General features: G+C 39.9%; 6 protein-coding genes across 6 annotated transcripts; 3 read left to right on the top strand and 3 right to left on the bottom strand.

Moving 5' to 3' along the window:
- The first annotated feature begins 89,984 nt into the window (after window positions 1–89,984).
- On the top strand, window positions 89,985–91,714 carry LOC129772830 (nucleolin). Its single transcript, XM_055776333.1, has 2 exons — window positions 89,985–90,254; window positions 90,605–91,714. Exons 1-2 carry the CDS (start codon window positions 90,212–90,214, stop codon window positions 91,414–91,416), a joined length of 855 nt encoding a protein of 284 aa, XP_055632308.1. The 5' UTR covers window positions 89,985–90,211; the 3' UTR covers window positions 91,417–91,714.
- Window positions 91,715–108,242: 16,528 nt separating this feature from the next.
- LOC129762202 (N-acylneuraminate cytidylyltransferase A) lies at window positions 108,243–109,185 on the top strand. Its single transcript, XM_055760248.1, has 2 exons — window positions 108,243–108,395; window positions 108,460–109,185. The coding sequence occupies exons 1-2, from the start codon at window positions 108,310–108,312 to the stop codon at window positions 109,175–109,177; spliced, it is 804 nt and encodes a 267-aa protein (XP_055616223.1). The 5' UTR covers window positions 108,243–108,309; the 3' UTR covers window positions 109,178–109,185.
- A 2,803-nt stretch (window positions 109,186–111,988) lies between these two features.
- Window positions 111,989–115,336, bottom strand: LOC129767637 (heat shock protein 70 B2-like). The gene is made up of 2 exons (XM_055768718.1): window positions 113,658–115,336; window positions 111,989–113,600 (listed from the first exon to the last, which is right to left on the bottom strand). The coding sequence occupies exons 1-2, from the start codon at window positions 114,033–114,035 to the stop codon at window positions 112,104–112,106; spliced, it is 1,875 nt and encodes a 624-aa protein (XP_055624693.1). The 5' UTR covers window positions 114,036–115,336; the 3' UTR covers window positions 111,989–112,103.
- Window positions 115,337–115,522: 186 nt separating this feature from the next.
- Window positions 115,523–118,653, bottom strand: LOC129763058 (uncharacterized). The gene is made up of 2 exons (XM_055761806.1): window positions 117,689–118,653; window positions 115,523–117,632 (listed from the first exon to the last, which is right to left on the bottom strand). Exons 1-2 carry the CDS (start codon window positions 118,037–118,039, stop codon window positions 117,270–117,272), a joined length of 714 nt encoding a protein of 237 aa, XP_055617781.1. The 5' UTR covers window positions 118,040–118,653; the 3' UTR covers window positions 115,523–117,269.
- Window positions 118,654–127,646: 8,993 nt separating this feature from the next.
- Window positions 127,647–128,484, bottom strand: LOC129762609 (uncharacterized). The gene is made up of 2 exons (XM_055761044.1): window positions 128,291–128,484; window positions 127,647–128,232 (listed from the first exon to the last, which is right to left on the bottom strand). The coding sequence occupies exons 1-2, from the start codon at window positions 128,330–128,332 to the stop codon at window positions 127,870–127,872; spliced, it is 405 nt and encodes a 134-aa protein (XP_055617019.1). The 5' UTR covers window positions 128,333–128,484; the 3' UTR covers window positions 127,647–127,869.
- A 947-nt stretch (window positions 128,485–129,431) lies between these two features.
- On the top strand, window positions 129,432–131,397 carry LOC129762608 (uncharacterized). The gene is made up of 2 exons (XM_055761043.1): window positions 129,432–130,154; window positions 130,210–131,397. Exons 1-2 carry the CDS (start codon window positions 129,798–129,800, stop codon window positions 130,567–130,569), a joined length of 717 nt encoding a protein of 238 aa, XP_055617018.1. The 5' UTR covers window positions 129,432–129,797; the 3' UTR covers window positions 130,570–131,397.
- Window positions 131,398–144,179: the final 12,782 nt, after the last annotated feature.

Genomic DNA, 144,179 nt, shown 5'->3' with positions numbered 1-144,179 from the left:
CTGTAGGATAATTCTGTGAACCGAAGAGTAAGCGGGGGTACTCCTGCCAAAACATCGTATGTGTCGAATGCAAACACCCCATGGCTATACGCAAGCAACGATATTGTATTCTCTCCAGCTTGAGAATATGAATCCTGGCAGCTGATCGGAAGCAAAAACTGCCATATTCTAACACTGATAATATCGTTGTTTTGTACAACTGAATGAGGTCTCCTGGATGGGCGCCCCACCATGTTCCGGTTATTGTTTGGAGAAAATTGATTCTTTGCTGGCATTTCTGTTTCAAATACGCAATGTGTATTCCCCAGGTACAATTAAAGAGTCAAAATATACTCCAAGGTATTTGAAAACCATCGAGTGCCTGATCGCTTTGCCGGATAGGTGAAGCTGGAATTGGGCGGGTTCGTGCTTCCCAGATAAAACGACCATTTCGGTTTTCTCCCTAGAGAATTCGATACCCAGCTTGAGAGCCCACGTGAACAGGTTGTTCAGGGTATCTTGCAAGGATTTTTGCAGAACGGCGGGATTAGTACCCGTGATGGAAATAACTCCATCGTCTGCAAGTTGTCTCAACGTGCAATCTCTAGTTAGACAATCATCTATATCATTGACGTAAAAACTGTACAAGAGGGGGCTTAGGCAGGAGCCTTGTGGAAGGCCCATAAAACTGTATCAAGAAGATTTCAAGCTGCCATGATTGAAAAACATGTGCTTTTCTGAGAGTAAATTGTACAGGAAATTATTCAGAATTGGCGAAAGTCCACGATTATGAAGTTTCTCTGAGAGAATTTCCATGGAAACTGAATCAAATGCCCCTTTGATATCGAGACAAACGGAAGCCATTTGTTCTTTGCGAGCAAATGCAAATGCGGCGGAAGCCAAACTGCGTATTTGACAGCAAATTGTTCGTTTCGACCCACTTGTCCAAACGAAGTAGAATCATTTTCTCTAACAATTTACGAATACAGGATAACATTGCAATCGGCCTATACGAATTGTGATCGCAAGCCGGCTTGTTGGGTTTTCGTATGGCTATCACTCTAACTTGTCTCCAGTCATGCGGGACTATATTCAGCTCCAGAAACTTGTTGAACAAGTTCAGCAAACGCTGTTTTGCCAAGTCGGGAAGATTCTTCAATAAGTTGAATTTAATCTTGTCCGACCCCGGAGCTGAATTGTTACATGAGAGAAGTGCAATTGAGAATTCTACCATCGAAAAATTCTCATAATCGCCTTGGAGCGGAATGTCGCGTACGACGTTTTGTGCAGGAACGGAATCGGGACAAACCTTTCTTGCAAATTTGAAAATCCAACGGTCAGAGTATTCCTCACTTTCATTTGTATGGTTCCAGCCACGCATTCTCCTAGCCGTATTCCAAAGAGTGCTCATAGCTGTCTCCCTTGACAAACCATTGACGAACTTCCGCCAATATTCACGCTTTTTTGCTTTAATCAGACCTTTTAGTTTGGCTTCTAGAGCTTGGTACTTTCGAAACCATTCCACTAATCCAGTTTTCCTGAATTTTTTGAAAGCGGATGATTTTTCAAGGTAGACCTTTGAACACTCCTTGTCCCACCAAAGTGATGGAGGACGACGTCGGAAAGTGGTAGCAGGAACACGTTTCTTTTGAGCCTGAAGTGCGCTTTCGTAAATCAAACTCGATATAAAGTTATACTCTTCGAGTGGAGGAAGTTCATGCATTGAAACAAGTGCTTCAGATATTATTTCTGCAAATTTTCTCCAGTCAATATTTTTCGTGAGGTCATTCGCAATATCGACTGACTCACGAGAACCTGATTCATTGGCGATCGATAAAATTATTGGCAGGTGATCACTACCGTGGGGATCTTGGATTACCTTCCACGTGCAATCCAGGGATAATGAAGAAGAGCAAAGTGATATGTCTAGCATACTTGCCCGTGCAGGAGGGTTGGCTATCCTAGTTGCTTCCCCTGTATTTAAAACTGTCATGTTGAAGTTGTCGCACAGATCATAAATCAACGTGGCACGGCTATCATCATAGTGTGACCCCCATGCTGTTCCATGGGAGTTAAGGTCACCTAAGATTAGCCGCGGCTCCGGCAATGCCGCAATGATATCAAAAAAACTGATGGCGGCCGACCATGGTTCTTGGAGGAATATATATCGAGGCAATGTAGAAGTCTTTGCCATTGATTTGTGTCTGGCAAGCGACCACTTCAATGCCTGTCATCGATGGGAGAGTGACTCTATAGAAGGAGTGACATTTTTTGAATGTCACTCCTTCTATAGAGTCACTCTCCCATCGATGACAGGCATTGAAGTTGTCGCTTGCCAGACACAAATCAATGGCAATCCATGGTGATCTTGCCAGACACAAATCAATGGCCATCCATGGATGGCCTTAATGCTTTTTGAGAAATTGTTTCCAAAGTTTTCCAAAGAAAATAGAAAGGTATTAATTCTGGAATTATGTGTAATGGTAATGTATCATACTTGAGGGGCTTAGAATGAAAGGGGTGTAAGTGATTTCATCGATTTCTCTACATCGACTCTCTCTTTTGGTCATAACTTAGCTGCAAATACATTCCCAGCTGTATTTGACAATGCGGAAGACAGGTCAGAGCCTCATCTATCGGATTCTATAGCAAACTCAAATTGGAACGTTTTTGCAGTTGAGTTATTAACTGAAGAAAAAGTTGATAAAGAGAAAACGATCAAGTCACTTACACCCCTTGCATTCTAAGCCCCTCACTTATATCTATTGCTTCTCAAAGGTAGTCATGTTCGTTTATAACTATACAGCGCACCCAAAATCTCTCCGACCAAAGCTCAAATCGATAAGTTCATTTCCACGAATCTTTATTTCCGTAGCTCAGCAGCTGAACTTCGAGATCATCAAGAACCTGAATCAGTACTATCGTCATCTTCGATTAATTAGTTCGATTGGTTAAACGAAAACTGCAAGAAATGGAGGATATTTGTCCTTTTCAACCTTCATGTTATTCAGCATTCTTACTGTATTTAAATGCACTCTAGGACCTTTCAAATATACCGATATTGAGTGCAATTCAAATACTTTCATCCTCTAAAATCAATAAGGTTAACTCTGTGACCATTTAAAATTGCTTCAGGAAAGCCGATTTTTTCGTCAATGATGATGATGATATTCCGCTGGCATAATTCATGCGTCGTGAGCTTGCTGTCGAAAGTATTTGAATCCGTGTTTCATTTGTATGGCAGTGTTTCATTTGTGGAGCTGCCATACAAATGAAACACTGCCATACAAATGAAACCTTAGAGAGGGGGGAGGAGTATCTAACCGCCATAGAATCATTCATTGCGCCGAGCATGCCGAATTACGTTTCATTTGCTCGATCATTTTTCGAACCCTTAGAGAGAAGGGTGGAGTGTCTAATCACCGTGAAAACATTTATTGCGCCCTAAAACCTCCATACGCCTAATTTGGTTCCATTTGCTTGATTAATGTCGAACAATGTAGAAATTTTTGTTCCATTTTTATGGCAGCCCCCCCTTAGAGAGGGCGGAGGGGTCTCAAACTATCACGAAAACTTTCCCCGGCCCCAAAAACCCCTACATACCAATTTTCATAACGATCGGTTCAGTAGTTTCCGAGTTCATAAGAATCAGACAGACAGACAGACAGAAATCCATTTTTATATATATAGACCAGCTGACCCGGCAAACTTCGTCCCACTCAAAATTTGTCTTTTGTTATCAATACCTTCAAACATTCAAGTTTTCTTACTATGAGCAAGTCCATGGGTCCATCGCAGAACTGTTCATTGATTGATCTTCTAATGGAACCCGTTGAAATGTGTATGGCAGCTTCCCATTAGAGAGAGGGGGTGGAGTGTTTAACCACCGTAAAAACATTTATTGCACCCTAAAACCTTCACATGAAAAATTTAGTTCCATTTGCTTGATTAACTCTCGAGTAATGCAGAAATTTGATTTTCATTTGTATGGCAGCTCTCCCTTAAAGAGGGGGGTGTTAGTCTAACCACCGTAAAAACATTTATTGCACCTTAAAACCTCCACATGCAAAATTAGGTTCCATTTGCTTGATTAATTCTCGCGTAATGCAGAAATTTGTGTTTCATTTGTATGGCAGACCCCCCCCCCCTTAGAGAGGGGGGTGGATTGTCTAACCACCATAGAAACATTTAATGCATCCTAAAACCTTGATATGCCTAATTCGGTTCCATTTGATTGATTAATTCTCGCGTAATGCAGAAATTTGTGTTTCATTTGTACGGCAGACTTAAGTGAGGGGCGCATTGACACCAATAGAATGTGGATCTTATAATTTCATAAAACATGTAAACTCGTAAAAATATACTATATAACTACTGTAAATCAAAGTCCTGGAAAAAGGTAATGAAGATGGTCGAGTTTCGAACGACATAGCATGCGCTGCCATAACTATTTCGCAAATAGTGACGTCAGTCGTTGTGTTTATCTTTGATTGCCACCCGCATCCATGTAAGAATGCTATTTTTAGGAAGTAATTTATCAATTAAAAAAGTACATTTTTGTAGAGCTCCCGCTGAATATGAGGCTAATGTGATAACGTGGAGTGAATATTTGTGAAATCACGTCGAAAAAGACGGATAAAAGTGATATTTCATGTGCTGTTTTCACTTCCCCACGTTCATAGAAATAAAAGTTTCATTATTTTACCGCTAAGAAGTTGATGTTTCGAAGGCTCTCAGTGTCGGTGTGTATGTTGTGAGATAATAATCGCCAATTAATCAAAATTTCACCGAAAATGTTACTGCTTTCGAGAACTAAGCATACGACTGCTCTCTGGACCTTTTTACCACATGAATAATCGAAATAAGCCACGATATAATTGTCATCTGTTAAAAAAAAAAATCGATTTCGTGGGAATTTTGGTTCAAATGATCATGCAACCGTGAGTATTTTCAACATTGTTTTGTTTCTTCCACATACATTCCATATTGAATGCAAATAATTACGACACGATATTTTGCTTGCTAATAGTGTATCGAAGCGAAGTGTATCTGCCTACTGCTCCACCTCTATATGTACCTCATTGACTGTAAATCACGAAGAAGACAATATTACTTATATGTTTTAAAATATTCGAATACCTAATTTGACACAGATGCGCTGAACTAGAGCATTCAAAACAGAGGACAAACCATGATCACATTTTCGGCTAGACAAACCAAAATCATTTACCTTACTACACTTTTTCTGAGTTTATGTTGTTTCTGTTGCGGTCGTTTTCTGCAGCGATTTATTCCGGGAACCCATTTTCGGACGTGGGCCGTTTGTGTGGCAGTCTGCGGAAAGGTTTAATGCGTGCTTCTTAGCAATCTCTTGTTTCGCTCTCTCATATTACCCTATATGTGGAAAAGTGGCGATTCATTTCTCAACATAGTCTCCTTTTAGATCGATACACTTGACCCAACGATGCTCCAACTTGTTTAATCCATCTGGAAAATACGTTTTCTCGAGGTCTGGAAAGTGAGCCTTCGTGGCGGCGATGATCTCCTGATCTCCGTTCGACGACTAGATGAATTTTCTATGACGTTCGGCTGAGTATTTGGACGACCAAGGCTGAGGCTTCATAGCATCACCCAAACTCGAGTCTGTACCGAAACAAACCAACTTTCTTATTGAGAATGCCACCTGCAACTCCAAAATATCCCTAATTTGTTGTTATTCACGTAAAATAGCTAAATAATAACACGTCTATTTAAAGAGCTATAGTGTATTATGGTGATAAAAGAGTCCTTTCGTTCGCGCGAACATCTCCAATGCACACAAACACACACACACTCGTCTGTTGAGGGCGGCGTGGAATTGTATGCGCTCGTAAAGAGAGCAAACCATCATTGACTAATATCTTGACGAGACATATAACAAGCAAGGTCGTGGAGAAGGAATCACCTGCAGCCATCATAGCACAGGGATGACGACTATCTTTGAAAAGTTCTACGTTTCTTCGTCAGCCCACCAGTCTTCCCAAGCACATTCTACACCCACCAGAAGGCGGAAAAGCGTGCGGAAAATGTAGGGTAAATAGAAAACGTTTGCTTTTGTTCCGAGAGCACGGCATCAGCCGCCCCCACCGCTACCACCACCAAAGGCTCTTCTAGATCGTCGTAGTAAACATTGGCTGCGATACGGGAGAAGTTTCCCTTCTCAATGGCAGAGTCGCTTCGTTCCGTGGCTTGCTGTGGCTGGATGCAGTGGGAGCGAGAGGTGAAACGCGTTTGCAAAAGGTAGGCCAACGACGTCATGCATTGTATGTTTGTCCCGCCAGTCAGACAGCCAGACTTTCAGGCCGAGATCTCCTTGAAAGGTTAAAGGAGGGTGGGTGGCAGAAGATTCTACTTAGCGAAGACGATGCCTATGCTAACGACGGCGACAACAACTCGCTGGTAAAGATACACACTTTCCGGCGCTCTTGTCGCCCCTATCCACCGTCTGGATTCCCCTGCTATTCCTCCGAGGGGACGAACGATTGGTCCAACGATAATCGAATCCTCGCCAAATGTCCTCCCGGTGACGCTGAACGCTAATGGAGAAATAAAAATTCAACTCGCATCAACTCTCCCCGGTTGAGTTGACACGCTACAATACGGTACGGTTGAGACGTTATCATCTTTTCCTTTCCTTTTTCCCCACCTCGATGCAGGGGGGGGGGGGGGGGGGTGGAAATGACAGAAAATTTATTAAAATTACGATGATATATTACGTGTAATTATTCAATGTTGAAAATGCGCTTCGCGCTGCTGTCCCCATGCGCTAATGTGTCCGCACGGCGGAAGCGCGCCGTGATGTTGGCGTGCGGCCAAGTAGTCGGGTGGCAATTTCACGTCTCGATGGGACACAGAAAGGCGCACGGCAGCACGAAACAGTCAACTTGCCGTCAGTCAGAAAGCCGCGACAAAAAAAAACGAATAAAGGATAACGATAATTGGGTTAATGCTTTCTCGGCTCTGCGCACACATTTTGCTTAATTTACGTAATTTGAGTAGCAGTTGCCCGTAAACCGCCTCCCTTCCTCCTGAACACCTTCCGCACGACAACAAGTGGTCAAATGAGACATAATCAAGCCAGTTTCGGACCGAAAATCCATCCGACTCCCGACCAAAGGGGAATTAAGATCGCATGTTACGACGACAGCAAGTGGCACTTGTGCTAAACGCAGCCTACTTTGACACTTGAGTGCGTCGTTATTCCCTCGCGCTCCTCCTCGTCGTAAATGCCAGCAGTGATCCGAATACAAGATCAAAAGGCCAACCACGTGGTAATGCGGTTCAAGGATTTAAACTTTAAGGTGAAACACACTGAAACGAAGCAGGAGCTGCTCAAGCGGGACGATGAAACTTGTAAACATCCGGTTCGGAGCCAAGCAAAAGTGTTTTTTTTTGCGTTAGCCATCGCTTTCAAAAGCAATCAGCGATCAATCAAATTCCACGAGCAAGAAGAAGACGTAAAATCCAGACACAATAAAAATAAATTGCATCTTAATCTAAACTTTATTGAGTCAGGTCAGTGTCAATCTTACTCGAGTGTGTAATCAAACCACGTACTCAGCGCAGCGAACGCACGAAGAAAGAGACCTTTTTTCCCCCGTCCGGCCCAAAATATCCACAACAATCTCACCAATATGGCGCGCACCAGAGTTCGAATCGACAAAGAAGCAGGAGAGCAGAGGCGAAATTAAGATGGATGATGAGAAATATAAGAAGTGTGCACATTGCGTTTCGCCCTCCATCTTCGCTTTCCTTGCTACCCCTTACGCGTAAAAAAAATCATGTCGCTAGATTGGGGTAGGACTCAAAAATGTGTTGTGCTTCATCTCCACTTCTTCCTTCGCCGGGCTTCGCGCACAAATTCACCAATACATCCGAACATAGTGTCTGCCGCAGAAGAGCAACCAAAAAAAAAAAAAACTGGCGATAAAACAGCGTACATTTTTTCGGCCGCCGCTCTTTTCTGTGCTCATTTCTTCCATGTGTTTGTGAATTCGGTACTTTTTTTACCACTTCTTATTTTTGCGCGAGAAAAGATGAAAAGAGCGTCTTGTGTTTCATGGACGCAGCAGACTTCTCGTTTCTGTTCCAGCCCGATAAAAGTGTGTGAAGTCCATCACACAATACGAAATGCCAGCCATTGGAAGAAAAGGATGATGATGATGATGATGATGGTGGTGATGATGATAATAATGATTGTGATGCTGCTGTTGCTGCATCATTTGATGGTGATGGAAAACAGCAAATAAATGCGGTTTATCACGGGTCGCTGCCAATCGCCAAGGAGAGACTGTCCAAATACTTTTTGCATTGGGGAAGGTCAGTTACACTTTGTTATTTGCGATGTCTCTGCCTTCGTGTTGTGGTCGTAGCGAAGATGATTAACACTCTCGCGGATGGTGATTTCGGCTTTAATCAGTCACATCATGGTGCGTGTTCGTATTTTGAAGATTTAACTTTTGCGTGCAGCCCAGGGTTTCCATAATAAAATCCGTATTTTAGGTCTCAAAAAATCTTTTTATCTATGTTTTTCTCAGAAAATCTGTATCGAAATCTGTATTAACTCTTTGCGGTCATTTGTCTGCTCTCAGCCACCACAGCAAAGAAGTATACTAATATTAAAATTTATGCAACAATGTATCAGTTCACACTTTTTCTAAACGAATTTCTATGTTTTGTAAACTTATTCACGAACCATTTATTTCTAATTATTTCGGTGATACATGCGACAGATATTACGCGAAATAGAATTATTATAACAAATATATATTTTTTTAATAATAAACATAAAAACATTGTTTCGTAAATACTTATCAGAAGTTTACAAAAACAAAGGAATCTTGTTCATCTTACAAAGTTATACATCACTGCTTGTTCAAGTAAAAATAATTGCGATCAGTAGTATGTCGTACTGATCGCAATTATTTTTATGTCGAAATTTAAGACCACCGCAAAGGGTTAAATTTATAAGTTCATTTAGCTAACCCGGCTTACTTTGTTCTGCCAAAAATTGATTGAACGCTCGTGGCTTAATTTCCAGAAAATTAATTGATCAATCTATCAATTCGCATTTGTCACTGCTAGACACGAACGAATTTTATAGTCTAAAATTCTATAGCCTTCTATATATATAAAAATCTCGTGTCACGGTGTTTGTTACCGAACTCCTCCGAAACGGCTCGACCGATTTTGATGAAATTATACTCAAAATACTTGGTATTCAACCTATTCTCATGGTTGTAAACTATATATGATACCGGTAGGATACCGATAACCATACATTTAATACCGAATAGGGTAGCTCTATGCAGAAAAAAAGATCTGGATATTTTTTTTCCAAAATTTGACTTCATACCATACATATAACCTTAAAGTTTTGACCCCAATTCCCTATTTTTAATTGCGATTTTATTATTTTTGTGTCAAAAATATTCTAATAATTGGACCGTTGTTCGTATTTTCAACAGAACGAATTCATTTAAGTTGTTCAATGACTGATGGCGTAACGCCCGCTTCATTGAGCATCCACAAATACACTAGTAACATCAATTCATCTAAAGCAGGGAGCATCTCCGACGAGCCGGAAGCCTTTTTGAATGAGCACAATGAGTTATCCAAATTCTTCAAATCACATTTGCTCGGATTACAAAATGACAATCACGCTATTGCCGTCAACCCTGATAAAACATCAGCTGGAGAGCACGTGTGTAGATCCAAAGCACAAGCGCTGCTGGAATCATGATAGCACGGTGACACGAGAAATTTAATGCGAAGAAAAAACAATAATCTGGAATTGCGTTCATACGACCGTTCATACGACCCTCGCTATGTTCTTCTTCAATGGCACTAACGTTCCCAAGGTTTGCCTTCTTAACGTAGTACTATTTATTTATTACAATAATCAACAGGCAGAATCTATGCCCTAATGATATTTAAATGGGTTAATATTCTCTTAAAATTACGTTTAATAGCTACCCTACATAAATTGAAATCAAAGCCCTCTGCAACTCTGTTGAACATTCTGAGCAGACCGGATATACTACCGTAGGTCGCGTAATTTGTTCGCCGGACCGGTATACGCAGCAAATTTTGGTTCCGCAGACTTCTTGGAGGCACCTGTAGTTGGAATGAACGGAGCAACGCCGGACACTCTGGACATCAGACACTAGCATAGCACGGGCGACATTGCGGCGAACAGCTGAGGTGTCTAAATTGATTAGAAGGCATCTACTATCATAGCTGGGTAACTGAAACGGATGCCTCCACGGCAAGCGTCGAAGAGAAAAGCGCACAAACCTGCGCTGTACAGCTTCAATTCTGTCGACACCATTTTGGTAGTAAGGACTCCAAACTTGACAGCCGTACTCAAGAGTCGAACGTACCAGCGAGCAGTACAAAGACTTCAAGCAATATATGTCATTGAAATCTTTACCGATTCGAAACAAAAAGCCCAGACTATATGAAATGTGCTGCTGGAACGATAGTTTGCTGTCTAGAAGTACCCCTAGATCTTTGATACAGTTGGTTCTCTCGATGGAAGTATCCAAGAGTTTATAATCGAACAAGATCGGTTCCTTTTTTCTTGAATAGGTGATAATAGCACATTTACTTGGGTTCACCTTCATGCAATTAGCAATACACCATTCGGCAAAACTATCCAGCTGTTGCTGAAGTAGGCAGCTTTAGTTATAGCCAGGCCAAAGCGCAATGCATTGTCATGACATTGCGCGTGTGTTCAAACACAAAATGAAGTTCGATCGTATTCGTCCCCACATATTGTTGGTTGTATTCTGTTGAATGGAAAAAGCGCAATTTTGCATTCTGTTCAAGCTCAAGTCCAATCGAGTTGAGCAAATGTGACAACCTTGCCACGCAATTCGACGTAAACAACATTGGTCTCCATGTTCCATTTATATGAAGCAAAAATAGTAATGGTTTTTCGGGTGGAATAAACACGCAAAATTTAGCATTCAAACACATTCAAAACAAATTTAGCATCCAAACGAAATCGAATAATAATTTTCATTCAAATTTCAACAATTTAGAATTATTTCCGGAATTATGCCGATCAGATAGAGAGTAAATTGAACCACAAATACGGATGACTTATTTTGACCATTGTTTCGCGACAAGGCGAACGAATTTAAGAGTGTAAAAAAGTCGATTTCGATTGAATTGTAAAATCCGATCACTCATATGCATATTTGAATATTGAGTTCTACAAATCGGTGAAGAGTAATAAAACATCCATGAATAAAGGAAGCAATATGGCTGTGTTTCAAACTTAGATTACCGATGTGAATACTCCTCGATTGAATGACAACGATAAAATAACGCGATTCCAAACAGGCCGATTAATCAGCTCCATTGAAGTTAGCTGGCGTATCGCTGTTTTCCAATTTATGAACGAGACCTAGCTGTTATAAACTAAGCCATGTTGGAAATCACATGCACGTATTTTCTAACAAGGAGACAGCAATAAATATTGATTTTCTATATTTCATTTTTTCTACGTTACGACAAACTTATATTACTTTTTTCAGTTGACGTTTAACTTTTAAGAGATCAAACATGTCAGTTACGTTAATGAAATACACCAAGAAACATAATATAACCTTTCGTTCAAATCATTTAATTCGTTTTTTTATCGGTCACATTCGATTTATTTTAAAGATCGTTTAAATATTCAAACACACTTACAAAACATTAGTGTGTTTTATTCAACACCCAAAATATTCACTAGAAATAATTTATTTGGCAGAACAACGTTTGCCTGGTCAGCTAGTAGAAAATAAATATCAATTTATAATTTGCAATTAACTCTATCAGATTACCAAGCTCGAGAGCAGTTTCAAATTGCTCAGTTTTTCTCGATTTTTTTTCCTTTTTCTTTCAAAATTTTCCAAAAAAAAACCTTTTTTTTTCACCGTTACATTGATTTACGAAAGGATCTCAGCTCAAATCAGACAATTTTTACTCGAATTTGATAACCACATTTTGGCGATTCATTTTCATTTTCCAATCCATTAATATGATCTTCTTCAATCTTCTTAGATTGAACATGAGAAAGCAGTATTACACGCTACACATGAATGCCATAATGACTCTCATTCAGACTGATTCGAATGCTATATGAATAAAATTGGTGAGTTGGGAAAAAATATTTTTGTGATCAAGCCATAACTAATATTGGATCGTTATTTTGAAAAATCTGTAAATCTATATGGAAACCTAAAAAATCTGTACCTACAGATTCTTGGTTTCGAAAATACTGAAAAATCTGTATAAATACAGATGATTCTGTAGATATGGTAACCCTGGTGCAGCCTGGTGTCTAGAGGAGCTTCAAATGTAAGATTGACCGATAAGGTCAAAACAAAACCCATTCATTCAAATGGAGGCAAAAATGGACGTTTTTGTCGGGCATGACCGTTTTAAAATTTTCATTTTTTCAAAAATACGACCAACAAAATTTGTTTCAAAAAGGATAGTACAGGGCGGACTCGATTATATACATTTTTTGATCTGTTTTCACTGTATATATATATATATATATAAAAATGGAGTGATGTGTGTCTGTCTGTCTGATTCTTATAGACTCGGAAACTACTGAACCGATCGACATGAAAATTGGTATGTAGGGGATTTTGGGGCCGGGGAAGGTTTTCGTGATGGTATGATGGTTAGACAGTCCTTCCCCCACTCAAAGGGGGGGCTGCCATACAAATGAAACACAAATTTCTGCATTACTCGAGAATTAATCAAGCAAATGAAACCAAATTTGGCATGTGGAGGTTTTAGGATGCAATAAATGTTTCTATGGTGTTAAGATACTCCTTCCCCCTCTCTTAGAGGGGGCTGCCATACAAATGAAACACAATTTTTTGCATTACTCGGAAATTAATCAATCAAACGAAACCAAAGTTGGCATGTGAAAGTTTTAGGGTGCAATAAATGTTTCTATGATGGTTAGACAGTCCTTCCCCCACTCAAAGGGGGGGCTGCTATACAAATGTAACACAAATTTTTGCATTACCCGAGAATTAATCAAGCAAATTAAACCAAATTAGGCATATGGAAACTTTAGGGTGCAATGAATGTTTCTATGGTGGTTAGATACCCCTCCCCCCTCTCTTAGGGGTGGCTGCCATACAAATAAAACACAAATTTCTGCATTACTCGAAAATTAATCAAGTAAATGGGCGGGACGAAGTTTGCCGGGTTAGCTAGTAATCGAATAAAAAAGAACAATTCCATTTTTGATTTATCCCCTTATAGTCAGAAAACACCTTTCTCATATGAAAAAAATAAATTTATCCAGATTCTCTCAGAAGGTGATAGAAGATCATATTTGATGAAAAAAATCCTTCTACGCATATGTTCGAATTTCAACAATGACAGAGTTATAGAACTTTTTTTTTGTCTCGGACTCTGTTGCCTCAAACTGACTCTACATTAAAAAGTACGCTACGGAAGACAATTCTGTTGCTTTCATTTGAAAAATGAAAAAAATTATCATAGGATACAGTAGTGGAACATCTAAATTAGTGGATTTTAATAACATTTTGGAAGTGAAAAACTTAAATGTTAATAATTTTTAATATATTATTATTAAATTTATCCTAAAAAAATATATTAAACTAGATTGTTTATATCAATTAAATTGAAGCTCTCTAACTGCTGTACAAATTGTTCTTTGACACCTAATTTCAATATTTCTTAATTTTGAACTCGTGATCTTTGCGTGAGAGGTATGGATGTTACGACTACGCCAGATCACCTGTTTCTTGATTTGGCTGCAATTGCGATATAAACAATTCCTGGGGGAAATTCAGGCGAAATCTTCAAAAGTCACTATTTTTACCCCACTGTACATGTAATAGCCACTTAAATTTCACCTTTACGTTGAAAGGTTACATTTCTTCTTGAAATAAGTCATATTTGAAATATAAAAAAAAAAATATGTTTTTTTTCCAAACTATATAATCGAGTCCAAAATTCTATATAATCGAATCACATATAATCGAGTCCGACCTGTGATGTGTTTGCTTGGTAAAATTCGGATGTTTGCCCCTCTCGCCCCCAATCTCGTTAATTTATACATAAAAATAGTGTAAATATAAATAGTAATTTATCAAAGACAAACATGAAAAAGTAGTTGTTTGAAAATTTTTTTCCCTGTAAATGTGCCCATCTTCCGATGTATGGACGACTTGTTGGAAATTGTAAGGGCTTTTCATATCTATTTTTTCAGAATTTTAAAAACACATGTTTTCGAGAAAAATAAATATAAATTTAAAAAAAAAATTTATCAAATTTTTATTCAAAAACTCGTTTGATATTTTTCAATGAAAACCTGAATTATTTCCCAAGTTTCATTCTTTGACTAAAATTTTATATGTCTGATAATTTTTTTTTGTGAGCAATTTTTTGGAATTTTGAGTTTTTTTTCGAAAAATCTCAATTTCAATAACTATAAGATCTACAAAAAGTTGATCAAAGAATGAAATGTAGGAGATGAAATATATAGGAGTTTTTTGAACAACAATTTGTTCATCTTTTTCTTTGAAAAATTACTATTAATGTTTAATTCGTACCATTATTATGTATAAATTATCGCGATTTACATACTCTTTACATTACTTTACATTTAGAAACATGTCCAGAACATGTCAAACGCGAAAATTTACACACAAAAATGTCACGAGTAAAACATTATAGTTTCAGGAGTCCTCTTTCGAAACTGCCTTATATTCTAAAAGCTATAAGAGATATAATGTTGACGTCTTCTACAAAAGTTCATATTTAAATCTGATCTTGACTTTAAACAAAATTAGGATTAGTTGTAATTTTTCCACAGAAAACATAAAAAAGTTGTTGGTGTAACTTTTTCCCTGTAACAGTGTCCATCTGCTGATGTGTGGACGACTTGTTGGAAATTGAAAGAGCTATTCCTATTTTTTTTTGAGAATTTAAAAAAAATAGTTTTTGAGAAAAATGAATTTTAATTTTGAAAATAATTTTTTTTTCAGCGAAAATTTTTTCAAAAAGATTTTGGCATTTTTCTGTGAAAATTTCAACAACTTTCTACATTTTATCCTCTGACTCGAATTTTGTAGGTATTATAGTTTTTGAGTTATAATTTTTTGTAACAAATCAAAAAAAAAGTTTTTTGACTCTTTTTAAAAAGTAGTCTAATTTTTTTTAATACTTCAACTAGAGTCTATTTCAACTAAAGTTGCTTAAAAGACCCATATGCTTACACCCGCAACGTTTCGCTGCTATCTGAAATGGTGCTGCCAACGGCCAGTCGAGTTGGCATGAAATTCGTCAATAAGCTAGCCTAGACTAGACTAGACTAGCTCTAGTCAATAAGCTGTGTTTTGCATGCTTTTTATCGATTATTTCCAGAGATAGAAAAAATTTATCCTACAAATATGTCTCAAATAACTGGGGCTTGGGTTGTCGAACTATATTTATCTCTATGTATACAGCCATTCCATGCAAAACCGATATAGTGGTTCTCAGATTTTCGTGAAAAATGGTAGTTTTGTTCCTTATCGCAAAATACTAAGACCCGTATTGTTTTAATTTTTTCGTTACGGTGACCATTTCCATTTCAAGGTGGTCTGAAAAATCATTTATTTCTCTTTTTTTTTTTTTTCCAAAAATGATTTTTTTCTGAAATTCATAACTTTTGAACTACTAGACTGATTCAGGTGATCGACATATCAAATCAAAGACAATATTTTTTTGGATGTATATTACAGTAGCAGAAATAAAAAAAATGTATTAGTTTTTTTAGTTTAAATGGTTTCGGGACCAAGGACGCTATATTTTTTATATTTTTTCTTGAAAGCTGAGGTTTTTTTACATAACATATAAAAAAATCAAGGATGTGTTATTTTTCGTATATAAGTTATGATTTTTCAAAGTTAACATGTTTTCAGTTTCCGTTCAATATTTCTATGCGACTAGACTGGATGTATGCGACTAGAACCCAATTATTTGGCAAATGGCTAGCTAATTGGCTTGGATTTGATATGTCTATCATCTAAATCGGTCCAGTAGTTCAACAGTAATAAATTTTTGAAAAAAGCATACATACCTTACATACAACTCATTCCGTTTTCACCGTGAAGTGACGTTCGTGACCAGGCCCAGATTCTCGCATGCTTTGGTCGTCAATCGGTTGTGGAAATAGCGATTGAGATCCAAGGATTCCAAGATTCCATGACTCTAAGATAGGAATATTTCAAAGTTTCAAGATTCCAAAAATCCAGGGTTTGAATGTTCTAAGATTCTATGATTCGATGATTTCAAGATTTGAGATCTCAGAATTCCAAAGTTCCATGATTACTATATTCCAATATTACGAGATTTCAGTATCCAAGATTTCATGATTCCGAGACTCCGCGATCGTTTGATTCCAAGGTTTCAAAGCATAAGATTTCAAGATTGCAATACTCGAATATATATATATATATATATATATATATATATATATATATATATATATATATATATATATATATATATATATATATATATATATATATATATATATATATATATATTGTTCGATTGAGAGTGGCACTTGAATCGAATTTAAGTCGCGTCCACCGCGTTTTCTTCAGTGCTTCGTTTTTCCTCTAGAAATATTATCTCGCATCACCAATTCGAGATTCCAACGCAGCTCGAATCGCATTCACTCACAGAGATAGAGAACAACAAAACCCGCACTCAACATCAGAACCGACTCCAACCGAGGTCAGTTACGCCTTGAACACATTTCTCAAAACTTCTCCCCGCAATTTTATCCCCCTCCCCAAAATCATCATATTTGTCGGAGCGCTGGCTTCGCTCGAACGATCATCACCGCCTCTCTTGGCCGCGATCGTTCCCTCTCATCACATCCGTCCCACATGGGAATATAGCAACACACGAAAACGACTCGAATCGAAACGAAAAACTGCGAAAGAAAGGCCAACGCCAAAACTCATACCTTGAACCGAACCCAATGGCGGGAGGCGGGAGGAACCACCAACCGGTTTCGAGCCGCCAGCCACACCGGGAATACACGGCAAAACGATCGGCGCGCGCGCTCAAAAATGAACGAAAAACTGGTACTGGCCAAAACCGACGAAAAAATTGAGCCGCTCAAAGGGGGCGGAAGAAGCGACGGAGGATAGCCTTGGTCAGTGACTTTTCGCTCACTAGAGAAGTCGCAAGTAGAGAAGTGCATTCGATCGATTCTGTGCTGGTGAGGCAATGCGCGAAATTCACTGTCCCTCCACACAGGGAGCGGAACGGAAATGAAGAAAACAGACGATTTTTTTTCTTCTTTCTATTTTCGCCGATGCTATGCATCACGCAGCGTTCCTTTTCGCGATAACCAAAATTAAAAACATTCTAGCCTTTGGACTGGAAACTGGAACGCAAAATCGTGAGATGGTAATAAAGCTCGGAACCACATGCGGAAGGGGAGGCCCTAAATAGTGCAAAGGGTGCAAAGTAAGATGGAACACGATGGAGCGAAGATATAAGCGGATTAAGGTGCCAATGACATACGCTCGCTAGGCTCTTTATCTCTCACATCATCTTTCCTTGAAGAAATAGTTGGTTGACCTTCGCAAAAAAATGGTAAAATGTAAATGTGGCTGTATTTTGACATAGGACTATGTCTTTGATTTCTACAGGTCGGAATCGATTATATACAGTTTGGAAAAATATTTTTTTATTATATTTAAATATAACTTATTTCAAAGTGAAATGTAACCTTTCAACGTTAAGTTGTAATTTAAGTGGCTATTACATGTACAGTGGGGTAAAAATCGTGATTTTTGAAGATTTTGCTTGAATTTTCACCAGGAATTGTTTATATCGATATTGCAGCGAAATTAAGAAAGAGGGGGGTGAAGTGTCTAACCACCATAGAATTATTTATTGCACCCTTAAACCTCCATATGCCTAATTTGGTTTAATTTGCTTGATTAATTCTCGAGAAATGCAAAAATTTGCGTTTCATTTGTATGGCAGCCCCCCCTAAGATAGGGGAAGGGGTATCCACATAATCGTCTTCCGTAGCGTGATTTTTAATGTAGAGCCAGTTTGAGGCAACAGAGTCCGAGACAAAATAAAAGTTCTATAACTTTGTCATTGTTGAAATTCGAACATATGCGTAGAAGGATTTTTTTCATCAAATATGATCGTCTATCACCTCCTGAGAGAATCTGGATAAAGTTATTTTTTCATGTGAAAAAGGTGTTTTCTGACTTTAAGGAGATGAATCGAAAATCAAATTCCTCTTTTATATTCAAAAAACGAAAAATACATGCAAAATAAAAGAATGAAAAAAAAAATTTTTTTGGCATGTTTTATTGTTGTCATCTTCAAATTGAAATAAATGTTGCTAGATCATATAAAAACTGTCTATAAACTAAGTTTGATCTTCACTTAATCATTTTTTCGCAAGTTGGGCTCCACAAGAAACTCAAAAACGTCTCGTTGAGCGACGAACGTGTTAAGAGTTTTCAAACGCATATTACTCAAACCCGTTATTGTGACATATGTTGTGTTATATACCAAGAGACAGGAAATTTATCCAGCATTTTTTTACTTGAAACACGAACGGAAAATATAGTGGAAAAGTTAAACAATTAGATGATAAAAATGAGTGAATGAAATGGTATGTTTATTCGATTGCACTAACCACTCGCCTTCCACCCAGAGGCAACGAGTATTTTTTTTTGCCTACATTCGGGCGTTATTTCATATTGTTAAGGTGAAGGTGGAAGGAAACGACAAAAGGTTGCCACAATGGCGCTCATTTCTTTCATCTTCCTCCCTCACCCCTCGCCCGAAAATCAATAATTTTGCGGAACAGTGTGAAGACAATGATCGTTTTCGCACACTTCCCATCAAGTAATATCAACCAAACTCTAATCGATTACTCACAAGATATTAAATTTTCATCTGCCGTCGCACTGTATAGTGACAAACGTCGGAAAACTCGAGCTAGTGCTCTGAAAGTTAAATTTTCTTTTTTCAATTTTCCGCAATGGTTTTGTTGGTAAAGGGTGTGTCACATCAAATTGCATCACAGAAAAAACGCTGTAGAAATTCGCCCAGTAGACCTATCCTTTTGAAAATTTTAGACAGTAAAATAAAAACTATTAAACAACTTTTGGCATTTTCTTTTTATTTATACTTCGAGCCCAAGCCTGTATGCTCGCACCTTCCTCTTTACCCCGTCCATAAGGTTCTGTACAACGTCAGGTTGTAGTTTTTTTTGAACAGAAATCCATTTTCTCTTGAAGTCCGCCTCCGATTTGACAACTTTTGGGTTCTTCCGGAGGGCCACCTTCATAATCGCCCAATATTTCTCTATTGGGCGAAGCTCCGGCGCGTTGGACGGGTTCATTTCCTTTGGCACGAAGGTGACCCCGTTGGCTTCGTACCACTCCAACACGTCCTTTGAATAGCGAGGACGAATGAACTTGACAAATTCAGCTTATTGGCGACATCCCGGACCGAACTTCTCGGATCACGTCTAAACTGCTTAACTACGCGCTTGTGATCTTTTTCACTGACGGAGCATCCATTTTTGCCGTTCATCACCTTCCGGTCGATGGTTAGGTTCTCAAAGTATCGTTTTAGTACTCTGCTGACCGTGGATTGGACAATTCCCAGCATCTTACCGATGTCCCGATGTGACAACTCCGGATTCTCGAAATGAGTGCGCAGGATTAATTCACGACGCTCTTTTTCGTTCGACGACATTTTTCCAAATTTACGAAAAATTGACAGTGAAGCATGGCCAACGTGATCTATACACTCTTATCTGATTATAGGCGAAAGCTGAAGATCAAATTCCTAACAATTAAATTTCTACAGCGTTCTTTCCGTGATGCAATTTGATGTGACACACCCTTTATTGGTGAAAGCATCGTTATTTTTTCGACACTGATGTCAGACAGCATCATCGAAACAGCTATAAAAACCACTCAATAAAATGTCATTCCTGAGTCATAGCGATTCTTGTCATGAAAACCAATAAAATAGAATTGTGTTGATATCAATACAATAATTGTTTTTACGTTTAATGAGTCTATAACGTAAGTTTTAGCAACTTTCACATTGGTTAAAAAAATTGTATTGCAGAGCTCGGAACACTGCCACGGCTGCCTCTGCAGCCAAAAATAGTTAACGGAAAAGTATTACATTCAATCAAAATGCCTCGGTCAACGGAGAGAAGGGTTAAAGCTCTACAACGTGAATATGTGAAAAATCACAATCAACGAAGAAAAATATTAAGGAATTTTCAACATTGAGTTACAGTGCGGAAGAACTTGTTAATACCAAAAGAGCCCCAATTCGCATATGTTATAAATTTGCTCATGTTACGCTCGCGTATAATTACAATTTTACTTCATATGCAAACACACCTCCTATATATATTTATATTTGCAATTGTTCATCTGAACACATCGTTCATACATTTCACTTTAATATTAAATTGTAATTTTTTTCAAATGTATTCTAAGATTCGTGTCAGTGAAGCGCCACACAGTCTAATAAGTGAATTGATCTATTTACGTACAAAAATCAAAACAAACGAAACAAATTGCTCTTCTCTCACAAACACTATCACCCAATTTTTACACGTGGTTTACACGCCCAAGCTCATAGAGACGAAAGTTACGAATCGTTCATTCTGAGAGTCACGTAGGATTTTGTACTTCTGGTACGATTTACGACTCAATGCTCGTCCAATTTACTCCAAACTTTGAAAAATCGACTAGAAAAAGTCACAGGAGGTTGTGTCCGACACGACCGCATTGTTGACGTAGGATTACGTTAGGCTGTCTGTCGCATGCTGATTTTGGAAATGTTTGAAAAAATATATTGTTAAACTCTTTGATAATGATCTGCTGGCTGTTGGGTAGGTTGTTGGGTAGTTTTTTTTACTTCACCAGTGTTATTATCGAGCTTCCGGTATCAGTGATAGAAAGTTGTTTCAGCTCCGATGCCCGTTTACGGGATGTGAGACACAACTCAATTGTTGACCGCTCAGATTCGATGCTCGTCTTGAATTTCACTGCTGCACCTTCACCATGTCAAGAAGCAGCGTGCCCGAAACGCTCCGCTCGTGATACTTGCTGCTGCCACTAGTAGTAAGTAGTAGTAGTAGTAGTTTGCCGCTGCTTCTACTGCCATATAAACTCAATGTGAGGCACAGCTCGCCTATTGACAACTCAGCTTCGATGCTCGCCTTGATATAAGCTGCTTCCACTATTGCTGCTGCTACTTGTTGTCCGTTCCACGTCCATTGTGAGAATGAATGATATCTACGAGTGCTTCCTCGTTTTATATCATTTGGTATGTGTGAACTACGCGCCTCCTACTTGCTTGCGATACAAATATTTGGCTTATCGGGCGCGAAAAAGCGAAGCGAAGTTTTAATACAGCTTTTAAAAGTATGATATCATAACCCTTTTCATCATCGATGCTTTTTCAACAAATAGTCGCTCAATTGATCGAATACTTAAAAACAACGAATGTTCCATGATGAATTGAACGAAAATTTTAGACTGGTTGATTTCTCTGTTCATGTTCATGTTAGTCGGATGTAGGCAGTTGTTTACTTTTTAGCAGCGGTAGTTTTCTCCAAAGCCGTTGCTGCTTTCTTTGGCTTTGGCATCTTCGGCTTCTGTGCGTCGGTTTGCGTGGGGTTTCGTTGACACCACCACGGCGAGCTGAACGACGGGTAGCGTGTTTGATACCCTTCATGATGCCAAGAACACGTTCTCGTACTTCTGACGAAGAGAACGTGCCTGAAACGCTTCGCTCGTGATGCTTGCTGTTGCCACAAGTACTAAACCGGTTTCAGCAATCGTTGCTACTGTTTGCCGCTTTTTATGCTGCCATAGAAGCTCTATGTGAGGCGCAGCTCACATTTTGACCGCTCAACTTCGATGCTCGCCTTAAGAAAAGCCGCTTCCACTGCTGCTGCTATCCACTTGTTGTTGTCCGTTCCACGTCCGTTGTAAGAATGGATTAGATCCACGTATACTCCTTCCTTTTATACCATTTGGTATGTGTGAAGTAGGCGCCTCCTACTCGATTTCCATGCAGCTTGCCGGTGAACGAACGAATCGGACGCGAAAATAAATGACGTCAATTTCGACCAATCAGGACTGGGTATCTCTGTTTGGATAGGGGTTGAGATTTTTCATTTGTTCGATAGTTAGTTACATGATAAATACTATTTTATTCAATGTGAAAAATTGTTATGGAGTGCCGTAATCGTTTGATGCAAAAATCTCACCAATCCATCATGAAATGAATGAGTAATAAGCGTTTGAAATTGGACATTTTTCACGACGTGATCGATTTTCGTTCCATTTGTACCCCAATATGTTGTGCTCCCGTGGCCGAGTGGTTAGCGTCATAACTAACATGCCGGGTGTTCGGGTTCAATTCCCGTTCTGGTCGGGGGAATTTTTCGTCAAAGAAATTTCCTCCGACTTGCACTGTGATCACGCGTATTCTAGAGCTTGCCACTCAGAATGCATTGCAAGGCGTGTTATTTGGCATAGAAATCTCAACTAAGTACTAATAAAAATGACGAAAGTAATACTACGTTGAGACGGCGAAATTCCTCTAGGAACGTTAGTGCCATTGAAGAAGAAGAAGAAGATGTTCCCGAAAGACGTAATCCTACGTCAAAAAAAACGACTGAACACATAAATATGAAACGTTCACAGATGTTTAGGGAGTACACTAGGCTGAAAATTTGCCGGCAAACATTAGAACTCACTGCGATATTTGCAGAATCACAGTGAATTTTGTAAAGCACCATAAAAGTCCTGTTTTTGACACTTTTTTGAAATCGATGCAAAAAATTTAGATTTTTTTTTTGTTAAAGTAATAAATACCCTGCCTTTCGATTTGCGGTGCGATGGTTGATTATTGAATTATTCATCATCAAAGACGAAGGGGTAATTCTTCATTCAAACTGAAATATCTCTGTGTGGGAAGGTCCGGAGCGTTCTTGGAACCAAATGAAAGCTGGTTGATAAAGTTATTTGGATTTGTTGAGTTGTTTAGCAAAAAAAATGTGTTAGTCTAGAATATTCTTGTAAAAACAAAGAAAAATCGATTTTCCATTTCTTCCCGATATTTTTGCCCACTTTACCTACACACACCAAGATAAAAGTATGTACGTTACATATAATCTAATACCTGAAAGTTGTAGCTGCAAAATGATGCGCATTCCATCGATATGCGTTGATTTTTCACGAAGTTACAGTATGTCAAAAATCACTTCAAATTTCCGACTTCGAACTCTGTTTCTCTATTTTTTTTTTGTCGAGTTTATAATGTTTTTCTGTAGTCATAGATTTATTTGACTTAGGCTTATATTTATGTAGATCTTAATTATTTAGACTTATGTTTAACACTAGAACTACCGGCATTTGTTGTATACCTATTTCTACCAAACCGGTCATTTTGACCGAAGGATGTTTAGTTGTCAAAATATAAAAATTTTAAAAAGTTTTACGAAAAATGAAATAAATTTCATTCTTATATTGCGAGTACATGATAAATACATCTATTTGCATAATATATAGCACTTTAATTGGTATTTTTATTTATATATGCACTCGACAACACATGTTTATCTGTGTGTATTTAGATGTAGTGGACAAAAATATCGGGAATAAATAAAAAATCGATCACTTTCTGGTTTTTCAAACTTTTTGTGGACTAACACAATTTTTTGCTAACCAACTCAATATCAAATCATATTAACCTTATCAAACAGCTTTCATTTGATTGCTAGAACGTTCCTGTAAGACCTTTCCAAACAGAGATTTTTCTGTTTGAATAAAGAAAATGGTCCTTCGGCTTTGATGACGAATAATTCGATTAATAATGATCGCACAGTAAACAAAAAGATGGTTTTGTAAGCTCCAATAATTTCCAATAATTCCAATAAGTTAATTTGTTGCTTTAATTTCGTCGTTTTTATTTCGTCGATTTGAAAAAAAGGATTAAAAACGCGTTTTTTCATAGTGTTTTCTGTAATTTTGCTAATATTTCAGTAGATTTTAGCGTTAGCAGGTAAGTTTTTTCCATATTGTATATCCTGAGCTTCTGTGAACGTTTCATATTGTTACATTCGGCGGCTTTTTTCTAGCCGATCGATCAATGTTTAGAGTAAATTAGAGATGGAATAATTTTACGCCTAAATGGCTATTGTATAATGTACCATGTGTAATGGTATTGAAGCAATATTCTTACGCCGAAAAATGGCAACTGTGTAATGTGCTATTTATAGATATGATAAACATGTGACATGTACACGATTAAAATTCGGCTCTGTTACGGCTAAAAATGCTAATGAGCCTAAAATAAAACAAATGGGATAAAAAAAATCAGGATTCAATTTCAAAAACACCCTGATCGATATCGAAAACGTCTTCTCTTGAATATGTCTCGCCCTCTAAAAGTTTAGATATGTCTCGAAATTCTTGGGGTAAAGTTTATAACTAGATAATAATACATATTTAAAATATTGTTATTTTGTTCCCCTCAATATAAGAAAAATATTCACAACTTACATGCACTGAAAATTACAATAACTGTAATTTTTTTAAAAAAGCAACCCCATTGTCAACAATATTGTAAGTATTTATACTGCACTAATTTCAACCGTAGCCATTTCTACTGTGTGCAAATTGCATCACAATATATTACAAAATTCTAATTTGTGATTTAGAAGCATTAATTGTTCCGGAAATCTTGATTGAATAACACCATAGTGGCAGATTGAAGTTGTTCCTAAGTTGTTCCTTTGGCATTAGAACCATTAAAAATCACTACCGGTCATATAGATAAACATATATGTATATCAGAAAAACGGGAAGTGGGAAAACAAAATAATTAATAAATTTGTTCAATACATGAATTTAGAAGAAGTCATCATATGATTTTTTTTTATTTAAATCGTTTATTTTTACAGGCTCAGTTACATAGGTTTAAAGGAGCCGAACTCCTCATAGGATTAAAAATTATAAAAGTATAATTCACTACAAAATCTTGCGAACAAATTATATAACCGGTCATTTTGACCGGTTGGTAGTTCGAGTGTTAAACATGATAAATGACGATTTCTTGTCTTTTTCTGCATGATTGAAAAAACAGACGAAAAGGCTAGTAATGGCTTTAATGGTATTGTTGTGTACATTTTTGAACAGAATGTGGTTCCGGATTCGACCACGTTATCTCATCTAACCCGTTGAAAGGATACAACTTCATACAGGAAATCCATTTGAGGTATCAAAAGAGAAAAAATACAGATTTTGAACAATGAAAAAACTCAACTCAAATGCAATTACTACACACAATCACAGTCCTATGTCAAGATCCCGTCCGTGCCCTTGGTGTCAGACCCATCAACTTTTTTTTAGGTAACAACCATCCGAAGTTCTATAAGTCCGCTTAATCCGCTCATCTGGCGTCCAGAAACGAATAAGTTCTCGGAACGACGGGAACTGAAAACTAGATAAATGAACACATCTGCTCCCTTGACGGGGGGCAACTCCTGAGATTCTTCTGAGCGGTTTGATCTGTTCGCCGATTGCGAACGAAGCGGGTGGAAATATGAAGCAAAAATTCTTATGATTGTAAATTTAATCCGCTTTTGTCGGTTTAAAAGTACCATCACTGTTGCAAGTTTGCAGAGCAGTTTTTTTTTGCGAAAAAAAACACTCGCTCAAATTTGTTTCAGTGTAGGATTATTTCACCAATTGTGGCGCATTGGCAATGAAATCCCAAAATATTCCCCCCCGAAAAAAAAAACCGAAACCAGGGCCTACCACAAAAAAAAAACACCACACGCACATTGGTCAACGACCCCTCCGCTTGCTTGATTGTGTTTCCTCCTTCTTTCGCTGCACACTCGCAAACGGTCGGTTTTTGTGGTTGTCCATTACGGCTCATTCAGTTGCATGCAGTGCCCCACCGCTCCCCGCCTCACCCCCTCGACCGGTTCCTGGTTCTGGGTTTGGTGTTTTGTTTCGTTTATGCCGGTTTTACGACAATAACGACGACGACGACGATGACGATGATGATGATTGTACGACGAAAATGTGGATATTCATATGGGCACCGCACGAATGTGGGAGACGGAGCAGAGGAGTCTTCTTTCGGGTTTTGGTCAAGATATGATGGTTGACCATGGATAAAACCGGGAGCAGTGAAATACGACGTCGTACAGTTCAAGACTAAATATGGTCCTCCCGTCGCTACTCCCTTCTGCTGTAGGCAAGTGACCATTCGGAGTGTGTGCTTTCCAGGTTATGAAAACAGTGTGCGCTGGAGCACAGAGTAATAAAAGATGTGCCGATTCATATTGCTTTTCTTATGATAATTATGGATGTGTACTTACCATAGTTACCATTGCATTGGACCCCACACTTTTCTCGAACGTTTTCAACCCAAACAATTGCTTCTCATTCTATCACCAATTTTGCTTACATAAATAGGCACACTTTTTGAGCTAGAAAAATTTTCATATTTCTCAATATTTCTCACTACAATACACGTTGGTCAATTTCTTTCACATTCAACATTACAAGATTCTACGAAAAGAACAAATCACTTCCAACGGTAAGATGGCCGCGCCATAATTGGGAATGAAACACAATGCTCATTGAACACGAAAAAACGATTCACAAAAAATCACAGAACCAAGAAACGCCACTTTTTCTATTAGCTTTAGCTTTAATTAAACTTTTCTTTAATTAACGATGATCAATTTCTTTCACATTCAATTCATGATTTTCACAGGCAAATCATTTTTAATCGAACGAACATCTACCAAACGCGTGTTTCAATGACCGCACGACACAATTGAAGAATTTTCGAGAATGAAACGCAATGTACCGTTCAGGAAGAGAGACAACCGAATGAATTGGGAGAGCAACGGTGAATGAGCTGGGTCAGGGTTGCCGAAAACACTGCTGCAGGCAGCGTTGCCAATGTTCCAGTTTAAACTGGATTTTTCCAGTTTTTTTCCTTCGATCCAGTCAAACAGTTAAACCTTGAAATATTCCAGTTTTTTCAAATATTGTCCAGTTTTATCCAGGTTTTTTATATTGTGCTTCAGTTTCACCAATTTTATGTGAAATAAATTCACAATCTATAAATATTATCCCTTCCTCACCCTTTCTATTCCTTAACCAATTTCGTTTTTTGACATTATTCGTTCGATCGATCGAAGGGGTATTTGCCTTGGATCGATATTTCTTTTCTTACACACTCTCCGTGTTATTTTCCTCCTCCTTACACTTCCGAATTCAATACGATTAGTGCGCAGAGCGTTTGGTGTCTACCCAAGCAGCAACGTTCTAGGTTTATATACATATTATATGTTCTAGGTCCTCCAAAACATGCTGAAGTTCAGACCAATTGATCTACCATTTCAACAACGACTGGTGCAATGTTCATAGCAAGAAATCTAACCCTAAATGGTTCATAGAGCCCGCGTGCTATGCTGACTTTGAGTTCATATAAGCATTATATGTTATAGGTCCTCCAATTCATTCTGAAGTTTAGAAGATCATAGGATCAATGTGCTCCATTGACTTTGATTGATATGAATATTAAACCCAAGTAATCTCGCTTCCGTTTACATCCGTTTACATCAATCGACCCTTCAACGAAATGAAAATCCGAAAATCTCATGTGTCACAACATGCGGCAAAGATTATTTTTAGGTAACCTAAAAAGGAAAACCTGTAAAATTAATTAGACCGGCTGTATATTCCTCAATCGAAATCCATTCCATCCAATCCAAAAGAGCTTCTCACAATTCAAGCCTGAGAAGGTATCCGAGAGAACTTCTCTAAAATCAATTCAACTATATTGAATTTCCATCTGGAAGGGACATAGTTATCTTTCTGAAAAGCCTAGAGGACTCCTCTTAAAACAATCATCCCGGAGATATGTTCTAGCTTTATAGAAATTAAATCGCGACGGAGGAGAGTTATCTTCAGGTAACCTGAGAAGATTACCGAGAGAAATCCTCTGAAACCAATAGGAATTCCTCGAATATTGTTCCACAGTAATGTTCGAGTGGTTGGAAACGTTATTTTGATCTGTTCGAATGGTTAATTAATGGTTCATTTCGCTATTCATGAACTACATGTAAATATTACACGAAGCTTCGAAGTAAGGTCTATTTCTCAAGCACTGGAATAGATAAAAAAATATGTTTTGAATAACTCAAAGCAGAACTTCTCAAAATAAAACGATTTTTCAGGATCCAGTTTTCTTCCAGTTTTTTTAGGAGCCATCTTCCAGTTTTTTGAAAAATATTATTGGCAACTCTGGCTGCAGGGAATCGAAATGCAAAACCAACCGAGAGCTCGTGATCAAGTTGCATGGAATTGAAGTTTATGACAATCAATTCGCGATATAGAAGGTATGGTGTCGTCGTCTAGCGGATTTTATGAGGAAAAAGTAAACAAACCGTGTGTTTTTCAACTATACTTTGAGTGCTATTTTTTCTCGGATTATTTTGTAGTTTATAAAAAAAAACGAATACGTAATGATAGAGTGGAGCTTTGTAAATCAGTTTTCAATTCAGGAACCGTTTATTTATTCCGTTGATACACAATACAGAATCGAACAAAAGTACCTTCATTGGGATTAGCATACTCAAAGGCAGTTGTAAATTTTAAAACATTGAATGAAAATTATTATGAAATGTTGTTTGCATGGTCAGGTGACATAGTCCGGAGCCGTATATAATCATTACTAAAAGATCTCCTTAATCTTTACACCAGAACCATTCAAAAGTGGACGGCAAAAGTGTGACAAATTGCGCTAACAATAAGAATATTGCTTTTATTAGTTATACTGAAAAATTTGACCATAACGCTGAACCTAATCGTCACTCGATTTTTGTAGTCGTTACTGATAATAAATTAACATATTAACCGAAAACCTTTCATCGAAAACGAATAAAACCCGGTATCTCGAATAGTATCAACGAATAGATTCAGTCGTTGATAGCCAACCGTGCCTAAAATCTTCATATCAGCACGTTGCATTTCCTTCCATCGAGTATGTAAAATTACCCTCGACGACCAAACGACCTCCTCCAGCAGCGACATTGAAATATCGCAAGGCCCACATATACATAGCAAGTTGCAAGTTTTCTCTCAATAATGGCTCCTGAGAAAACGCGAAATAAATCATTACTAGACACTGTTTTCGCCCACGATTTTTTTACCACTTGTACAAAACTCGTTACACTTTTACAGCGCTCCTGTGTCAAATAAGGTATTCGTATGTTTCAAAACATAAATAAAATTGTTTTTTTCATGATACTATAGTAGTTTTATAGTATATTTTTACGGAATCACGAGATTTAAAGGATTATAAAATACACCTTCTATGTGTGTCAATGCGCCCCTCATTCGAGCTAACTTTTCATCGATCACCAGTTGATTATTTGGCACGTATTCAGACCTTTTCTGGATTATAACACTAACAAATATTGTAAACATCATGCTTGCACACAATTTGTATCAGATTAACATAGCTAAACCAATAAATTAACACATTTTGATAAACTCAATGCTGATCATGATTTGTCCAATTCAATAATGTTATTTTGTCCACATGATTCCTATGGCAACCGCTTGACGCGCTGCAGTTTGTTTATTGTGTCCGTCGCGCATAGCAGAAATAAAGTTTCTCTGTGTTGAGTGTTTAAAATGTCCAAGAAAAGGCAATATTCTGAAGAAAGCCTAAATTATGAATGGATCAATATGATGACAGTAAACTCAAGCAATGATAAATGCATCTTGATAAATCTACTTGAGAATTCGGATGTTTTCATTCAAAAATGGTGATTTCTAAAACCGGACAAACCATGATCATTTTTTGGGCAAACCATGATCAGAGGTAGTCAAACCATCATCATAATTCCCATTTAAGGAAAATCGTTAAGAAACATAAAAATTTGAGTAATTCCAACACCTTATTTTTCAACCTAACAAAATCTCTATCAACGATTAACCTTTTGGGCCTGGCTCGTCAAATTTTCAGGGAGTATAGAGTGAAACCATCCAATATCATTTTCGAGATCATTCCTAGGTTATCCCTCCATTGATTCTGACAACTGATAAATGCCTTCTTGAATGGCGTTAACGTTCCCCGTGGAACTTTCGCCGTCTCAACGTATGCATTAACTAGCGTCATTTATTAATACATAGTTGAGATTTCTTAAGCCAAATAACACGCCTTGAATGTATTCCGAGGGGCAAGCTCTAGAATACGCGTGACCACAGTGCAAGTCGAAGGAAATATCTTTGACGAAAAATCCCCCGGCCAGAACGGGAATCGAACCCGAACACATGCCAATGTGAGACGCTAACCACTCGGCCACGGGTGCACCAATAAAAATGCCTATAAATGCTTATTATCGGCAAATTGAGAATAACTCATAATACGCATATATTCACATTGTGAGCTAACGCCGAATTGTAGACAAAAAGATTGTTCGTTGCGTTGTGGGGGAAAACGAGTGGCTAGTAAAATCGAAAAAAACATACCCAATTTAATTGTCAAATCGTTAATTTTTGACGTAGGATTACGTCTTTCGGGAACATATGGGGGTACAAATTGAAAATTGAAAATCGAGCAAACCGACGCGCCGAAATCGCCTACTTCGCAGTTGTTCGATGCGGTGCCACATTTAAGAAGGCTCGGTTCAGTGCGAGCGCTTGTCACTGCACCAACATCGTATGCATCATTAGATGACGCTTGCCTCGAAATTTTATTGCCCCTGGCAATGCGTGCGTTTTTTGCAGGGCTCGAGCCTGCCTTCCTCTTCTTCTTGCTCATCACACACTACGCGAAACGTCCAATTTATGACGCGGAAAGAAAAACACAATACGAATAACGCGAAAAACGAACAGAAAAACTAAACGACGATATCCAAGTTGGATTACCACTGGTATGATCTAATCTTAGATCGGAGCGCAGCGAAAGCAAAGTGAACTGGATTGCTCAACAGCCCGATGCCGAATTAAAGTTTGCCTCAGCGAGATCCACTGTTTATACTCTAGGCAAGTATTCCCCTTCATTCTTCTACTTTTCCTTTGTTCACGGAGACTTTGAATCCTTCGATTTCCCCTTCGGTGCTCGTCGATAAGTTTCTGGTTATTGACAGCTCTGTTCGGGAAAGTACACAAATGGACAGAACAAATGTATGAGGAAATGGGAATGTTTCCAATTTCCATTAATTTAAACCATATACAGACTATGGGATTGTAATGTATAGCATATCAAACAAATCTTAGGGAATTTCCGATTCGTTTGGTATGTAAATCGCTAAAATCCGTTCGCGGCAAAAATACCTATTAACGTTAACTTTATTTCATAAAAACGTGACCTGTTTTCTGATTTGGCACCCTTAATGAAATACGTAGTTCTACGTCAAAAAACACACCCAATGTTGTTCACAGCAAGTCATCTTCGTTTTACGCTTCAGTGTTGCTGCCCTGTTGTTAGGATAGGTAAGGCACGAATCACGTTAGGTGTTCGAAGAAAAATATAACTAAAAACAGGAAGCGAAACAAAAAGCCCCACTCGGACCGGAGAAACGCGAGGGAAGACGGATCGATCATAAACTTGGTGCGAACACATTTCGACGGTGCAATGATTACGCGAAACACGCAGGGGTGGGGCTCGACAAGTGAGAAGCGGTATAAATACAAAAATATATAATAAGCTGCTGCAGCACAAATACTTCATTCTCAGGACGAAAACCAGAAAACAGCAGAGCAAGACGCATTGAAGCAAGTAATTGTTTGGCCCGAGAAGGAAAGGAATTTCGCATTTTAAAAATAATTTATCATTTCGTGAATTTTCCCTGCTCCCTTGTCCCGTCTCGCAGCTCACTAGCGATTCACTGGCATTTCTGGTTCTACGAAAGTGCGCACATATCGTTAAAAATGCCGCTAAAATATGTTCGTTTTATTTCTGCTATATTTTCCCCTAGCAAACAGCCTCTGCGTTAATGTTATTTTTTTTTGTCAGCAGCGCACCGAGCACCGACTTGATGCGTTCCGGAATGGTGCAAATAGAGAAGAGGAAGTCTATCGGCAAGATTCATGGGAAGAAAACGCGCAGATTACAATCGGTTCTTCTTCGTTCTGTTTTTGACCGTTTATGACTTTGCTCGATAGCAAAAAGCATCGTCGCTTTGGGACATTTGCGAAACTAGTGGAGTGGCTGACGAAATAAATAAGCAGAGTTATGGTCAATGGACAATTTTGGAAAAAAAAAATTAGTAAACAAGCGCCATGAACAAAGCGTGAGATTTACTGAAAAACAATGCTGTTTTGGAAGAATCCAAACATTCACAATTGACAGCTTTACCTTACTGACCAGTTTTTAGCAACGCTAGTTTTTGTTATTATTGGTACGACTTTTTTTCGTTATGAGCCATTCTCTTGAAATTCAACTCTCGTCACATCCGTTCCATTCTTGGCTCGCAAAAGTACGCTCATGCTTTCGTATGGTATCCTCGGGTTTTTCGCAATTTAGCATTCTTCTTCTCCTGTAGCAGAGAAAAAGAAAGAATGAAAAAGTCACAGGAGGGTTGTGTCCGAGACACGACCGCATAGTTGACGTAGGATTCCGTTAGACTATCTGTTGATTTTGGATATGTTTGAAGAATTACATCGTTAAACTCTTTGATAATGATATGGTGGCCCTGAAAAGGGCCGTTTTGTTTGGTTGTTGGGTATTTTATGTTAACTCCACCAGTGTTTATCGAGTGATGATGGCAGAAGGATGGTAAACAGTCGTTGGATGGTGCGTATCAGATAAAAGATACCGAAGTGGAACGATATATGATGAAAACCGCCCTCTGTGATCCTAGACGAGATGCCTCCTGTGATATGTATGTATGAAATAAATAAAAAAAAACTCACCAATGTAACATAAGACAATTACCAATACCGAACACAACTATAATTTTTCCTCATCAGTAAAAACATGTTACTTAAATATAGAGAAAACATATTTGAAATGGAAAAGGTATTCTTTTTTATTATTTTTACTTTCTAAGCGTTTATTCAACCCAATTCAATTTTAATTGGACTAACAACACCCAATACTATATATAGAGGATATGGGAAATCACTTTTTCGAATATTTCTTCACTTTTTCAATTTTTCTTGCCGTATAAACTTCCCTCGGGTGAATATGAACACAAAAAACAGTTCTCGAGCGGGAACACACCTTGGTTTTTAATTTTAGGAAATTAAAATAAATCGTTTCATATATCAAGTCATTCTTAGCACAACTGCTACCATATACAAATTTACACTTACACTTTTGCTAAATTTTTCACAATAAACGATCGGTCATTGATATGAAATTTCATGGAGCAACCCCCGACTTGCATATATTTGCAATGCCGTAATCCAACGTCAAAAAATAAATACATTTAAATTTTATCAATTCAAAACTGCCTTCGGGCCTGCTAGTTCGATGGGAGATTAATCTGCCTCCCTAAATGAATATTGCTCATGGCGTCGCTTGGTGCCGCCGAAAGCAGACTCGTTTGCTGAAGAGTGCTGAGCGACAATGAAAATGTCTTTCTAAAGGTAGGTCGAGAAAGAGTATGAACTAGTTTTCTTCGCAAGGGCCCTTCTCAGGGCTAGAGACGAATGAATGTAAAGTTTAAAGTCTCTATAATTCAAAAGAAGAAAAATATTGCTACCAGATGTCAAGAACTTCGACTTTTTTTTGCTACTATGGTGCTACTCGCCTGTGTAGCATTATTTTATAGAATTCCTTCATGCATTTGTCTGATACGGGCTGTATATCGTTCGTTCTTGTTTTTTGAAGGGACTTTAACCCAAAGGTCATTCCTCCCTAACGGGCTGTGTATGACTGGAGCGTTCCGTTATATACATGCATGAATATGTCCTTCGCTTCTTTTGCCAAATCCAGTAAAAGGTGGTTGATGAAACGTATGTTTTTGACGTGATACGTTCCATGTTAGTTGTTAGTAGAAAATGTAAAAATAAACAGTGTTTTTGATCATAGTTTTACATAGTTTTTGTGGTAAGTGGAAAACAGTAAAATAAACTCTTTTGTTTCAAAACAAATTGATAGTCCTGAGAAGGACTGGAATGGTTTAATGGGTTGTACGGAATCTGCTGCGTTTCAGTCGGATGTAGCAGTTTAGTTTTGGGAGCGGTAGCTTTTACGGATTCGCTGATGCTTTCCTTGACTTTGGCGCCATCGGCTTCTGTGCGTCGATTTGCGGGGGTTTGATTGGCACCACCACGACGAGCTAAACGACGGATAGCGGGTGTGATACGATGCGATGCAATGCACTTCGCTCCTCTGCCTCCTTTGCCGCATCCAATTGTTGATGTGAAGAGGAGCGCACCAGCAATGCACACTAGATTTAATTCGATGCTCTCTGCTGCTTCCTCTTCTTTGCACCCTTTGCCGCACCGCATCCATCGTTGGTTGCCGATGGCTTCCTCTCCTTTGCCGCACCGTATGGTGTTGGTTGATTAGTAGAGCACTGCACACCAGAAGCCCAGATGTTTGCCGATCTGAGCGTTGAACGAGAATGAGAAAATGCTACCGTCCTTTTAAATCAGTTGGTATGTGAGAAATAGGCGTCCCCCACTCGCTCACCATTCAAATATTTGACTTATCGGGGAACGAAAGAAGCGAAGCAGGCGAAAAAGAAATGACGTCCATTTCGACCAATCAGTACCGTTTGGATAGGGGTTGAGATTTTTCAATTGTTCGATAGTTAATTACATGATATATATTATTTTATTCAAGGTGATAAATTGTTATAGAGTGCCGCAATGTTTTGATGTAAAAATCTCATCAATCCGTCATGAAATGACTGAGCAATACGCGTTTGAAATTGGACATTTTTCACGATGCGATCGATATTCGTTTTTCAATTTGTACCCCAATATGTTCCCGAAAGACGTAATCCTACGTCAAAAAAACACAGCACCGTACGATGCGCACAAAATTAATTGATGAAGAAAATGGGAAAAATAAACAGCCTCCAGCGCAGGGGAATGCGAAATTCACCCCACCCCTGCACCGTCTGCCAGTGACCGAGCAGCTGTCAAACGAGTCAGTACAAAAATTTTTGTTTACTTTGGCCTCCGCGTCGAGGTGGAGTGCATTTATGACGATGCCACTCCGATCTAGTAGGCTCAGCGCAGCGCGCAGCTGAAGCGTGATGATGATGAAGATGACGATGATGCGAACTGAAATGAATTTTAAAATCTTCGCCTCGGAAATACCGAGTTTGAAAAAAAAATAAACACACGAAGAAAACCAGTTCTGCGGTTATTTGATTTGAGAAGTTCGCTCCGTTCGCTCTCCGTGATCCTTTCGGCGTATTACGGCTTGGTCGTAATTTGACACCGACCTGAGTCAACATGATTTCACGTTCTCAGCCCTCCCAAAAAAAAAACAGAATCATGCCTCACCGTGCGTCAGTCTGTTAATCTGCAACGTGTTTCTGGTTGGGGAAGGTCAAGCCACGCCATGAGCAACATGTGTTTGTCTCGCCATGACTTCTCCGTTGGCGGCGGCTTCTTGCGTTAATTCGACTCTGTGTCCAAATTCCCAAGACCGCTGTCGGTTCGGTTGCGGCTGGAAGGCATTCAAGATCGAGTGGACGTCGCTGCATATATGCATGTGTATACAAATCTTTAGCACAAAACGAGCAAACCGAGAGTAAACAGATTGATGTCAATGTCCAGCATCCGATCGGATTCGAGGCGCGCGGTGAATGACCGCGAGTGCGAAAGGACAGAGACAGCTATCTATCAAGTTCACATGTTGTAAATTATTTTATTACTTTGCGCACCAATACTTGCATTCGGACGTTTATTGGTGGGTCGCGCGTTGAAAGAAATTGAACGGAGCACAATGACTTGGTTTTTTTTTCCTGTGCTGAAGCGATAGATAGATAGGCCATAGATGGATGGACCAAAATGGACGCTGCGTTTGGGCCGTCATCGCAAGGGAAGAAGGAGGAGGACGGAGGAGGACGGGGATGGCAAGTCTAGGCCATCTTTGTGCGCGCACGGTTGAAACGGAAACGGCGAAAATAGGCGGTTATAAAACGTTGATTACTGTTAAAAAGACGGGATTTTTTCCTCTCTTACTATGCTCGGATTTTTTTGCCGCCTTACATACAGATTTCAAGATGCGGGTCTCGAATACGCGGTTGTTTTGTTTTTCTTCTCTGGTGTTTGTGCCATTTGGAGATGCACTTGGCACAAGTTGATTAAATTGTAGATTCAGATGTTGTTCTCGAAAAGTAGCGGAATGGTTTCCGCCGGCAGCTTAATTAAAAGCGGGGATAAAAAAAAACTGGCGTTGGAAATCTTCAAAGATCGCTACAGTCGATGCTTGTAGCAAGCGGAAGTCATTTTGTACGCACAAATTGTCCTCATCGCTGTTAGCTGCATAACTATGATCGGAACGAAGATCATATATTAGCCATTCCACGTCAAACCGATATACACTCAGTCCAACTTCTATAAGACCACCTTGATTCTATTTTGTCGCAACACAAACAGTTATAATTTCAACAAAATACATTCATACATTGTTGAATGCTAAAAAAAAAGTATATTTAAGGTCAATTTTGTTCAAAAAAGTTGTTTGTTTATTTATTGTGCTTAAATATGATAATTTCAGCTGTCCAGTTTCTATAAGACCATTTCAAAATTCATAGGGATTATCAATGAAAACTTCTAAACGATCGACTGATTTACATGTCAATAATTGGCAACATTGCCATTTCGCCTAGTAATTTGGAAAATTACTGTTGGAATACTTCATTATTTTTCCATTTTTCCGAAATTGCGACCTTGAGCTCTTCAATCGTGGTGTACCATTTCCCTCAGTGTAGATTCTACATACAAGGATCCCCCTAAGATTTTCAACAGGATTCAAGTCTACAGTTTTTGATTCTTAATCCATTGCTTAGTTTCCTTGTTGGTATGAATAGTAGCTGGAATGTGAATTTTTTGTGACGATGTCCACGCAAAAACGGTAGGAGAGAACATGTATGTAATCCTTGAATGATGTGGAAACTATTTTGAGCTTTCCGGTTGCATAGAATCTCGCCCAAACCATGCACGATTTTTTATTTTTAACGATACTACATCTCATTGAGAGATTAGATCTTCTTCACAATTTTTCGCCAATAATCCCGATCCATGGCTGCAGTTCTCCAACTCCCGGCTGCACCGATTCTTGCCAAGTCCTGCTCCACCTGGTCCAACAACCTAGCTCGCTGGGCTCCTCTCCTTCTTGTTCCTACCGGATTCGATGCGAACATCATCTTTGCAGGGCTGCTGTCCGGCAATCTTGCAACATGCCCTGCCCATCGCACTCGTCCAGCCTTGGCGACTTTCTGAATGCTGGGTTCGCCGAAGAGTTGCGCCAGTTCGTGGTTCATTCTCCTTCTCCATACTCCGCTTTCCTGTACACCACCGTATATTGTTCTGAGCACTCGGCGTTCGAAAACTCCAAGCGCTTGTGAGTCCTCTTCAAGCATCGTCCATGCTTCGTGCCCATAGAGAACAACCGGTCGAATTAGGGATTTGTACATGGTACACTTCGTACGGGGTCGGAGTTTGTTGGACCTCAAGGATTTGCGGAGCCCATAGTAGGCACGACTTCCATTGACAATGCGTCTTCGAATTTCACGGCTGTTGTTGTTGTCAGTTGTTATCAACGAGCTAAGGTAGACAAATTCCTCTACCACCTTGTTCGAGACGAGACTTGAATAACGCGGACACTCGCTTAAACTCGCGATTCCGCCGACACGAGAACCTTTGGATAACGAATGTTTGAATGAATTCACTAAACCGAGATATTTTAATTTACAATTTTTATTTCACCGATAGCAACAATTTAATAACGTCCAGATCGGTGGCCGGTTGGTACGAGAAAGAGATCGAGAACTTTTGGATGCTGGTTTTTATACTGTTTTTTTGTGAGCTTTTTTTACAAAAATTGTGGTTTGTGTACTGGATATTACTTATCCTCTACTACTGCAATTTATAGTGTTTGGCTGAGGTTTGTTCCTAAGCTATTATACTAAACACACCGGCCACCTTGAATTACATTTCAATATATTTTTTTTAAATTCAGTAAAGCAATGTATATTCTAAATTCTTCTAAATAACACAGATATTTTTAATTCATGGTGATAGGGTCGCCTGTTGACCCAGGGGAAACCTTTCCGATGCGTTGTTTCGTAAAGTCTCCCTCAATCGGGAGTATACACAGCCTGGAGACTGACCGTTTGGTGATGGTGATGGCAGTCGGACTGACGCTACACGCACAATTCCATCTGCGCCCGGATGAACACTGACAACTCTGGCAATGGACCATTTGGAAACTGGAAGAGATTCTTCCTTCAAAAGAACGATGGCACCGATGACGAGGTTGTGTGTGGATTTGGTCCATTTGTAGCGTTGCTGCAACGTTGAAAGGTACTCTCGATGCCATCTCTGCCAGAAGTGTTGCGTGTACCGCTGGAGTCGTTCCCAACGATTGAGACGATTCTCAGGAACTGACTCATACTCCGGTTCGGGAAGAGCTTCTAGTGGTCGACCGATGAGGAAATGTCCAGGCGTAAGAACCTGAAGGTCATTCGGATCATTCGAAAGTGGCGAGATGGGTCGAGAGTTGAGGCAGCCTTCAATCTGTGCGGTACAGAAGGCTTCTTGAGTCAGAAACGCATTGCCGATGATTCGTCGCAGATGATGCTTCATTGACTTGACACAAGCCTCCCACAAGCCGCCGAAATTGGGAGATCGAGCTGGAATGAAATGGAACTGTATAAACTGTTTTGATGCTTCGGCTGTGACTGCATGACGATGTTGCTCTGACATGAATTGCTTGCATAGCTCGCGAAGCTCTCTGTCGGCGCCTACAAAATTAGTTGCGTTATCGCAATAAATATTTTTCGGGCGGCCACGCCTTGCGATGAATCGGCGAAGACTGGCGATAAATGCAGCCGTAGTCAGTTCGCTAACCAGCTCTAGATGTGCTGCCTTTGTAGCCATGCAAACATAGACAGCAACGTACGATTTAATTGTGGCAGAACGAGGACCTGCACGTCGCAGATGAAAGGGTCCAGCAAAGTCTATGCCAACATTTTCGAAGGCATATGATTTGGTTACTCGAACTGATGGTAACGATCCCATCAACTGGGAAATAATACTCGGTCGAGCCTTGACGCAAGTTACGCAGGACTGTACCACAGCACGCACAAGATTACGTCCTTTCAATGGCCAAAACCGCTGACGTAGTGTTGCCAAGAGCAATTGTGGACCACAATGCAGCTGCTGGCGGTGCATGGTTTCTGCTATTAGTTTTGTCAAAGGATGTTTTCCGGGTAGAACTAATAATGGAGAGTTTCATTCAGCTCGTCTACTGTTATGAAACCGGAGCGATGAGGAGTGAACACTTCATTAGAATTTGATTTTGAATGAATTCGAGCGAGACAATTATTCACAAAGCGTCGGCAAAGTGTGCTAATGCGGAGAAATGTTGTGAACGACGAATAACGAGAAATTATTTCGGTGTTTTGCGACTCGGCAATTGTAAGGACTGTTCCTCTGCGTTTTTCGAGAAATTCCTCATTTATGCGGCGAAAATCTCCTGGTGGATCAGGCCACGGCACGTCGAGTTCCACTAAAAAGTTCGGACCGTTCCACCAAAGTGAGCTATTCAGAAGATGATCAATCTCTGCTCCCCGAGAAATTAAATCCGCGGGATTCTGTTCACTCGGAACGTGATTCCAAGTGCAGTTACTGGTGATCTCCTGAATTTCTGCGACTCTGTTGGCCACAAACGTCTGCCACGTTGATGGACTTGATGCTAGCCAGTGGAGAACTATCATAGAGTCAGTCCACAAGAACACATTTTCATTAATACTAATGCTAGACATGACCGACTGGAGTAATCGGGCAAGAAGTAGAGAAGCACATAGCTCCAGACGAGCTATCGATTTATTGCTTAGCGGTGCGATGCGTGATTTGGCTGCGAGAAGTCTGATAGTAACATATCCGTCAGAAGAAATTGAACGTAAATAAAGGCACGCTCCATATGCGTGCTCAGATGCGTCACAGAACCCGTGAATTTCGGTCTTAGAAAGGAGGCACAGAGATCTCACATGCCGTGGTAGGCGAAAGCTTTGGAGTGAACTGAAAGCGCCTTGATATTCATTCCATTGATGGGTAAATTTTTCTGGCAACGAATAATCCCAGTCGTACTCCAGTTTCCAAAGGCATTGAATGAGAATTTTACCTTGTACAACAGCAGGACTTAACAGTCCAAGTGGATCGAACAGTTTCGAAAGTTGCGACAAAATTATTCGTTTCGTATACTGTTCATGACGAGAAAATTTCGGTAGTTTGTAGAGGAGGGAATCGGATGAAGATTCCCAGAGCAATCCGAGAGTCTTAATTGGTGCTTCTGAGTCGAATTCAATCAGATCTTTGGTTTCACGTAACTCTGTCGGAATTGTGTTGAGAACTTCTTGTTGGTTGGAGGAAAATTTTCTGAGCTGCATTCCTGCGCTCTCGAAAATCAGTATTAATTCTGAACACAGTTGTTTAAGCTCATTCAAATCATTTCTTCCAGTAAGTAAATCGTCCATGTACATATCCTTGCGGATAACCGGAACTGCCAGAGGGTAGCGATTTTGTTCATCCTCGGCAAGCTGCTGCAGCACTCGAGTGGCGAGAAAGGGAGCCGAGTTAGTGCCGTATGTCACGGTTTGTAATTGATACGTCTTTAATGGTTCGGTGCATTTCCTTCGCCAGAAGATGCGTTGAAGAGGCTGATCCGCGGAATGTACGGTGATCTGGCGATACATTTTAGCAATGTCCCCAGTGACAACAAATGCGTGCATTCGAAAACGCATTATTATAGACAAAAGTGAATCTTGTATCGTTGGGCCGGCGAGGAGAACTTCATTTAGTGATAATCCTGAACAGCTCTTGCAAGAGGCGTCAAATACTGTGCGAAGCTGAGTTGTTGAGTTGTCCGGGCGTAAAACTGCGTGGTGTGGTAAATAATATCGCGGAAGATCATTATCTTCTTCTAATAATTCTTCTCGTGTAACCTCACGCTTATGACCCAAGCGAATGTATTCTTCTATGAACTCTTCATATTGTATTCGAAAAGAATGATTGATGTCGAGTTTTCGTTCTAATGCTAGCAATCTTCGTTGAGCATTGAATCGATTGTCCCGCAAACGGGGTAACAACTCCTTTTTCTTTGGAAGACGAACTTCGTATCTGCCTTCTTTATTTCGATGAACATTTTCCACAAAGTGACGTTCACATTCCTTTTCAGTTGGGGACCAGCAAACATTCGATGCACATTGTTCTAAATCCCAAAAACGAGAAACCAACTGTTCGAGTCGTTGATTGTGAGTTAAGTAGCAGCTTTGAAACATCGGAGTGTTCGAAGAACGATCAGAGTATTCGCCAGAGACGATCCAGCCAAGCGTTGTGTTTTGAAGTACCGGAAAATGAGGACCCAAAGTAATGCAACCATAACGTAGAAGTTTAAAAAACGTCCCTGCACCAATGAGCGCGTCAATTGATCCTGGAGAGCAGAATGTCGGATCCGCCAGTGTTATCCAACTGGGAATTTCCCAATCTGTTGTTGATATGGGTTGGGCAGGTTGATCACAAGCGATGGTAGGTAAAATCAGGAATTTCAAATTCTCTGTGAAGCCAGAGACACGCGACGAGATTGTTGATTCAACAGCTTTTTTGACTGATGTCAGCAATTGGCCTACGCCGCCAAGGTTAATATTTTCTTTTGAAGCTGGAAGTTTCAACCAGAGATGTCAACCTTCCTGATTTTTCAGGATTTCCCAGACTTTTTGGCACGCTCCCTGATATCCTGACAAACACTCAATTTTCCCTGATTTTTATGAAATGATCCTGATTTTTCCTGATTTTTTACTTTTTGCTTAATCAGAAAAAAAATCCATATAAATATACTGGGAGTTTTGCTGGTTGTGTATGAGAATTGTCATAATAGTCTACATTAAAAAGCTTTCCGGTCCGCGCTTATATAATGCTTACACTTCCTTTCGATTATACTTTATCTGTTCGCTTTTTCGAAGGTACAGTGTCGACATTTTTTTGAATTTTGTAGTTAACGTGAAAGAAATATTAGCGTCCAAAAATTATGTACAGTTAAATAAAAACGAGTATAACAATCGATGTACAAGAATTTTATAATTAAGAACGTGTAAGCATCTTTTTTATTAAACTGTAATTATTATTAAAAAGTGTTTTATTTCTTGAAGAATATATATTAAATTGTTTGTAAAGCAAGAAGTTGCAAGAATGATCCGTGAGACACGACAAATGAATTAGCAGATTCACTACATATGTTTAAAATCGGCATTCATGTGCATCAGTTGAAACATGGTTACGTAAATCGTTACGACTTGTGCGTTTCATCTATGCATCGATTTTTTTAAAAGCAATTCGTTGCGGGTGATGAAAACTGGTCAAAAAAATTATGATCTGGTTCAGGTGGTATCGGAGAGGAATTCTGTACTGTGAGCTTCTACCAAGCAACCAGTCGATACATACCCACAAATACTGCTCGCAACTGGACAAATTAGCTTCCTCAATTAGATAACGTTTAGAATTGTTAGGTTTCCTGAAAGATTTCAGAACTTCCTGAATTGATTGCAGAACAACACTGTGCATATAAAATTCAAAAAATTATAATTTTGTTTTCTTAAACATGGGTACTAACTTTCCGGACAACCCAATATGAGCTATCCTGATTTTCCCTGATTTTTTTTTTCATTCTCCCTGATTTTTCAAAGAAATAGTTGGCAACCCTGGTTTCAACCGCTGGTAGAATGACTCCGTCATCAGGTTGTACTGAGAGCAGCTATCCAGAAGAACTCTCGCAACATGTTGTCTACCTCCAATGTCGTTAATGTAGATTAGCGCCGTGGAAAGCAATACCGTTTCGTTGGGAAGCTTCGCCGAGTGGGTCGTGAGCGTCACTGGTGGGTTCGTACTTGTCTGACGTGAAGTATACGAGGATGTGTAAAATAGTGATGCGGTCTGGTCTGCAGACACAGGAGACATATTCGAATTCAATGTATTTGTATTAGTCGACGATAGAGTATGCTGCTGAGCGGAATCAGGAGGATAGGTGGAGATACGCGAAGCTTGATGATGATTAGAATTATTTGATTGTTGTGAATGAGTACTCGATTCTAACGGTGGTAAGTGGAGGAGCGTGTGATGACGATTTTTACATTTACGACAACCATCGGAAGAACAATCCCGGCATCCATGGGAAGTTGTCTTCATGCAATTCAAACATAAATGATGTTGCTTAACGAATGCGAGACGCTGCTGAGGAGTGAGTTTGCGGAACTTGAAGCACTGGTACAAATAATGATCACTACCGCATTGCAAACATTTGCGTACATCCGAGGTAGTTTCAGCGACATGTAAGGTTGAACATTTCGGTTGAGGTTTGGTTTTAGATTCGCGGGAACGTCCCGCAGATGGAGTAATAGCTTGGAGAACACGAGCATGACTTTGAAGAAATGCGACCATATCTGTATATTTCGGCATTTGGACTTCCATTGAATCACCTTTGAGCATTGTGTCACGAGCAATATAATTTTCCCATTCACGAAGGGTGTTCTGTTCTAGCCGCATGCTAATTTGATAAACTAAAATCGTACTCCAACCTTCCGTTGGTTCTCCTAGCTTCTCGAGAATCGTTATATTTCTGTCAAATCTGTCAATGAGATTCAACAATGATTCAGCGTTTTCGAATTTCATTGGTGGAGTGTTAAATAGTTCGGCAAGATGACATTTCACCAACACACGTTTATCGTCGTTCACGTTCACTAAACGCTTCCATGCCACATTGTAATTCTCATCACTAATGGGAATCATCGATATTAGACCCGCCGCTTCACCCCGCAGGAGACCTTTTAAATACTGAAATTTTTCAGACGAACTCAAGGTTTTCGATAAATGTATTGCGATGTTATATCGATCATGGAAAGCGCGCCATTCGATGGGATTTCCAGAAAAATAGGGAAGGTTTAATTCTGGATACTTTATATGTGTACTTTGAGGCAGTTGCGTTTTCGAGGCACTACTGGAGGCGTTTGAGACATTCGACGACATTTTGGTTAATTGAGCTTTCAGCTGATAATACTTCGCTTCAAATCGGGATAAAAGCTTATCGTACTCTACTGCGGGAGTCGAAGGGGGAAGCAATTGTAGCTGAATAATTTCTTCGACGTATTGATTATAAAAACTTTCTAATTTCTCCAACCTATTCACTACCTGATCCGCATGTCTGTTAGGATCGTATGATTCTACGAAACTGGCAATAGAATTTACTGACATTTTGATGTTATCAGCTCGAATTTGATGCTCCTGTCTCAAGACGGATTTATCCTCCGATGTCGCCATTTTGTTCACAGTGACAAGCCGTAATTAAAAAGGAACGAACCCTTTCCTTTTTCCTACCCGAACCTTTGATTTGAGAACGATGAATTTCTTGTAGAGTCGCCCGATGGTACCCACTCGAGCTTCGAAGTGCCTTTCAATAGCGAATTCTGTTAATTCGCGAATATCACGTTCCGTTGAAGATTGAAGTTGTAGAATGTTTCTATTTCACGACACTTTAGCTTTTATCAGCTGTTCGATCAATCACTTATTGTGAAATTAACACGACGAAATTATGGAATTTTACCAAGCGTTTATATAAAAAAGTTTTTTTTTATTCACTTTAAGAATTATAGTTATCGTAGTCAACTATTGTTCACGTATGTTTTTTCCATGCGATGGATTTAATGGACAATGGTCACTAGTTACAAAATGGCTAATTTTAGCGTCACTTCGGCACTAGCACTTTGGTCCATCCGATCCGGCTCGAAGGACCATGTTCGAGACGAGACTTGAATAACGCGGACACTCGCTTAAACTCGCGATTCCGCCGACACGAGAACCTTTGGATAACGAATGTTTGAATGAATTCACTAAACCGAGATATTTTAATTTACAATTTTTATTTCACCGATAGCAACAATTTAATAACGTCCAGATCGGTGGCCGGTTGGTACGAGAAAGAGATCGAGAACTTTTGGATGCTGGTTTTTATACTGTTTTTTTGTGAGCTTTTTTTACAAAAATTGTGGTTTGTGTACTGGATATTACTTATCCTCTACTACTGCAATTTATAGTGTTTGGCTGAGGTTTGTTCCTAAGCTATTATACTAAACACACCTCGAGCTCGTCGCCGTCGATCCCAACACTACTACCAAGAAGAACTCTGTTGCGATCAGTCCCTCCAGCTAGCATGTATTTAGTCTTAGACGCATTGATCCCAAGCCCAATCAGCCCTGCTTCGTGTTTCAGTCGGGTATACAAGTCGGCTACCGTCGCATGTGTTCTTCCGATTATGTCCACGTCTGCGGCGAAGCAGATAAACTGACTAGACTTGTTGAAAATCGTTCCCCGCATGTTGAAGCCCGCTCTCCGCATAACACCTTCCAGCGCCACGTTGGAGAGCAGACAGGAGAATCTATCGCCTTGTCGAAGTCCCCTGTGAGTCTCAAATGATTCCGACAGCTCACCTGAGATCCGCACACTGCACCGCACACCGTTCATCGTTGCCTGAATCAGTCTTGTCAGCTTTCGGGGAAAGCCGTGTTCGTCCATGATCCCCCATAGCTGTCGTCGGTCGATTGTATCATATGCGGCCATGAAGTCGACGAAGATGTGGTGTGTAGGGACCTGATACTCGCGGCACTTTTGGAGGATCTGCTGCAGTGTAAAAATCTGGTCCGTCGTCGAGCAACCGAGCATGAATCCGGCCTGATAACTTCCCACAAATCTACTTACTATTGGCGATAGGCGGCGGAAGAGGATCTAAGACAGAATTTTGTAGGCACCATTCAGGATTGTGATGGCACGATAGTTCCCACAATCCAACTTGTCGCCTTTTTTATAGATGGGGCAGATTACCCCGTCCCTCCACTCCTCCGGTAGTTGTTCTGTGTCCCAGATCCTGACTATCAACCGGTGCATACACTCTAAAAGTTTTCTCGGACCTCCCTTGAAGAGCTCCGCTACGAGGCCATCCTTACCAGCTGCTTTGTGGTTCTTGAGCTGATTAATGGCCTCCTTAACTTCACCCATCGTCGGGGGTGGTACGTCGTCGTTGTTTATTGCACCGGTGTAGTCCTCCTCAACGCCGTCTTGGTCTCCTGTCTGCGCGCTGTTCAGGTGTTCATCAACCATGCACGAGCCCCCACCAAAACTCCTGGTTGAAAAACACTGTTCCTTCTACCGTAAATCACGCCAGTACCCGTTGAAACCATCAGGACCATCCAAATTGAGTTTTTTTTCGTCACTGAAGATAACCTATACTTTGAAGAACTTTTCGTTATGCTATATAGCAAAATGTGTTCTTTTGGAAACATTCTTTGTCACACCATACCATGTCCTACTGTCGGTTCATGCGAGCTTTGGTAAAACTTAGATGTCTTCCGATGTGAGATGGTGTAAGATGAGCAGCTTTAACCTTTTAAGCCCTCTTTGTGTGAGGATTTTTTAACAAAACTTGCCGAATTGGCACCCGAGTAACATTTAAATTAAAATATTGCATTATTTGCATAAGCGATTTTCAGGAATTCGAGCTTCGATTTACGTGGAGCTCTCTCCTTCTTACCGTATCCTTGATTGCTCACCAAATAATTGAGCACTACTTGATGGGATCGTCCAATCCGACGAGAAATTTCTCTGATACCATCATTTTCATGGTGAAATGCATCAATTTGTCTTTCTTCTCTCTCGGTGAGCACTTTTCCCTTTGGCATTTTCCAGATTTATTAATCAAAACAACAAAAACAACGGAAAATGTAACTGGTCTTATAGAAAGTTGACACTTGAAAAATACAAAAACATTCGTTTACGCTCAGCGCTTGCACACACACATATGAAAATCATGCAATGTATGGTAGTCACCAATACCTACTCACTAGAGTATAAATTGAAGCATTTTTTGTTTACAATGACGAAAGATTTATTCGACATTGAAGAGAGATCAGAGATTTAGAGACGAATGAACTCTCAGAGTTTAAAGTCTCTCTAATTCAATACCTTCCTTCCTTCCTTTACAATGACACACGGTGCTTCTGACATTCAACCGAGACGGTCATGTTTGTAGCGCCCCTTGGAAAAGAGTAGCGAAAATAGAAGTTTTCTCCTCATACAACTGGTTCTATGCTAAAGGAAATTCCTTGAGGCTCTAATCAGTCCTAAATAAAGTTTTTTCCCACAGGTGTACAAGACGAGGACAAGGAGGAGGCCACCGAATAGCCTAGACGGTTGGTGGCTTTCGATACCGGCAGTTTTCACTGCCCCTAGCGTCGGTCCCTGTTTTTGGCGCGCTTTATAGCTTGCTTATTTTTTCTACCGTATATCGCTAACTGTTTATATTGTTATACTTATATTTGGTGGTGGTTTTTTCTTTACAGCTGGTGTTGTTTCCTGCGCTGCGGATTAGTGGTGTTGCCACACTACCTTCTCTCCGGTGCGGGGGGCTTTCCCCCCAGCAGCTGTACTTAGTGCAAGTGATTTATAAACAGTATCTTTCTACCCATAGCCTCCCAAGGCAATAGTGATTATAAGGACATTTCAGTAGTGTTGAAGCAATAAGTACAGTGCATTTCTAAATTTTTTCTATACCATTTCCGAAGATAGTGATTTTTTGTTCTAGTAGTACCAGTGCTTTTTCTAGATATTTTGTGAAATTTTCACCGTTCTTCCTGGCTGTACCCCCTGGTATAGCCAGCCACAATCATGGCTTCCAGTAGCTCTGGCATCGCCGGCACCGGTAAGTCAACAAACCTATATAATGGCGTGCCCACCACACGCACCTCTCCTTTCTGGGCTGACCCCCTATGCGGGGAGCTCCAAATTTTATTACTTAGAGCAACTGGCAAGAATACTCTACCATCAAACCCTTTCGTAGTTTCCAAAACCATCCAAGCTGTTACGGATCGCGATTTCAAGGACGCGAGACCACAGCGAGATGAAAATAATAATCTACAATATGTTATCCATATTCGCAACAAAGAATATGTGGATGCACTCCTGGGTATTAAGTCATTAATTGACAAAACCCCTGTGGAGATAAATTTTCACCCTACCTTGAACCAGCGCAAATGCGTAGTATCGTGTAGGGATGTTATTGATATGGCAGAAGCTGCACTTTTAAAAGAGCTTGCTGACCAAAGAGTCATAGCAATCAAACGAATTTCCCGTATGGACCCAACCAAGAAGGAATTAATTCCAACTCCAACCTTGATTTTGACAATCAGAGGTACTGTAATTCCTGAATACATCAATTTTGGCTTTATCCGCGCCCCCACTCGTAATTTTTATCCGAATCCGATGCAGTGTTTCGGCTGCTACAAATTCGGACACACTTCGAAAAAATGTAGGACCAAGATCCAATTATGCCGAAACTGTGGACAAGCACACCCAGAACTAGGCAATGAAGAAACTGCCAAGAGCTTTATTTGCAACGCTCCTGCCTACTGTGTAAATTGCAGTGGCAACCACCCTTCTACTAACAGAAAATGCCCTGCATGGGTCATGGAAAACAACATCACCAAAGTGAGAGTTGACCAAGGCATATCCTACAAGGAAGCCAAACTAAGCTACCAGGCCAAGATAAATGGATCCTCTTACGCAAGCAAAGTCCAAGAGAGACTTAATGTAGCCCAAAGTACAGGATGCAATCGCTGCAAGTGCAACTGCACGCAATCCAACCCTACCCCAATCATTCCAACGGTTTCCACACCGATAGTTAATCTACCAGACATGGAATATACCATCTCCACTTCCGATTCCGAAACTGATTCAGAAATTCCCATGGAAACTGAATCAGCAAAATTAAACAAACGAAAAATTAAAAATATTAAAACTACAACTTCAGATGAATTGAAATCATCTGAAGATGAAAATTTCCGCGTTAATGAAAAAACAAGGAAAAGGTACAAAAACCAACAACTTCAAATATCTCAACCGGCCGCCCCACAACTGGCCGACCCTCAACCATCTACTTCACACAAAACAGTACCCAATACAAATAGAACAATACCAAATTACTTAAAATTTGACCCTAGACTGAAGACCAAGATTTCCAAAGGTAACAAACAGTCTAAATAATTTCAGTTATACCTCCTTCCACATTAATTAAACCCTTCAAGAGCCTCCATAATATTTTTTCAAGTTCAACACTCCACACAAAAACAGTACACCTGTTGTCCAAGATTCAACATCCAACCGAAAACTTGCCATTCAATGGAATTTGCGTGGGCTTAGTAGGTCAATGGATGAAATTAAATTAATGTTAGCTGAGGAGAAACATCTCCCACTAACACTTGCATTCCAAGAAGCCAGAGTGACTAAGATTACACCCGATTTTAACCTTTCACTACAAGGTAAATACAAGTGGTACTTCCGTGAGGGACTTACCTCACGCCAGGGTGGAGTATGCCTCGCTGTTTTGAGCCATCTCCCACATACCCTCATCCAAATTTCATCACAGTTACAGATATGCGCAATCCAACTCACGGGACCGTTACGGTTAACCCTCGCTTCTATATATATTTCCCCAACGCATAGTAACAGTAATTTGGAAGCAGAAATGAACAATGCCATTCAACAATTACCACACCCTTTCATAATCATGGGTGATTTTAACGCCTACCATACTGTATGGGGTGGCCAAAGATGCAATTTAAGAGGTAAAATTATTTTAAAAATCGTTGAACAACTTAACCTCATCATCCTGAACGACTTCCAACATACTCGTATGGATGAACACTCTGGCTCTACTTCTTCAATTGATTTAACGATTACCTCATGGGACCTTGCGCCCAGAGTCAGATGGTGTGTCGATGATGATCTAAGAGGAAGTGATCATTTTCCCATTCACATCCGAACACTGACCAGTAATCCAAAAATCCTCCTGCGAAGGAGATGGTTGTACCAATTGGCCGACTGGGATGGTTTCGAATCAACCATTTCGCATTTGTTACCTGCACAGGGTAACTATTCAGTAGAGGAGTTTTCCCAAGCCGTTTTCGCAGCTGCGAAAGCTAATATACCCCGCACTAGTGGTATCTCCGGCCGGAAGGCAGTCCCATGGTGGAATAATGATGTCAAACAGGCCATTAAATCCAGAAGAAAAGCGCTAAGGAAGCTTAGAAGACAACTTGACGGTAGTGAGACAAAAGTACTTGCCCTAGCTGATTTTCAATCTGCTAGAGCTAGAGCAAGGAAAATTATAGCGGAAGCTAAACAAAATAGCTGGCTTAAATTTCTTGATAGCTTTTGCCCTCAGACAACTTCTAGTGAACTGTGGAGCAAGGTTAATGCAATCAGTGGCAAAAAAAGATCGCGAGGCTATTCCATTATGATCAATGGTACCACTACCGATGATCCCGGAACCATTGCTGAACATTTAGCTGACCATTTTGCTAGTACTTCTGCCACCTCCAACTACAAAAGCGACTTCAAAGCTCGTAAAACTGCCGCGGAGACTACAGAGTTTCCCTCGGACTCAGGGGAACCTCATATTTACAATATCAGGTTCTCTATGAAAGAAATGTTGTGGTCCATAAGTAAGTCCAAAGGCAAATCAGCCGGACCAGACGAAATAGAATACAGCATGTTAAAACATTTACCTTTCCACGTCAAAACGTCGCTGCTCCAAATTTATAATAACCTTTGGGCTAGCAAATGTTTCCCCGACTCATGGAAGGAAGGGCTAGTCATCCCCATCCCTAAACCGATGGAGAAAAAACCACTAGCCACTAGTTTTCGTCCCATCACCCTTCTCAATTGCCTAGGTAAGGTCTTCGAGAGAATGATCAAACGGAGATTGATGACGAACCTTGAAGAACGTCATCTCCTGGATCCTCGACAACATGCTTTTCGTCAAGGCAATGGTACCAACACGTATTTCAGCCAACTTGATCAACACCTTCACGTGATCACGCGAGACCACCTCCACGGGGAACTCGCTCTGTTGGACATATCCAAAGCCTACGATACAACCTGGAGATATAATATCTTGGACCAACTCCATCAATGGGGTATCGAAGGTAATTTGTTCGAGATAATTCGCAGTTTTCTACAAAATCGTAGCTTCAAAGTTCTTCTCGGAGGAGTCACCTCCACCAGTAAACTGCAAGAAAATGGAGTGCCACAGGGTTCTGTGCTATCGGTTGCTCTTTTCCTGATAGCGATGCAATCATTATTTGATGCCATACCCCAAAATATTGACGCTTTGCTATACGCAGATGATATTCTGCTAATTTCAAAAAACCCATTCCCAGTACTAGCAAGAAGAAGACTTCAGGAGGGAATCTCGTCTGTTAATAACTGGGCGAATTCCGTGGGATTTAGGATCTCAGCTGAAAAATCTCAAGTTCTTCATTGCTGCAACAATAAGCGTCACAGGAAAAAACTACGTTCTTATCTTCTGAACGGTAGTTCCATTAAACGAGTCAATTCTGCACGAATTCTCGGTGTAATGGTGGACAAAAAACTCACGTTCAATAAACATATAAAGAGTACAATATCGGACATTAAAAACCGCCTTAACTTAGTTAGCGTTATAAGCGGTCGAAGCCGAACAGGATCCCGCAAAACTATCTTCAACATTGGAAGAAGCTTAGTCTATTCCAAACTTACTTACGGTATTGAACTCTTCAGCCGTGCCACCTGGAAAACGCTTGAAGAACTGAGGCCTAGCTATCAAAAGATAATAAGACTAGCTTCAGGGCCCTTTAGAACTAGCCCAAGTAAAGCGTTACTCGCTGAGTCAGGCAATTTACCTTTCAAATTGTTCCTCACGAGATTCTACAGCACGCGCGCGATACGAACGCTCGAGAAACATCCAACATTTGAATCCTCTCTTGTGAGAGTGAATAACTGGTTGCAGGATACATGCCGAACCACTCTTCCAACGATTGCACCAATTCCCATTATTAACCTTCGACCATGGTATAAACGGGAACCTCAGATTGATTGGTCAATTAAAAATTCTGTGCGAGCTGGTGAAAACAGCAGCATAGTTTTGGCCATTTTCAACAACCACATCCACAGTAAATTCCTTTTTCACCACAAGATCTTTACAGATGGATCCTTTGATGGTTTACAAGTAGGTATCGGCATTTTTGCTAATAACCTGCAAGTTAAGTTCCAACTCCCAAATATCTGTTCGGTATTTTCAGCTGAATTAGCGGCACTTCTTATCGCTACATCAAAGTGTGAACACAACAGAAAGACGGTTATTTTCACCGATTCTGCTAGCGCGCTTCTTGCTCTTGAGAGCGGAAGTAGCAAACATCCATGGGTACTCGCAATTGAAGAGAAAACTGCCCAAAATGATATCACATTCTGCTGGATCCCAGGTCACTGTGGAATCCGCGGTAACGAAGAGGCTGATCGCCTAGCCAAAGAAGGGAGAACATCCGAACTATGGAGCACAAGCGTCCCATCTGATGATATAATCAGATGGGTTAACTCATCTCTGATGACGTGCTGGGAGAACGAATGGAACATCTGCAGAGATACTTTTTTGAGAAAAATTAAAAACACTACCCATCCTTGGATGGATAGAAACCAAAGATCTTTTCAAGTATGTCTAACACGTCTTCGTATTGGACATACTAAATTAACGCACAGGTTCTTGGTTGAAAAAACCGAACCACCCATTTGTAATACCTGTAACGTCAGGCTGACCGTAGAACATTTTCTACTTGTCTGCCCACGTTACAACCTTATGAGAACTAAGTTTCAGATAGCTGACAACCCAAGGACAGCCCTAGCAAGAGATAACTTGGAGGAGGACAAATTACTGCATTTCCTGAAGGAGACGGATCTTTTGGAGCTTATTTAACCATTATACAATTATTTACTATATGTTACAGACTTAACCACATCATTCATACTAACACCTAATGCTTGTGAGCTAATATATGTGTTACCAACGTATTACATATGTTAGGTCACACACATTTTATTTATAAAAAAAAAAAAATTAATAAATATATAAAAAAAAAACAAAAAACAAAAAAAAATTAGTTAGATATGTAGTTAGATATCACCTGGTTCTCAAATGGGGATCAACACTAGGGTAGGAGCCTACCTGTTGGTCTCAAATGTTCCTATCTCACGCCTCCACGAAGATCATATGACGACATTTTTAGATCGGGCGTGAACTGGAAACACACACCTGGTCTTGGCTCCGAGAACGGGTGTCGAAAGTGGCTAAGTGAGGGGGTGCGAGCGAGTCAGAGCGCTATATCTCTCCCGGGGAAGGCCTCCCGGGTCATGGAGGCCTTGCCAACCCGCTGTCTCCCGGGCAAAGGAGATACACCCAGAAAATGGAGCTACGTTCACGAAGAATACTCAGAATGCGATCGCCCGAGGAGGGTCCCCGAACTGGAGCTGGTCCTGGAACGGGCGTAAGAGCGAGCGGCCAGCGGCTGGAGGGCGATGTGCAAGAGCGGGCCACCAGCCGGGTTCAACCCGAAGAGCTACCGCCACACGGAAACAGCAGCCATCGACATCACCAACGAAACGCTGCGCCTACGAGGCGTGTTGCGACTGTCAGACGACAGTCGTCCACACTTGTGGGTACTACTAGGCGACGGATCATGTGGACACACGAAATGAACGAATTCGTGATCCGCGCCTATTACATCTGCACTGCTTTGGTGACGGACATGAGCGGTCGCCCTCGAATACTAACAATGTTCGAGGAAGCGTATCCAGAGTTCGTCGGGAGGCTTGACCAAAACGCGATGAACGCGAGGCGTAGAGCGATTGTACGCAACAATATGCTCTCCCAAACGCAAGTCGACGAGATCAAGCAGCAGGTGCAGAGAGAACTAAGCTCCAGAACAAGCAGAGCAAGCGATGTGTCGAGACGAAGTTCAGTACGGCTGAGCAATTCATTCGCGAGTGGGGCACGCGAATCAGCACCAGTGGAGGCCACAGTACAACAACCCCCTGAGCCGGAAGATCCACAGCCAGATCAACAACTACTACGCGATCTGGTCTTCCATTACGACGAGGCGATCTCACAGTTCCGCGACACGGACCCTTTGTCGCGCCCCAGGATCCCGAAGTTGCAGCATTCCCGCAGGCTGACAAGTGCAGTAAAGCTCATGAACGAGCACGTTCTTCCGCTGCACTTGGTTGATGCTGAGAACATGGAGGAGCTGCAACTGAAAGTTTACTGTGCTGCTATGGCGACCGCCAAAAGTTTAGGATACCGTATTAGGCCAAGAGGCGGACTGCTCCAACATCTCCGTGAAAGGCGTGAGCCTCCATGGCGAAGGAGATTGGAGCAACGGATCCTAAACAAGCGCGCCGCAATTGGAAGACTGATGGCGTACAAAAGAGGCAGCAGATCGGCGAAATTATGTCGCCAAGTTGCTGTGATCGTGCGGCCTACTGAACTTCGCCAGCTGGGAGCTCACCAGCTGACGGAAAAACTCGACACACTGGTACAGCAATTGAGCGTCCTAACTAAACGGCTGAAACGTTACTCTGACTCTGCAAAGCGCCAGGAACAAAATCGGATGTTCAGAGATAACGAAAAAGCGTTCTACGACCACATTAGCGACGAGAAGCCCGACTACCGCGAAGGTTTGCCAGATATTAGCGATGTGACGAACTTCTGGGCTGGTATTTGGGAGACCCCAGTAGAACATCGCGACGGGCAAATGTGGTTAAGACGGGAGGAGGAGAGTTGTGGTGAAATTGGAGAGATGCCAGCTATCATCGTCGGAGAGAACGATGTCCGCGAAGCCTCGCGGTACCTGAGGAACTGGGCAGCACCGGGCCCCGATGGTGTCCAGAACTTTTGGCACAAGAAGCTGACCGTCGCACATCCAAAGATAGCTGAGTGCTTCAACAAGGTGCTACGTGACCCACACAACCTTCCTGAATTCGCCACCCGTGGCGTCACCTTCCTCCTCCCGAAAGACAGCAACACATTGAACCCATCAAAGTACAGACCGATAACGTGCCTATCGAGTCTGTACAAAATACTGAGCAGCATAATTACCGCCAAAGTTTCTGCTCACTGCGAACAGCATCACATCATCGCAGAAGAGCAGAAAGGATGCAGGAAAAATACGCATGGCTGCAAAGACCAGGCCATCATCGACGCAGCCATAGTCGGCCAGGCGGTATATAACCAGCGGAACCTAAGTATGGCCTACATCGATTACAGGAAGGCTTATGACTCCATACCTCACTCGTTTCTCGTCCGGGTATTGGAGCTCTACAAAATTGATCCCGTCGTCGTTAGGTTCCTGCAGCATGCGATGAGGCAGTGGAGTACGTCTCTGCACCTCAGTGATGGGGAAAATGTGTTGCAGTCTAGAACGCTGCAGATAAAGAGGGGGATATTCCAAGGCGACTCTTTCAGCCCGCTTTGGTTTTGTCTGGCACTGAACCCCCTCAGTAGGACGCTCAATAGAAACGGTCATGGCTATAAAATAAGGTATGGCGACGGCGCCCACGAAGAAGTGACCCATACCTTTTACATGGACGATCTCAAGGTCTACGCTGATTCACGTCAGCGTCTAGGTGTAGCTATCCGGGTTGTCGAAGACATAAGCAGGGACATCTGTATGGAGTTCGGCCTCGACAAGTGTCGCTGTGTCCACCTGCTGAAAGGACAACTTACCGAATCCGGAGGCTACGAGGTCTATGACGGCGAGTTTATAAGAGACATGGTTCGTGGCGAATCCTATAAATATCTTGGATTCCGACAGCTCACCGGGATTCGCCACTCCGACATCAAGACGGAGCTGCGAGACAAGTTCTTGAGTCGAGTGAACTGTGTCCTGAGGACTTTCCTCAACGCGGGGAACAAGGTACGCGCGATCAACACATTCGCGGTTCCCCTGCTGACCTTCAGTTTTGGTGTAGTCAAATGGAGCAAAACTAACCTAGAGGACCTTGAGAGGAGGATGAGGAAAGCATTCAAAGAGGCCGGAATGCACCATCCTCAATCGGCACTGGAGAGAGTTTCACTACCACGCAAAGAAGGGGGACTTGGAATCGTCGACATTTCTGCACTGTGTGTTGCCCAGGTACGACAACTGCGCGAGTACTTCGCAGAACGCGCCAACCAAAACGCGCTATACCGGGCTGTCTGCGCCGCCGACAGAGGATACAGCGCTCTGCACTTGGCGCAAGCGGAGTACCAACTCAACTGCAATCTGCAGACAGTGGAGGAGAAGATTGCAGCTTGGAAGCAGAAGGCAGTGCATGGTGCCCACCCCCATCAACTGGACCGGCCACACGTCGACAAGGCCGCATCTAATCTGTGGCTAACGCGTGGTGAACTCTCTTCAGTAGTAGAAGCCGACATGATAGCCATCCAGGACAGGATAATGCCGACGAGAAACTGCAGGCGGTACGTCTGGCATCAAGACGTTGATGACATTTGCCGGATGTGCCATCAACCAGGTGAAAACATAGAGCACATTATGGGAGGCTGTCCCGTTTTGGCCAACGCAGCCTACACCGAGCGCCACAACAACGTGGCCCGTATTGTTCATCGACAACTGGCGCTCCAATGTGCTCTACTGGAAGACAACGTACCAAACTACCGGTACCTGCCTGCACCTGTCCTGGAAAATGACCGTTTCAAGCTGTACTGGGATCGCACTGTTCTGACCGACCTCTCGATCCACCACAACCGCCCAGATATAATGGTTTACGACAAGAGCGACCGCAAAGTCACCATCATCGATGTCGCTATTCCACTGAACCAGAATCTGGAGGAGACCCACGGTCGCAAAATCTGCAAGTACCGACCATTGGCCGTGGAGCTCAAGGAACTGTGGGGGCTAAGGGAGGTCCCAAGAATTGTTCCAGTCGTTCTCTCTGGAACTGGAATTATCCCGAAGACACTTCTGGAAGCGCTAAAGGTGTTGAACATCGAGAAGGAATTGGCCGGCATCCAAAAGTCGGTCATCCTTAGCACCTGCGCGATTGTCCGACAATTCCTCGGTCAGGACTAAAACAGCACGAGCATGCAGATACGTGCATTCCGCAGAGCCTAGTCCCCCTTTGGCATTCAGAAGCCCGGGGGCAGGTGAAAATTCTGGCTAGGTTCGCCTAGTTAAGAAGTGAGATAAGTCTGCCAATCAAAAAAGAAAAAAAAATTAGTTAGATATGTAGTTAGATATCACAAACCAAACACACCCACACACACTTAGACACACACTCACAACAAAATACACAGATTTTGATTTTTTGTAAAAAAAAGGCTCTTTTCCGACATACGAATTCAAATTTTGCGTGGATGGCACACAAGTCAATTAACATCTTTTAATTACCATATAATTCACTTTCAGCTTCCTGGGCTAGACATCATTTCTCATTTTATTTTCTTTCAGCGTGTTTGATATAATTATTTCTTATTTCTACTACCAGGTGACCAAATATGCCTCCCATTACTAACGTACTTCTCTTCCAGCATATGTTATACAATTATTACACTATATACATGATTTACCGGAAACGAGAGCAGAGGAAGCATGCGCGAAATTTGATTTAAAAAAAAAAAACCCAAGGCCTTTCTCAAGGCTAGAGGCGAATGAACTGAAAAGTTTAAAGCCTCTTTAATTCAACATCATCATCATTACAATGACACAAAGCATCACCTGGTCTTATAGAAATTGGACAGAGTGTAGTGGTTCTCAGATTTTCGTGAAAAGTGGTAATTTTGTTCTTTTCCGCAAAACATTAGACCCGTATTTTTCTATTTTTTCATTGGGGTGACCATTTCCATTTTAGGGTGTTTCGAAAAATCGACTTTTTACTCTTTTTTTTCAAAATTTACTATTTTCAAAAATTCATAACTTTTGAAGTACTGGACGGATTTCGATGATCAACATATCAAATTAAACTCAATAAACTAGTCTTCTTATAAGAAAAATTACGCTTGCAAAAAAATGGATTTTGTTTCCATAATTATTGATTGTATTTGTTTTTTATAGTTTACATGGTCCCGGGACCAAGGGCGCTATATTTTTTTCATATTGTTTTTTCCTGAAAGCTGAGGTTTTTTTCACATAACATATCCAAAAATAAGAGAGGCTTTATTTTTTGTTCTTGAGTTAGGGTTTTTCAAGAATAACCGATGCGTCCGAAAAATCAATTTTTACCCCTTTTTCCACCACAACAATTCGTAACTTTTGAACTATTGGACCGATTCAGATGATCGATACATCAAATTAAAGCCAATGAGCTATTCTTGTTTAGCAAAATACTACACTTGGGAAAAAATAGAATTTTGCTTTCGTAATTATTGGTTGCAATTGTTTTTCATAGTTTACATGAGGCCATATGAATAAAAACAAAATTCAGCTTCCCCTTACTTCAATCGAGCAGTCGAGAAGTGAGATTAAGTTTTTACTACGTTTGGTATGAATAAAAATAACAACTAAGTATTTAATTTTCGAAAATGGACGTTCAGCTCATTCCGTATGAATAAAACAGCATTTATCAAGTATTTACTTCGTAATTATCAAGTGTGCTCATGAGTATACTTGGGATCTGAAAACACATTCATTCGTTTTGATGTCATATCCGATTTATGTTCAATGCTCCTTTCTTGCGCTTAAAGTTAAACAAGTCAACAATCTGCTTTGATGGCATTAAGTTTTGTTCACTGGTTTAGGGGAGCGTAAAAAAATTGATTGAATTTCAGGCGGAATGAACACGTTTTTAAAATTTAAATTATGAATGAAAAATAACCTTTCCGTACCACATTAGCATTCTGTTTAAAAGAAAACACTTTTTTTGCAGGTGGTGAAAAAAATTCTTGTACGAAGTTATATTATAATGAAAAGTTTCAGTAACAATGTTGGAAATGTATAGACAAAAAGTTAAATAAAATTTGGAAATATGTGTTTTACGTAATTAAATAACATGATGTAACAATTTTCATTCAAATTTTAACATTTGAAAACTGGCTTCGTGTTTTCTAATCTGAGAGGGATTACACTGACGAGATTGGGACCCAAACCATGGTCCCTAATTGAAAATCGCCACCAGACGTCGACACTATTCCTTTGTCATCACAAATACACGCTTTCTCCCAAAAAAAAAAACGCTTTGAAACCAAACCTAAACATTCATTTAACAGATGTTTGACAAAGTAAAACTATGTTCAAATTCGAACATTCGTCAAAATGAAATTAGTAAAGTAAACATTTTTTCATACGGTTTCAAGTAAATACTCATTCGCTATCCAACTCTTGACGAGTAAAGTTCAGTGTCGGTATTGTGCGTTGCCACTTTTGCTATTGTGCTATTGGTACGAGTGTATCGTGTACGAGTGAAGGTCATTGCTGTCCGCGACCTGACCTTTTGTGAAGTGGAACGAAGGAACAAAGGAAGCAGCGCTCTTGCAGCGAGCCGGATTGCGGCTGTTGAACTGATTCGACATAACGGGATCGCCATCGCGTGACTGTCGCAAACGGGATTCATCATCACGTGGCTCCGTAAGCTATTCTTGCGCTATTGTGTTGTCTCCGTAGCGCGTAGCCTCTGTCTCTCCCTGATTAGGGCAGTAGAGTGCACTATTGGAACAACTTTTATATTAAGATTATTGTTAAAATCAATAATAAATTAGAAATAAGACAGAAATTTTTGTAAAATGGAGAATAGTGGAGGATCTCCAGAGATGGAGATCTCCGATAATGAATCTTATACAAGATCTGGGAAAAAACATAAACGAGTCCCTCATAAGGAAGATAATTCTTCTGGGGACGAATCCGCTCATCCTACCAAGCCCCCCTCTAGGAAAATTGCAAGCCTCCCTTCTCAACCCACTGTTACTTCCACTCCCCCTCTCCCATCATCGATTTCGCTTCCCCCTTCTGATGCTTCCGATCCAACCCAATCCTCGTCCTCATCCTCATCCTCGTCCTCGTCCTCGTCCTCGTCCTCGTCTTCCCCCTCTGTTGTCTCCGCTCCACGTGTCAGAGTTTATCCAGAAGATGCACCTGGAACTGGCCCGTGGGTTGTTTTCCTCCGGCCAAAACCGAAAGGAAAAAACCTTAACGTGATTCAGATCATGAAAGATCTGGCCAGATACACTTCTGTATCTGAAATTCGCAGGGTTAGACCGAACAAATTGCGAGTTGTCGTGAATGACCGGAAACACGCAAACGAGATTGTTGCTGATCAACATTTCACTCTCGAATATCGAACATTTATACCCTCCCATAACGTAGAAATTGAGGGGGTGATAACTGAAACGGGTCTGACGAGCGAACAAATAAAAGCAGAAGGAAAATGCAAGTTCAAGAAGCTCCCCTCAATGGAAGTGAAAATCTTGGACTGTCGTCAACTCGGGAAACTTTCCCATGATGGGGACCAAACTAAATTTACGCCGTCCGACTCGTTTCGAGTCACCTTTGCTGGTGCCGCCCTCCCTGACTACGTTATGGTGGACAAATTGAGACTACCTGTGCGACTCTTCGTGCCAAAGCCCATGACTTGCAACAAATGCAAGTCAGTTGGTCACACTTCGGATTATTGTGCCAACAAGGAGCGCTGTGCCACTTGCGGAGAGCAACATGAGGGGAAATCCTGCAGTGCGACTGAGCATAAATGTCCATATTGCGGGGGATCCCCACACGAGCTCTCAGTTTGTGAAAATTACAAGAGTCGCTGGGAGAAACAGAAGCGCTCTTTGAAGGAACGCTCGAAACGCACTTTTGCGGAAATTTTAAAGGGCGCTTCGCCACTGACCCAACAACAAGAACAACCAATCTCAACACACAATACCTTTTCCACGTTGCCAGTTGATGAAATGGAAGCGGACACAGCTAGCGGGGGCACACCGTTTATTTTCAAAGGGAATCCCCGGCGCAAAAATGTGACCACTCCCAAAGTTCAAGAACAAGTCCCCACGGTTATATCCTCTGTTAGCTTGCCTAAAAAATCGAGTGCAGCGGACAAGCAAAATCAGGTTCCTCCTGGCTTCCGTGGGAATATTTCATCTTCGAACGACCCAGCACTCGAGGGGACATCAAAAACCCCAACTGTCCCTATTTTTCCGTCCAGTTCAACTTCCCAATCGGGATTTATAAAGTTGTCTGACCTTTTGGATCAAATCTTCAAGTGTTTTAATGTTTCCGACTCCATCAGAACCATTGTCATCTCAATGCTTCCAGTATTAAAGACAATTTTGCAACAATTGATGCAAACATGGCCCCTCCTTGCAATGATTATCTCTCTTGATGTCTAATTCAAATAGAGAGGTCGGAGATATCACTGTTTTACAGTGGAATTGTCGTAGTCTTATCCCTAAATTGGATACATTCAAATTTTTAATTCATAACTTCAATTGTGATGTTTTTGCTCTGTCCGAAACTTGGCTTTCTTCGCGAGATGATATCTCTTTCCACGATTTTAATATTATACGCTTGGACCGTGATGATAGATACGGAGGGGTGCTATTGGGGATCAATAAGTGCCACTCATTTTTTCGAATTGACCTTCCACCTGTTGGAGGGATCGAAGCTGTTGCTTGTCATGCAAACATCAGAGGCAAAGACCTCTGTATTGTCAGCTTGTATTGGCCTCCGAGAGCTGCGGTTAGCCGCAATCAACTTGTTAACATGTGCTCACTCCTTCCTGAGCCACGATTGATCTTGGGAGACTTCAACTCTCACGGAACTGCCTGGGGGGAACAGTACGACGACAATCGTTCATTGTTGATATATGACCTTTGTAACAGCTTCAATATGACCATTTTGAACACTGGGGAAACAACACGTGTACCTAAACCTCCTGCTAACCCAAGTGCTCTTGACCTCTCGCTTTGCTCGAATTCACTATCGTTAGATTGCAAGTGGAATGTAATCCAGAACCCCAACGGAAGTGATCACTTGCCAATCAAAATTTCCATCACCATTGGGTCGAATTCTTCTGAATCTATAAACATGGCATATGACCTCACAAGACACATTGACTGGAAAAAATATGCGGACGCGATTACTCTAGCCATCAATTCCAGAGATGGTTTACCTCCATTGGAGGAGTATAACTTCCTTTCTCGTTTGATCTATGACAGCGCGGTTCGCGCTCAAACGAAACCCATCCCAGGTTCCACTATTCGTCGAAGGCCTCCCAATCTATGGTGGGATAGCCAGTGTTCCAAGCTTTATGTAGAAAAATCGAATGCATTTAAAACTTTTCGGAAACGTGGAACCCCTGAAAATTTTCAAACGTATTTAGCCCTTGAAGATCAATTTAAAAACTTAATCAAAGGGAAAAAACGTGCTTATTGGCGAAATTTCGTGGGAGGTTTGTCACGGGAAACGTCAATGAAAAAATTATGGAAAATGGCTCGAAACATGAGAACTCGTTCTTCAACGAATCAAAGCGAAGAATATTCACATCGATGGATTTTTAATTTTGCACGGAAGGTTTGTCCTGATTCCGCTCCTGTGCAAAAAATTGTTCGAGATATACCACAAGGTAGGTGCGATCTTGATTCCGAGTTTTCGATGGTAGAATTCTCTCTTGCTCTCCTTTCATGTAACAATTCTGCTCCGGGATCGGATAGAATTAAGTTCAACTTGCTGAAAAAACTCCCTGATGTTGCGAAACATCGCATGTTGAATTTATTCAATCGGTTTCTGGAGCATAATATTGTTTCAGATGACTGGAGACAAGTACGAGTTATTGCTATTCAAAAACCCGCGTCCGACTTCAATTCGTACCGCCCAATAGCAATGCTGTCTTGTATACGGAAATTGTTGGAGAAAATGATCTTGTTTCGCCTTGATCGATGGGTTGAAACGAATGGCCTACTCTCAGATACACAATATGGGTTCCGCAGGGGCAAGGGGACGAATGATTGTCTTGCGTTGCTTTCTTCAGAAATTCAAATGGCTTACGCCGAAAAAAAAACAAATGGCTTCAGTATTCTTGGACATAAAGGGGGCCTTTGATTCTGTTTCAATAGAGGTTTTGTCGGACAAATTACACTTTCGGGGTCTGCCGCCTCTATTGAACAATATGTTATATAACTTGCTTTGTGAGAAACATTTGAACTTTTCTCACGGAGATTCGGCAGTAAGTCGGGTCTCTTACATGGGCCTCCCCCAGGGCTCATGTTTAAGCCCTCTTTTGTACAACTTCTATGTAAGCGACATCGACAATTGCCTTACACAAAATTGCAGCCTAAGACAACTTGCAGATGATGGAGTGGTGTCTGTCGTAGGATCAAACGAATCCGACCTGCAAGGACCCTTACAAGATACTTTGAACAATTTTTCAACCTGGGCCATTGGACTAGGGATCGAATTCTCCACGGAGAAAACAGAGATGGTGGTTTTTTCTAGGAAGCATAGACCAGCAAAACCAAAGCTTCAACTTTTGGGTAAACCGATCACTCATGCTATGTCATTCAAGTATCTTGGTGTCTGGTTCGACTCCAAATGTACTTGGGGGGCCCATATTAGGTATCTGAGTAAAAAATGCCAACAAAGAATAAACTTTCTCCGTACAATTACCGGCACCTGGTGGGGAGCCCACCCAGAAGATCTTATAATGTTGTATCGAACAACTATTCTCTCAGTGATGGAGTATGGCAATCAAGCTGTTTTCAATCAGCTGCCAAAACACACCTCATTAAACTCGAGCGAATTCAGAATTCTTTGTCTCCGTATCGCGTTGGGATGTATGCCCTCAACGCATACCATGAGTCTCGAGGTTTTGGCAGGCGTACTCCCACTAAAAGATCGCTTCAATTTATTATCTCTTCGGTTCTTCATCCGGTGTAAGGTTATGAACCCATTGGTGATCGGAAATTTTGAGCAGCTGATCGAGCTAAATTTTCACTCCGGATTCATGAGTTCATATCATGAATTCATCTCCATGCAGGTTGATCCTTCTTCGTATATTCCCAACTGTTACGGACGGAAATGTCAAATCAGGGCCGGTGGTAAAATTTGTTTACGATCTAGGGATAATAAAAGAAATATGTGTTTCCCTATCTCGAGCAACGGCGAGAATAGGAGAAACTGAATTATGAAACACATGTTTTCCCCGTATCTCGTATAGGAGCGAGAAAGGGAGAAAACAACTAGAAAATAGGTACTTAGAATGACGCAGGCAAAAAGAGATTGCCGGATAAGCAGGTAGAACACATGGCAGGAATAACTGAAATGACGCAGGCAAAAAGAGTTTGGCACCAAGGCAAAAGAGAAGTAATGAATACCCTTGCGCACCAACAGGCAGTTATTATTGTGATAAGATGTTCAGGTAGCTTCTCGCTATGTGTGGTGAGGGTAGAATTAAGAACTGGGGAGATAGTTTTAGTATAAAAACTGTAGAAATCACAGAAATAAATTACTCTCGATTCGTCCACGGAAGAAGCGTTTTCTTTGTGAGTAGAATCCGAACCAGCTAGTCAAATTACTAGCATCTAGGGAATTTTGACATTCCCTAGATTAACACCAACCGTGTTTGTTTCCCTGACTCCAATTCCTCTGTGCATTTTGATCTGTCCATGAAGCAAGATATCCATGGATATTCAGATTACCAACGATCGAGGATCGCTCCAACGATCTTCGATGAAAAGTATGGGGGTATCAATTGCGATAATATGTACTTTACTGATGGGTCCACTATAAACGAGTCCACAGGATTTGGAGTGTTCAACGAATTTTTTAGCACCTCACACAGTCTTCAGAATCCTTGCTCAGTGTATATTGCTGAATTGGCAGCGATACACTGGGCGCTGGACAGCGTCGCCTCACGACCTGTTGAACACTATTACATTGTAACGGATAGTCTTAGCTCTGTCGAAGCTATCCGTTCAGTGAGGCCGGAAAAGCACTCGCCGTACTTCCTTGAGAGAATACGAGAAATTTTGAGTGCTTTATCCAGACGCTGTTATGTCATTACCTTTGTCTGGGTCCCTTCACATTGCTCAATTCCGGGTAATGAGAGGGCTGACTCATTAGCAAAGGTAGGTGCAATTGAAGGCGATATTTATCAGCGTCAAATCGCCTTCAATGAATTTTATTCTTTAGTCCGCAAAAATACCATCGCTAACTGGCAACGCAAGTGGAATGAAGATGAATTGGGCCGGTGGTTTCACTCGATTATCCCTAAGGTTAGCCTCAAACCGTGGTTCAAAAGTCTAGACTTGAGTCGAGACTTTATTCGCACCTTCTCCCGACTCATGTCCAATCACTGTTCGTTAGATGCACTACTCTTTCGTTTCAATCTTGCCAGCAGCAATCTCTGCGTTTGTGGCCAAGGTTATCACGACATCGAGCACATTGTTTGGTCGTGCGAGGTGTATCTGGTCGCCAGATCGAATTTAGAAAACTCCCTTCGGGCCCGAGGAAGACAGCCCAATGTGCCGATGAGAGATGTGTTGGCTCGGTTAGACCTTGATTACATGTCCCATATATATGTTTTCCTTAAAGCTATAGATCTTCGTGTGTGATTGTCCCTACATCCTTATACCCTCCTTTCCTTCCTTTGCGGGTAATTCGTCCCCTTGCTATAAATAGTAGAATAAGTTGAAATGTAAATACACTATAGATATACGAATAGATTTATGAAATGAGTGTTCATCAACATTGTTACAATTTCCTTATATCCCATACTTCTCCTAAAAATATGTCACCCTCCTAAACTCGAGTACACCGCGAGTAATCGGTTTTCCACCTTACTAACCATAGATGTAAGAAAATTGTTTATATATATAGTTTCAAAATTATATTTAAGAATTCGGCTCCTTTAAACTTAAGTAACTGAGCCTGTAAAAATAAACGAATTGATAAAAAAAAAAGTAAATACTGGGCAAGTTTAATTTACTTGGGAACGGACAGGATAAGTAAATACTTTTTTTATTCAAACGGCCTGTGGTTTCGGGACCAAGGGCATCATATTTTTAATATTTTTTCTAGAAAACTGAGGTTGTTCACATAATACAGGTCGGACTCAATTATCCGGAGTAGTGATTTTTTTTTTCACTCCGACTAACCGAATCCTCCGGATAACCGAATCATAAAAAAAAAGAATTTTCTCTCGGTAAACGTAAAAAGTTATGATTTGCACTTATTTATTAAACGGTTTTATCTAGCTTGACCCGTTTGTATGTTTGTGACTTTGTAACTTTGTGACTTTTTAACTTTGTCACTTTGTAACTTTGCCACTTTGTAACTTTGTAGCTTAGTAACTTTGTCTGTAGCGCTGTACCACATTAATAGAAATTTAACCTCCTTCCTATTGACCGATTGATCTGAAATTTGGAACACATCTTTATCTCTGCTGTCATTTTGAACCTGCGTGTTCCATGAAATCCAAGATTGAAAGCGGATTACATATTTTCTCAGAATCCCATCAATATGGATATCAAATGAAAGGGATTGACTAGTAGAACACAGTTATTTATGAAAAATCCAAATCCAAGATGGCCGCAGTCCCCAAAAAACTAATTCCTTTTTAAATGGTTTCATTCAGCTTGACCTGTTTGTGTGCATGTTAGAATGTTTGTAGGGTTGTCCCACATTAATAGAAAATTTACCCCGTTCCTGTTGACTGATTGATCTGAAAACATTATAAAACTGCGTAATCCATGATCTTGAAAAATTCAATTCAACCGTCGCTAAAAAATGGCTGAATGGCATGACTTGGTGTTCGGACGGTTTTGAAAACACGCCGACAAAAATGGATTGTTTGCAAAAGAAAATTTTAACCTCAACTTGTGATATTTAAATGTTCGCTATATATTTCACCTACTACGTTTCACGTTTGGACTTGTTCACTTCGTGTCTGGTTTCGTTCTGATGCGATGCAATGAAAATGTTCGGCATTGCAGGAAAGGATGACTCATAGTCCTGATGAAGTTACTGCGTTTAGTGATCCCCGATAATCGTTCGACTTCCTACAGAAATAGGTTATTAATCGAACGAATACTGCGCAACCAATAACCGAAGCGAACGAATAGTTTACGTCGATTAATCGATCCAAACCCAGAAAAAAAACCTACGGCCGCTGCAGTTTTATCCTGAAAATCAATCATTATCTTTGACACTCCTCTAAACTAGTAAACGAGGCTCCATGCCGCCAACGCGAATTGAACTTCGGTTACGAGTTTAGGGACAGTTTTTTATTTCAGATGGCTTTCTAGCAGATGAGAAATATTAGTCTAACTTATTACTTCTCTCAGTGTGACGATTGACCAATTGATTGATTATTTGGGGCGATTAATCGTAACGAATAACAAACTGCTGAAAAGTATTCGATTAGCTGATGAACGATTAATTTCAAAAATCGAAGATCACTAACTGCGTTAATGGTACTGATCAAGGCGCCTAGAAGCAGGGATGGTAAAAAATTACATTCAACGATCAATGAATAAGTATATCCCTCTAGTCGGATGTTTTTAAATCACCCCCAGCAGGCGAGGCTCTTTTATTCTTCATATGTACACAGAGAGAATACTTGGAACGGTGAGCTACCAAGATCTCAAAAAAGAAATATGAGAGCGGAATCCCAACTGCTTGCACTCTCGAAGCATTACTTCTACTACTCAGGTTTTATCGTGAGTGCAAGCCACAAACGATTAATCCCATTCCATAGAGCGGATGATGAGTTCTTGATCGGAAAGTGTAACAAGAGACGATCAACTGAAATCTTACGACACTCGTCGAGGGATTTTTAATTCTCTATTGCACTGTCCGCAGTGAGTGGCTGACTCAGTCTCGTGTCGATTTTATTTTGCTGTCGTCTCCCGCCCGATAAACAGCAGACGGGTAATGGATGCAATTGATTAATTTTATTACCAGCAGATTTGGGCGAATCTCATCCCGCCCAAAATCGTTTTTAGATTCCAATAATTCTGAACATTCACATTTCTCTCCAAATAATTTTTCCAACAGTAATTCAATTAGTGACTTCACGAAACACCTTTCGAATTCGATTGAATTTCAGACCCTTTTTTATTTTGTAGATAAAACGGATCACATATTTGATTAATTCAATTCTGTGTGGTTACGTTCTTCGTTGCGAATAAATGTAATGAAATAGTATGGACGTATGATATTCATGTATCGTGGACTTCCGACATATGTGGCAGTAGATTTGTCGAACGACTAATGTTTTTTTATATCCCTTCAAACTTGTTGCATCTCTCAATTGTACATACTGCTTTGACCGCAGATTTGCATGGTAGAATCTGGTTAATTTCAGGTATTCAGTCTTCATATTGTCGAATGAATACTGTTGGAACAATAGGTATCGCAGCAAATGATTATCAACATCTTACCTTATCATCAAACGGTATGCGAATAATTTCAGTGAACTGACGGCATTGGAATATATGCTTAGTGAGGACCACACAATTATTATCAGAGCGAATAAACGTCCGACTGGAAGTCATGAACATCAATTCAATGTGCCCAAGATAAATTTATCCTTTGAAGGTCATTAACCTTTCTAAAGATGATCAGATGGAATATATTCCAATGTCGTCTGGAATAACCTGTCCAACACCTTATGATCGTAATATTGTTTTTGCTATTATTCTGATGTTTCATAACACGGCACTCTATTGATTATTCGCCGAAAATGAATAAAAAATATCCTTGAAGTTAGCCTACGGTTTTAGTAGCAGTGCAATATGGTGAGCCAGTCTCAGGATAAGAAAACATTTAAAAATAAAGCTTTTTTTTTGAATGAATCAATAGTAAAACAAAACGTCAAAAAATATTCAGCTTTGTGATAGCAGATAATCATTATCCATTTGAGTTGTATGAGTATTCCATTCCCCCACAAACTGTGGATAGTCTATCTGCATACAAATTATGTAGAGTGCCACAATCCAAAAAAAATATGAGCAAATATTTACGTGCTTAAACAAAAAAACACATGTTGACATATTTGCGCTAATTTATGTTTTTTTATTAATTCAAGGTAATCAAGGTCTTTTCTAGACACCAGTTTACTCGGCCCCGAAAAAAGTGGTCTGTATTTGGGCAGGCGGAAAAATATATCTCGCAAGACCACGTGTTCGATGTCGTAAAAGCCTTGGCCAATAACGCATTTACATTAACTCATTAAATTAGTGATTTGAGAGGGATTATTGTTTGTAGTCTCTTGATTAATTTAAACACCATCTGAGAAATCCTCTGTGAAACATGAAACATTAAAGTCGTCCTATCTGCTGTAGCGCATTTTTTTTATTTTACCCAGTTTCATCGAAGTAAACGCGCTCGGAAAGGAAAATTGAACGCCCGGATGAGAGAGCGAGAATCGTACGTCATAGAGACACTCATTCCCATGGAGCAAATTCTTGTTAGGAGTTGAAAGCAAAACGAGGAAGGAGAGTAACTCAATTATTCGAACTAGTTTCAGTCTAGCAATGCTTTGGTCAACTCAGAGTTACCAAGAGAAAATCATTTGGTAATGATGGGTGAGGATTAATATTTAGTCGCAGTTTGCACAGATTACGATCTGTGCAGTTTGCGATTAATCGTAAATTACATCATGCTCCCTTGTTTTCCATCCTTGCCTAGAAGTATATCCTAAGGTGGACCAACTTGCTAAAACCACTCTTCAGCCATCTTGGAAGTCTACTGTGTTTTGTTTGTAAACAAAACACAATACGCTTGTAGCCAAGCTCGCTCGTGATCAGTCTTTTTCTTTCAAGCAAATAATTCCCCTTCTGCTTTCTTCCGTGCTGTTTTCATACACCGCTCCCCTAACCAACTTAGTGACGAAACGGCCTCACCTTAGGATATACTTGTATCCGCCTTGAGATATACTTTTAAGCGCCTTGGTACTGATGTTGCTGTTGTTATTACTGCTGCTTGTGTTGGTTTATTCGGTTGTCTTCGGTATATCGGTTGTCGAATAAAATTTCAATGAATGTGAGTGATTCGTACGCTCGGCTGATGGAAAATATGTTTGTGTTATGCTTCGAAGGGTGTAGCAAAAAATACAAATCCCAATCTTCCATACATAATAAACAATATAAATTCTAAAAAGGTCGCCACCACTAAATGGTCGGCTATATTTTTTTTCCCAAAATATATATTTTATTAAGGCACATGTGGCGTTAGCCTGACGGGGCCGGGAGTCCAATATTTTGAAAATTTTTGTTTTACAACTATGTTAGTAATATGTATCCGATTACTCGCGGTTGGCTCGAGGTTAGTATTACAAGTGTTCTCATAATTGGTATGTTGCAGTCTTCGATGCTCTGTACGTGTGCCCGACACGGGAAACTTCCTATTGGGATGCAGCTGACCATTAATCAGCAACGCCCCCCTAGTCTGTACCCCATATCTAGCGTGGTGCGTCTTTCTCGACTCGAGGAATCCAGTATAGAATGGTCACTAGCCGGCGCAATCATCAGCTCGTGTAGAGTTGTTATGAGCGGTACAACCTTTGGCTCTTGTTGAACGATCAGACTAAGTAAAAGTTTATCGATTGGATAGGAGGGATATGAAACGGGGACACAACGAAGGAAACATCATTAAACGTTGACATCGGCGTTTCTGAGGAACAGGTATAGATGAAGCAGAAGATCAGGATCCCGGTTACCTAAGATATCCCGGACGGGGATATCCGATTGTCTGCCTTGTGCTCTCAGTGCTCTAGAGAGCTGAGAGCGATCAGCATGGAACCGAATACACGACCAGACAACATGCTCGATGTCGTGGTAGCCATCGCCACAATCACAAAGATTGTTTGCTGCGAGCCCAATGCGATAGAGATGCGCGTTTAGGTTGTAGTGATAGGACATAAGCCGAGATATCACGCGAATGAAATCACGACCTACATTCAATCCCTTGAACCAAGCACTCGTCGAGACCTTAGGGATAATCGTGTGTAACCAACGACCGAACTCATCACCACTCCACATGCGCTGCCAACTTACGAGCGTATACTGACGAGGAATGTGGAAAAATTCATTATGAGCAATTTGCCTTTCAAAAAGTGTGCCTTCTGAAGCGCCCACCTTAGCTAGCGAGTCCGCTTTCTCATTCCCCGGAATCGAACAATGAGAGGGAACCCATGCTAAGGTAATCTTGAATAATTTTTCGACCAAAACACTCAATAGTTGTCTTATTCTTGTTAGGAAATAAGATGAGCGTTTATCAACTTTCATTGAGCGGATTGCCTCTATTGAGCTGAGACTGTCTGAAAAAATAAAATAATGGTCGATGGGCAATGTTTCAATGATCCCTAATGCGTAATATATCGCACCCAGTTCAGCAACATACACGGAACAAGGATCTTTGAGTTTGAAAGAGGCACCGGAATTTTCATTGAAGATGCCGAAGCCAGTGGACCCGTTTATGCATGAACCGTCAGTAAAGAACATTTTATCAGATCCAACTTTCCCATATTCTGCCGAAAATATCGGCGGAATAGAATCGGAGCGTAGGTGATCTGGGATTCCATGGATTTTTTGTCGCATGGACAGATCAAAAATGACAGAGGAATTGCAGAAGTATGAGAAGCAAACTTGATTGGAGATGCCTGGTGAAGGGTGCACGTCGTGGGTAAGGTACTCATGGTATAAAGACATAAAACTTGACTGAGGAGTCAGTTGGAGTAGATTTTCGAAGTTATCAATTACCAATGGATTTATGATCTTGCAACGGATGAGAAATCTGTAGGATAATTCTGTGAACCGTAGAGTAAGCGGGGGTACTCCTGCCAAAACTTCGAGACTCATCGTATGTGTCGAATGCAAACACCCCATGGCTATACGCAAGCAACGATATTGTATTCTCTCCAGCTTGAGAATATGAATCCTGGCAGCTGATCGGAAGCAAAAACTGCCATATTCTAACACTGATAATATCGTTGTTTTGTACAACTGAATGAGGTCTCCTGGATGGGCGCCCCACCATGTTCCGGTAATTGTTTGGAGAAAATTGATTCTTTGCTGGCATTTCTGTTTCAAATACGCAATGTGTCTCCCCCAGGTACACTTTGAATCAAAATATACACCCAGGTATTTGAAAAACATAGAGTGTTGGATCGTTTTGCCGGATAGGTGAAGCTGGAATTGGGCGGGTTCGTGCTTCCTAGAAAAAACGACCATTTCAGTTTTCTCCGTAGAGAATTCGATACCCAGCTTGAGGGCCCACGTGAACAGATTGTTCAGGGTATCTTGCAACGACTTTTGCAGAACGACGGGATTAGTACCCGTGATGGAAATAACTCCATCGTCTGCAAGTTGTCTCAGCGTGCAGTCTCTAGTTAGACAATCATCCATATCATTGACGTAAAAACTGTACAAGAGGGGGCTTAGGCAGGAGCCTTGTGGTAGGCCCATAAAACTGTATCGAGAAGATTTCGAGCTGCCATGAGAGAAAATCATGTGCTTTTCTGACAGTAAATTGTACAGGAAATTATTCAGAATTCCACGAATTCTGAATAAGTCCACGATTATGAAGCTTCTCTGAGAGAATTTCCATGGAAACTGAATCAAATGCCCCTTTGATATCGAGACAAACGGAAGCCATTTGTTCTTTGCGAGCAAATGCGATTTGGGTTTCAGAAGATAGCAGCGCGAGACAATCATTTGTCTCTTCACCTCGGCGGAAGCCAAACTGCGTATTTGACAGCAAATTGTTCGTTTCGACCCACTTGTCCAAACGAAGTAGAATCATTTTCTCTAACAATTTGCGAATACAGGATAACATTGCAATCGGCCTATATGAGTTGTGATCGCAAGCCGGCTTGTTGGGTTTCCGTATGGCTATCACTCTCACTTGTCTCCAGTCATGCGGGACAATATTCAGCTCCAGAAACTTTTTGAACAAGTTTTCCGGAATTTTTTGAAAGCGGATGATTTTTCAAGGTAGACCTTTGAACATTTCTCGTCCCACCAAAGTGATGGAGGACGACGTAGGAAAGTGGTAGCCGGTACACGTTTCTGTTGAGCTTGAAGTGCGCTTTCGTAAATCAAACTCGATATAAAGTTATACTCTTCGAGTGGAGGAAGTTCATGCATTGAAACAAGTGCTTCAGATATTATTTCTGCAAATTTTCTCCAGTCAATATTTTTCGTGAGGTCATACGCAATATCGACTGACTCACGAGAACCTGATTCATTGGCGATCGATAAAATTATTGGCAGGTGGTCACTACCGTGGGGATCTTGGATTACCTTCCACGTGCAATCCAGGGATAACGAAGAAGAGCAAAGTGATATGTCTAGCATGCTTGCCCGTGCAGGAGGGTTGGCTATTCTAGTTGCTTCCCCAGTATTCAAAACTGTCAATTTGAAGTTGTCGCACAGATCATAAATCAAAGTGGCACGGTTGTCATCGTAGAGTGATCCCCATGCTGTTCCATGGGAGTTGAGGTCACTTAAGACAGTCTTAGCCGCGGCACCGGCAGTGCCTCGATGATATCAAAAAACTGATGGCGGCCAACCATAGTTCTTGGAGGAATATATATCGAGGCAATGCAGAAGTCTTTGCCATTGATTTGTGTCTGGCAAGCGACAACTTCAATGCCTGTCATCGATGGGAGAGTGACTCTATAGAAGGAGTGACATTTTTTGATCCCCAATAGTACGCCACCAAACGAGTCATTTCGATCGAGGCGAATAATGTTGAAATCGTGGAAATTCAGCTCGTCGGCTGAAGAAAGCCATGTTTCACAGAGGGAAAATACATCACAGTTAGAACTATGAACTAAAAATTTAAATTGATCTAGTTTAGGGATGATGCTTCTGCAATTCCACTGTATTACAGTGGTCAATTCCTTGACCTCTTGCACTGAATCAGGCATCGAGGGAAATGAACGCTGCTAAAAAGGCACATTTTTCTTTCAAGAATGTTCTCACTACCGGAAGCAAACATAATACTATGCTTTTAAGAGAGTCATTAATATTCAAAGCATTCAAAATGTTGTCCACCAGGTCAGAAAGCGCAAACATGCCAGGTTGTGACTGTTGCTTTGACCGCGAAAAAGGAACAGACGTATTGGGTGTTGTTCCGGAACGTGCTGAGGACCCCTGGTTAGTAGAAGAACCGTGTAAACCAGGAGGTACTTGCTTCGGTCTATTTTCAGCACGTTCGGTTCGAAGTTTCAATCCAACTTGGGAAATTTCGGATTTCTTACTGGGGAGTGATGGAAAAGTTGTAATTTTCCTTTTCCTGATGGCACCCTGCGATGTACCAGAACTTCCCGCGTTGGGAGCGTCAGCGACAGGATCGTCGTTCAGCAGGAGGGAGTAAGGATTGTCCTGCGTCGTTGGCACGGAATTCTTAAGCATTTCTGCATAAGTCCGTTTTGAAAATTCCTTTAAGGAACGCTTGATTTTTTCCCCTCTTTGTATGTACACCGGGCATTGAGAAAGATCATGGGGGGCCCCGTCGCAATGAAGACACTTGCGCTCTTTTGCGCAAGAAGTCCCATCATGACTCTCTCCACAATCTGCGCAACGCTTTTTGTTGCTACAGTAGACGGCCGTGTGACCAAGTTGCTTGCAGTTGTTGCAACTCATTACCCGGGGTACAAACAATCGAACAGGTAAACGAAGTGCATCTATCGAAACGAAGTTTGGAAGGGCGGAGCCCTCAAAGGTTACTCGAAAAGAATTTGTCGAACTGAGAAGTCTCTTATTATTTATAATAGATACGGATTTCAGTTGGTCGCATGCAAGAATCTTCACAGTTTTAAGCGAAGAGTTCTTGAAGCGACCGACTCCATCCTTGAGTATATCATTTCGGGTCAAACCCTTTTCGGTGATTACGCCGTCGATTTCTACGTTACGACAAGGCACGTATACGCGATACTCAATCGCAAAGAGATCGCAACGGGTTATATCATTTGCTTGGGTCCGGCTGGAGACGACAACTCGTAATTTGTCTGGCCCCATCCGAGTAATCTCGGTAACATCTGAGAAGTTTTTTGTCAGCTCTTTAGATATGCGAATAACATTGAGGGGTTTGGATTTTCGCCTAAAGTACACAATGAATGGGCCTTTGGAGCCCTCAGGGTATACTTTTTGACGAAAATCCAGTTTTTCTTCATCCTCCTCATCATCAGAAATTACGTTTTCTATTTCCTTTCTTCTTCCAATTTCTACTTCACCTTCCGGTTCTTCAGGGGGTTCCGTATCAGAGATATACGTTGGCGTCGTTGCGGGATCCTCCCCGCCTTCAGCCATAGTAATAAATTTCGTCAACTGTTCGATATGAACAGAATTTATTGGTAATAAAAAAAAATTAAAAAATAAATACAATAAGATAAACTTCTATTTTAGTTACAGTAGAAAATTATAGTTATTCAAACTAATTTTTATTAAATTAAATTCAAAAATGAAAAAAGTTCCAACAAATGTTCAAGTGCAATATATATGAAGATGGTCACCCTAATGCCAACGCTTGATGATTACGTAAACACCAAGCGAAACAATGGTATTTGTTATGCACAGAAAGTGGAAGAAATGATAGAAAGGAGAAATAAAAAGAAATAAACTTCTACTTGCCGCTGCGGTGTGACGTATGTGATCTGTTGAATGGATCCTCAGTGTCTCGATCGTACACCACTTATTTGGTTGAGATTCACCACGCTTGCAAGCGCGCCGGATGAAAAAAACACAATAGAATCGATGTGAAAAAAACACCTCTTTCGGATCGACTGAAGAATGCGTCCGATAAGCTTGCAAGTGAGCGAACGAATGGTCGGCTATATGATTTAACTAATAGAATACAGTACATCATGAAAATATTTTTATTTTTTTTTTCATTATCTGTATTATAGTGATTTTCAACTCATTTGGCTGGTTCGTCACTTTTTACTTCCATTTTTGGAAGAATGTCTGGAGTGAGAATTGAACTCGTGACTTTTAGCGTGAGAGGCATGGATGTTACCACTACGCCAGATCGCCTCCATGAAAATATTCCGTATACTGTATTGTATTCCATTAGTCAAATCATGTCATTTGATACCAACATTGAGGGGATTGCAAAAAAAACGCATAGTCTGCTAGTCAAGCCCTTTCATTTGATACCCATATTGATTATTCAATATGGAATTATTATACAAATTATTCAAAATTCCCGATTTCCGAAATTAAATTCTCCGGATAATCGAGTCTAAAATTCCGAATAATCGAATCTCCTGATGATCGAGTCCGACCTGTACATCCGAATTTCAGAGAGGTGTCTTTTTTCGTTTATGAGTTATGGTTTTTCAAAATTAACATGTTTTCAGTTTTCGTTCAATATTCCTATGCGACTGTACTAAATCTTTGCCACTAGAATCCAATGTTTACGCAAGTGTGGTATCTTTTCAAAGAAAACAAACTAATTGGCTTTGAACTGATAAATTGATCATCTGAATCGGTCCAGTAGTTCAAAAGTTATGAATGTTTGAAAAAAGTAATTTTCAGAATAAGGGTAAAAAATCATTTTTCGTACCATCGGCTAAATTTGGAAAATCAAAAAACAATGATCGAACCTTGGATTTAACTCCACTCATAAAATTCTGCACAGTAATGTTTGTGCACTTACTGGACGCTGCAGACCAATTCTTCTTGAACTCTGACATATTTTCAGACACTGTACCTTCCTTCTCGATCTTGGCCTTGACAATTGCCTAGTAACGTTTAATTGGCCGCAGCTGGGGACAGGCCATTTTAAGGGACTAAATTGGCGTTTTTAGAAAACGAGAAAAACCCTCAAAATATTCCAAACATCTTGAAATTTGCAAATATGTTTTGTTACATTCAAAAATTGCAATTTAAATAGCTGATGGTCACTGATTTATACGCATGACGAGTATGTTCGTCAATCACAGTTGACTGATTTAGTGGCAACATAACATTTGGTTTTTTGGTGAAAAGTTTGATCAACATCCAAAAGTTGTGACAGTGTAAAAATACAAATGATTAAATGTAAATCCTGGCTCAAGATGTAAGACAGATGGCCGCTAAAGGGTAACTCATCCCTTCCCTCGCTAATGGGAGGAACTGTATTCCGTACATCAATTGTTTTAATCTCGATAGCAGTAGAATAAGTATCGGAATTGGGCATAAATTTCATGTTCCCAATAGAAGAATGGCCATCAATGAACAAGCAACAAATCCCACGACGACAATCTTCCTCTGCAAAGCATTGGCATCAATGAGAACAACGACCACTTCGTAAACAAAACCAACAAATGTTATAAGCAATAAATTATTTATTACCAATATATATTTGCATATGCACTCTGCGATGCGGCAGAGCTGGTTTTTGCTGTGTACAGTGGTGAACATGTTCATTTTTTTCCAAACTATAAGTATCCACAAAATAAACTTATAGCCAACACGAAGTTTGAATCTCCTATAAATCATTGAATAAGCGCACCCATTACCCCTTTCGACCCTACAAAGCCACTTCCCTCAATCCGTCTGTCAAATTCGCAAATGAGTGAACGAGCATGAAATAGCGACAACGATTGTCAGAGAAGGAGATTTCAACGATCACGACGAAAATCATAAATGTGGAAAGATCAAGTGCATGTCTAAAATTTGCATTTCAATACATAGGGTTTCGCTTGCCACCCGAAGCTATGAAGCTGTAGCTGTGTGTGTATGTGTGATGTTTGTTCAATCATTATTTTATTGTGAATTAATTGACGGGACTTTTTGTCCGCCTTGCCCGTTCAGGTTTTCGCTTGTCCGATCCCGTTCGGTCGTCTAATGGCATTTTTATGACACCCAGCAAATTCTACACGGTAAAATGGAAAAGGGCGATTTTTTGTGCATTTTCTTTTGCCATCTAAGAAACCGCGTTTCTGTGCGAGAAAACGAATTAAACTTTGCGAAGCACACACAAATTATTGGAGTGTATGTAAACACCGAACAAACTTCGAATAGAATCTTAATTTTATGACCTCTTCTTGAGAACAAAACTTGAAATTGATTGTGCAAAGCACAACAAACGTAAGGCACACACCAAATGCACTCATTAGAAGGCTGTATTTCACTTGGTGGCAAGTTTGTTTTATTTTCCCTTCACCTCCTCACATTCTGCACCCCACAATCAAACATAATGGTCGGAAAATCATTAACCATGCTGTGTTGTTGAAACAGCAACGATTGAGTGAGTAGTGACTAGGAGAAAATGCATGACCGAGAGGTATAAAAAAATTAGGGCAATAAATTCAAGGTTCTGGCGTACTTGGCGCTCGGTCTTATTGCTCATTATTTGTTATTGCGAGTAAAAACATAAATTCCAAATCATTTGCAATCAATCTCAAGTATGAGTATTCTGAAGGTACAAGATCTTGAATTATTCTAGTATTGATTTCGATCATTTGAAAGCAATACGACATACAATATTTGCTTCCTCACTGATTATAACTTCAATTATCTTGATCTCATTTGTACTGCGCGTTCATCATACTTCTTTGAAAAATAAATAATGAAAATAATACATCGAAACTATGGAAAAAAAAATCCTCTGATCTTGTCCTCGATCTTTTATTTTTGGGGTTATCTTGGGTACCAGGATTAATCAGATCTGGAACATGCACAACATCAGAACCAAATGGTACCTGGTCAAAGTTTTCTGAATATTAAATATTAAAATATTAAAAATGCGTTCGCTTCCGTCATACTTAGGTAACACAGTTCTCAAACTATTTTAACCGCCATACAAACTTCAAAGGTGAGTTTTATTCAACATCCGCCTCTAGATTCACCACCTTGTGGCCAATAGAGCAATTATCAAATTATCACTCACACATATTAAGCGTCCAGTGGGGTATACCCACCTGTCGACGGTTCCTATTTAGATTAATGCGAGAGTTCATGTACCAGCAGGAAGGAACTGGCTCTCTGGCTCTATTCATTGCGATAAAGAATGCGAAATCCGACATGATAGTGTAACACAATTTACAAGCTTTGAAATATAAGACCACAAGCTCTACTTTTTTTGCGTTGTTGCCACCTGGTGGTCGCTAGCGCTAGCGTGAAATGCACGTTGTATAGAAAGATGAACTCTTTTGAAAAAAGGTTCATTCATAAAATAAATTATCGAAAATGGATGCGAGCCATTAGGTCGTATGAATAAAAAAAAAGTATTTACTTATTCTGCCCGTTTCCAAGTAAAGTAAACTTTCCTAGTCTTCTTCTTAAATGGCGTTAACGTTCCCTATGGAACTTTTGCCGTCTCAACGTATGCATTAACTAGCGTCATTTATTAATGCTTAGTTGAGATTTCTTAAGCCAAATAACACGCCTTGAATGTATTCCGAGGGGCAAGCTCTAGAATACGCGTGACCACAGTGCAAGTCGAAAGAGATTTCTTTGACGAAAAATCCCCCGGCCAGGACGGGAGTCGAACCCGAACACCCGGCATGATAATGTGAGACGCTAACCACTCGGCCACGGGTGCACTAAACTTTCCTAGTATTTACTTGAATTCGTATGAATAAAAGTTTTCATTACTAATTTCATTTTCGAATTCGAACATAGTTTTTACTTTGTCAAACATCTATTAACTGATTGTTTAGGTTCCTTTTCAAAACGTTTTTTTGGACAAAGCGTGAATTCGCGATGAAAAAGGAATAGTGTCGAATTTCAATTAGGGACCATAGTTTGGGTCCCTATCTGGTTAGTGTAAAACTTATCATATTAGAAGACACGAAGCCAGTTTTCAAAAGTTAAAATTTGAATGAAAATGTTCACATCATGTTATTTAATCACTTAAAACATTTTTTTCCGACTTTTATTTAACCCTTTGTCTATACATTTCCAACATCATTACTGAAACTTTTCATTATAATATAAAGTTGTCTTCAAAAACAATATTCGTACAAGATTTTTTCACCACTAGCAAACAAAAGTGTTTTTCATTTAAACAGAATGCCAAATTGGTACGTAAAGGTTATTTTTCATTCATAACTTAAGTTTTAAAAACGTGTTCATTCCGCCTGAAAATCAATCAATTTTTTTACGCTCCCCTAAACTAGTAAACGAAGCTCAATGCCATCAATGCGGATCGTTAACTTGTTTAACTTCAAGCGCAAGAAAGCAGAAACATAAATCGGATATGACATCAAAACGAATGATAGTGTTTTCAGATCCAAAGTATGGTATACTTGATAATAACGAAGTAAATACTTGATGAATGCTGTTTTATTCATACGAAATCAGCTAAACATCCATTTTAGAAAAGTAAATACTTTGTTGTTTCTTTTATTCATACCAAACATAGTGAAAACCAAGGCGCCTCTATATATATAGTTATACATTTATACAAGCGCCTTGGTAAAAACTTAATCTCAGTGCTCGACTGCTCGATTGAAGTAAAGTAAAGGTGAATTTTGTTTTTATTCATACGGCCTATTGACGAATTTACGTTTTTTACAACCAGATGGCGCAACGAGTAAAATGAGGATGTTTTGTTTTTTGACGTAGGACTACGTCTTTCATTTCTATACCGGGGTGTAAAATCAAAGTTTCGAAAACGAAAGCGTTACGCCGGAGACCGAGATTTTGAGCGTTAATAGCTCCTAAACAACTGAACGAAATGGTATGATAAACACTTCATTCGAAAGATAAAATGTCTACGCGTTATATACTTGTTACTTTTTGATCCAAAAACTTGTTTCAATAGTCTTAAAATTGCTTTCAAAACAGGCTATTGAAATCACCAATCGGTATATAAGCGAGCGGCGCTCGGAAATTCACTCAGTTCTAATTGAACAGCGATTGGAGCATGTTGTCGCTGTTGCGGTGAAGCTCTTTATTTATCATGAAGGCGCGGATGAACGGTGTCACCAAGAGCCTGTTTGTGCACCCTAGGCCAGAAGGGAATCTATCAGGAGGAGAGTGATGCCACAAACGGTTCCCTGGGAAGACATCGCTACACACACATACACGCGCGGCTATTAACAGGTGGTTATCGAGTTGGCATTAACCACTGGTGGGCTTCCAGTATCGAGGAAAATGTGGAAATATCTAATCGTTACTGAAAATAATCTGCCAGTTCCTTTGGGAATTTTCAAAATATATTCATGTGAAAGAGTTTAATTGAATGTTTTCTATCCATGTAACACTGTGACCAAATACATTTGGTTTTGTGGTTTTTCAATCAATCGCAATTAACAGGATAGCTTCTGAAGATTATTCTTCCCCATCAGTAGGATATTTCCGTATCCAATATTGTATGCGCCCGCAATCGATTATTGCTCAGTCGCCGAAAGTTCCGAGCTCAGAGAGTTCATTCCCCTCTAGTTTGCCTTCCAAATTGCCATCGTAAACCACACCTTCTCTCGATTCAATCACACACAAAAAGCATACTTAAGCGATATTCTGGTGGTGAGACACATTCATTTTTCGTGAGGACATCGACAAGACAACATCGTTGCCTAACGTGCTGGAGGAGGTGGACGGCGAAGGATCGACACATACACGCGCAGAACTCTTTCCGTTAGGATGCCATTCAGCATCGAGAAAGTTCCGGAAAGATCTACTCATTGCTGGAAAATAATCTGCCAGTTCCTCTGGGAATTTAAAAATACATTCATGTGAAAGAGTTTATTTGAATGTTTTCTATCCATGTAACACTGTGACCAAATACATTTGGTTTTGTGATTTTCCAATCAATCGCAATTAACAGGATAGCTTCTGAAGATTATTCTTCCCCATCAGTAGGATATTTCCGTATCCAATATTGTATGCGCCCGCAATCGATTATTGCTCAGTCGCCGAAAGTTCCGAGCTCAGAGAGTTCATTCCCCTCTAGTTTGCCTTCCAAATTGCCATCGTAAACCACGCCTTCTCTCGATTCAATCACGCACAAAAAGCATACTCAAGCGATATTCTGATGGTGAGACGCATTCATTTTTCGTGAGCACATCGACAAGACAACATTGTTGCTGAGAGTGCTGGACAGCGAAGGATCGAGATCTCCCCTGAAACGCAAGCAGTTTGTTTGAAACTGTGAGGGAGCACAGAGAAGCCGATCCTTCAGGAGAAGAGAAGGTGACCATCGAAGCAGCCGCTACACACACACATACACGCACGGAATTCTTTTCATTTGGATGAATGGCATCGAGAAAGATCCGGAAAATAATCGACCAGTTCCTCTGGGAATTGAAAAATACATTCATGTAAAAGAGTTTATTTGAATGTTTTCTATCCATGTGACACTGTGACCAAATATGTTTCAATCAAGTGCTATTAACAGATCGTTATCGAGTTAGCATTAACCACTGGTGGGCTTCCAGTATCGAGGAAAATGTGGAAATATCTAATCGTTACTGAAAATAATCAGCCAGTTCCTCTGGGAATTTAAAATTACATTCATGTGAAAGAGTTTATTTTAATGTTTTCTATCCATGTAACACTGTGACCAAATATGTTTCAATCAAGTGCTATTAACAGGTGGTTATCGAATTAGCATTAACCACTGGTGGGCTTCCAGTATCGAGAAAAATGTGGAAATATCTAATCGTTGCTGGAAAATAATCTGCCAGTTCCCCTTGGAATTGAAAATTACATTCAAGCGAAAGAGTTTATTTTATTGTTTTCTATCCATAAAATATCCATATAATACATTTGGGTTTGTGATTTGTCACTCAAGTACAGTTAGCAGGAAAGCTTTTTAAGATAATTCTTCAGAACAAGGTTTTTCGTATCCTATATTGGATGCATAAATCCTTGTGCCTCCAACGTAACGCTCTCGTTTTCGAAGTCCCCCAAATATTCATTTATTCATTCATTCAGAATGGATTTAGATTCTGCTTCAAACAAATGATCTCTAAATCAACGATAGTCCTACGTCACCCTTGCGGTTATACCATAGATATAATCCACTTCCTGTTTCTTTCCTGAAATTCTTTCAAATTTTCTAGAAAAATCAGAATTTATCTTCAAATTTCCCGGTTTCATGTATTCTTTCCTCGCTGAAAAGGTTAGAAAATCATCATTTTCGAAGATTATCTATGACTTTGTTCAAATCGCGTGTTGAAATCATCGTAAATATACAAAACTCCAACTTTCTTACCATATACTGACGACATTCAATGGCTGAAATGAATCTAAATTGAAATAAAATGAATAATCACCACCGAATCTTGCTTTTCAGTGCGTGAAATAAACAAACACCCTCACTTTTGTGGTTCTGAGCTCTAATGTAGATGTCGCATGAGCTGATTCAGCTTTGCGTAAATTCGTCAATTGGCCCTGATTCTTCAATACACTTCACGGTGGAAACGAAATAAACGGCACGCCATTGAACTACGTTTTACGAGTTAGTGAAGTGTCGAAAATAATAATTTTTGAGACATTGTCGGCATCCATATAGACATCCAATATTACCGTTTTGTCTATCCCCCGTAGCTTATTCACCCCTTATGAAACCCGCATCGTGCGGTCCACAATCTTTTCTCCTGGTTTATCCAGGAATGTACCCTAGAAAGGACTTTTAGATAATCCGCACCGCGAATCATCCGCGTTAATCGGGGTTCTACTGTATATCACACATCCCCTATGTTAATTCCATTCGCGATGACGATGGAACGGTGTCGACATCTGGATACGACATTAGTTTGTATGAGGCAAACCATTAACTATCAGATTAGTCGGCCCAAAGGCAGTTTTAAATAGCTAAAAATTGCATGATTTTTTTTTTTCTTGGTGTTATTTAAAGTACGTTATCATGATCCTAATTAAAACTATTTTCTATAAATTTTCAGATATTCTCACCAAAAACTACCATTATGATATAAAATTATTTTTAGACACAATTTTGGCCGCCTTTCTGTAGCCAGCATAGAAATGAGCATAGACATCATAACCTAAAATTAAAAATGAAGTACTCCTGGCGATTCTCCGATAGTGATTTTAATGGCAAATCGCCAAGAAAGCTTCCGGATGGGTATCCAAACATCGCTTGCCAAAGGAAACTATCCAACGTAATCAAATATTAACATATATGACTCCAAACAGTAAACAATACGCGAGCCCCCTGAGCGCGAGCCCTGTCTTATGCTGCCTACACTCAATTTGCATTGGTTGGGATAGGGTTGCCAGGGCCCCGATGTAAACGCCGTTACCCAGGCAGCAACCAAAATCAAGCTCCCCCCGCTGGTGGTGAAGGCGGTCGCTCTTGACAAACTCATCAGCGAATTCGCATCGATGGGTGTTACAACAGAGAACAAGCTGTGTGATATAATTCAGTCTTTTTCCAAGCTGTTAACATTGTTTGTTTTCCGTCATCACAAGCGCTTCGTTGGTGCCTTTGAGAATGCATCAATGCATTAAACTGACGATATGGCGAAGCAGGCCGTACGGTTGAGCACCAAAAAATTATTTGAGGAATACCAAGCATCTTGAATGTCTTACTGGAATGTTATAAGTTATTTGGGTTCGCGTGCCAATCGCAAAACTGATCATAATGAAGCATGGCTACTGTTTTCGAGGTTGTTATTAGCAAAAAGAGTTTATTTCGCTTGTTTAGTCACCATGAAAGTAAATGTCGTTCTGGAATTTTGTATGTGATTAGGTTTCGCTTGCCAGTAGCAAAACCTCCTCCACTAAGGGTGACAACTGCGCTTCTCTCCAGCATGAGAAAGTAGTGCAACTTTTTTCGAGGCCATTAATATTAACATAAGCGTTTCTTTTGAGAATAGCGCAAAATGATGAGAAGTGTTTATATTCCTAGTAGTTTCAAGCCATCAATGTATGGCGACTTATATAAAATAACAGTGTAGTTCTACGTCAACAATGCGGTTGTATCTTGGACACAACCTCCTATAATTTTTTTTGCTACGTATGCCTGGGTACCCTTCCATGCTATGCGTTGTTTTATAGTCATTGCTTAAGGGCGGGCCCCTATTTTGAAACTTTTAGCAAACAATACCTAAAGAGTCACATAGGGGTTTTTGAAAATCCGAAAATATGCCAAAATTAAAGCCATTTTTCTTAAAACTGAGTTATCTTTCATGAAAAATCGGCTCATAAAAAACTGTAAAAAATGAAATATCAGTCACAATTGCATCATTTGACGTAAATTAAATTTTATTTAAGCACAAGAAGCCTATTGAAGACGGTGAAAGGAGTTTTATTGTTTCAGGAGAATTGTTGTTTGATAATTTTAACAATGAATCTGAAATAATAGCTTTGATAAAAAAAATCGAGGGGTTGTATCCGAGATACGACCGCTGAGGACGTAGGACGACGCAATTTTTTTTTAATATTGTTGGTTTATCATTTCGGATATTATTTGCGAATACGTCGAAAGTTCATAATGTTCCGGGAACCGTGAAAAGGTTTGATGGCTTGCGTGGTTTTGTAGAACCATTTCGAGAAGCAACGATTCTTTCTTGCCTTTGCTAGAACAATACACTAATTGATCATATGTCGCAATTTGTTTCTTTATATCAATGCACGCATTGCACTGGGTATTTAACGAGAGGCATCATCCGTGCATCCCAATTCAACAAGCATCAAACACGCGTCTAACAGATGCATACAGTTGCAGCGATAAACTTCAAGTGAAATATTCGCTAGCGTTCACAGATCGAGGGGAAACATAAATCACAAAACGAGCAAAATAAGCGACCTTTGTTGTTTTGGACACAGAAAGTTTCTAAGAATTTTTCCAGAGGAGATGCAATACTTATACGCTAGCGACATCTTACTTCGCAAATATTCCCTTTTCGCTATCTCCCTTCGTTGTTTCTATTATTATTATTCTTCTTCTTCTTTTCTTTTATTTACGGAGACTTTAAATCCAACGATTAATTCGTCTCCGACTGTTTCTAATCTAGCGGCTGCATAAGTTGCTCGTCATTGACAGCTCTGTTCGGGAAGGCACACAAATGGACAGGACAAATGTATGAGGAAATGGGAATGCTTCCAATTTTCATCAATTTAAACCATATACAGAATATGGGATTGTAATGTCTAGCATATTAAACAAATCTTAGAAAGTTTCCGATTCGATTGGTACGCAAATCGCTGAAATCCGTTCGCAGCAAAAATAGTTATTAACGTAAACTTTATTTCATAAAAACGTGACCTATTTTCTGATTTGGCACCCTTAATGTAAGACGTAGTCCTACGTCAAAAAATCGCTGTCAAGAAACACAGTTATACGTAGAGCAGAAGCTAAATTTGGATAAGATGCTGATAGAAAGTATTGATGATTTCCGGTTGCATTCTTACAACTCGACAAATCAAATGATACCACAAAGTTATGAGTATCCAAAAGGATGTGTTTGCAGGATATGTCTAAGAAAGATGTATTTTTAATAAATTTTTATCAATGAAGGAACAAACGACATATACAACTCGTTCAAGTCTTTCATCACTAAAGCATAGTTTCCAATACAAAAATTGGTATCGATTACGCCTTATGGAGCTCGGTTGGAAGTCGTGATGGATTTATGAATCATTGCAAAATTGATGATAATATTCCAAATTTTATCAACTACTATCGTATCCATCGGCAAATACTGTGCGCATAAATATTGAAATGGGTGACCGGAATAAATCGCCACAGTAAACAACTGCAACAGAAACAACCGCTTAGAAAAAGTGTAGTAGGCTAGAAATATTTGGCGCGGGAAAAACATCATGTGCCTCACATTTCTATTATAAATTTATTCTCTTGTTCTCGTTTTTCGAAATTTATTCTGAGGACAATGTAATGGGGACGAAGTCCCCATTTGGCGAGGATAAGGAATCGAGGCGGCCCATGCCGCCAAGATGACGCAATCCGAGTCCACCGCCGACCCGCCGTCGGAAGCGGCGGTGTCTCGCACGCAAACCTGGGATCCACTGATTGCCCGGTTAGTTTGAAACATAGGATACGATCCTTTAGCAATGTCCGACCGAGCTCTAGCGAGCGTCGGACGGTATACGTCTGCCCGGGGCGTTACGTTTGCCTGGGGCGATACGTTTGCCCGGTTAATTCTTGTTTTGAAATACAATACCGCGCCACAATATTTATAGCCTACTACACATTTTATAAGCGGTGGTTTCTGTTGCAGTCGTTTTCTGTGGCGATTTATTCCGGGAACCATTGAAATGCGATGAGGTGGGGAATTTGGCACTCAAAATAGTCAAGATAGGTAAAATAGTCAACTGCGAATAAAAAGGCAGTTTGCAAAACGCAAATTCAGGGCAAGAGAATTGTGGATCAAGTATCGTAGAATTATTATTACACTCCGAGGTGCCAAGTTTTTTTAAAAAAAGAATTAATGGCAACTGCCAATAAATCATATCCTCAATAAGTGGGTACATGATCTCGTTTTTCATTGTGTCAATATAGCGAATCAAAATTGAATTTGAAACATCAAGGAAAAAACTGAAAATACTCTTAAAAGCACAATTTAGGAGACGATATTTAAAACAATTCGAAAATATTACAACTAAATCAGCAGATTAAAACACATGAATACGATCGTTATGCAGATTGAAATTTTTTTTTGTTACGAAATGAGTTCGATAGAAGATTTGAAGTTATTCCAAAAATAATATAATTTATGTCACTTCTATTCAATGATAAAATCAACATAGAAGAAATGTCAATGAAATTAGAAAAGCATTGATTGAAAATGGAATCTTCAATTTGCATGGCGATATATTTTTAAAATAAAGAGAGATGAAGCTCTTGATTTCAAAAGAAAATGTTTTGCGAATAACTTTTTTCGGATATACTTATACCCGAAAACAATATTTTCTACTATGAATACAATCGAAACCAAACATCGCTTTCTTTTGACACATTACTATTTGGCAGCCTGTTTGCAAACAATTTTGAGTGCATTTGAACAAAAATACGAAAAACATATCGAAAATATACAACCTAATGCTTCCAGCGCTTCATCAGATACAAAACAAACATTCAGGATAAAATGTGTTTGAAATAAAATTGTTCGCAATAAAAATTAAAACATACGAAATTAAAGAGCCTATTGGTATAATAACTAACTAGTTTTTGAGAAGAAATTATTATTCTAGTTACCTAAAACTACATTTTAAAATCAAACTACTATTATTAACGATGACTTTAAAAACATATTGTATTGGTACGAAGGGGAGAAGTTTGGCCACCCCTGCTATAGCCAATTACGGTTATAACGAACCTGTAACAAGAAGAACCCGTCGTGTGTTTAATCGTTGTAGTTCATGTTTCGACTTCCATCTGTCTCGTGCGTCCTTTTAAAAGCTCTATTCTGTGACACTTGTGTAATAGTTAGATGTAGCTCGTAGTAGAGATAGTAGTAATAGATTTGGCTAGAGAAAAAGCGAAGCTGGTAATGATGTTTGTAGCCCTATTAAATACAAATAAACTGCTCAAAGTGAATATTAGTATAAGTGAGTAGTTTTCCTCATATTTATACAAAATATCACAATCTCAAACCTAGTGAAAAAATCGAAAAAAGTGGTACTTTTTGGGGTGCCATTTTCACCATTGGCCGGGGGCGCTAGGGGTTAGCGTCTCACATTATTATTGCCGGGTGTGCGGGTTCAATTCCCGTTCTGGTCGGGGGATTTTTCGTCAGAGAAATTTCCTTCGGCTTGCACTGGGGTCACGCATATTCTAGATCTTGTCCCTCGGAATACATTCAAGGTGTGTCATTTGGCTTAAGAAATTTCAACTAAGTATTAATAAATGACGCTAGTTAATGCATACATTGAGACGGCAAAAGTTCCACAAGGAACCTTAACGCCATTCAAGATTCGATTCGATTCTTTGTTTTTAAAAGGCTTTAAACTTTGCAGTTCATTCGCCTCTAATCATTCAAGAAGAAGGGGGCGCTGTCTACCCTCACTACGCCGCTGGACGTTTCATTTTGTTATTTTGCGGAAGAAAACAAAAAGGGATCACTATGATATTAAGGAAAGATCACATAAAACCTTATGACAGACATACAACTGTACTAGCGTTGTACTTCGAAAATTGTATGTCTGTTACCCTGTACAGCGCTAGAACCATGCAAGCACCTCGGTACAATCGCTGTACCTGTACCGACCTATTTTACCGCTGTACATGGCTACAGTTGTACTGTGCGCAGCGCCATAGACGGTTAGTGGTGGGTAGCATGAACAAATCGAATCAAAACACTTGGCAAACATTCTTTTTACTGACATTCTCTTGAGTTAATTACTCAGAATGGAAATTTGCTTGTTGTGTTTGATAGTTTAGACGCTAAATAAAAACCTTTTTCATTGAAATATGTGGTGAAAATTGGAAAAATTCTGATTGTCAGTTTGACATACGGTACAATGTACAACCAAAGTATGTCTGTCATGGTACGATAGTACCTGTACAACGCTGTACTCTTACAACGCAAGTACAGCTGTATGTCTGTCCCTGGTATTATCGTATTTGTCGTTGGATCAGCTTCAAATGTGTCGCCTTTCCTTAATTTTCAAATAAGTAATAAAGCACAATATTTGGAAAACTTTATGACGTCGAACAAACTGAAATTGTTTGTAAACTAGCTTCACCCAAGCGATGTGACATACCTGGTATTCTATTTACTTTGAACGAAACAAACAGAATGACGTTTACTTTTCTTCGCCACTAACACTGCTGTTGGGGTTGCGATTTCCTCACCTCCGAAAGAATTGCTCGCAAATACACTGCACGTGTGTTCGTGAACCGGCAAATTGTTTCGCACATGCATGATTCAACGCGCTAGTATTGGTACTAGCCACTACTGCTCGGAAGTAAAATATTCCTCGCACAGATCCTGCTCTGCTCTCACCATTTTCATCGGTGGTCGATCGGCGGCGTTTGAGCTGCAAGCAAGCATTATTTCCAGCATCAACATTAGGAAAGAAGCAGCAAAAAAAAAAGCAAGCGCTATCAAGGAACCGCATCGCATCGTATCGCAGTGAACACGACCCAAAAAAGTGCCGGAGACCAGTTGGAAACGATTAAAGAACAGCTTAAAACATGGCAGAACCCACAAAGGATGAACTTCGCAAGGAAATTGCCGGTAAGTAGCGCGTGCGAAGGGAATGAAAGTGCGAATATTATTCGAAGCGCATTTTGTATTTTGCGATTGTGAACGGGGACTGCATTGGAGAAAAAATAAAAAAAAACTCAATGAGCATTGAAAATGGAGATTTTTATGTTTTTCCCCCGTCTCCATCAGCCAAATACACGCTGTAGAAATGCATGAAAATATTCAAAATAGTGGGGAATTTTATCATACTTCATCATGGTATTTAATAATCTTGAAAGCGAATAGAACAAATTTGGCAATGTACCGATGGAGAAGCTTCCCGGATTGACAGGGAAGAAAAGAAAGAAAATGGTGATATTTCATTACGAATTTTTTTACAGCTATCCTGAAAGATGCTAACTTGGAGGAAACGGCCGCCAAGAAGGTGCGCCTACAGTTGGAAGCGAATCTCAAATGTGATCTCTCCGCTCGGAAGAAAGAAGTTGACGATCTGGTTATGGAGTACGTGAATGCCCAGGAGTCGGATGAAGGGGACGATTTAGATGAGGAAGAAGAGGAGAAGGAACCTCCGAAAAAGAACGATAAGAAACCGGCGGCAAAGAAGAAGCAAGAGAGTGCCGATGACGATGAGGAAGAAGATGAAGAGGACGAGGAGGAGGAGGATGAGTCCGAAGATGAAGGAGCTAAGAAAAAGGGCAAGCGCGGAGCACCGGCTAAGCGAGGATCTGCCAAGAAGAAGAAACGCGGCTCCGATAGTGAGGAAGAGTCGGAAGGTTCTGAAGAGGAATCGGACGATGACTACAAGCCGAAGAAGGGTGCTAAAGGAGCCGCTAAGAAAGCTCCGGGTCGCAAGAAGAAAGGTGGTTCGGAGTCCGATTCCGACGAAGATTGGAAACGACAGGCAAAACAGAAGGGAAAGAAAGCTGGCCCTGGCAAGGGCAAAGGTAAAGGAACAGGTTACACACGACCCTACAACCTTTCGCCTGAGCTGGCCGCTATCTGTGGGGCGGATGCGCTTCCCCGGCATGAGGTTGTTAAGAAAGTTTGGGCCATAATCAAGGAACGGAAATTGTATGATCCTAAAAACAAACAGTATGCCATCTGCGACGCAGAACTGCAGAAAGTGATTGGCGTCAAACGATTCCGCACGTTCGGAATGTTGAAGTATCTCAAGCCACATTTCTTAGATTAAGGAAGGTAGGCAGGCGCTTCTGCGTTTGGGGGAAATAGGCACCGTAACACATCCACGTATGTTATCCCCTAATGTTTTCCTATTTAACAAACTCGCTATATGCGCAATTGGAGAGCTTTCTCCGCCAATTCTATTCCACAGACGCAATTAATGGATTAGTAAGCCATTAACCGCAAACGTATTTTTTTTACTATGAAAATTATTTTCCTCGTTCAAGTAAAAGTGTGAATCGATGGAAACACATCGAACTTATTGGAACTGCGCAAAGAAATAGGCAGCAAAAGAACGCAGAGTCACTGCGGTTCGCGAGGTTCCTTCATTTCGCTTCTAGTGGAAGAAGATACACATTAGATTAACCAATCAAGTGACGAGACAGTAGCAAAAAAAAGCGAATACAATTTGTTTTTTCTTCTATTTTATCGATATTGGAATCCAGCGATCCGACATACTAACCCCCATCCGGTGGTTGATTGATTGATAAAGTAATAACTTTTAAGTATGGTAAATTAAGAATGTAACTAACACAAACTCGTGCGATTGAATAAGAACGTGAAAAAAGTTTCTACGAATAAAAAAACAATTGAAGCAGCCCAACACTTGGGGGAGTAAAAGTGGTACTTTGTGTGAAATTGTTTTCGAACTCCACTGATGATTTTATATCTATATTCTTTGTTCTTCATTATATTCTTTATTCTATTTTTTCCAGATGTCTTCACAATCATATCGGAGGAAACTTTCATAAATTCATAACATACTTTTGAATTAAATTTGATAGCTTATTCAATGTTTATTCTAATTATTCTCAGTATTCTTATCAGTGCCACAAATTATCAAAATTTATTCACGAATGAAGGAATTAGATTTTTCCCAGTATCGGATGAATTCTCTTCTGTTGAAACTCAACACCATATCTGTCATAATGAGCATAACATAAGAGTCGAGACGCGCGAACTATGTCTGGTATATTGATCGAAAACAGCATGAACGAATTTCGGAAAGCTTGCATTCAGGCACTTTCATTACTGTCAATAATTTCAGGTGATTATCACGAACGTTAAGTTGATCTTCATCGCTTGCAGTGAATTTTTATTGAATACGTTTCACCCATTGCACATATAAATTGTGGTGTATGCCATTTCCGGGCACTCGTGAATAGATTCATAAAACGTAGCAAGAGTTATTATATACATTCCATTGCTGAAGTCGCCAAAAAAATTTTTTTTTGAATTTCATGCTTTGATTTTCATTGAACACGCAATGATCTTCATTTTCGACCTTACGAATACCATGACGAAAAGGAAGATGCAATTGAAAAATGAACCTCATGGTAAGCTGATGTTGATGTTCATTCCACTGGGGTTCATTGATAGTGTTGTTTCATATTCATCGACTCTCGCTTGAGCAGTAGTTTATCAATACAAGGAAGGCAGAAATTCGCCGAATTTGAATGTCGTGAACGTGAATATTTTCAGCACTGATTCTTATATAGTCGATGTTAGGTCAGAGGGGACCAAGTCGTAAAATAAAAATTCGGGGGGTTGTATCCGAAACACGGCCGCTTAGGACGTAGGACTACGCAATCTTTGTTTTCTAAATTATCAAACACGCGTCTAACAGATGCACACAGTTGCAGCGATAAAAATGAAACATCGCGAAAATTACTGTTTATGAAAAATCGTTTCTCGACTCTCGGTCAAAACCTTCAACAAGAGTTCGGGTTGAGTAGCGTACTGGAGTGGACGTGTGTTTTTGCGCTCCGTGCTTTGACCTTTATGTGCTTGCGATTCCTGCCGTTTTAAAGTGTCATGACCAGTGAAACTGATGAACATTGTTCTAGTGGAATGAAAACCAGTGAAATTCGGTTGAATTCCATGTTTTATAGCCATTTTTTTTTCGGCTCGTAATTATTTGTTAGTTAGAATTTTATCTAACGTTGTGCTCCTGATTGTCGGCACTCTCGCAATGTGCTCTTGTTCGTCACGCTCTCGGTTTCGTGTCTCTCTCAGTTCTCGCGCTCTCAAATGCGTGTGTTCTTATCGTCGCGTAATCGGTTTCGGGAAGACTGTTTACAAATATATGTTATGGGAAAATCTATGCTTAGCTTCATGTGATTGATTTGGAGTTGCTAACGAGTATGAAGATGTTCTTTGGTTTTTTTTTTGACGTAGGACTACGTCTAACCGGAAGATATAGGGGGTGAAATGGAAATCTAGGCACTGAACAAGTAGGAAAAAATGCAAGATTTGAAACGCTTATAACTCGAGCATTTCTCAATAGATCGCAAAGGTTTTTGCATCAATTGATAGGAAATATATCTACGCATCTATCATAACGAATAACATTTCATTTTTCTTGAGATAAATAATTGAATAATTGTGAAATATCAAGCATTGTCAAAATGCACTATGTGCCCATTTTTGATTGGTCAATTTTGTGCTCCTCAAATCGTACCGACCAAAACGGGCAACCAGAGCAGCAGCGAAATAGAATGAAGCACGATTGGAAAGGAAAAAGAAAAAAATTAACGAAACATTGGTCGCAGTCTCACACATGCGTAATTCTCGAGCCAGCCAGTCAGCTTAAAAATCCCCGCTCCGCTGCCGTAACGATCATTCTTTGTGTGGACACCGACTGGACAACATCGTTGCTGGACGAGCTGGACGGCGAGGGATCGAGTGCCTTTCTTAAGGCAAGAGGGCGGAGGGCGGAGGTGGTAGCGCTGGAGTAGAGTAATAGAGTAGAGTAGAGTTTTCAAAGGGCCTTTCTCAAGGCTAGAGACGAATGAACTGCAAAAGTTTGAAGTCTCTGTAATACAAGACCTTCCTTCCTTCCGTAACGATCATTCTCATTCAAACCGTACACCACATCGGTTCGCATCACAACACATCAACAAACCAACCCAAGCAGCCATGTCTGGACATGGTAAAGGAGGAAAAGTGAAGGGAAAGGCAAAATCCCGCTCGAACCGTGTTGATCTGGAGTTCCCCGCAAGGGTAGCTAGGCCGAGCGCGTTAGTACCAGTGCACCAGTCCACCTAGCCGACGTTATATAGTTTCGGCCGCCGAAGTGATCGAGTTAGCTGGCAAAGCTGCTCGCGACGATAAGAAAACCCGCATTCGGAACAGAACACATTCGGTTCGGTGGACATCAAGACAACAGGCAGTTGCAGCGAGTGGCGAGTGGCAAACGCAATCGCAAAACGGCATCAGGTAGCAGAAGAAAAAAGTTTGTTCTTTATACAAACTGCTTTGGTGGCAAATCCAGAACAAGGCTGTATCGAGGGCGTTCGAAATAGTTTTTTTCAAAACCACGAGTACTAAGTTTTCTAAATTGGAACCATTCCATAAAACAAGGCGCTTTTCAGGGCCATTAAACCTTCCAAAAAAGAGTTTAGGAAATACAGTTCAATGCTTTCTAAAACATTATCCAAAAAAATAATAGAAAACAAATTGATTTTTTCATAATTTGTTTGCCAGGATCTGATGAGTATGTGAATTTGGCAGTTGTTCTGAGCTTATTGATAGTTGGGGACTTTCCTGATTATTCAATTTTCATCAATTCTTAAATTATTTCCAGATTGAGGGTACAGAAATTTACAATTAGTTCGACATTTAGCTAATTGGACGGACATGTAATGCGACTTATTTAGTTGGACATTTTTATAAACATAGATATCCAAATTATGACCCCACATTGAAAGTCGACACTGTACCACTGTCATCGCAAATGTTCAATTACAGGTTAAAATCGCCTCCAATGCGACACTGAGTGGCGCTTCGGCACGTCGCATTGAATGTAATTTACTGTACAACATGTCACAAAGCTGGATGGGAAGAAATTTTCCAACTCTGAAAGCTGTGGCGAGTGGCAAACGCAATCGCTAAACAGGAAGGTTTAGCCGAACAAGATGGGGATATCGAGTGATAACAAAACAATAAACTCTTTAGGTTGAAGATAATTTTGTGATCCTGAAAAGGACCCTTTTTAGCCTGCATGTGAATCCAACGAGCGAACAAATCGTAATGAATGTATTTTTTTGCCATCGCTCCCTTTTAACGCTCCTTCGTTCGTCTCGTTGGACTCGCCCCTCTGGCTGAGTCTGCCGATTTGTCTCTATCCTGTGAGTGTGTACCGCTAGAGTATAAAACACGCGGACCCCAAAAAAATATCTTATTTTCTTTCAATCCGTAAACCCGTGTGGTTGTACGGCATCGGCATCGTGAACGTAACAAAGGAGGACAAGTTAAGGGAAAGGCAGTCTCACTCGAACCGTGCAGGTCTCCAGTTCCCTGTTGGTCGCATTCACTGATTGCTCCGCAAGGGTAACTAGGCCGTACGGATTGGTGCCGGAGCACCAGTATACCTAACAGCGATTATAGAGTTTCGGCCGTCGGAGTGCTCGAGTTGGCTTTCAAAGCTGCTCACGACAATCAGAAAACCCGCATCAAGAACAGATCAGCTTCGGTTCGGCGCTCATCAAGGCAACAATTAGTTTCAGTGAGTGGCAACAATTAGTTTCAGTGAAGTGTTTCTCCGGCACGTCGCATTAAATGTAATTTACTGAACAACATGTCACAAGCTGGATGGGAAAAAATTTTCCAACTGTGAAAGCTGTGGCGAGTGGCAAACGCAATAGCTAAACAGGAAGGTTTAACCGAACATATCGAACATAAGATGGAAATATCGAGTGATAACAAAAACACAACACCAAAGGTTCTTTTCAGAACCATCAACATATTAAAGAGTAAACAGTAAACATCCATTTTTCAGGTAGATAGGTAGGTATTCACGTAGGAGAAGAAAATAAAACAATATATTTAAAATATATATTTAACAAAAGCTGTCCCGTTTTTATAGTCCTACGTTACTCCGGTTATGTCCCCGACATAACCCACCCGTCTTTTTTCAAAGGGTCGAGGAACTCGGATTTTAAAATCAGATTCAGTGTTCATACACACACTCTCGTGTACTGTGATGGTGGATGCGACTGTGTGCGAGAGGTGGCCGTACGAGATGTTAAGGTCGTGGGATTGCAGCTGCATTGAATGATATTGGTGTGGATGCATTGCTTTCCCTCGCTTTGTTCGGACTTGCTGCTTCGAGCGGGCAGAGTGGTTTTTTTTTTCGTCAGTTGTGCAGTCAAATTTTTGTGTGAGCTCGAATCCACTGTCAACGTAGCCTTGAGTGCAGTTATGTTGAATCCGAGTACATATGGTTTGATTGTACGATAGCTAAGGTAAGGAGACGAGCTATTTTGTTCGCTTGGTCTGGCCGATTTCGGGTGGCGCGAGGGGACACTGACAGCCGCACCGGTGCAATTCTGTGTAGCTGTTTACTTCTCGCGATTGCATACGATTCGAGTGGCCCTATTTTCGCACAGAGGTTCATCAAATTTATCCAAAATATGGAACTAGTATGAACATAGTAGCTTTAGTGTGTTAATTTATACTCTAATTGAGGGTGATTGTTTCTAGATGAGTTCTCTCGGTTACCTTCTCAGGTTTCCCCACAGTTAAAACTTCGCAGTTGCGATTGGGTTTCGATAACAAATATGTGCAGAAAAATTTGAAATATAATTAATGTTACAAGTTTTCCTTCTCAGGATACCTAAAGATCTCTGCCGCGTGTTGAGATATGAGATTTTCAAAATTTAGTTCCATTCAATAGATTGCGTTTACATAATCACATCACTTACCACAGTGAATCCTGATTCTTACCACTTCCCACTAACAATTATCCCTTCCTTGATAAACGCTAGGGAACCACGCTATAGAGGCGACCCTTCTGGCCTTCGGGCGGCGAATATCATACTAACATTCCTTTCCGTCCCCTGGTGACTGTAAGGACGTGGCCGGCGTCGTTATTGACCATTTAAAGCTCGAATCACCGAAAAATGCACAACGAGAATGATTTGCTAGTCCCAAGCGTCATTCTGTGTGTTCTTTGTGCAATTTGGTTGGTTCAGGTCAATCACGGAGAGCAACTACGAATTGTACAGTCTACCCAAGCTCAAGCTCAAACTCTCGGTCGAAACCTTCAACAAAGCTAGGAGCTTGTTGCACCAGAACAGAGCCGATGCGCACGAGAGCAAATATGAATGGCAACTGAAGGTATCGAAGGTGTCCTATTCACATTAATGAACAAGTTCTAAGTTTCGCGCAACGACAACAAGTAACACACAAAGTCAAACACTGATGGCTAGAGGCGACCTATAATCATTTGCATTCTTCTCTTTTTTCACCTGCTTTGCCATGGCTCGGATGATTGTGTTAATTGCAACGCCAGATGCCCTTCAAGTGAAATATTCGCTAGCGTTCACAGCTCGAGGTGAAACATAAAACACAAAACGAGCAGAATGAGCGACCTTTGTTGTTTGGGACACAGAAAGATTCTGAGAATTTACCTCAGGGTAAATGCAATACTTATACGCTAGCTACAGCTTACTTACTATGCAAGGGTGGGGTTTCTTCGCAAATGTTCTCTTTTCGCTATCCCTTTTCGTTGCTACAGGTTGTTACTATTCTAGCGGCTGCATAAGTTGTCAATGCGTTTGGACAAATTATGTACACCATCATAATAAGATGTTCTACAAAAAAAAGTCACAAGAGGGTTGTGTCCGACACACGACCGCATAGTTGACGTAGGATTCCGTTAGGCTATCTGTTGATTTTGGATATGTTTGAAGAATTACATCGTTAAACTCATTGATAATTATTATTTTAATTATTCGTTTTGTTTGGTTGTTGGGTATTATTTGTTCACTCCACCAGTGTTTACCGAGTGATGACAACAGAAGGATGGTAAACAGTCATTAGATGGTAGGCCTGATCACGAACATCACTGTCACAAACGCATCACGTCACTTACACATCACCTAATCTTTTCGTGTGTATCATCATTGTCACGGACAGTTGCGTGTAAAAATAAACTCCGTGAAGTGAAAGAGTTCATTCCCGTTTATAAGAGACATGTACGTTGCATAATTTCGGGCGTTTGAACGTTATGTCGATTGCATAATTTCGGACGTTTGAATGTTATGTAGGTAAAATTAATAAGTGTATGAGATAATATTCCATTCAATTGAACGTATGTTTTAGAATGACAAGTTTGCGATTATACTTCGATGATTCGGTATTTCAATGCCAACTATTCGGACTCATTCCATGAATCATTTGCTTGGTGCGTTAGTTTGCTGATTCAAACGCTGGTTCAAAGATGAGGAGGAATACTTGGTTGCTCTTGAATGATGTAGTTGTTGAACATATGGGAATGTAATTTCATTTTCTCTTTCTATGAATTACTCTAGAGATAAAGCATGACTATCATGAGTTTAACAATCGATATCTCGCTAACTCTTGTACTCAGCTCTGTCTTACTCGTTTGAATAGTAAGAAGTATTTAGTATAGGTCAACGTTAAAATCATTTTTTAGGAACCGTTTCTACAATTCTGATATATTTTATTGATAATATTTTCTATATCTCAGAATAAACCCGAATTTATCCATCTCAGGATCAGTATAGTCTGAGCTACTCCTATATGGGATTCTGAAGTTTAATTCTTTTATCCTTCCCATTCTCGTGTAATTTGATATACGGGTCATACGGGGCATGAGGTTTGATATAATTATTTAAACAGAAACTGGTCAGTAGCGTCGGTCAGAAGCATAATTTTCATATGAAACACCTGATGAGTTTCAAGGAATTTGCCAAAATCAGAAAATGATTCAGATTTTCTATAGACGGATATCAACATTATGGAAAAAGAACTAGAGAATAATTTGAAAATTATTAATTTAAAAGCTTTACAATGATAGATCCAATTTTTCCTTATTTGAAACTTAAATATTCTTTCATTCAAATTATGTCTTCAAAATAATATCGTTAAAAATATCTATTACGTAAAAACAAATGATCAATGGTCTTATTCGATGTAACTATCGTCCTGATTCAGGTCTTGTCCACCAATTGCGAATGTTTGAATTACAAAAACCAGCTCTGCAATGTTGGGAAAACATTACAGTTATTATTTTATATTCAAAATATCAACAAATCAATATAATACATAATCAATCATAATGATCGTTTAGGGCCATTGGCCTCCATTGCCATTTTATGGGGTTGCAACTCTCTGTTAGTCTAATCCTTAAAATAGAGTCAAACAATTTCTATTCATTTAGGACAATCAAAATTAGACCTTTAATTATGTTTCAATCGGTCTACGGAAACTACATTTCTAGTCCTCAATTACATCCCATAGTGCATTTATCGAATCCAAATAAACTAATTTACGTCCTCTAGATACGTCAGGATTTCGCCACCAAGCAGGTAAATTGCTGTTTGTTTATCTTTTATTCCTTAAGAAGCAAGACACGTTTCAAAATGTTAGCAAAAAAGCTAAATAAATCCGAAATTAAGCTTACTCCATTCCGCGTGACTAGCTTTCACCATCTAAAACACAAGTGACAAATATACTTGTTTTCCCCGTGACGTGACAGTATCGTGATATTCAATCAAGAGTTCAATCAAGTTGTTACGACGGATGGATTTTTCCGGATTCTACACACACGGTGGCAGCCGTAATAACGTTATATACAATTCACTTCGTTTTCACCGTGAAGTGACGTTCGTAATCAGGCCCGGTGTGTATCAGATAAAAGATACCGAAGTGGAACGAAATTTGACGAAAGCCGCCCTCTGTGATCCTAGATGAGATGTCTCCTGTGTTATATATGGATGAAACAAAGAAGAAAAAAACTCAACAATGTAATATAAGATAATTACCAATACAGAACACTATTATCAATTTTTCTCATCAGTAAAAACATGTTACTTTAATATAGAGAAACCGCACCCTACACGGCTCTGGGGCCAAAAACACAACCAAACAAATGGAGCAGGGAAAAAGCCCCTTTTAGTGTGCTTGAGGAGCTCGCTTCTAAAAAGGGCGTAAAAACCCTGCTCATCTTTTGCTGAAATTAGAAGAGAAAACAAACAAAGTTTTATCAGTATAGGTAAATGTAGTAATTAAACATTAGATCTGTTCGAATAAACCTGTATCCTTTAGGAAATCGATGGTCCTTTTTTCCTCGACGTCGTCGTCCGATAGTGCTGTCCTTATGGTGTCTGCAACCTGAAACTTTATTCTAGAAGCATTAAATCTAGAGCATGTGATTAATATGTGTTCCACCGTGAGTCTTACATTGCACGACTCACATAGTGTTGGTTCCGATCCACACATGATGAATTTGTGTGTTAAATATGTATGCCCGATACGTAAACGAGTCAGACATACTTGATTAGATCGGAGAATACTATCCTTCCAGGGAAGGGTAGTATTCTTGATCCTTCTTAAGAAGAGGTCACGGGAAAAATACCAACTGTTCTCCCAGCTCAATCTGAGGGATTGACTGACCCATCTGATGGTGTCTGTTGCTGGGGAGGAGGTGGTCCATAGTTCGGAGAGCCTACCCTCCTTGGCGAGACGATCAGCCTGTTCATTACCCTGGATTCCGCAGTGCCCTGGGACCCAGCAGAAAGTGATGTCCTTCCCTGTAATTTTTTCCTCAATGCTTTGTATCCAAGGGTGTTTACTATCGCTACTTTGTAGCGCCCGTAATGCACTATAGGAATCTGAGAAGATCACCACTTTACTGTCGTTATCACAGAGTGATGTCGCGACAAGGAGAGCGGCAATTTCGGCGGAGTATACCGAACATATGGAAGGCAGTTGGAATTTTAGCTCCGTGTTATTGGCAAAAACTCCAAACCCTGTTAGGTTTCCATCAAAAGACCCATCTGTGAAGATTTTGTGGTGGGTGTGATACTTGTTATGAAGGTGGTTATTAAAACAGGCCGTAACAATGCTGCTGGCTTCCCCAGCCCTTACAGCATTTTTGATTGACCAGTCTATCTTTGGCGGATGTGCATGCCATGGGCGTTGACCGACTCTGCTTAATGGGGCAATAGTCGGGAGGGTGACTTGGCTAATATTTTGCAGCCAAATGTTGGCTCTGGAGTAAATGGATAGAAGATCCGGGTATTTCTCGGACGTCCGGATGGCTTTAGTGGCTAGCATATTTGTGAGGAAGTGTTCGAAAGGAACTGCGCCAGCCTCCACAAGCAGAGCGTTTATTGGGCTGGTCTGAAAGGCTCCTGATGCATGTCTAATCACACTATGGTAGATAGGCTTTAGGTGATTCAAGTGAGCCCAAGAGGCACGGCTGAAAAGTTCGATACCGTAACGAATTCTAGAGAAGATAATGCTTTTGCCTATGTTGCAGATGGTTTTACGAGAACTCAAGCGGCATCTGCCACCTAAAGCTTTCATCAGCCGCAGGCGGCACTTCATACTAGCTTTAGCATTTCTGAGGTGTTGTCCGAAAGATAGTTTACTGTCAACTAGCACTCCGAGAATTCGGACAGAGCTGACTCTCTTAATAGGCCTGCCATTGATTAGACATGTTCTAAACCTTTTCCTATGACCTTTACATTTGCAGCAGTGCATTATATTGGACTTCTCTGCAGAAAACTTAAACCCAATGGAATTTGCCCAGTTACTAACAGCCGAGACTCCTTCCTGCAGTCTTCTGCGGGCCATTTCTGGGAAAGTATTTCTTGCCATCAGCAGTAGATCGTCTGCATAGGCCAGTACCTCGGTGTTTTTAGGGATAACCTCTAGAACGGACTGCATAGCAACGAGGAAGAGGGAAACTGATAGAACCGAACCTTGTGGTACTCCGTTTTCTAGGCAACGGTGATCCGAAAGTACTCCTCCGAAGTAAACTTGAAAACCTCGATTGGTGAGGAAACAGCGAAGAATGTTGAAGAGGGAGCCTTCAAAACCCCATCGGTGGAGTTGATCGATAATGTTATGGCGCCATGTGGTATCGTAGGCTTTGGCTAGATCGAGTGAAGCGATTTCGCTGTGTTGGCCCTTTTCGATAGTCTCTTGTAGGAAATGATCGAGTTGACTGAAGTAGGTGCCCGTACCTTTACCTCGGCGGAAGCCATGCTGTCTGGGGTCCAATAGTTGGTATTCTTCAAGGGCCGTCCTAAGTCTTCGATCGATCATTCTTTCGAAGACTTTCCCTAAGCAGTTGAGGAGGGTTATGGGACGGAAATTATTCGCGGCCCGTTTACTCTCCTTCACCTTTGGGATAGGTATTACCAAGCCCGTTTTCCATGTATCTGGGAAATAGCTGTTAGCCCAACATTCGTTGTATATCTGGAGGAGTAGAATTTTTGCATGAAGAGGTAGATGCTTAATCATCGGATATTCGATTCCGTCTGGGCCGGCTGATTTGCTTTTGGATATTTTTATGGCCCATAACAACTCGTCCAAGGAGAACTTATCGTTGTATTTGTGGACCTGTTCCGAAGCAGGAGGAAAAACTTTAAGTTCCGCCTCCGCCTTAATAGCCTTGAATTCGTTGGTGTAGTTGGAGGTGGCTGAAATAGTGGCAAAGTGGTCGGCTATGATGCCTGGGTCTTCGGAGAAGGTGCCGTTAATTTCGAGGGAATAGCAGTTTGAAGCTTTCTTGCCACTAAGAGAGTTGACCTTGTTCCAAAGTTCAGATGTCGAAGTTTTTGGTGTTGATGCCATCAAGGAATTCCATCCAACTGTTTTTCTTGGCTTCGGTTATTACCTTCCTGGCTAGAGCTCTAGCCGTTTGGAAGTTTGTTAGGGCAATCATTTTGCAAGCGCTTCCATTAGGAAGGCGTCGTAGGATACGGAGGGATTTTCTTCTTCTTTTGATGGCCTGTGCAACTGCATCGTTCCACCATGGGACAGCCTTTCGGCCGGGTTTCCCACTAGTATGGTGGATATTTTGTTCAGCCGCCAAAACGATGGCGTGGGTAAATTCTTCCACGGAGCAGCTTTCATGTTCAGAAAGTAAGCTGTTGATTGTGGATTCGAAGCCTTCCCAGTCAGCCGACTGGTATATCCACTTCCTGCGCAAACGAATGTTTGGGTTTCTTGACAGGGTTCGGATGTGGATGGGGAAATGATCACTACCTCTGAGGTCACTATCAACGGTCCAGCTCAACCTGGGGGCGAGGTCCCAGGAAGCAATCGTGATGTCAATGGCCGATGATGATCCGCGATGGATATCTATCCTGGTATGACGGTGATCGTTAAGTATGATGAGGTTTAGTTTTTGGACGATTCCCAAAATTGTTTTACCTCTTTTGTCACATTTGTTTCCTCCCCATGAAGAGTGGGAGGCGTTAAAGTCACCCATCAGGACGAATGGGTGCGGTAACTGTTTGATGGCATCCGTAAGTTGAGTTTCAATGTCATTACTGTGCAATGGGGGAATATAAATGGAAGCAAGGGTTACCTGTAGAGGTCCCTTCAGTTGTATCGCACATATTTGTAATGATGATGTTATGGGGATGACGGTATGAGGAAGGTCACTCAGGACAGCGAGGCAGGCTCCAAAAAGCCCCGAGGATGGCCCTTCCTTAAAATACCATGAAAATTTGCCGCTAAATGCCCGCTCTAAGAGCGATACATTGATTTTTTTAGCTTCTTGAAAAGCCAGTGCTAGTGGGAGATGTTGTTCCTCAGCTAACATTAGCTTAATTTCATTCATGGAAGTGGATAGCCCACGCAAGTTCCATTGAATAGCAAGTTTTCGGTTGGGTGTTTGGTTACAGGACGAAGGGTTGCTGTTAATAGCTATAGGAGTGAATTTTAAAAAAGAGAAAAAGGTAAGTGGGCTGAGGTAAGTAAATAGGGGTTCGAAGATGGGAGAAGGGTATGAGATTAGGAATGGGTAGATTTGCCGGATTTGTTCTTCAGTCTTGGATCATTTTTGGAAACGTTGGCAATTGGTTTGTTGCCAAGTGGGGTGGGTTTGTTTGAATGGTTGGATTGGTTGGAGGTTTTAGTTTTGGATGCGGTGGTTGGTTGGAATGAAGTGGATGGTTGGGGGGAAGTGGATGGTTGGAGGGAAGTGGATGGTTTGGATTCGTTGGCTGGTTGGGTTGAGTTATATTTTTGGTTTTTGGATTTCTTCCTATTGGATTCTTTTCCTCTAAAAATTTCCTCTTCTGATGATTTGAATTCATCTGAGGTTGACCTTTTGTTAGTATTCTTCCTCTTGTTGGAGGGGATTGTTTCAATTTCCATTGAAATATCTGGGTCGGATTCTGAATCTGACGAGGAGGTGCTGAGTTCCGATTCCTGTGGATTACTGGACGGGATTGGAACTGCTTTTTCTGAAGAAATTGTCTTAGCCTGAGTGCAGTTGCATTTGCATTGAGAACAACCTGTATTTTGAATTTTGACTAGTCTTTCCTGTAGCTTACTAGCAAAGGAAGGATCATTTTTGTTCTCAAAAATGGATTTAGCTTCCTTATATGACACACCTTGGTCAATTCGGACTCTGGTAATGTTGTCCTCTGCGATTCACGCTGGGCACTTCCTACTGGTTGAGGCGTGATTTCCCTTGCAGTTCACACAAGAGGCAGGTGCATTGCAGATAAAATTTTTAATTTTGTCTTTATCATTACTATTTGTGTTAAGTTCAGGGTGGGCTACACCGCAGTTACGACAAAGTTGGATTTTTTTGGCGCACTTTTTGGAAGTGTGGCCGAAAGCGAAGCATCCGAAGCATTGCATCGGGTTTGGGTAAAAATTCCTGGTTGAAGCACGGAGGAATCCGAAGTTAATTGCTTCAGGCATAACTGTTCCGTTATGGTGAGGATCATGGTTGAAGTGGGAACTCTTTCCTTCAAGACTGGGTCAAATCGTAGAATTTTTTTAACACCGATCACATTTTGGTCGGCTAGTTCAGATAGGAGGACGTCTTCGTTTAAAAACATTACGTCACGACAGGACACAACGCATTTGCGTTGGTTCAAGGTGGGATGGTATAAAATTTCGATGGGTGTTTCGTCGATCAGCGACTTTGTACCCAGAAGCAGTTGAACAAGTTTTTCATCTCGTAGATGAAGCGCATATTGAAGGCGATTTTTATCGTCGCGTTGAGGTTTAGCGTCTTTAAATTCCTTACCGATCACTCCTTGGATCGATTTGGAAACGGTAAAAGGATTCGATGGAAGAATATTACCTTCAGTGGCTCTCAACAGTAATATTTGTAAGTTGCCACCGAAAGGGTCAGCCCATCTGGGCAAGGTACGAGTGGTGGTAACACCACTGTAAATGTTGGTTGGCCTTCCGGCGCCGGAGCTGCTGGAAGCCATGATCGGGGCCTGGCTATATCGAAATACAGCCAGGCGCGGAAAAATATTCACACACCAAGGTAGACTATACGACGTGCGACGGGGGACGAAAACGGCGGAGGACAGTAACGGCGGGGGACAATGCCAACGCAGTTACGAAAACTAACACCGAAATCACTTGGCGGAAAAACACTGTTTTTAAAAACACTTGGAAAAAATCACTTTTAAATGTCTGTTAAATTAAAATCAATTTGGGATATGTAGTAAAAATTTTCTAACCTATACCCTTTGGGCGTCCTATTTCTCACTAGCTCCTGGTATAAAGAAAGGTTTGGTCACTCACCGATCATGTTGAAGAAGCACTCCGAATTCACCACCTAATGGTAGTGGGGTAGCGGGGAAGGGACCGGATACCGCCGACGGCAGGGCAATCGCCGCAGCGGTTCGAAGCGACGAAGCGAAGAAGACCTCTTTTCACACCTCCTGAGTTGCTGGTGGTTGAAGCAGAAATTGCGCCAAAATCGCGCGTCACTGGCAGGGAAAACGTTGCTGATGAGACGGGCGCAAACAGCGGGACACGCAAGGGGCAGTGAAAACTGCCGGTCAAAGTGCCCAATCCGACCGAACCAACTTCCTGAATGGCCGTTGGGGGCTTCTCGGCTGCTTCCTCCTTTCCTGGTATCCGGGCAACTGTTGCTGAAAAAACGTTTTATTTAGGACCGAAAATAGCTTTGAAAAAAGCTTTGCATCCGGGAGTAGGAGAAAACTTCTATAGTTATTATTCTCTTTTAGAATGGCGCTAAAAACATAACCGTTGCGGTCGAGTGTCAGTAGCACCTTGATTTGAAATGGAAAAGGTAATTTTCTTTTATAATTTTTACTTTCTGAGTGTTTATTCAACCCAATGCGAATTTTAATTGGACTAACAACAACTAGTACTGTATGTAGAGCATATGGGAAATCACTTTTTCTAATATTTCTTCACTTTTCAAATTTTTCTGGCTGTATAAACGTTCCTTGGGTGAAAATGAACACAACAAAATAGACGGCAAGGGGTACCACATTTTATTCTGTAAAATTTTTAGAAAAAATCTGTGTCGAAAAATTATGGGATAAAATGAAAATAAAGGTTTATTCTCATTTTGAATTTATTTTTCTTATTCATGGGTCTTTAAAGTCGTATCAATACAACAACATACATCATAAAGAGGTTTTCTCATGATTTCTGTATGATGTTTATACATGGTTATGTTCAACTTTGCTTTAAAACTGTTCAGCAATTTAACCTTTAAGGCCCCTCCTTTAACCGACACATAGTTCAAAATAGAGCCTGTAATTGTGGGTGCCAACCAATTTCCGCACTGAGTTTTGTTTGTAATATAGAAGTCACGACAAATCGATTTGAAGGTCATCTTCCTAGCTGAAACCAATCCTTTTTCAGCTTCTTCTGCATCGATACCAACGTAAATAACCTCATGCTTTTTCAGAAAGTCTTCAAAATCTTTCACATCCAGCGAATCGTTGCACGTAGCTCTTCAAATATAAGTTACCCAACATGATCAAAAATAACATTCTTGTCTCAATAGAAAGTTCGCAAAAATGAGAACTTTCTGATGGAAAAGTGCAATAGACGTTATGGTTATAATTAACATGGAACGAAAAGAATAGTTTAAGCTCTTCAAATCGCTCAAGATTTTGCTCAACAACTGCCTCCAACGAAAGCCATTTCATTTATATATCAAAAATCAAATCTATCTATGCATGCACTGTATTGAAATTAATACTTAAAATTGAATTTTAAAAAATCTGTAATGTATATACTGTATATACAGATTCTGTATCTGAAATTTTATGAAAATCTCTAAAATACAGAATATTCTGTATATGTGGCAACCCTGCAGACAGCTTAAACCAAACGACCCGTTCTCGAGCGGGAACACACCTTGGTTTCTATTTATGAAAATTGAAATAAATCGTTTCATGTATCAAGTCATTTTTAACACAACAGCTACCATATACAATTTTACACTTTCACTTGTGCTGATTTTTTCACAGTACACGATCGGTCGTTGATATGAAATTTCATGAAGCAACCAACATTAATGTTCAAATTTAAATTTTATCTGCTATAATTAATCGTATCACTCTACTTGTAATATAAAAATGCCCCCGACTTGCATATATTTGCAACACCGATTTCCTCCGGGCACCTTGGTTTAGATATCTCTGTTAGGGAATACATTTCGGTAGGAACAAAAGTTCCCCCTACTTTTATGTATTTTCAAAGCCGATTTCCCCCAGGCAGATTGGTTTAGATGTCTCTGTTAGGGACCCGCCGCATGTGTCGTCAATTTCGACCAATCAGAAGTGGGTATTTCTGTTAGGGGTTCGATAGTTAGTTTTATGACATATATTATTTTCTTCAATATGAAAAATTGTTATGGAGTACCGAAATTGATTCAATCATCAATGAATCATGGAATGACTGAACAATAAGCGTTTGAAATTGGACAATTTTAACGATGTGCTCGATTTTCGATTTTCAATTTGTACCCCAATATGTTCCCGAAGACATAATCCCACGTCAAAATATCACAAAGCATAGAGCGCATAGACACAACGCATAATACCGCACATCCCATTCAATTGCTCCAAACAATCAGCATCCGGCGTTCGTATGCGCTGGTTCATCGTTCACAACTATGCTGCCGCTACTTTGGATTGCATCACTGATTTATACCATCGTTCCGTCGGTCACGTATTTCGATCACCGCCACCACTCGACAGCGTAAGTTTAGCGTAAGCATTTTGCCCGTCTCAATCTCATCATCTCACTTTACACGACCGCGCAGCACATGCCCGGGCACCATTCCGAACCAGTCGAACGCCAGCATCGCGGCACTGATTCTGGCCCGTGGCGGCTCCAAGGGAATCCCGTTGAAAAATCTCGCCCAGATCGACGGAAAACCGCTGCTCGTTCGTGCCCTCCAAACGCTTGCCGAGTTTGGCCGCTTCGGTTCGATATGGGTTTCGACGGACGACGATCGGATCGCGCGCGAGGTAGAACTGGCTTTCCCCGCCGACCAGGCACGGGTTCTAGTTCACATGCGTCCCCCGGAGCAGGCCCAAGATCACACCTCTTCGCTGGAATCCACGCAGGAGTTTTTGAGGAGGCATCCCGAGGTGACGAACCTTGCTTTGATACAATGCACTTCGCCCTTTCTGAAGGTGAAATACTTGGTGGATGCTTTCGAAAGATTTGGGACGGCAGTTGAGTGTGTTTTTAGTGTGATGAGAAGCTTCAAGCTAAGATGGAAGGAAGCACCGGGAGGAAGGATAGCTCCGCTGAATTTCAATGTTAGCCGGAGACCACGGCGGCAGGATTGGAGTGGAGAGTGGGTGGAGACTGGGATGTTTTACTTTGCGCGGAGAGCTTTGCTGTTGGGGGAAGGTGTCTTTCAGAACGAAAATTGTGCGATGGTTGAGGTTGATGTCAGGGATGCGTTGGAAATCGACAGCTGGTATGATCTGGAACTAGCCAAAATTCTTGTACAACAGAATAACCAATAAAAGAATTATCAACCTTATTCTTGTTTTCGTCCGTATCTGACTTTCGTTCGAACGCCACGATTCGAATATTTTCTAAAAATACATTCTAGTTTTCGTTCGAATCCATTCGAATTATGGATGGGTTATACCTATGATATAACCGCAAGGTTGACGTAGGACTGCCGTTGGCTTAGTAATCATTTGTGTTTCTGTGCTTTTGAAAACACATTCCGGTGTGCAAAAATGCAAGCGAGTTCAAAAGTAACGACTGCTTGCATCTTTTTTGCAATGCCGATTTCCCCAGGCTCCGTGGTTTTGAAATCTGTGTTAGGGAAACATCCATTCATTCCAGCGATCGTACCACAATCGTTGCTGAGTGCATTTCCGAGCGGCACTCGCTTATATACCGATTGGTAGCCTGTTGTGAAAGTAATTTTAGGGCTATTGAAACAAGTTTTGGATCAAAAAGTAACTTTGTACTCGCTTGCTTTTGTGGGGACTAGAATATGTTTTCTTAACACGGTCTTCTAAACTTAGAAACCTGGTAAAAACCGTGCAGACATTAGAGGCGAATGAACTTTCAAGTTTAAAGCCTATATAGTATACAAAGTAGAAGTTGTTGATTCATGCAAACCGGGGGTACTTCTGCACTCCGAAAAGTGTTTTCCTAACACTGATTACAAAAGCGGGTACGAACACAACACTTTGGCTCGGTTATTCAAGATTGCATCGAAGGATATGCTTTCATATCTTCTGCTCACTGAATTTCTACGTATACCATTTGATGATTAGGTAAAAAGTTGATAACCATTTGCTGCGATTACGCCTATTCTTCGACGTACATGTCAAAATCGAAAATAAGTGCCTGAAGTTCATCAAATCAAGCAAATTCGCGGTTCGAGAAGTACGTACACTTGAGAGATGCAAACTTCAGAGGGAAATGTAAACTAAAATAATCGTTTGATAATTTTTCCGTTAACATATTTTGTCCTAGGCGTCATACAAAACGTAAAGGACTGTCATTAAATTTCACATAATCTACATAATCTATCACAATGCATGAATTGACTTTACATGGCATTTGTTCAATCTCTTTACTCGCAAAGCACATATATTGAATTCGGAAATTGTTTCATTCAATCAAAAATGTAATCAATAGAAACAAATGATTTCTAAGCTAAGGTAGTCCCACGTCAACCTTGCGGTTATATCATAGATGTAAACCACATGAAACATTATTTGACTATCTACTTGTTTCTCCAATAAAGCGTGTGCTGATGCTTTCTTCCTTTTCGGTGGACGATCCTCAATATAAGAATGGTTTTCATTTTCTTCCCCTTGAATTATGGTTTCAACGTTATCGGTTATCATGTATGTTCAGAGATTGGTTGCCCTGAACCAGAATCGAGTCCAAAGCTACACGAGTTTTCTATACCATCCACAGGCGGTGTAATTCCCACTAGTGTCACAATACGTTCCTCGAGCGCAGAAATTTAGATCAGTTTATTTGGCCTTCCTCCTGTAGCGGATTGTTCACGTCGATTGTGTGCTAGTTTGCGCTTAGTATTGCACTTCCAGTCAAACCTCACCTGTAAAAAACTATATTAGAAAAAAATGGAAAAAGTGAATAAGTGTATAGTTTCCATGCTGTTGATTCCTTGATTGGTGGACCATGACTGTTCAACTCAACAGCAACATCTTCCCAATATGATTTCGTATAGAATTTGGCAAATCCTTTTGCGATTTCTAGCCACCCTTCTAAAAGTTCCACCATTCGAGTGATCTGCTCCTCATTGGTGCTTTTTGTTTTCTGCTGCTTCTCCCTAAACGCAACAATGTGGTTGCGTGGAATTTATTGATTTGTTTAATTCAATCTTTTACTCACATGAAGGTAATATTATATTATCAGGCACGTAGCGTAACCGGCACGGCACGTTTCATGCAAGACAAATATTATTGCGTGTGTTTCAAATGTGTATGCGTATATATAGCGGAACGGCTCGGGGCATACACAGCACGCTTCAGACAAATGCATGAAGGAATTCTCAAAAAGAATATTTTGCCGGTGCCGGGCACGAACTACATGGGCGAGTAGCACCATACATACAAACCCAACGTCGAAGTTCGTGGTGTGGGTGCGTTCGTCGCTCTTCGGTACGACATCGGTTCAATCACCAGTAGCATTTCTCCGCTCCGTCTGCGCTGCCGGTCCGTACAGAGAAGTTGCTATGCCTGATGATATGAATACATCATGTATTTGTCTGCCGGTGTCGGTACGTGCCGTTTACGCTACGTGCCTGATAATATAAAACGGCCTTGACTGTGAACCTTGCATACGTAACAAGTTGAAAAATGGATTCGCGAAAACTTGCGTATTAACGAATTTGTTTCTCTGTCTATTTAAGTTCAACAATTATCGGCTACGTGAAGGTCAATTCACGAACAGAGCAGAAAAGACGGGAAAGCCAATCGGAGAATCAATCCATAAAATACTAACCGAATGTGATTTTTCTGAATTTACCACAATAAATTGAACACCGAAATAACACTGGATGAATCTCACTATACTTGATTAACCAGTAGAACAACTCGATTGAGGCTCGGTTTGTCCCAAAAAACGTTAAAAATAGATCAATAAACGAACGGGATTCGCGAGGAAAAAGTGACGTTTGGCAAACAGACGAAAAAACACATTCGAAAGAAAACTGGAATTATACGATTTGTTCGAAAGAATTATTTTCGAAAGCTAAATGGAAACAATTGTTTCGAACGAAAACAGGAATACGAATGGATAAAACTTTCGAACGTATTTAGTTCGAACGAAAACAAGAATGAAAGTGTATATGATGAATAAGCCAACTATTTTTATTTGAAGCTCTATTGTGAGTTCAAGGCATTTAAGTCACAGATTGTGCGTTTCTGAGTAAAAGCATATTTTGCGAGTAGTTTATTCCACTTCTTCGATGGTTGGACCATTGCTGTTGGTTGCGTCATCTCCACGATGTATTTTTGTCATGATCGGTGTGCAAACCTTTGATATTTGCTTATATTTGTGTTCATATTCATCCTTTTCGGCTAATGTGTTTCCATCTAACCATTTGAGAGTCTCTTCGCACATCTTGCGTGCTTTCTTTTTGTCTGAATCATTCAACCGGCTTCCGTGCTCGTCGATAGCAGATTTCACACTGAAACAATACGATTCGAGTTTGTTCCTGGCAAAAATCTTCTCTCGCTGGCGCTCATCGTCTTCCTTGTATCGTTCTGCTTCCGATAACATCCGGTCAATTTCCTGTTGTGAGAGGCGCCCCTTATCATTTTTGATAGTAATGTTACGACTTTTTCCAGAACCCTTCTCCACGGCAGTCACGTTCAAAATTCCATTTGCATCCAGATCAAACGAGACATCGATCTGGGGAATTCCTCTCGACGCTGGCGGGATTCCCATCAGCTCGAATCTCCCAAGGAGATTGTTGTCTCGGGTCATGGCGCGTTCACCCTCGTATACCTGAATCGTGACACCCGGCTGATTGTCGGCATAAGTGGTGAAGGTTTTCATCTGCTTGCACGGAATGCGGCTGTTCCGATCTATAATGTTAGTCATAACCCCACCGGCGGTCTCGATTCCCAACGAAAGTGGAGCCACGTCCACCAGCAGGACATCCTGGATCTTCGCATCCTTACTTCCGCTCAGGATCGCCGCCTGCACGGCTGCACCATACGCAACCGCTTCGTCCGGATTGATGGACAAATTTAATGACTTTCCCGCGAAAAAATTCTGGAGCAATGATTGTATTTTGGGGATTCTTGTAGAGCCACCCACCAAGACGATGTCATTAATAGAACTTTTATCCATTTTTGCATCAGAAAGAGCTTTCTCTACCGGTTGTAGGGTAGATTTAAATAAGTCCGCACACAGTTCCTCAAATCGTGCTCGTGAAATTTTGGTATAGAAGTCGATACCATCTGCCAACGCGTCCACTTCGATTGTCGCTTCAGTGCTGGAACTGAGCGTGCGTTTTGCCCTCTCTGCAGCCGTTCGAAGACGTCTCAACGCCTTCGGGTTGCCCTTGATGTCTTTCTTGTGCTTACGCAAGAACTCATCCGCCAAATATCCCACCAAGCGGTTATCGAAATCCTCTCCACCCAGATGAGTATCCCCAGCGGTAGCTTTGACCTCGAACAGTGAACCCTCATCGATGGTTAGTATCGACACATCGAAAGTTCCGCCTCCCAGATCGAAGATTAAAACCTTTTTCTCACCCTTTAAATTTTTGTCCAATCCATAGGCGAGTGCGGCAGCCGTGGGCTCATTGATGATTCTCATTACATTCAGCCCAGCGATGGCCCCTGCATCCTTAGTGGCCTGTCGCTGAGAATCGTTGAAGTATGCCGGTACCGTGATGACGGCGTCTCCGATTGACCGACCCAAGTAGGCTACGGCCACCTGAAAACATGTGAATCATAAATTTGAGAAAAAGGAGAAACAAACTGAATCCCTCACTTCTTTCATTTTTGTCAGCACCATCGAGCTGATCTCCTCCGGCGCAAATACTTTTCGCTCACCCTTGTACTCCACGCAAATCTTCGGCTTTCCTCCGTCATTTTTCACCACAAACGGCCAGTGCTTCAAATCGTCCTGAATTTTGGGATCATCAAATTTTCTTCCGATCAATCGCTTCGCATCGAAAATCGTATTCTTCGGATTCATCGCAACCTGGTTCCTGGCGGCATCCCCGATCAGCCGCTCGGTATCGGTGAAGGCCACATAGCTCGGGGTCACCCGATTGCCCTGATCGTTGGCGATGATTTCGACCTTGCCATGCTGGAACACTCCCACGCAAGAATAGGTCGTTCCCAGATCGATTCCGATTGCACTCATGTTGGTGTGAAGTGGCGTATGGTTTCAAGCTTAAAATTTTCACAAAACTTAAACCGCGAAGCTTCGTTCACAGTCCAGTGTCACGGCCAACTGCGATAGCAAAAATAACATTGCCGCAGGCAGACGGCACCTTCTTAAATATCAAACGAGCGTTGCGAAGTGTTCTGGAATATACGAAACGCGCACCAAATGCACTCTTCTTCTGGATGTGTCTCGACTGTAGCGCGTTCACTCGCTCCCGTGCAATTATCGTGATGAGCCGTGCTCCCACTCTCCCTCTCACGCACGCTCGCGGTTTATCGCACACGTATTCTCTGTTTGTGTACGAGTTGTGGGGATCCATGGATTTGGTTATTTTTGCGATGGCGATCCGTTAATTTCGCGAAAAATCACCCAAATAGCTGAAAATCGTGAGATTAATTGTGGACCAAGCAGCTACATATCACCGCCCGGAGTGGCGGTGTATATAGCGGCATCCAGCACTGAAAACACCATCGCATCGTATTCAGTATGTAATGCAGAATGAACATTCGTTCATTCGTATCATTGCAGGTTTGTTTATGGAGTGCGTTGTCATGGTTCTATTCATCCACGGTTAACTGCAATTTTTTGTAGAATTTCATGAATGAGTCAATAAAACCGGGAACAAAGTCAAACAATCTTGGATTTCCCTACTTTGTTCTCTACAACGAATTTTCTTCGTTCATATTCATATGGTGGAGAGACTTTGCGAAGTAAGAAATTTTATCATAGAAATTGTCACATTCCAGATCGAAGTTTTTTCCACCATGGAGTCGCGACTTTTTCGTTGAACACGTAATTCGTATATCGTAAAAATAATCTTGCAAGTGGTCCGGTACTTCCATGCAGACACAAAATGTAATTAATAATCTTCACAAATTTCTTACACTCTAGGAATTTGTTTTCCATTTCTGAAAATATTCGCACTGAACGATTTGCAATTAGCACAGATTTTTTGTTCCTACTTTTTATCTCAATTATTATAATTCCTCTGATTGTCCATCAATCATACAATATGTTTTATCTATCTCTATTGATCTGTATTGCTTTTTACGAATGCTACTTTCAATCTCTGTTCATTCTGGAATGGGCTTCTATACAACCTTTAATGTTCCTCCTAAGCTAGTCTCCCATTTTTCAATGTCCAACACAGTATCGTAGAAATTTTCCATAGTCTTCAAGAAATTTAGCCTCCTGAGTTTGGTTTGAATCAACTAGAATATTAATAAAATTCAGTGGCAAATGCAACGTCTTTTTCAACAAGACAATAAATATTTGAAAAAGCCACGAACTGATCTCTGGAAAATTATTCATTTATTTTATTTATTTATTTCATTGGAAAATACAGGGTTTTCCAACTTTAAATTCCGAAAGTAAATTGAAATAAAACACACTTAGAATTCGAATTTCGATGAAACTTTTATTTCAAATTAAAGTTTGGTTTATGCCATTATGTGTTAAATACAACATCATTCAAATGTCCACCTAGGGCTTCCTTGCACACCTTGATCCGGAACAGGTAATTTTCGATGACTTTTCGGCACATATGGGGCGGTATCTCGGTCATAACTTCATGAATGTTGTCTTTCAAATGTTCAAGAGTTTGCGGAGAGTTGGCATAGACACGGTCTTTCGCATAACCCCACAAAAAAAAAGTCTAGCGGGTTCAAATCGCATGATCTGGACGGCTAATTGGCATCACCAAAACGCGAAATTATGCGTCCCTCAAATTTCGTTCGCAATATGGCCATGTTCGGTCGTGTTGTGTGGCAAGTGGCGCCGTCCTCCTGAAACCACATGTCATCCGTATCCATATCTTCAATTTGTGGCAAAAAAATCGGTTAACATGCGGCCATAGCGCTCACCATTCACAGTTACCGTCTCGCCGTCCTCATTTTCAAAGAAATACGGCCCGATGACTCCACCAGACCATAATGCGCACCAAACAGTGACTTTTGGCGGATGCAATGGCCTCTCAACAATCACGTGTGGATTTTCTGAGCCCCATATACGGAAATTTTGGGTGTTCACCGAGCTCGAAATGTGCCTCATCGATGAAGAAAATTTGATGCGAAAATTCAGCATTTTGCTGCTGTTGTTCGTTCACCCAATCGACGTATGCCCGACGCATTCCATGGTCACCACGCTTTAATTTTTGTACCAGTTGGACTTTATATGGATGTAGGTGCAATTCCAAATGCAAAATTCGCCACAATGATGTGTTTGACAAGCCCAATTGCTGAGCACGCCGTGGAATCGAAACATTCGGGTCATCCTCCACACTGGCAGCAACAGCAGCAATATTTTCGGCCGAACGCACATCACGATGATGCACAGGTTTCACAATATCCGCTACGGATCCAGTTTGTTCGAATTTACGCACTACATTAGCGATTGTGTGCTCCATGACGCCGTCCATGACGACTAAAATCCGTCCGTAATGCTCGAAAAACATTTGCCGGTTTTTCATCTTTTTTATAGTATAATTTAACAAAATTAACACGTTGTGCGATGCTAAAACGATCCATATTGTAAAATGGCAGACATTTGACCAACGATATGACGCTTTGGTTGACAGCTATGTCAAACGGTTGTCTGTATACTTTCGGAAGCCCGAAATGGAAAACCCTGTAGATTGAGTTACATGTTTGAGCGAAAAAGAAACTAACTTATACTATTAATCTCATTTTATTACTAAGGTATACATAATGTCAAGACAACTAATTTCTGCCATTTAGCCAACCAAGACACTCAAGATAGAACCTACTTCAAGACTGAATATTTTTAATACCGACGGGAAGTTGGTTCCACAAAATAGTTGCTCGTACAATGCAGGCATTGCCATAATTAGATGTGCTGAAATGTGGTAGACGAAAATTTATTGTTCTTGTATTTCTGAAAAGCTCAATTTTTTCCAATAGATACCGAGGGCCTTTGAGAATAATATTATAGGCTGTCAACTAGTAACGTAGTTTAATAAAATCATAAAATGTGCAGCCAAGAAGTTTGTAGTTTCCATTATAATTTCCATCATATACACAAATTTTAATTAAGACTGATTTTTCATAATACAGAACAATAAATAATACTACTGAAACAAGTTAGTTCATTACAACAACATCGTAGTGTATTTCTAATTATCATTATACGCAACACTGAATGTTTTCTAAAAAGAGAATAATAATCATCGTATCAATCTCTTAAAGCAGCTCTCTACTCAACCTTCAGTGTCATCAGCTTATTTAGTTCACAACTGAACCCAGGAAAATAATAACCTTGCTCCTCCAGCTGCTTGTAGGTAACGACAATCTCGTCGAAGAAGCCCACCTTCGCCGCTGGAATCTGCGAGCCAGGATTCGAAAATAGAGTCACGCTTAGGGTGAGTCCCATCGCCTTGCAGATGGGAATGCGTGCCCGCAGAAGTTCCGTTGCGATGCCTCGACCTCGGTAGTTTGGATGTACCGATAAACCCCACGCCGACAAGTAGTGATCCACGCCGTAACGTTCGAAAATGTTGGCTTGTTTGACGAGTCCCACGTACGCTTCGTACACAAGCCGGAGGGGTTCACTTTTGAACTGCAATTAAAGTCGCACATTTAGCACACTACTTCAAACGATATTATCCGTCGCACCTTGTAGTCCTTGTTAGCATCCTTGGACACCACAGTCAACATGTTAAGCCCGGCAATATCATCCGATCCCTCTCGGAAGCAAACAATGGCACACTTTTGGGCCGCAATGTTTCGCCACATTTGGCCGAATTCCTCCAACCCAATTGGATCTTTGTATAGGCCGACACTCCCACACATTGGTTCGTCGCGAAGAAAAATATTCCGCATGTGAGTAATAGCATCCTCAACACGATTCTCGGGAAGATCTTCTATTCGATAAGTTACCATACGATCGCCCTCCAGATCACGTGCTTGGAATGTGTGCCAAACACGGGGATAGTTGACTGTTGGCGGACGACTCCAAGCGCTCATTTCTTCGATGTTTATTTTCCACGTACGAGCATCAGAGACATCCAAGCTCAACTGACTCCACTAAGTCAGGTAAATATGTGCTAAACCATCGGACACCGATTCAGGTTTTATGTGTGTGTTTCAATACTACCTTGCTGGTACTTTAATATTTTATCTTCGACAATTTCCAGCTTTGCAAACGAATCTGTACGTGATCGCGCTTTTTGCATTCGGAGAGGAAAATAAAATAAATGACACACTAACACACTAGACCGATGGAAAACAATTAGTTGAATCTATTGGAAATTGAACTTCTTCAATGGGGTTTTTCGGTCTTGACGTCGTCGTCGTGAACAACCGGTTCTGTAGGTAAATTCATGTTTGGTAATCGACACATCTATTGAGTATCTCATTCGCTTCATCCGTTCAACGCTTATTCACATCCGGTGCAGAGAAACAGCGTGTTTTTTTCCCGGTATTCATGTAGAAATATGTTTTCCTATAACATATGCTTCCGATTCTCTGATAGAAAATACGTATCCCCAAAGTACCTTAGCTAACAAGCCAAATTTTTACATATACTTTAAAACTACAGATATTTTCAATTGATTGAACAATATCTTAAGCCGGGTTTATACCTTGTCAGTTAGTAAACGTCAAGCAATCTGAAAAATTACCAATCCCATGAAATTTGACATTTGATTTGTATGTATGGCCTCATCGCCCGTTTATCTACAAATCAAATGTCAAATTTCATGGGATTGGTAATTCTTCGGAATCGCATCCGAGTTATTGACAACGTATAAACCCGGCTTTACGCAGCAATACAAACAAGATTCTTTTGAAATTCGTTGAAAGTATGCGTTCGAGCAAGGAGTTATAGTTCGAAGTGAAAATTAACTGGGTAACTGATTTCCTTCCATGGTTTGCAAAGCTGAGCTAAAATCAGCCTTATAAAATGCCATAAATAGAAAAATGTAACAATAATAGAAAGAAGGAAACGTGTCACAATAAAAGCAGCCAATAAGGAAACGTCATCGAATGCTATATCGAGCAAAATGCAACATCAACTTGAAGTCTTGTTTACTTAGAAATCAACTCTATCAAAGAGAGGATTCTGGTCGAGGAAAATGTTAAGTAGTCCAAACAATGATATGAATTCCTCCCATAGTTTCTTACACATGTGTTGGTCAACCTTAGTGGTCGGATACTCTGCACAGCATCTCGAGTATCTATTCCTGTCTTTTGGAGCTTCTGACGATGGGGGCAATTGGTTGTACATATTAATACTAGATTTACGGATGTTGATTATATACCTACTTTTACTGAATTGAGCCAATATGACTCACACAAGAAAATTTAAGCTTTTCGCAAAAAAGCAGTTCCAAATCAATTTAAAGGGCGAACACAAAATTATTGCGACACCGAAAATGTCATGCCAATTTTCTTATAATGTTTTGAATCAAACCAAAATTTTAGTGTAGTTTTATACATATATTTACTTCAAAAACCAAAAGAAAAGTTAATCGATGGAGCATTTTCGCTTGATGCCCTCCATCAAAGACTTTACAGTGTCATCCGGTACCAGTTTCTCAGTTTTTTCCATTTTCTTAACATGTCCTACTCGTCTTTGACTGTATTCTCGCTCTTTCGAAGTTCCCGCTTCATTATTGCCCAGTACTGCTCCACCGGGCGCAGCTCCGTACAGTTTGGCGGGTTCATGTCCTTTGGAACAAAATGGACAGAATTGGTCTCATACCACTCCAGGAAACTTTTGGAATAGTGGCATGATGCCAAATCTGGCCAAAAAGCGGAGCTTCGTCGTGCTGCTGCAAGAACGACAAAAGGCGCTTCTCGAGGCACTCAGATTTTTAGATCTCGCCATTTACTGTGCCCTTTGTCACGAAAGGCTCACTGCTCAGTCCGCAAGAGCAGATGGCCTGCCAAACGAGATATTTGGAGGCGAACTTCGACATTTTCTTCTTCTTAAATTCGTCGTCCTCATCGAACTTGCTTTTGCCGGCGATTGTTGCCGCTCATCGCGGTTTGGGAAGTTCTGTACCTTGTATGTATGTAGTCCAGCTCTCTTCTTTGCATTCTGGACGTAGCTCTGCGACATGCTGATCTTTTTAGCCAAATCACGGCTTGAGACGTTGGGATTTGCTTCAATTTCCCTCCGTCTTTTGTTCTCCGGTCCCGGTTTTCTTCCAGCTCCTTTGCCGTGGTCTAACGTCAACCGCTCCTGGAACCGATTCAATACTCTGGAGACGGTTGAATGGTGAATGTTCAACATTTTTCCCAACTGCGGGTGCGACAGGTCAGGAAATTCCAGGTGTTTGGAAAGAATTTGTTCTCTCGACTCGCGTTGGTTCACTTCCATTTTCGTTGAATCGAAAAACACGACTTCGAGTTTGACAGCATGTAGACAATACACATCAATGAGAAAGTGTGCAAAATGTGGTTGATTTTTACCCAATGGTAAAAAAGTTATGCCCTGTTGAATGTGTCGCAATAATTTCGTGTTCGCCCTTTAAATGAAATGTTTATTATCAAAAAATTAGAGCGAAACATTTTTTATATATAAACTCTGTTTTTGAAACATATTTTCCGCAAACAATTCTTTTACATTTAGCATAATGGTTTGTACATTTGTTTGTGTTGCATGATTGTTGAACTTGACAATTCTTCCGTGCGTCAATAGCATGAATTTTCATCATTGGAATTGAAGTGTCCTTCTTTTCTATATTTACTTCTTAGCTCCTCAGTCAATTGGAAAATAAAATCTTTTCGTGAAATATTTATTTGAGTCGTCTCTTTATACAGAATCCAGGTATTGATAGCTGCCAAATCTAAAATGTTTTAGAAAACATGTAGAGGCCATCTGCGTGAACTTGCTTTATCGCTATATGTTCAGGTCATTTTGTCAAGTATATCAACGCCATACTTGGTGCTGCTTCTGGAGTTTAAAAAAAAAAAATTCAGTTATATTTTTATGTTTTGTACTTAATAGTAAAACTTTTTAATTAGGCTTGCTTTTATAAATGGTCAGGATACAATTCTCAGATCTGTAGGCTTTGTAGAAAACTGTGTAATTTTATCTTTCTTGGCTTTCGCAATGCCCAACCAAAGTAGTTTTCTTTGCAAGTAACTTTTTTGCATGTGAAATGCTAGTGAAAAAAGCTTATGTGGTAATATTACGTCCGCAGCCTAAATATGGACCTGCAAGCGTAGTTACTACACATTCGTTCAAGAAACTGTTTGATCCTCGGGTTTCATCCCTGTCTAAGTAAGGTTTGTAACAGGCATGACCATATATTTTTTCCCATATTTTTTAAATCAAGTCAAATTTGTCGGTCTTCAATCTTTCACTGCGTTCATTTTGTTTTATCAAAACGTATGAACCGAAGTATGTCTATCAATTTGTCCCTAGACATTGTCTGGGCGAAAAAGTCACAGGAGGGTTGTGTCCAAGACACGACCGCATAGTTGACGTAGGATTCCGTTAGGCTATCTGCTGCACGCTGATTTTGGATATGTTTGAAGAATTACATTGTTAAACTCTTCGATAATGATTTGGCTCCGTTTTGTCTGGTTGTTAGGTATTGTTTGTTCACTCCACCAGTGTCCATAACCGAGTGATAATGATAGAAGGATGGTGATTAGTCATTAGATGGTGCGTATCACGTACCAAAGCCGCCCTCTGTGGTCCTGGACGAGATGGCGCCTGTGTTATGTATGGATGAAATAAAGAAAAAAAGCTCATCAAAGCAATATAAGATAATTATCATTATCGAACCCAATTTTTCTCACCAGAAAAAAAGTGTTACTTTAGTATAGAGAAAATATATTTGAAATGGAAAAGTAATTTCATTCATAACTTTTTATTTTCTGAGTATTTATTCATCCCATTTCCTTTTCACTTTAAACCCAACGGAACACGATGCTACATGCCTCAATGCGAATTTCAATTAGGCTAACAGCACCCAATACGTATGTAGAGCATATGTGAAATCACTTTTTCGAACATTCCTTCATTTTTCCAATTTTCCTCGTCGCATGAACTTTCCATGAGAGAGAAAAAAATCATTTCATATTTCAAGTCATTTTAACACAATAGCTACCATACACAATTTTACACTTACAGTTGTGCTAAAAGTTTTACGAAGCAACCAACATAAATGTTCCAAATTTAAATTTTATTTATATTCTATCAAGCATAAGTTCTATTCAGTTCATTGAAACATCATTCTTCAATCGAAAGATTCTTATTGGAACGAAAAAACACTTGTTCATCGCTCCCAACTTATTCGCCAGCACGTATGCAATCAGCAATGCCCACGCTAGTTACAATGAGCACTATCCATTTGTGCGCGTCGTTAGTTAAACTATCGAGGGTATTTACATGCTGATTTCTCCCAGACACCATGTATTTGAAATCTCTGCTTTCATGTATCTGCAATGCCAATTTCCCCTAGGCAGCTTGGTTTTGATGTCTCTGTTTGGGACCCGCCGCATATGTCGTCAATTTCGACCTATCAGAAGTGGGTATTTCTGTTAGGATAGGGGTTGAGATTTTTCAATTGTTCGATAGTTAGTTTCATGACATATATTATTTCATTCAATGTAAAAAATTGTTATGGAGTGCCGAAATTGATTGACGCAAAAATCTCATCAATCCATCATGAAATGACTGAGCAGTAAGCATTTGAAATTGGACAATTTTCACGGTGTTATGTTCTATGTTCCCGAAAGACGTAATCCTACGTCAAAAAAATCGGACCTCACATCGCAGACCACAATATGAACACTTCTGAACGCTCCTCTAGCAAATAAAATTGCTACAAAGGCTCACAATAGTGATTCTGTAACCGTCCATTTCTTATTATTCAAAACTGGTCAAGGCCTTATAAAACCAATAAATTTCATGTTATGCGATTAATTGTTAAACCATTCTATGAGTCAGATTGGCTCACAACCGTGAAAATAGGTACACCACATTCGATAATGCGAAATAAAAGGGTCTGCGGGGAAGAGGAATTAAAGTTTACAGATATTTCATTATTTAACTAAAAACTAAAAATCAGTCAAATTGGCTCGGTCCATAAATCTAGTGTTAACAACCTTTTCGATTGAATTTACCCCGTTGTAATGGTACCACTGAAAAAAAAGGTGTTGCGATCCAAATCTGGCCGAACAACATTGCGTGTAAGTTAAGCTTCCGACAGACCGAATCCGGATTTCGGACCCTTCGTTTGACTCCATTATATCCTACACAGGCACTCCGTTCATTTTGTTCGTTACAGAACTCCAGTTTACCATAAACAATTTCTCGCTCCCAACAGTATTGACGTAGAACTACGTCTTTCAGGAAGGGTGCCAAATCAGAAAACAGGTCACGTTCTTATGAAATAAAGCTAACGTTAATAACTATTTTCACTGTGAACGAATTCTCATGATTTGCATACCAATCGAATCGGAAATTCTCCAAGATTTGTTTGATATGTTATATATTACAATTCGTTAATCTCTAAACGGTTTAAATTCATGAAAACTGGAAGCACTTCCTTTTTTCTCATACATTTTCTCTGCCGATTTGTGTGCTAACCCTACCCGTATTTCGAATGCTTATAACTCGAACAAGATCGGAAAGATGTTTGCATCAATTGAATATTTCTACGCGTCTATCACAATTAATAAAATGTTATTTTTCATGAGATGAACAATTGAATAACTGTAAAATGTCAAGCGTTATCTAAACGCCCTAACTGCCAAGGGTTGATTGGCCCGATTTACGGGGAAAATCCGCTTTGCAAATATACATGAAATCGTCATTTCAGACACTAGATGTGAATGAACTTTCGCGGTTCGAGAACTACATAAACATGAGATGTGCAATAATTTCAGAGGGAAATGTAAAATACAATAATCGTTTGACAATTCTTCCGTTCACATATTTTGGTAGTCCTAGGCATCATATCGAACGTAAAAGGACGGTCATCAAATTTACGAAGAACATAATCTATTACAAAAATTTCGATGAATTCTAAAATAATATTCGAAGTGGTAAACAAGTGGAATGCATAATATAATTGCGTAGTTCTACGTCGAAAATAAGCGATCGTGTCCTAGATACAAACCCTTACAATTTTTTTTGTTGTCTTCGTCAGGATACGCTTGGCGATGGCCCAATATTTCTCGAATAGGTGGAGCTCTAGCGTATTGGGACCATTCTTGTCTTAGAGCACTTTGACAGTTTTAAAAGCTTTAATTTGTCTGTCGCCAACAGGGTTGCCAACTATAATTTTCAAAAATCAGGAAGAATGAAATCAGGAAGAATAAAAATCAGGATAGTTTATATTGGATTGTTCAGAAAGTTCGTGAAAGTCGAAGGTTTTTTCCCTTGAGATTACTTTGAGGGATCTGAACCTGTGAAAATCTGATGGTGCAATACTCGGTTAGTTTAGCTTGTAGGACAGTACCTCTTGGCCAGACTTCAAAATAAATTTTCGTGTGGTCAAAAAGACAAGAAGTGTAGCAATGTCCTTATGGGACACGATGTCTATCACTTTGGCTAATTCTGGATCTGCCAAATGTATGTAAAGCTGTCATCATACATCTATGATACCTGGAGTGAGAGAAAAAAGATCTCTCAATACTATCCTAAATGCTTATTCATTCAATTCGCATTGACGGTATTGAGCTTCATGTTCTGTCATTGTGAAGCGAAAAAAAGATTCTTCAGGTTTTTATAAACACATTTTTTCAAATAAAAATATATGTACGAAATTGAATTTTTCCCTTTCAAATGTGTATTCTACGTAACAGAGAAACTAATTTATACGAAAACAGTGAAAAAATATTAAACACAAAACTGTCTGATGATTTTAAATTATAATGATAAGTTTTTTTGTGGAAATATATAGACAAATGCAAGAGAGTTTCAAAAAAATAATAACAATTATTTTTATTCAAAACTATGTGACTATGTGCTTTCGGGCGTGCAAATCTGATTTTTCTTTCGCCAACTTCAAGCTTTTATAAATGTCAACAATGCACCTTCGATTACGCGAATTGCTTTGGAATAGATAAATAATAGACGAAATCAAAAATAAGCATTATACAAGCGCGAATAAGGGAGCTTTCCTATGTAGGCTCTCCGTGATCAACTCGAATGTTTGGTGCCAAATCTGATTTATAAAATCAGAGCCACGAAGTCAGTTTTAGAATATTAAAATTTAAATGAATATTCTTGTATCATGTTATATCATGTAAAACACGTATTCCTGACTCTTATTTGAAAAATTGTCTGTACATTTTCCAATATTGTTACTGAAACTCTTCATTATAATATGAAATTGTCTTCAGACACAATTCTCGTATGAGATTTTTTCATCACCTGCAAAAAAGTATTTTCCATTTACATAGAATACTAATTTGACGAGGAGAAGTTCATTTTCATTCATAATTTTTATTTTAAAAGCGTGTTCATTCCGCCTGAAATCAATTATTATGTTTGCCGCTCCCCGAACTCGTAAAAATAAGCTCAATGTCGTCAACGCGAATTATGACAGCTCTCAGTTCTAACCAAGAAAACTTTGGCAGTGATCCCATTATCATTATTGCGGATAATTTTTATTCTGATGAAGTAAATACAAAAATCAAGCTAAATCAGGATCGTTTCAGTAAAATCAGGGAAAATAGAGTGTTTGTCAGGATATCTGGGAACGTGCCAAAAAGTGTGGGGAATCCTGAAAAATCATGAAGGTTCACATGGCTGGTCACCATCATCGCGCATTGAAACCTCGTCAGCATAGTCGTTCGCAGCTTCCGGTTTCGTGTCGACGATTGTTCCCCGAATACTTTTATTAGGATGGTTAGGCTTGTTTTTCAACCCTTTACAATGAAGAAAAGTTTGCGTGAACTTTTGCTTTTTTTCCGCCAACCAAGCAGAAGAAGCGCGAGATCACTTTCGAAGAAACTAAAAAAGATAGAGCTTCTCAAGCTTTTGATGCGAAAAAATACGAATTCACGTTACTTTGGCAGTAGCTTCTGTCCGCATCAGAAAGTTGGAAAAAGACAATCTAGATGGGTGCAACAAGATATAAAAAAATGCAGTGTATTCAAGTACACTGGCTATTGCTGCAGAATAATAAATAATTTCCCGTATTTCTATTAACACTCTACTGAATTTTCTAATTATGAATTGTATCGAGTTCGAGTTATACTTAAACTCTCATTCGTGAGTAATATGAATTTGTTCTATCACTCTCGTACAATTTGTTTCCGATGTAAATGTTGTTCTTAAATAATAAGCTATCACTGGAGGACAATAGTTTGGCAGATTCGCATGATTTCGTAATTCGATGTGAATGACTTGAGCGGAAACCATTCATAAGAACGAATTTCGTACATGAAAAATGGGTGGGTTATATCTATGATATAACCACAAGGTTGACGTAGGATCATCGTTGGCTTAGTTATCATTTTTTTGTATTGATGAAATTAGTTAAGATTATCGGTTCACTGAAGACTAAAAAATATATCTTTCTGGAGCTTGTGCTCCTTCATTCACGCTTGCTTAAAGACTAAAATACAATTTGTTCTTAAGCTCGAAAGTCAGCTAGTTCGCCCGCGCGCTATGTTTATCTTTCCGGGTGATCCGGGTTTCTGATCTTTGTCCTTGAAATTGTGCTGATCAGCGGCTGGCTCATATCGATGTTTTGATGAGTTATTTTGTTTATGCTGGCGAGCTCCGTTCTCGGATATCTTCTTTGTTTATATTTATGTTGCGGATGTTGCTAACTAATTATTGATTGAATGAAACTATTTTCGAATTCAATTGAATCCAACATATTTGCTGTGTAAGTAAAGAACTTAAACAAACACCATGTAATGTAAAGCACCTTGTTTTTGATGGATGTGTTAGGGAACATACTTCGATGGGAAACACCCGCTCCCCACTTGCATGTATTTGCAAAGCCGATTCCCCCAAGTACACTGATTTTGAAGTCTGTGTTGGGGAAACCGTAAATCGGACCAATCAAAACGTGGCAAGTAGGGCGTTGTTCATAGTTGTTCAATTGTTTATCTCATGGTAATTAACATTGTATGCATTGTGAAGGATGCGTAGAAATATTTTCTATCAATTGACAATTGATAATTGAATTTGAATTTTCTAGACGTGATCCTACGTCAAAATCAAAACAATTGCGGAAGCTGTAGTGAAAGGTCTATGAATAAGTACAAAAACTGTTGTTACGAACAGAATGTGACCAGAAAGTTAAAATGTTGCGGGTAAATGTTTTCTGCTCAAAGCAATAATTACCTTACGAGGAAACCATGCAACCAAATTGAGTTTTTTTTTCATTCAAATTTATCGGAACATAATACTTTGACACGGGATTTGCTGCAGCAGGCAACCGAACATTTGAAACGTTTTGTATCGAAAGTAATAGTGATTAAAACAAAATTTCTTCGCATATAATGAATTTACTTAACATATACTATCAGCCCAATCACAATTAGATATTTTTATTTAGAAAGTAATGCTCGTTATCGCTGTATAAATCACGCTCACAAATTCACACTGGGGCGATTGAAGAAAAGTTTGTTGAACGATACATACAAATATATTGCAGTTGTATATTTGCGAATGTAACTGCGTTGAACGCCATTGCGAATCTAATGTTGATTACGAAATGTTGTTTGTATAGTCAAAGAACACTAACAGTGTGCTACAGTTGGATTAATAGTTAACAAAGTTTCCAGTGGAATGCAGTCTTACATGGCTCTGTATTTTCGTGAACATTTTGCTAGTACACTAACATGGCTGCTTTTGTAGTTACCGTTGACTACTCCACCTTCAATGACATAAACCTGTTGAACTCACAGCTCACGCCAGGGAAGTAAAACCCTTGCTCCTCTAGCTCTTTATAGGAAACGACAATCTCGTCAACGAACCCAACCCTCTGGGCTGGAATTTGCGAGCCAGAATTGGAGAAGTTTGTTACACTGATTTTAAGTCCCATCGCCTTGCAGATAGGAATTCGTGCCCGTAGGAGTTCAGTTGCAATGCCTCGACCTCGGTAGTCCGGGCTTACCGATAAACCCCAAGCCGACTGATAGTGCTCCACACCGTAACGTTCAAAAATGTGAGCCTGTTTAGCGAGTCTCACATTGACCTTGTATATCATCTGAAGGGCACTGCTCTTGAACTGCAATCGAATTTGTTTTTTTTAAGGAACACATCATTTCATGCCGTATAAATCGCACCTGGTAATTTTTGGGAGCTTCCTTAGACACTAGGGTCAACATATTGAGTCCGGCGATATCCTCCGATCCAAGCGCTCATTCCGACAACTATGTTTTATGTATAAACATCCACGACTGATAAGCTAAACTGATTCTGCTAGGTCAAGACTGTGCATTCAAACCTTCCAGCGCGGGTACTGAATATAAACTCAGGTTTTGAGTGTATGTCACAACCACTAAACGGTAATAGTATTTATTTGTCCTAAGTATACTCAAGCTTGGTAGACGGGGATGTTAACGGGGATGACAGTAATACTCGTAGTGTTGTCATTGTTTTTTTTTTCTACAGTTGAATGTAAAGTAAACATCGTCTACAAGTCCTTCGCGGTTTGTCTGATGAATGAAAAAAACGATAGTAGGACTATCGTCTATCAGCAAGAGTACCAAATCAGAAAAGAGGTCACGTTTTTATGAAATAAAGTTAACGTTAATAACTATGTTCGCAACGACTGTCAAAATTAATGGAAATTGGAAACATTTCCATTTTCCAATACATTCCCACCCATTTGTGTGCTTACCTAACCGTACGATCAATAATGAGCAACAACTGCGTTGGTTTTTGCCTGTTTCGGAGACGAATGAATCGTATGATTTAGGGTCTCTGTGAACAACGAAAAGAAGAAGATCTTCCTATTTTCAACTTATTTGGTATAAATAAGCTATCTGCATATGTTTAAACACACTGCTCGATACAAGAATGAAAGGATTGGAAAAAATTTAAAATAGCAGTGCAATTTTGTTCGGTGAAGGAGCAAATTGATTTTTATGTCCGAATTACGGCGCTGAATGCCAACAAGCGAGGGTTATTTTATGTGGAAGAATTGAATGATATTTTCTCAATCATTCACATGCTAGTCGCCCTCCAAAAGACGCTCGTTCTCGGATCAATGAGAGACGAGAGAGGAAATATTGCGATTCAAGCTCCGTCATCTATCAATAGATCGCAGAGATATTTGCATCAATCGATAGGAAATATTTCTACGCACTTATTACAATAAAGAAAATACAATGAAATACAATATTCTGCATAACTCGAAAACTAATCAGGCAAATGGAGCCAAATTTGGCATGTGAAGGTTTTAGGGCTACGAACACCCGCTGAAGTCGAGAGTAGTTGAACGATATTTGTTTACATGGGATTGAAGCTGATATTTATATTTGTTTTATATTTGGTGGGAGCAATAACAGACATTAGATGATTCTCATTTTGTCAGAAATCGCCTAAAAATGAAGTCCCATCCATGCAAATGATCGGCAGATTGTACAATGCACATACTCTCGAATATATGAGCAAGTGAAATGATCCACTTTGATTGTTTTTCATCTCTTCACAAGTACAAACTGATAGCAAAACCAGCCCTGCGATAGTGGTCAGCTAACGGCACTGTATAGACATTCCCTCCCTATCAACAGCGATAAGCGATGACCCACTTGGGGCGCTTGGTGGCGGGGCACTGGATCATTCGCCATGACTTATTGGAAGCGTCCGGACGGGTTTCCCTACCCTCAAGTTTGGCGAAGGTTCCAGGTGCGTGATCCGTTGACTGGTGAGCTCGAAGCGTATCGAGTGCAGGATCTACCTCCGGAACGGTTCGAGGATGCCATCGATCATATGTGCAATCACTTCCTGCGAGACGAACCAATTTGTGCAAGTTTGAATCTGGTTGGTGATACCGTTGGCATCGAGGAACTGTCCGCTGTGTGGCGAAGGGTTGTGGAGCAACGGTGCGCCGTGGTGTGTTTCAAGGAAGCGAGCGACGAGATTATTGGATTGAATATGTTAACGGTGGTTTCCAAAGAAGATTCCCACAAAGAACCTCTGAAGGTTTGTCCATCGAAATTTGATTATTATCCAACTCATAGTTCTTTGTTTGATCCAGTTCAAAAGCGCCGCAGTGCAAACTTTCGTGGATTGCACCCTCTACCTGACGGAGAAGGGTAATCTTTTCGAACGCCACCATATTGACCACTTTCTATCGGCTTGGGGGCTATCCGTACATCCCAACTTCCGCCGGCGAGGGCTTGCAACGGAAATCCTGAGCGCACGTGATCCAATCTGCCGCGCATTCGGGCTTTCGCTGAGCGCAACTGTTTTCTCCCATCCGGGATCACAAATCCCCGCCGCGAAAGTCGGCTTCCAGGAGGAGGTCGTGGAGAAGTTTGCCGATTTGGCAAACGTCGGCTTCCGTATTCCAACAAAAGTTGAATATAACAAATTGATGACACTGAAAATAAGTTAAGAGAACAGCGAAACGTGTGCGATCGTGACGATTTCAATGTCCCGTAGATTGGCACATACAATCGTATATAAGGCGTCGTTAGCTCAAATAAGCATATCGTGCGATTCTCTCCACTTGCTAAGTATCACTTCTAAGCATTCAATTTACTAATGGAATCAACGTTTAGCGCTTCGGAGAGCTCTCAAGCATACATACACACTTAAATCAAAGACGGCGTGGAGTTGACGACACGTTTTTCTGATGATGTACTGTTATAAAAGTGTGGTCGATTCGGTATAAATTAGGGCTTGCATATCGTAAAGTAGTTTGTTTATACGTAAACAATTGGATCTGCCCATTCGATAAGATAATTCATCAAATTTTTATTACGTTTTTTGAACTTGTTTGTCTAAATTAGATAAAGCCAGAATTTATAGTAATACTATGATGAGCAGACGAAATTTGCTTTGTGGAGTGTAGAACCAATTAGGAAGAAGATTATTGTATTGGAATTTCGAGCAACAGCTGATTTCAATTTCACTTCGTGTTGTAATATTTCGCTTGTTACTATATTTTTCCACCAGCGTATTACCGTTAATACTCTTCTTTCCATGTCCGCGTTACCAAACTCTACCATATTTTTTGCAGTTTAGTGGATAAAATCATTAACCCATGTTGTATCAAGCGTTCGAAAGATCGAACAGCAACTTTTATAATTTTTCGTGTCTTTGGAAAGCAACCGTATGATAATGTTTTTGCACCAAAAGATAGCTGAATTTATTAGCTACTAATTCAATTTCATTCAATTTTGTATAACTTTATTGGGCAATAAATTTGATTTCAAACCAGTATGTCTGGAAAGTGTCTTCGATTTCAATCAAAAAACCCAATAAAATACAAAAATATGTGAAGTTTTCTACCGTATTACTTTGATAAATGAACACTTATTGTGATGTGGGGAAGAAATCATTCGATTGAGCATCCTGCAGGAAAATAACAGCCGGAGAAATGGAGTGTTCGAAAAATCGAACGTTGGCCATAACGAACTTTTTTTCTCTGTCGTATCAATACCAACACATCTAACCTCCGCAGCGCATTCTGGTTTGTTTACTTTGGAAGACGGAGGGTTTTTACACTTGTTTTTTGCATTTTCAAATGAGAATGTTTGTGAGTTTCGTGGAATTTACCAAGTATTTGTTTATTATTATTTGTTTATTTGTTCACAATAATAGCATAAGATTTTACATCTTTTAAATTGCTACAAAGTATAGGGAGTGCATGGTATTACTAGTCATTTACGTACTATCTAACTTCAAAAATGTTCATTATATAAATTAATTCATTAAATTAAAATACTCTTTGCATTGCTTCTTAAATGTTAAAAATGATTTTTGATTTCTTAGATTGCTTGGTAAAGAATTCCAGAAACAAACACCACTCACAAATATAGTTTTGGCATAAAAGGCTGTAGAATGCACCGGTAAAACATATTTCTCTAGTCTATTACTTCTAAAAGGTATCAGCTTTTCATGTAGATATGCGGGGCATTTCGTTGTAATTATTTTATGAAGTATTAAGCAAGAGCGAGCTTTTATAAAGTTATGGAAAGAGTAACCTAAAAGTTTGCTCTGTAAATGCGAAACACTGTCCAGACGACCAAGATTGAATACAAACCGAACACACGCATTAAGTGCGATTTTTAACCTATCTAAAGTCTGTATGCTCACTGAAGGCAGTAGAAAGCCACACGTCACGAAGTATGGTAGAATGAAGCTTTTGAATATCTTCAGCTTAGTTTCCTGGTTCAAGAAAGATCCTTTCAACTGGAAACATCGTAGAGTTCCGTATATCTTGCCACATTGGCCCAATATGAATTTATCCCACTGGAAGTTATGCTGGATAATGAAACCAAGACTAGTGGCACTTTCTACTAACTGAATTGTGTCATTTCCGATAGTCAAATTCAAATGGTTATCATTATTACCCCGTGTAATAAGAAGAGCTTTTGACTTTTGTGCATTGAGCTTCAAACTATTTGCCTCTGCCCATGTTTTTATAGAATTTAAATCATCGTTCACTAGTCTACAAATAGTCAAAGCGTTCACATTATTGCAGTTTGCGTAAAGCTGCACATCATCCGCAAAAATATGCACAGAACAATGTTTTACAATTCCTGGTAGATCGTTGATGTAAAGAGTGAACAAAATTGGGCCTAGTACCGATCCTTGGGGCACTCCCGATGTGACTGGAAGAAAATCTGAAAGCACGTCATTTATATAAACTGCTTGTTTACGATCACTTAAATAAGAATCGATGAGGTTTATCGCAGAAGCACTAAAATTAAACTTCGAGTTCAGTTTTCCACATAGCTGAGCATGGGAAATAGTATCGAATGCTTTCGATAAATCCAATAGAATCAAGATTACTTTGTCACCACTATCGATAGCATATCCGACATCATCATACACTTTCATCATTGCTGTTTTGGTACTATGACCTGCACGATAACCAGACTGGAATGCTGTTACCAAATGATTTTCTTGTAAAAAAGACGGGTGGGTAATGTCGGGGACATAACCGGAGTGACGTAGGACTGTACAAAGGGGACAGCTTTTGTTAAATATATATTTTAAATATATTGTTTTATTTTCTTCTCCTACGTGAATACCTACCTATCTACCTGAAAAATGGATTAGTTTACTGTTTACTCTTTATGAATATGTTGATGGTTCTGAAAAGAACCTTTGGTGTTGTGTTTTTGTTATCACTCGATATTCCCATCTTGTTCGGTTAAACCTTCCTGTTTAGCTATTGCGTTTGCCACTCGCCACAGCTTTCACAGTTGGAAAATTTCTTCCTATCCAGCTTGTGACATGTTGTTCAGTGAATTACATTGAATGCGACGTGCCGGAGAAACACTTTGCCACTCACTGAAACTAAGCTGCTCTGTTCTTGATGCGGGTTTTCTGATTGTCGTGAGCAGCTTTGCAAGCCAACTCGAGCACTCCGACGGCCGAAACTCTATAATCGCTGTTAGGTATACTGGTGCTCCGGCACCAATCCGTTCGGCCTAGTTACCCTTGCGGAGCAATCAGTGAATGCGACCAACAGGGAACTGGAGACCTGCACGGTTCGAGTGAGACTTTGCCTTTCCCTTAACTTGTTCTCCTTTGTTACGTCCACGATGCCGATGCCGTACAACCACACGGGTTTACGGTTTGAAAGAAAATAAGATATTTTTTTGGGGCCCGCGTGTTTTATACTCTAGCGGTACACACTCACAGGATAGAGACAAATTGGCAGATTCAGCCAGAGGGGCGAGTCCAACGAGACGAACGAATGAGCGTTAAAAGGGAGCGATGGCAAAAAAATACCTTCATTACGATTTGTTCGCTCGTTGGATTCACATGCAGGCTAAAAAAGGTCCTTTTCAGGATCACAAAATTATCTTCAATCTAAAGAGTTTATTGTTTTGTTATCACTCGATATCCCCATCTTGTTCGGTTAAACCTTTTTGTTTAGCGATTGCATTTGCCACTCGCCACAGCTTTCACAGTTGGAAAATTTCTTCCCATCCAGCTTGTGACATATTGTAAAGTAAATTACATTCAATGACACGTCGCATTACCACCACTCAGTATCGGATTGGAGGTAATTTTAACCTGTAATTGAACATTTGCGATGACAGTGGTACAGTGTCGACTTTCAATGTGGGGTCATAATTTGGATCTCTATGTTTACAAAAATGTCCAACTAAATAAGTCGCATTACATGTCCGTCCAATTATCTAAATGTCGAACTAATTGTAAATTACTGTACTTTCAATCTGGAAACAATTTAAGAATTGGTGAAAATTGTATAATGAGGATAGTCCCCAACTATCAATAAGCTCAGAACAACTGCCAAATTCACATACTCATCAGATCCTGGCAAACAAATTATGAAAAAATCAATTTGTGTTTTATTATTATTTTGGATAATGTTTTAGAAAGCATTGAACTGTATTTCCTAAACTCTTTTTTGGAAGGTTTAATGGCCCTGAAAAGCGCCTTGTTTTATGGAATGGTTCCAATTTAGAAAACTTTGTACTCGTGGTTTTGAAAAAAACCATTTCGAACGCCCTCGATGCCGCCTTGTTCTGGATTTGCCACCAAAGCAGTTTGTATAAAGAACAAACTTTGTTCTTCTGCTACCTGCTGCCGTTTTGCGATTGCGTTTGCCACTCGCCACTCGCTGCAACTGCCTGTTGTCTTGATGTCCACCGAACCGAATGTGTTCTGTTCCGAATGCGGGTTTTCTTATCGTCGCGAGCAGCTTTGCCAGCTTACTCGATCACTTCGGCGGCCGAAACTATATAACGCCGGCTAGGTGGACTGGTGCACTGGTACTAACGCGCTCGGACTAGCTACCCTTGCGGGGAACTCCAGATCAACACCGTTCGAGCGGGATTTTGCCTTTCCCTTCACTTTTCCTCCTTTACCATGTCCAGACATGGCTGCTTGGGTTGGTTTGTTGATGTGTTGTGATGCGAACCGATGTGGTGTACGGTTTGAATGAGAATGATCGTTACGGCAGCGGAGCGGGGATTTTTAAGCTGACTGGCTGGCTCGAGAATTACGCATGTGTGAGACTGCGACCAATGTTTCGTTCATTTTTTTCTTTTTCTTTTCCAATCTATTTCGCTGCTGCTCTGGTTGCCCGTTTTGGTCGGTACGATTTGAGGAACACAAAATGGACCAATCAAAAATGGGCACATAGTGCATTTTGACAATGCTTTCACAATTATTCAATTATTTATCTCAAGAAAAATGAAATGTTATTCGTTATGATAGATGCGTAGATATATTTCCTATCAATTGATGCAAAAACCTTTGCGATCTATTGAGAAATGCTCGAGTTATAAGCGTTCCAAATCTTGCATTTTTTCCTACTTGTTCAGTGCCTAGATTTCCATTTCACCCCCTATATCTTCCGGTTAGACGTAGTCCTACGTCAAAAGAGCACATTTGATCTTTAAGTATTCGTTCGAAGCTTTTTGATAGAGCGCATAAAATACTTATGGGTCGTAAATTATCCAAAGTGTCTAGATTGTTCTTCTTTCTGAGTGGTATTACCTTAGAACATTTCCAAGCAAGAGGATATTTACCAGATACAATAATGCTATTGAACATGTAGGTAATTGGATCGATTAGAATTGGTAAAATGAGTTTTAAAAATTTCATGGGAAGTTCGTCTAGACCCACAGCATTAGATGTGACCATATGAATGGAATTGATTACATCGTAATCTTGAATACATCGAAAACGGAAATGGTGTTCTGAATCGGAATTGGATATATGATGAATGCGATGAGAAGTTCCAGAGGAAATTTTTTTATGAAAGCTACTATTTATTTCATTAGCATCCAAATTAATCTCGTTCTGCGCAGATCGCTTTGAAAACCCTAACTCTCGAAGTTTTGTCCAAAACTCATTGGGAGACGTACTAGAAGATAAGTGAGTATTGTAATAATCTCTTTTCGCCTGGTTTACTAAACGATTAGTCAAATTTCTCAACTGTTTAAAAAATGAAAAGTCATTTGAATCATGTGTACTTTTCCATCTTTTGTACGCAAGATCACGTTCAATCATAGCTTTCTGAATTTGTTCATTAAACCACGGGTTGTGTCGATTCTTATTTCTAAATTTCCTAATAGGGACACAACTATCATACAAAGTTTTGACAAAACAATTGAATAAGTCAACTAATGTATCAGGATCATCAGATGAGAAGAAAACGTTCGAGTCGAGTCTGTTGAATTGTGATAAAATCATATCAGAATCTACATGTTTGTAGTCACGGTAATAGATAATAGTATTGTCGAAAAGCTTCATTTTTGTTCGTTATAACCTTAGGTGGTAGGTACTTTGCAGATTTTGGAAAATGTTCAATTTAAAAGAAAAAAAAAGAAAAAAGAAAATAAATAATTCGTAAGCATCGACATTCCTCCACCATCAACAATAAAAATAACAGCTTTCGCTTTCGTTCGAAAGGAAAAGCCTGCCGGTAATAAGTTAAAACTACATGCAATAAGAAAGGTCACATCTCAGCATAGGTGAATTAATTCAGATTTATACTAAGAAACTTTCATCCACCTGTGCTTGTTCGTCCCGGAATGTAAAATTAATGCGTTTATGAATGCCGTATATCTGCTCATTTAAGTTCACAACATATTTGTACTTGCAATAAAAAAGTACGGGTTTCGGCCAATGTTCTCTTTTTCGAACAGTCGTTTCACGGAAAATGGAAGATAGGAAAAAAATAATTCTTGAACATTGGAGATTCTCCATCGTCAATAATCAAAATAACACCAATGGCTTTCGTCAAAAAAATATTTTTTACGGCTTGGTCGTTAATAGGTTAATATCATGCTAATACAGGAAGGACTCGATTATACACAGTCTCAAATTTAATGTCATTGTATATAATCGAGTCCTGTATACAATCGAATCAAAAAACTTTTTTGAGTCGTTTAATATACAAACATTCTTCGCTTTTTGAATATAAAAGAAGAATTTAATTTCTGATTCATTCTCCTAAAGTCAGATACTGATAGAGGATCATATTTGATGTTCGAATTTCAACAATGACAGAGTTACTAATCTTCATTTTTTGTTCCGGGCTCTGTTTGCCCTAAATTGGCTCTACTTAAGAAATACGCTATGTAGGACAATTCTTTTGCTTCCTTTTGAAAGATGAGAAAGTTTAGTACATGATATAGATATGAAACGTGGAAATTAGTGGATTTAAATAACATTTTCAAGCTAGTGGTTTATAACGCGTTATTATTAATTTTATCTCAAAAATCGATACTGAACTCCATTGTTTCTATCAACCAAATTAAAGTTTTCTAACCGCTCTAGGGGAACTGGGGGTAAGCCTGGCCCCATAGGGAAAATATTGTTTCGTGAGATCTGAGGGCACATATTGTTATGTTTTCATCACAGAATCATTGTCTCGATTATTTTCCATGGGATATAGAAAATATCAGTGCTTTTAAACGGAAACTTTGCAAATAACAGTCAATTTTCAAAGCTGACATAAAAACAGAGTTCACATATCAGTGCGGGTGAAACCTGCACCCCATGGGAGTAACACCGGCACCCTCAATTTGGCAATAAACATACTTGACACCAGCTGAACCACTTTGAATGTGGCAACTGCCAAATGGGAGGTATTTTAATTCTAGATGTCGTAATAGAATATGGTTTGAATCGTTCAACTGATTCCGGAGATATGGTCGGAACAAGCGGCACCATGCATCATGCGGTACCCCAAACTACACCACAATTAAATTGCTAGTTCGATGGAATCTAGGTCCTAGTTTCGAGCTTACACATCTAAGAATTCCAAAGTCTTGGAAGCACGTTTGACAGAGACTCCACCAACGATAGTCTCTTTTGCAAGGGTATGGTTCTCCTGGAACCCACTCTCACAATTCGATTTTCTTGGGTGCTGCGAGGCATCTGAAATAGATGAAAATATGTCCCAATAATCTTCAACTAACTGCAAACAATGCCAGACTTACTCCACTTAAAGGGAAGCCTTTGAAACCTCGTTCAAGAATAAAAGCTTAAATTCCACTACCAAAAAATTACATCCGGTTGCACATCATCGGCACTCGCATTTGTTTTGATCAATATTTTAACATTTGACGAATCACGGTGGTTTGGATTAGATTTAAAACGTCTAAAAAAGTAATTACTACCATGTACAGTGTTCAAAAAAACATAGTTAATTAGAGTTTTCTAGTAAAACTCAAGGGGTGCCGGTCTTACTCTCAGTGACGGGCTTACCCCCAGTTTCCCCACAATTTGTTCTTTGACACCCAACTCCTATCTTTATTATTTTTTCTATAATATCATCCTGAACAATTTCTGGTGAGCCTTCAATAAAAATCTTTAACGATTGATCTTGAAATAAACCATATTTGAAATATAAAAAAAAGTTCAAACTGTATATAATCGAGTCTGTATATAAAATATTCGAACTGTGCGGGGTTTGATATTAAAGCGGAACCAAATTGAATTTAACAATTTGTTACGATCGAAAAATTATAAAAATGCATTGCCTTAAGTTGCAGAATAAACAGTCATAATTATAATAATAATTCGCAGAGTAGAAGTATTAGCTTAATTGACTGTTCCAGATCTGTCGGATTTAGGTCGATTGATCTCTGCCCCGATGAATGTAGCCTGCAGAGAATGTATAAAATATATAAAATTTAAAAAATAAAGGAAATGTAGAAAGTGTAGCATATGTAGAAAATGTAGAACATAGTGAAAAAAGAAAATGTAGAAAATGTTAAATAATATGGAATAAAAAAATTAAACATGTAGAAAATGTTAGATGAAGAATATGTGCAAAACGTAGACAATATAGAAAAACGAAAATTTGCAAAAAAATTAAGAAAATATAGAAAATTGAAAAAATAAAATGTAGAAGAAAGGAAATGTAGAGAATGTAGGACAAAGGACAAAGTGTGGATAATGTAGAAAAAATGCAATGCAGTAGATGTGAAAAATTTCGAACATGTAGAGAATGTTGAAAATGCAAAAAAATGAAAATTGTAGAAAACGTTCAACATGTACTAAATTTATAAAAATACGAAAATGTAGAAAAAGTGGAAAATCTAGAATAGTAGGGAAAAAAAGGAAAATGTGAAAAATATAGAAAATGTAGGATATATAAATAGTGGAACAGGTAGAGGAAAAGAAAATGTAGAATCATTTTCTGAAATGTGTAAATTGTAGAAAATTTCAAAAATATCAAAAATGTGGAATATGTAGAAAATTTTAAAAATGTAAAAATTGTAAAAAATGTAGAAAATGTATAAAATTTGAACAAAATTGGAAAAAATTGGTAAAAAACCAAAAATGTAAACAATGTAGAAAATGTAGGAAATGAGGGAAAAATTAGAAGACGATAAAATGTCAATAAAATAAAAAATGTAGAAAAAAGAAAATGTTTTTTTTTATCCCATTTATTTATTCAAGGCTCATTAGCATTTCAGCTGTAACAGAGCCGAATTTTAATCGTGTACATGTTACATGGTTATCATATTTATAATTAGCACATTACACAGTTGCCGTTCGCCAGTATTTCTTCTATACCATTACATATGGTACATTCACACAGTAGCCATTTAGGCGAAAGAGTATTCTGTCTGTTCTTCCATTATCCAGTTGGACCACCGGACAGCGGAGACAGTTGATTGATCATTGTTGAGTTATTTATAGAACAGCAGCCCGATGTGTCTTGCAGAGCAGAGCAGTAGTATGGATGAATCGATCTTATTTCGACCGTGGATCGATCTCCATCGCTGATGATTGTTGCGTGGACGAAGCTATTCTGTAACAACACAAAGATGGTCAATGAGGGTCCTGAGTTTTGAACTCACGATCGATCGCGCAACCAATGTGGCTACGGAGACCCCCGCAAAGAAAATGTTGAAGATATACAAATTGTGGATGATCTAGAAAAAATGAAATGCAGAAAATGTTAGAAAAAGTAGATGTAGAAAATGTAGAATGGTAGAAAATGTGAGAAAAAGTAAATGTAGAAATTGTAAAAGATGTAGAAAAGTAAATCTAGGAACCATAGGAAGAAAATTGTAAAAACATGTTGAAGAGCAAGAAAAAATGTAGATAAGAAAGAAAAAGAAAGTGTAAAAAACTATAAAAAAAGAAATAGTAGAAAAAAGTTCAACAATATGTAGAAAATGTAAATAAAAAATGAAAATGTAGAAATTATAGAGAACGAAAATCATTGCTGTTGGCTAACTTTTAATTCAATACATCTGTTTCCTACTCTCGATTAAACTAAGGACATAATGCGGATAGTGTAGAAAATACTGAAAAAAGAAGCTGTAGAAAATTTAGAAAGTGTAAGTATTTTAGAAAAAAGCAAAATGCCGAAAATGTAGAAAATGTTGAAAATGTAGAAAAAGAGAAAACGAATGAAAATGTAATATATTTGTAACTGAATGTAGTGAAAAGGAAATAAAGATGACGAAAGAATGTGAAAAATAATGAAATTGTAAAAACATGTAGATAAAAGAAAATGTAGAGAATGTACATATTGTGGATAATGTAGAAAAAAAATACAAAAAAATGCAAAGATTGCAGAAAATGTGGAAAATGTAGAATGTGTAGGAAAAGATGAGGAAACTTTAGAAAATTTAAAAAAAGGAAAATATAGAAAAAGAAAAAATGAAAATGTAGAAAATATAGAAAATATATTTGAAAAAAAAAACTGCAGAGAATGTAGAAAAAATATTAGAAGTAGAACATCTACAAAATGTAGAAAGAAGAAAATGTTGAATTTGCATAAAATATAAAAACACGAAAATGTTTGAAATGTAGAGAACGAAACGAACATTCCTACTCCTGGTTTAACTAACAATTTCTTCATTTAATTTTGTACCATATCTTACTCGATTAGAGCTAGTCACTGTATCATAAGTCTGATTCGATATTGGTAATCAACCGGCGGGAATAAACAAATTGGAAATGTGGAAAATGTAGAAAGTGTAGAAATTATAGAAAATAAAAAAAAATGTTAAAAATGAAGAAAATATAGAAAATGTAAACAAATAGAAAATGTAGCAAATATAGAGAGAGAATTTAGAGAAAAAATGTAAAAGATGAAAATCCAGAGAATATACGAAAAAGAAAATGTAGAAAACGTTGAATTTGTAGGAAATATAAAAAAAAGAAAATGTAAATAACGAAACAAACTTTCTTACTCCTGGTTCAATTAACAATTTATTCATCTAATTTTGCTTCGTGCTTATGGAAATTCTTGAATTTCACGACCTTTGTTCGTTATTTTCATCGAGTAGACACAACCATTCATTTTCTCCCTATCCTCGAAATGAATAAAGGGTTGATTCAACTTTTTCTAGAACAAATAAACATCATTTTGTATGCTAATAAAGCGTTAATTTAGGGGGTCTTCGTAGCCACTTGGTTACGCGTTCGCTTACCAAGCGATCGATCGTGAGTTCAAACTCAGGGCCCTCAATTGACCATCTTTGTGTTGTTATAGAATAACTACGTCCACGCAACCATCATCAGCGATGGAAAATCGATCCACGGTCGAAATGAGATCGATTCATCCATACAACTGCTCTGCTCTGCAAGACACATCGGGCTGCTGTTCTATAAATAACTCAACAATGATTAATATCAACTGTTTCCGCTGTCCGGTCTGCTGAACAAAGGATGAACAGAAAGAATACCCTTACGCCTAAATGGCTACTACTGTGTAATTTACCATAATGTAATGGCACAGAAAACTTAACGCCTTAATGGCTACTACTAACTACTGTGTAGTTTACAATTCATAGAAACATAAACATATGTACATGTACACGATTAAAACCCGGCTCTGTTACAACTAAAATGCTAATGATGAGATAAAAAAGCGTTAATTTTTTATGACAAATCATACATAAGTAGAGTATTATATTCCTCAATTATCCCGAAGTATCAGAACGATGGTTAGCGGATATAATATGACATTGTTGGCACGATTGAAGAATGAATAAAACATATAAATGAAGGAGAAAACTGATATTTCACTGTTCGCTACCAGTCTTCCGCATTAATAATAAAATTACACGTATTGCCGTTTGAATTACCTCTCTTTGTACCGTGTTATCCAGTTATGCCTCCCAGTTACAGTCATTTGTTAACAAAAGTGAAATAAATGTACAATGAAAAAGCTTTTTCATTTGATTTTTCCACTAAAGCTATGTGTAATATCTCGAATTTGTGTCCGTCCTGTCATGAATAATTTTTTTTTATTATTTAAGTCATTTATTTTTACAGGCTCAGTTACATAGGTTTAAAGAGCCGAACTCTTAGCTATACGTTTATTAGTATATATCAACATGTTTCCTTAAATCTAGGGTTAATAAAGTAGGAAACCGATTACTCGCGGTCGACTCGAGATTAGAAGGGTGACATAGTTTCTTTTGGAAAAGGAGGGGATATAAGGATATTGTACAATGTTCACACTCGCATTCACACTCACGCTCATCATACTCAATTCTTAAATCTATTATTATATCTATTATGTATATACATTTCAGCTTATTCTATAGTTAGTCAGAAGGGAAACATTCGCTCGCGAAGGAAAAAAAAGGAGAGGATAAGGGTGTACGGACAATCACACACGAAGATCGATAGTTTTAAGGAAAACATATATTAGGGACATGTAATCGAGGTCTAACCGAGCCAACACATCTCTCACCGGTACATTGGGCTGTCTACCTCGGGTCCGAAGGGAGTTTTCTAAATTCGATCTGGCAACAAGATACACCTCGCACGACCAAACAATGTGCTCGATGTCGTGATAACCTTGGCCACAAACGCAGAGATTGCTGCTGGCAAGATTGAAACGGAAGAGTAGCGCATCAAACGAACAGTGATTGGACATGAGTCGGGAGAAGGTGCGAATAAAGTCCCGACTCAAGTCCAGACTTTTGAACCACGGTTTGAGGCTAACCTTAGGGGAAATTGAGTAAAACCACCGGTCCAATTCATCTTCATTCCATTTGCGTTGCCAATTAGCGATGGTATTTTTACGGACTAAAGAATAAAATTCATTGAAGGCGATTTGACGCTGATAAATGTCGCCCTCAATCGCACCTACCTTTGCTAATGAGTCAGCCCTCTCATTACCCGGAATTGAGCAATGTGAAGGGACCCAGACAAAGGTAATGACATAACAGCGTCTGGATAAAGCACTCAAAATTTCTCGTATTCTCTCAAGGAAGTACGGCGAGTGCTTTTCCGGCCTCACTGAACGGATAGCTTCGACAGAGCTAAGACTATCCGTTACAATGTTACAATAGTGTTCAACAGGTTGTGAGGCGACGCTGTCTAGCGCCCAGTGAATTGCTGCCAATTCAGCAATATACACTGAGCAAGGATTCTGAAGACTGTGGGAGGTGCTAAAAAATTCGTTGAACACTCCAAATCCTGTGGACTCGTTTATAGTGGACCCATCAGTAAAGTACATATTATCACAAATGATACCCCCATACTTTTCATCGAAGATCGTTGGAGCGATCCTCGATCGTTGGAGCGATCCTCGATCGTTGGTAGTCTGAATATCCATGGATATCTTGCTTCATGGACAGATCAAAATGCACAGAGGAATTGATGTAGTCAGGGAAACAAACACGGTTGGGAATATACGGAGAAGGATCAACCTGCATGGAGATGAATTCATGATATGAACTCATGAATCCGGAGTAAAAATTTAGCTCGATCAGCTGCTCAAAATTTCCGATCACCAATGGGTTCATAACCTTACACCGGATGAAGAACCGAAGAGATAATAAATTGAAGCGATCTTTTAGTGGGAGTACGCCTGCCAAAACCTCGAGACTCATGGTATGCGTTGAGGGCATACATCCCAACGCGATACGGAGACAAAGATACTGAATTCGCTCGAGTTTAATGAGGTGTGTTTTGGCAGCTGATTGAAAACAGAAACTGCCATACTCCATCACTGAGAGAATAGTTGTTCGATACAACATAATAAGATCTTCTGGATGGGCTCCCCACCAGGTGCCGGTA

Source organism: Toxorhynchites rutilus, chromosome 1 (genome assembly GCF_029784135.1).
Source record: "Toxorhynchites rutilus septentrionalis strain SRP chromosome 1, ASM2978413v1, whole genome shotgun sequence".
NCBI lineage: Eukaryota > Metazoa > Arthropoda > Insecta > Diptera > Culicidae > Toxorhynchites > Toxorhynchites rutilus.
Note: the sequence above shows the minus strand (reverse complement) of the source record. Positions and strands in the feature narration are given on the sequence as shown.

Coding starts and splice junctions, on each gene's coding strand:
- LOC129762609 (XM_055761044.1), bottom strand. CDS start 128,332: ATGTTGACCCTAGTGTCTAAGGAAGCTCCCAAAAATTACCAG. Junction 128,233..128,290: donor AAGCTCCCAAAAATTACCAG/GTGCGATTTATA, acceptor ATTCGATTGCAG/TTCAAGAGCAGTGCCCTTCA.
- LOC129772830 (XM_055776333.1), top strand. CDS start 90,212: ATGGCAGAACCCACAAAGGATGAACTTCGCAAGGAAATTGCCG. Junction 90,255..90,604: donor ACTTCGCAAGGAAATTGCCG/GTAAGTAGCGCG, acceptor ATTTTTTTACAG/CTATCCTGAAAGATGCTAAC.
- LOC129762608 (XM_055761043.1), top strand. CDS start 129,798: ATGACTTATTGGAAGCGTCCGGACGGGTTTCCCTACCCTCAAGTTTGG. Junction 130,155..130,209: donor CCCACAAAGAACCTCTGAAG/GTTTGTCCATCG, acceptor TGTTTGATCCAG/TTCAAAAGCGCCGCAGTGCA.
- LOC129763058 (XM_055761806.1), bottom strand. CDS start 118,039: ATGAGCGCTTGGAGTCGTCCGCCAACAGTCAACTATCCCCGTGTTTGG. Junction 117,633..117,688: donor ATGCTAACAAGGACTACAAG/GTGCGACGGATA, acceptor CTTTAATTGCAG/TTCAAAAGTGAACCCCTCCG.
- LOC129767637 (XM_055768718.1), bottom strand. CDS start 114,035: ATGAGTGCAATCGGAATCGATCTGGGAACGACCTATTCTTGCGTGGGA. Junction 113,601..113,657: donor TGCTGACAAAAATGAAAGAA/GTGAGGGATTCA, acceptor ACATGTTTTCAG/GTGGCCGTAGCCTACTTGGG.
- LOC129762202 (XM_055760248.1), top strand. CDS start 108,310: ATGCTGCCGCTACTTTGGATTGCATCACTGATTTATACCATCGTTCCG. Junction 108,396..108,459: donor CACCGCCACCACTCGACAGC/GTAAGTTTAGCG, acceptor ACGACCGCGCAG/CACATGCCCGGGCACCATTC.